This window comes from Myotis nattereri (genome assembly GCF_964212035.1).
Source record: "Myotis nattereri genome assembly, chromosome: 10".
Classification (NCBI taxonomy): Eukaryota; Metazoa; Chordata; class Mammalia; order Chiroptera; family Vespertilionidae; genus Myotis; species Myotis nattereri.
In genome coordinates, this window is record NC_138085.1 from 5,978,596 (window position 1) to 6,122,774 (window position 144,179).

Here is a 144,179-nt window from a genome sequence, read left to right on the forward strand (position 1 = left end):
TATATTATAGCCTTTCCCCTCACCTGGGGAAAGGGAAATGAGCTAGCCCCCTAAAGGGTGAAAAAAATTAGATTTTTTGATAAAACAAATCGCTGCTCTTTTCCTTCCCATAGCACAACTGTAGATATAAATGACCCTTATACTCCAATGTGGCTAAGCTACAAACAGAATACAGGTAAGTTTTTTAAAGCAGATAAAACAGATGGGTAAATCTCAATAATTGGAACAAAGCCCTATTGGGGTCTTTGAAGCAATGTGCACCCCACCCCTGAGAAGCTGTAGTAGCAGTCTCAGGGTAAGGCTATTTTTCAATTCTCTACCAAAGGTAGCAATCAACTACAAGAAACTCTAGGCAAAGCACACAGATCACTTTAATATGCAAATTGAAACCCTGAAACTCACAGCTCCTTGACCCCAGGAAATCACTGAGGGCCACCCAGATTTCCCTGGCTCTCTTATGAGACCAAATTTAACTCTTATGAGACCAACATAACTTCTAGGTTAAGAACTAAGTCAAGCTCACACATAACTAAGACTCTACCAGGACTCATGCAGTAGCAATGGTACAAGAGTCTACGTGGGGTCGGTGGGCTAGACTCAGTACCCACAAGAATGCAGTTGAAATCTAGGCTCCCTCAATAATACTTTCCTGTCTCCCTGGGATGTTCATATGCTTAATTCGAAGTTTTCATTATCTCCCTGGAAGTATTACCCCTTCCCTGAGTGTGACTTATTACACATAACCATTCCTCACCCACTTCTTCCTTGTTCCCTGAATTTTATAAAAATCATGGGGGGGGGGGGCGGAGGGGGGTTATCTTAAGAATGAAATTCAAGGGTGTGTCCTAGAATTAGCAAGTAACAAGGTAGGAGAATTCTGGACCATGTGGCTCTCCCAAACGGCACCACAGTTTGCCCCACACACCTCCGTCCGTCTACACTCTGTCTTCAGTGTACGGGTCACCATTAGTAGCTTCCAAACTAGCTTCTCATTTCTATTCATCTCTGTTCAATAAATAGAGCACGGCTTAGTTCTGGCCAAAAGAATGACAAAAATAAGAAATCATCCTTGAATCCTCTTTTCACCCCTCACACCACATCCAATCTAGCACCGACTTTTGTTGTAGAATCTTGCGGAAAATTGAGCACGACAAATAAAACCAAAACTTCCTTGGCCTGGCACCAGATTCTGATTGAAAAACATCTCCAACTAAAAAATTATTCCCCGGTGACTCTGAAGGACAGGCACACTCCTGGTGAGGTATGGAAAAGGGCATTCTGGCCAAATGCCCGGTGCGTTCACCTCCTTGGTGCTGGTTCCATCCTGTGCAGAGCCTACTGACTGCGTTGCGTTAACTGACGGTGTTGTTCTTTCATTTGTTTTAAAAGGAATACAAAAATAAAAACTAAATCCTGAAAGAATTCTTAAGGAAAGGAAAAGCTCTCCCAGTGTTCACTCAATGAGTCTAGTTCACAGGCACTTCTCTTTCTCCATCTGGTCTTGTTGCCAGAAAAGGACACAGTGATTCTAACCCTGGTAAGAGCTAAAGATACCTCCACGCAGCAGTTAATATATTCAAACTCAACCCAAGGGGCATATAAAAGTTTCCAATATCCACTCATCAAATTATATATATACCAACATAAATGTTTACAGAGTTTTTAAAATTAAATTTTCCAACATTTTTCTGAGCAATCCAACAATGAAAGCAGAAAGCCAGCCAACCTTTAAAAGTGAGTTTCAGTATTTTATTAAAATAGCATATTTAACCACTGTTAACCAATACCTTAACTTTGTCCCCCACCCTACCTCACCCCAAATACGCAGCACAACACAGTAGTGATTTCAAATATCCGACAGAAATAGTTCAAAGTCAAGTTTGCAACTCAAAGCTGGACCTTGGAAAAATTCTGAACTGAAAGAAACATAAAGCTCTGACAGAACTCTTCATCCACCAAAGCGCCAGGGTCACCCGGCAGCACCGCTCGCCCGTTCTTTGCTTTATGCATAGTTAAGTATCACGTCGCACTTTTAGGTCCCACTTTTATAAATAAAATCGGCATTTTCACCCCATTAAATGTTCCTTTTCAGCTTCACAAAGAAACCAGTAAATAAAACTGTCAACGACAGTCATGAAGTTTGCTCTCACAGCAAGATAAAAAACTTGAAAATACGCAGAGATGCTATTTTACATAAAAAGACAGATTTTAAAAAGTGCAAGGCAAAATTTGCAGGTTTTTGAGGGGAGTTTTTAGGCACATCCATTTCTTTAAAGCAAGCTTCAGAATAAAATTCCAGTTTGTTCTTCATGACACCTGTGTAAGTCTCTTTAAGAAAAAAGAAAAAGTACATCTCATCAGTGTGAAACGGGCAGTCTCGTCCCGAGAGTGAGGTGCTCAGTTATGGCGCGTCCGTCCTTTCTTTATTCTGGCGGGCTTTGGTTTGGGGATGTACTGGTTATTTGCCTGGTACTCGAGTTCTTTCCGGAAGTAGTGAATGGCTTTGTTTAAACCTTCTTCCAGTGGGACCTGTTTAAAGGGAAAGCGAGAATGAGAGACGAGGTGGGGACTGAACAAGACAGTCTCAGGCTTCACAGGAAGGAAGTGACGACTTGAGGTCACAGCACAGGTGTGGGTCACAAGAAAGACGCCATCTTCGCAAAGGGCCCTTTAGATGTCCCGGGAAGCCTGACAAATTATATACTCCAGGCTGACATAAAAAGAATGAACTCTAAACCCCCAGAGATCTGGACGACTTCTTGCGTTCGGCAGCTACTCCAGTTGGAACCAGTCACAAAGGTCGCTTTTAGAACAATGCACACACACCCCTACCGTGGAGGGAAGATGCTCTGGAAGCACCTGTATCAGATCACATACCGCATCCTCACCGACACTGACCCTCTGCACTTTCACCACCCTGACCTAAGGGGCTGACTCTGAGAGGGACCCTATAGAAAGCAATCTTAACCTGGAGCAGCCCTTCAGCAAACAGGAAATGGAAATCAAATCAGCTCCCATTAAAAGAACAAAGGAGAAGTGGAGGGAGCACTGCCCAGGGGCAGAAACTGGGGAGTAGGATATGCCTGTTAGCTTGGTGGCAATGGTTTCATTGAAGTCAAAACTTACAATCGTATAGTTTAAATATGGCAGTTTGCTGTACGCCAATCTCATCAAAGCTGTTAGAGACAGACAAATAGGGAATATTAAGTTGGATTTGACTAAAGCTTCTTTGGACAAGATCTTTCAACAATTTTCTTAGCAGTAGGTGACTTATGTTCTAAGAATGCTATAATATTACACATAACCCCAGACAAATAAAAGTGCCCCTGTGTACACACTTCACATAAGTTATGAGCCACAGTTACTATGTAGTGAATGTGCATTTGACTTTATTCAAGGCCTTTTTGCTTAAAACAGGCTCTACTTAGAAAGGGACCAACGATACATTCCTTCTGAACATGAAGGCCAGTGCTCGCTGTTCCTTGTTTCGTACAGCTGGTCCTGTTACACAGTAGACTTCGTTAAGTCTGGGCATAATCATAGTTTTATTTCATTCTGCAGATTTCTGTGCCTTCAGGTGATCACTAAGACTGTAGATCACAGGATACAATAAGGACAAGGTGGATATTCTCACACCTCTTTAAGGTTCAACATTTTGCCTTCTACTCAGAGTTCCCTAGACCGCTGAAGGGTAGCAGAACATGCCACCCCAAAACATGTCTGTAGGAGTTCAGGACATGCCCCCCCGCCGCCCTCCCCCCCCCCCCCCAGCCGCCCCGATCTGCCACTTTGGCACGCTGCTGGGTCTGAGCTGTAGGCACTTGAAAAACAGAAATGCAGGGAGATGCTTCCTCTGAGCTTCCCTTATCCATCTAAGATGAACCCTCCACAAAAGAACTCAGTTGTCAAAAATCCTTCCCAAAGAGTTTCATCAACTAGGAAGGATGGATACATTATGGGAGAGGACACTAAAGTTGTCAGCCGATAAATGTTGTCACAAACTATCAGTAATCTCCCATCTATTCTTCTAAGGGCTCACTCAACTTTCTTAGGTCATTTACTCTCTCCTAAAAGGCCTACATCCCCCTCTTCTTTCCCTATAAAGACAGTGGTTAAGCCTGAATTCTAAATCACATCTTTTGAGTTACTCATTTCATTTTCCCCTCATATCTCCTATGCATCTACGAGAGACACACGGGTCCCCACTTACCACAGGCTCCCACCCCAGCATCAGCTTCGCTTTTTTGATGTCTGGTTTTCTTTTCTGCGGGTCATCTTGGGCTTCGGAGAGAAACTGAATTTCACTTCCACTACCTGAGTTGTTTTAAAAAAGAAAAGGTAGGAGAGCATCACCAACCTCCAGGGATGTGGCGTTTCACTACACATGTCAAATGACTAGTACAGGCTGGGTGACGCGCCTCATGGAGTCCTTCAGCCGCCTATGGACTGTGCTTCTGACCCCACAAGAGCTTGGCGATGGGCAGGCTACTCTGCCGCTACAGGCCTGAGTGAAACTTGAGGGCCTGCTCCCAGGCAGACCACCCACCATCAGCTAGCATGGCAGGTGTGCCCACCAAGCACGACTCCAAAAGGCAAATGTGGTGTGTGGTCACATGCGTGTGCAGGGAACTATGACCCTGCTGCCCCCACTGAACACCGGTCATGCCCTGAACCAGGCCTTCGCCCAGAGTTAGGGGGGGGTCTTTAACTCACTTAACCGCAGAGTGCTGGGGGAATGACCCTGGGCCAGCTCCAGGCTGATGCCTAACTAAGACCTGGGCACTTATGTGCCTGCAGGAGCGAGACCTGAGCAACATGAAGATGTCCAGCAACCCCGCTGGAGAGGCCACAAGCAGGACAGAGAGCCTGGCTTGTTCAGCATCCTTGCTGGACCCAGACCCTGCTGGCCGCCGGAACAAAGCCACACCAGGGAGCCCCAGCCAGGCCTGCACAAGAAACCTGCTCGGGGGCCAGCCTCTTCGCAGAATCTTGGGCAAATGATACGGTTGCTGCTTCAGCCCATGTGGTCTGGGGTGTGTCACACAGCTGCCCACAGAAACAGGTGGTTACACTGTGGCCCACTTGGATTTTAAGTCCGCACCTCTCCAGTGTCTGAAATCAAACACCTGTCACCTGTGCAGAGGGAGCTACCATCACCAGGTCTCCCCTGGGCACTATACTTCCCGCTCACGTACACCTACAATTACAAAGGGGAACAAAACCCACCTCCTTGCCCACCCCGTGGTCTCCATCTTCCAATTTCTTAAAGAAGCAGAAGACAATTAAGTGCTCCTGATAAAGGTCTGCATTTTATCCACCTCAATTAGCTTCTGTCAAGCACACATTTCCAGACCAGGTGTCTTGACTGATAGGAAAGTGCAGGCGCTTTCACCCAGGAACGTGTGTGCCCTACTTACCCACAAGGTCCTTAATTAACTGGGCAAATTCTAGGATGGTGTGTTCTTCTGGGTTCCCCTACGGAAGAAAGGGGTCTGGTTATAAGTGTAACTGCACCGGCCGAGGCCAGCACCACCACCCACACACGTGCAGCGTCAGTGCTCCACGCAGAACTCGGGGCCGGAGGCTCCTGTCAGGGCCGGAGGCTCCTGTCAGGGCCATCAGCAGAAGCAGGACACCCTGCGTGCGGGACGGTCTACATGGGACACCTTGCATGGGAATGAGACGGAAAACCGTTTAGCAGACAGCGAATGAAGGGTCAGAGGAGCCAGCTGATAGGAATGCTGCCTGAAGAGCTGGAGAGGAGTTGGGGGTGTGACCTTGCCCTTCAACCTTAGAAGGCTACCACACCGCGAGGCAGCACGCAGAGGAGGCAGACTAGTAACTGGGCATCCAGGGAATGAGATTTTAGTCCTAAATATAAGGGAAAGCTTCCTGTCGGCCAGAACTGGCCACAGACAGAACACATTCCTTTTGAGAAGCAAGCCCACTGGCACTAAATGTGTTCAGGGCCGAGACAATGACCTTTCAACCCCCAACACGGAGGTGCTGGACTCAGGAAGTGACAAAGGAGAAGCACACAGGTGGTCTGTGCGGCTGAAACACAGGCCCCTGGAACCTTCCACCACCCCTCCACCTCTCACACCTGACCTGGTCAGGCCTCTCGGCGCCTGCATGTTAAATGCTGCGAGAGGACGCTCCAGGACATGCCGGTCTGCCAGTCCCAAAACGCTCCACCCAGTTCAGGCGCGAGCTGGCTCAGTCTCATTACACTCGCTTCCACGCCTTGCAGACGTGTACTTCTGTGTCCTCTCTTACTGTCTTACTCTGTGGGTTTTCCTCTCTAGGACCCAGCAAGCAGTGAGCACGCCTGCCCTGAGCGTCACAGCCCACCAAGCCAAGCCCGGTGCTTCTCGCGGCTCACAGAGGAGGAGCATGGCGGCTCTGAGATGGGGAGGGGGGGCCCACTCACCAGGTTGACGGGGCTGCTGACGTTGCTGTTCATGAGGACCACCAGGCCATTCACCAGGTCGCTAGGAGAGAAGGGGGGCTGCTCAGGTGCCTAGTGCTGAGCACACAGGCGCGGAGCATCAGGACCCAGCCACCTCCCGGAAGGACACCAAAACCCAATGGAAAGGTGGATGTCACACTGAAATCCTGCACGCCGGGGCGTGGAGAGCGCCAGAGGGCCTGGGTGAAACGACAGGACGCCCGGGCTGCTCTCCTGGTAGGGTGCAGACGGCTGAACAGGAGGAAGCTGAGTGATGGGGCTGAGTGCTTTACTTCTATCAATTTCTAAAACCCTTTCACAATTACGAAATAAAAATAAATAAAATAGGCACATGCCCAGAAACAACAGGGTTGATACAAGTTTCTGCTGAAAGTGCATGGGACCTGTGCACCCAGGGAGCTGGCCCATGGGAAAGTAGATGATTGAAAACAGTGAGACCCACTGGAATGAAAGCCTTCCGTGTGGAGTTCCCACCTGGCAAAGCACAGGGAAAGCAGACACCGAGCGTGGAAATAACGGAGCTGCTCCAGACTCCCTGAATGTTCAGCTCACCCCACCCCACTCCACACACCTGTGAAACAGAGGTATCTGGATATTTCAAATAACGCGTCATCCACTGGCCATGAAGGGGAAATAAGTAAGCAGATTTTCGCTTACCAAGGTTTGTTTCTTATTTTCAGAATTTTAAAGTGTGGCTCTGCTAAAAACAAAAAGTTACTTTGTAAAAATGACACCTCACTGCTCTACACCAATGTTTCTTCAACGCTACGCTTCAGACCACTGGTGGTCCATGAGGTCCGAAAGGTTGGCGACCGCTGCCTTGGACGACTCAGAAGTTCTGGTGATCCAAATGCGGTCTGTTTGAAACTTTCCCTCCTCCACCTCCTCCATCGTCACCAGAAAGGAGAGGTTACTGTGGCCAACTTCCAAAAGAAAACCTGCTTTTGCTTTCCTTTCATTGAAAACATTTTTTGGTGGGGTATTTAGTAAACAATTTTCTGGGTTTTTGTTTAAGGCAAATGGGTATTTTGTATGAAGACGCCTGAAGTCTGTTCTGTTCTCCCGGCTTCCAGCACTGATGCCAGCAACAGCTGACTTGGGAGAATCTCTCTTCTAGAAACTGACAAAAAGTCACCTCGTCACCATGGCGGTGATTAGTGCCCCACAGCACACTCTCTTGTGGCGTACATCCCACAAGTTCATAAAATGACGTTCAAGCTGCCATTCAGCAGTCCCCAACTGTTTTTAATACTGAAACTGGGGAGGGAGGACCTGATTAAGCTGGAAGATGACTGTTCTGCAATCCAGCTCACTGGGGGAGTGCAGGGCGGGTCATGCATCTTTTATGTTAATAACTGTCAATTTTTAAATTCAAAATTGCATGGATCACTCTCATTTAACCTGAAGCTCAGCTCTTTAAAAGCGTCATTTTGACAAAGCAACTCTAAAAAACTCCAGAGCAAGCCTTGGCTGTGCGGATGAAGATGTGCCCTGACCGTGCTGGCGTCAACCCCTTCTGCAGGGTGTCGGTGCCTGTGCCCGACCTCTGGACCCGGAGTGCTGTGGCCGTGACACCCGGAGACGGCTGGGTTAGTACAGTAACTGCAGACTCAGACACTGTGCACTTCTAACTGTGCAGCAAAAAGATTCTAAGTCAGAAACAGCTTTTTCAAAATCGCAGAACTCTGGTAAGTGAACTCTCTCAGCTGAGTCCTGAATAACCGAGAGTGGAAGTCAGGAAAGCCCTCTGCCGGTGTGTCAAGTCACAAGGCCTCGTCATCTCGGCCTCTACTGACACGAGATGCAGAGATGTCCAGAGGAGGGAGTGTAAGTGATGACGCAGTATTATGAAGAAAGTGCTTCGGGAAAGGGTTGTCAGTCACATTTCCAGGGAAACTTCCAAGACCCGTCCTCAGATTGTTCGCTGGTGTCTGATGACGACCGCGTGTGTGAGCCGTGCCCATCAGAGCAGGCCAGGCAGCGTATCCCAAGCTGGATCACTTGCATCACTAAATTCTTAAATCACTTCAATCCCTAGCAAGTACCTAAAGCTATTTTTAGTGATTTTGTATCTCATGCCTTGAAATAATGAGAGCAGTAAGAAGTCTGGGTTCTGAAGGACCTCCCTTTTACCCTGCATTTCTCACTAAATTCACAAGGTGCCACAGCTGGAGAAGCGTGGGGAACACTGACGAGGCGGCTTCAGGAAAGTCAGTGTAACTGGAGCCTGCTAGATCCCGCAGGAGGGTGAACATACTATTACGAAAGGATGGTACTCAGTACACAGAAGGCCAATGAACACATTGCAGACCAGTGGTTTTATTGCTGGCTTTACCCAGTGGCCAGGTAAGTTTCTACTGAACGAGTACAAAAAACGTTTTACGTAAATGTTCCAGGCACGTTTTAAAATTAAATACCCATTACATTTTGAAGTTATTTATTACATGTTCTTACAAGCTAATATCTTTTTAAAGTATGATACTTTGTAAAGCACTGTGTATTATGAAGCGAGATTCTTCTATCTGTCCGCAATGTGTTAATATGGTCATGGTACAGAAATATGACTCTACCCTGGACCCTCACATAATCAGACAAGTCTATGTGACCACGCTGGCTGAGGGCAGGGCGGGGGGCTGCCCAGACTGCACCCCTCTGCCACCTAGTCACCGCTACAGCAAACTGGGATGGCCTCAAGGCACCAGGAACCGCACTTGCTGGCTGAGAGGCATTCCAGGGTTTGCACTGGGGAGTGAAAATACCTTGAATCTTACAATTTAGGATACCACGGATTCACAGGGGATTCCCAGGAATGGCCACCCGGGAGAGGGCCTGGGTCTATGGAATTGTTCACATGGTGACTCTTCTCTTAGAACCAAAACTGCATTTTAAATCAGTCACCGACGGAACTGATCAACAAAATCCCCACACGAAGAGGACAAGGAAAATCACAGTGTGAGACTGTGGACCAACTGCTTAAATGTATTTCAGGCAACAACACGGCAGCAGCAAGACACTGCCTCACCCCTGCCTCAGTGAGGACAATCTCATCCACCCAGAATGCCATGTTTAAAGTGGGTCAGATTCTCGGGTCTGTGGGTTTGCTGGATGATCAAAGCCAAATCTTAAGTTGGCCTGAACTAAACTCAACTGCCCTCCGGTGAAGCAAGTTTACCTACAAGACGCTAGGTGGCAGCAAGGGGCTAGGACAGGAGTCCTAAGTCGGGAGCAGGCAGGCACACTTTCTGCTTCCCACGGGGTGGAAGAACTTTCATGGAGCGGAGCTGCCGCTGGAGCCGCGAGGAAGGCTACTTATAACAAACACCGCCCATCCGGCCTGCACCAGCTCCCAGCAGGCCCGGCTGTCTTACCTGACGTACTGGAAGGCCCTGGTCTGTGACCCAGATCCGTACACCTAGGAGGAAACAGACAGTCAGGCCTCGTGTGGGTGCTTCAACACTGCCCAACGGTGAGAAGGGGAGGAAATACGTATGCATGTGTGTGTTCACACGCATCAAGTTCTTCCTCAAAAGACATCCTCAGAAGGTGTCCCCTGTCATCAGGCCTGTGACGTGCCGGGGAGTATGTCAGGTTCTGGGACAGGAGCCAGCAGGCGAGGAACCTGCGTGCACACTGCACTCAGGCCTCCCACCTAGTCCTCCACCGGGCTGCCCGTCCGGAAGCTGGGCTCGGTCAGGCCAGGCCACAGAGACTCTGCCAGGACCCAGCGTAGGTGTGTTTACAACTACTTCCTAGGTCATCCCAATTGTGGCCAACGCTGAGAATCACCCAGGCGACTCTGGGTAGAGCCAGAGGAGTTGGGGGGAGGGGGTCTCACGCTCTGTTCCTGTCCACTGGATGCTGCCACATCTCTGCCCGGTACCTGCTTTGCACCTGGCACAGTGCTCCTCACATCAGGGACCAGCTCGGATGCCACTTTCTTGGGACACCGCCTCTGGCTCATTCCCAGGAGAGAAGTCCCTGCTCTGCCCTTTCTGGGACAGTCCTCCGCTCATCGATTCATACCAATTTCCCCGGCTGAGCTCCCTGGGCCAGGAATCGGGGCCAACCCACCTTTGCCCCACTACAGCCCAGCTCAGCGAAGAGCTCAGTGAACGTGGGAAAAACAACAAGGCCCGGGAACTAAGCACTGTGTGCAGGTCACAGCGGCCTGGTTGCTCAGGGGTTCCCAGACGGAGGCAGGCCGCTGCACACAGGCCAGGGGGAGCACCCGCGGGAGAGCACCGGGAGCACGGTACCCTCCCACGCCGGGCATCCAGTGCCTAAGCGCTTCTCATTTGTGCATGGACGAAGGGCCCAAGTTAGGAGTCACAGCCCATGGTATCCATACGAGGAGTAAATAAAATGCTACCTTCGGACTGGTCTTAGAAGTATGGCTTCCCCATAATTTCCTTTGGAAAAAGCAAGGGTTTTAAAATGACAGAGACCCAGGTTCAAACCCTATGTCTGCCCCACGTGGGCTGTCCTGGGAAAACCACCTCAGTGAAGCTCTCTCCTCACCTGCAACCTAAACAAACACAGCCAGGCGGCACAGCAGAATCAACCCTGCTCTGACGGCGTTTGCATGTTTCCATGTTTTAACTGAACTGCGAACTAAAGTCTCTTCAAGATAAGCTTAAAGCTCAATAAGCAGCTCCCGTGTGTGACTCACACAACTTGGCAACAAGCAGACAGGCATGCGTGTTTCACCGTGCCCCGCAGGTACTGCAGGCAGGCATGCTGTTTCACCGTGCCCCGCAGGTACTGCAGACAGGCATGCGTGTTTCACCGTGCCCCGCAGGTACTGCAGGCAGGCATGCGTGTTTCACCGTGCCCCTCAGGTACTGCAGACAGGCATGCGTGTTTCACCGTGCCCCGCAGGTACTGCAGACAGGCATGCGTGTTTCACCGTGCCCCGCAGATACTGCAGGCAGGCATGCGTGTTTCATCGTGCCCCGCAGGTACTGCAGGCAGGCATGCGTGTTTCATCGTGCCCCGCAGGTACTGCAGGCAGGCATGCGTGTTTCACCGTGCCCCGCAGGTACTGCAGACAGGCAGCGTGTTTCACTGTGCCCCGCAGGTACTGCAGGCAGGCAGCATGTTTCACCGTGCCCCGCAGGTACTGCAGGCAGGCATGCTGTTTCACCGTGCCCCGCAGGTACTGCAGGCAGGCATGCATGTTTCACCGTGCCCCGCAGGTACTGCAGACAGGCATGCGTGTTTCACCGTGCCCCGCAGGTACTGCAGACAGGCAGCATGTTTCACCGTGCCCCGCAGGTACTGCAGGCAGGCATGCGTGTTTCACCGTGCCCCGCAGGTACTGCAGGCAGGCAGCGTGTTTCACCGTGCCCCGCAGGTACTGCAGGCAGGCATGCGTGTTTCACCATGCCCCGCAGGTACTGCAGACAGGCATGCGTGTTTCACCGTGCCCCGCAGGTACTGCAGGCAGGCATGCGTGTTTCACCGTGCCCCGCAGGTACTGCAGACAGGCATGCGTGTTTCACCGTGCCCCGCAGGTACTGCAGACAGGCATGCGTGTTTCACCGTGCCCCGCAGGTACTGCAGGCAGGCATGCGTGTTTCACCGTGCCCCGCAGGTACTGCAGACAGGCATGCGTGTTTCACCGTGCCCCGCAGGTACTGCAGGCAGGCTGCCTGCTCGGATTGCGCTCCACTGCCCTGTGCCTTTACACACTGTAGGTGTGTGGCACCCTGAACATCTATCAGTTCCATTCTCAACAGCATCGGCTCACTGTGTCTGTTACAAACTTTTTCTTTATCATTATATGTTCCAGTGATCTGTAATCAGTAACCTTTTTTTTTGGTAATCTTCACCTGAGGATATGATTTTAATGATTTTTAGAGACAGAAGAAGGGAGGGAAAGAGGGAAGGAGGGAAAGAGAGAGAAATATCGACTGGCTGTCTCCCACATGTGCTCCTACCGGGGATCTAACCCACGACCCAGGTATGTGCCCTGACAGAGAATTGAACCTGCAACCCTTTGGTGCACAGGACGATGCTCCAAGCAACTGAGCCACTGGCCAGTGATCTTCGAAGTTAATATTGTGACAGGAAACAGGCACGTTCTGAAAGGCCCTGGGGACCCTGCGCCTGCCAGAGGTGTCAAGAGACCACCTGCAGTCCTGGCGGCAGCCGCGTCCAGCTCCCGGGGGCACACAGGCTAGAGCTCCCGACTTTTCACCTGAGGCTCCCTCTGGCTGCTGGGTCGAGAGTGTTTAGGGGCCACAGCCATAAAATGGGAGCAGGAGGCGGCATGGACCAGGGCAGTGGGAGAAGAGGTGAGAAGGCGCCTGGATCCACGTAGGGCAAGGCCACTAGGGTGTGCGGTGGGTCCCACGTGGTGTGAGGGAGAGAAGACTGAGTGTGCGTGACCAGTGTGCCTGTCCTCAGACACCAACGCAGGCAGAGCTGGTGTCTGAGTTCACCTCTTCCCTACAATGGGTTAAACAAAACTCACCTGGAAAAGCCACATCATTTTTTTGGTTCTAATTTGACAAAGCTTTTGGTGCTAAATTGGTGGCGGTACAGCAAACACACCTAAGAACGGTGATCAAGAGCGGAGACTCTGGGTTCAAACACAGCTGCCAACATTTGGCCACGTAGGCTTGGGCACCTTATCTAATCTCTGTGCTGCCATTTCCCCATCTGGAAACCAGGCACAGTAAGTCACCTGCACCCCAGGGATCTGTTGTGAGCACTAAATGAACTAACAGGTAAAGATCAAAGAACAGACACAGTAACTGACTCTATTAGTAGACAGCAGAGAAAGGAAGACGGACGTATGGACAGATGGATTCGTATGTCCATACAGCCATATTCCCCCAGGAACACACTTAGCTGACAAGCAAACGGCCCTGCAGAACTTTCAGAGTTCCACCAAGCACTGAGCTCTCACAGCACTTCAGAGTGAAGAGTAAAGAAATGGAGGTGGGAAGGCAGGGAGAGGACTGGGAAAGGCAGGGGGAGAGAGAAGCAGGAAGAGGAGAGAGGAGGGAACTGAGGATTTGACAAAACCGGAGGAAACCACCCGAACTTAACCAGCAAACCCCTGGCCAAGCAGGCTGAGGGGGTGTTGAGGGCACTGAGCAGCGGGGCCTCCTCCTTGCCACACATTTGGACCCCTGACCCCAACCCACCAGGTGGCCCCAGGCTCGAAGCTTCCCGGGTGGAGAGACCCTGTCAGAGAAAAGTGCCCAAACCAACCAGACAAATGTCCATTTCTCGGCCACCTGAGCGGCCCCTGAGCACAGACACAACCCTGGCTACAGCCAGTGGGACAAGCAAGCATCTGGGAAGGTCTCTGCAGGCAGGCCGGCACAGCAGACAGGCCCCGAGGCCTGGGCAGTGTGGACCACGCCCGCGGCCCATGCTCCATGTTCTCAGCAGGCTTCGAAAGCAAGGTGACCCAGGTCATCCCTCTCCCGGATCCTATGCATGCGCCTCCCCTCCCAGCCACTAGCGGTGCCGGGACATACAGAAACCCCAAGCGGCAGCGGCAGGACCCTGACCCCTGACCCAGCGCGCACTCATCACTTGAGCAGGCACCTACCGTGAGTGGCTCCCCCTGGAGCGCCTGCAGGATGAAGTTGCTGACCACCCGCCCGTCGTTCATGTGCATGCGCGGCCCAAAGGTGTTGAAGATCCTGGCCACTCGCACTTCGACGCCCTCCTGGAACAGGGAGCAGAGTGAGATGGCTTAGCTCCACGGCTGCTGGGAGGCTTTGCATGCCCAGTGCCCTGCACATAAACATGTCAGAAACGGTCTGCTTTTCACTCCACGTGAAAATGGCTGTTTTGTTTTTATCACGTGCAGTGTGCTTGAAGTACACACACCTGAAGACTACACAGTCACACTGAAGAAAGTCAGACATATCCCACATCTCACCCACGGCCGCAGTGTGAACACTCTCTTTGGGCACCTGCACCATGAAGCCTGTGTTGCCCTCAGCACAAGCCCAGTGACACTTAAGTGTTGCTATTGTCACTACTGGTTGAAATAGTTTTTTCCTTCTCTTATTTTACCACCTTACACCTGGCACAGCTGGGAGCCAAACAGACCCTTAGCTAAGGAGGCTGTGCAGCACAGAATTCCACCCCAGTAGAGTGAGCTAAAAGCAATCAGCTGCCGGGTCCCAAGGGCCCACGTCAGACCTCAAAGAGGCTGGAGCCCCCCGGCTGGCAACCTGCCCACAGCGCCTCACCTATGTCCCACCCACTGGCCACATCTGCCCACAGCGCCTCACCTATGTCCCACCCACTGGCCACCTGCCCACAGTGCCTCACCTATGCCCCACCCACTGGCCACATCTGCCCACAGCGCCTCACCTATGTCCCACCCACTGGCCACCTGCCCACAGCGCCTCACCTATGTCCCACCCATCTGCCCACAGTGCCTCACCTATGTCCCACCCAGCTGGCCACAGTGCCTCACCTATGTCCCACCCAGCTGGCCACAGTGCCTCACCTATGTCCCACCCATCTGCCCACAGTGCCTCACCTATGTCCCACCCACCTGCCCACAGCACCTCACCCAGGTCCCTGGTGTGCCGCTTCTACATGTGCTGAGACAGGACATGGTTGGAAATGATGGACCCAGCACACAGTTAACTTTTAGGAACCCAAGTTTCCTAAAAGGGTCCCAAGGGCCCACTATATTTCTGCGAACTCCTCCAGCAATACATAATAATTAAAACACTTTCACATGGCTTTTCAGATTCTTAGGGCTGAGCTGTTATATTTGGTCTAGGAATTTGAAATCAGCCCTTTTCTCTACTGAACAGAAAATATTTCAAAAAATATGGGGGAAGGGAGGAAGGAGGCAGGGACAGAGGTGTTGAACTCAACAGAAAATAACTCAGAAGAATCGACTTGTGTTTCATTGTTAAGATGAGGAAAGAATCAGAAGGGGATAAATGTGGCTTCATTCTAGGAAGAGACCAGAAAAACAGTCACATCCACATGCTTGGCAGGAGGGTCAATGGGCTTATAAGGGTTGCAGCAAATGCAACACTTCTGTCCTCGGCCTTCCTTTTCCTCAGGCACGTTCCAGAACACGGCTCCCTAAAAGCAGAGTTCTGCAGACACTACCTGGCCACCCACAAGGAAGCTGCTTGTTTTGATTTTCCCATCTGGATCATCACCTCAGGTAGCACAGGACAACGCCTGGGATAGGTGCAGCTGCAGAGATGGTCACATGATTTTTCAACAACTCTGGCTCTCAAGCCCAGTTTGCACCCAGACTGGCTCCCTATTAAGCCTCACTTTCCAAATCAAATCAGCACAAACCCAGGCTCCCCCAGTTGAGCCCTGCTCCCCGCTCGTGCATGGGCTCTTCCTATGCAGCGTCAGGACAGAGGCACCGGGTGCCACCGCGTGCAGCTCATTAGCCACCTGACACGCAGCCCCTGGGGTTCCTCCTGCGGTGCCCTGCGCAGGATGGGGAGAGTCAGCAGGCACCCACGTGCTGCTGAGGGAGGTTGTGTGGTGGCACCCATATCCTGGAGTGCCGGGAGCCGGTCCATGCTTGCTGTTTCAAGGGACCTGGCATATATGGCATACTGTTCTTAATATGTTTGCTTACCTTCTTGGCACTATGTGTTTTAACCAAGGTCTCTGAGAAAGGTTGTTTCCCCAGGTAGGGATTTTCCCCTGAAGTTAGGGAGGGAATAAAACCTCTTAACTAAGTGCCAGGCGGGTAATTAATCACTTTAACTATGAACAATCATGCTTAAGCTACATAATCTTTACTCCCTGGAATGGAGATAAGAAACGCCCTAACCTTTGTAATAGAGATTGATAGGACTGAATCAACTGGTATAAATACAGATGTAACAAGACAGCAAGAAACAGAGAAGAGAGACAGAAATTGGCACAGAACCTACACAGAACGTTCTCTAGAGACAGAAGAACTTCGCTGGAGAGAACATGGCAAAAGATCCTGGACAGAAACTGGCCTCAGAACCTAGAGACAGAACCTAGCGAGAGAACATGGCAAAAGATCCTGGACTGAACCTGACTACAGAAATTGGCAAGAGAACCTGACTAGAACCTGGTGACTGAACCTGGCTGGAGAACCTGGACCGAACCTGGCTGGAGAACCTAGCGAGGGAACATGGCTACAGAACCTGGCTGGAGAACCTGGAGAACCTGGCTGGAGAACCTAGCAAGAGACCATGGACACAGAACCTGGCTGGAGATCCTAAACAGAACTTCGCTGGAGATCCAGACCAGAACTTGGCTGGAGATCCTGGCTAGGCTGCTGATCAACTGAACACTGCCTCCGTGTCATTCCTTCTTTGCCGACTCCGTCCACACCTTTGGGGACACCTGGACCTGCTGGGGCAGGACCCCAGCACTGGAGGAAGGTATAATTACTCCCCATCTGAGGAAAGGCCAGTGACCCAAAGCCTGCCTCCCAGGGTAGAAAACCAGGCACCATGCCTCTCTTAAGGAGACCCTCCTCTGAAGGACCAGTGCACAACACAAGCTGCTGACTTGCACTCAGCACCCCACTTGCCAGGGAGTCTGCTGACCACTAAGAGGTGCATGTTTCACCCCGGTGAGGAGGAGGGCCTGTGCCACACGGCCGACAGGGGCTGGTTTCACTGTGCCGATGGTCTTGTCCCAGGTGGGGTGACTCACTCACTCACTCATGTCTCCAAGCCTCAAGAGGTTTATCAAGGGCCAGCATAACTCTGCCAGAGTGAGTCACCCGGCATAACAGCAGTGGGCCAGCATCTGAGGCACACACAGGGAGCCGCGCTGGAATGCCTGGGGGAGCCCCGAGGCCCGGGGAGGTCTTGGCCCTCACCAGCTGCACATTCCTGGGAAGGCACTTGAGATGCCCAGATTTCAGATGGTAATCTCTGGAATGGGGACAGTACTATCCATCTACTGAGTTTAAAGAAAACACACGAATCTGCTTTGAAACGGCCATCATTCCTGTCTATTTCCAAGTGACGGCTCTAAACCTGGTATCTACCCTTGAACTTTGACCTCCTTCTTTGATTACTAAATCTTGGTGCAATGGGAACCCCATGTAAAGTATCTCAGAAACATTTCCACCAGGAGCCCAGGAGCCCTTTAATGCCTGGGGGTGGGAAACAGTGGCTAGACTGGGGTACTATACAACCCCAGATGGGAAAGGGGCACCCGAATGCCTCTTTCCTGCATCTGACTCAGCCGGCGGGGTGAGGGGCTGGGGAGGCAGGTGGTGCAATGAAGGGACAGGGCTTCCCCGCCCCCCAACAACTCCAGGGACAGAGATGTTACCAGCAGGGATTCAATGGTCTCCTACAGTTCCCCTATGTGGCCATTGCTTGGCAAGCCGGCTCCGGCCCTGAACACAGTGTGGCCGTGGTCACTATCTTCACTGACGGAAGGTGCGGGTGGGATAGAGAAGCAGCGCGCAGGGAAAGTGGTGCTCACAGGAGAGGACCACCCTCCGCTGTGTGGACAGCTGTCCCGAGAGAGGCCCCCGGGCCTCTCTACCTGTGGGGACAGGACAGAGCTAATGGGAAGTACTCCCAGGGCCAGCAGGCCTACTCTCTTGACACTTTCTTAGTCTTCCTCAGGCCCCTGAGAGGGAGAGAGCCACGCAGGCCTGAGGCAGAAACACCCACATCTGATGGGCTCTGCTCCCCACCTGGGCAGGAAGAGGCTCTCACAGAATGCAGAGCTCCCTTTGCTGAGCAAGGCCCTGGGGCATGCAATTCCCACTCGGTGTCCCGGCAGAGGGAGGCCACACCTGTCAGGGACAGCAGCACTTGTCTGCCTAGCAATCTCCCCCAACAGCCCTGCTTCGCTGGGTCGTAACCACCTGGCCTGAGTGTTGCTACACAGCAGGCTAAGCTCACGTCCAGGCTAGGAGGGCACACTTCCTAGGAGGACAGCAGGCACGGAGGGCGGGTGCCCAGCCAGCAGGCAGCAGCGCTGGGCAGGTCCAGGCCACAAGGGTCTGACCCCAGGGTGTGAATGCTACCAAAAGAACCCTTGACTTTTTCCAGCTGCTTGTTGAGTGCTTTTTAAAAACTAAAATATAAGGAACATACCAACCACTACTTTTTAAGTATTTTGATGCCTGAGAGTAAAACAAAGCTATTTCCTCAGCCACGGGCTAGATGACCATCAGTGCTTGTGCCTCTGCTCTGCTGGCCTGGTGTTATGAATGGCGGCCTGTTTGCTGACCCTGCCCAGTGGGTGGGCCACACATCTGCAGCATCAGGCTCTGCAGGGCGGTGAGCTGGCCACACCCACCGGAGAAGTCCCCACATTTACAAACCCACCACACCCAGCGCACACAGAGCCACCATTTAATGCGTCTCTGACAAGTTAAAAGTATTCACAAAGGTGCTGTGCCCTTGATCTCACTTCCATCTCACCCATCCCCTGAAGGAAACCCAAGGGAGTGTCTCTCTGTGTCTCTAAGATGGACACATGCCATAGACTTTTTTTCTGGGAAATCAAATTCTATTTTGAATACATTAGCACATTCCATTAAGAGAGACTCAGAAGAGAATTATTTGGAAAAGAGAAATGATACAAAGATTATTCCTACTTGTATTTATCTTGTTTATATTCTCAATCCTTATATTGATTCAGAGAAATATATATCCACATACCATCTGGGAGAGAAAACAATGATTTATACTTAAAAGTGGATATGTCATTATGTATTTAAAAATAACTTGTTATGAAATAATTAATTAAAACATGCCAAAGACATAGAACCCCACCAGATTCATCCTTCTTTCGGGTTATTTTTTTTTACATTAGTCCACAGATAGTTCTGAACTTTCCCCTAAAAGCTGCTATCCTGGAAGGGTGCGCACGAGCTGCTGCGGCTCCCGCCACAGCCTCCCTGCCCTGCGGAGCAGTGGTGATTCGAGCAGTGTGTAGCCTGGACCGGTCCTGGGTGTCACTACCTCACTGTGCATCAAAGGAACCCGGTGCCCTTGGACTCAGCTGCATCTCCTCCCGCTGGCCCAGCTTCCTCACCCCCCCCCCCCCCCACCATGGCCCGCCAGCACGGCAGGAAAAGGGGAGGAACACACCCTGAGGGCTGCCAGGCCTGGTTGAAGCTCTGCTTATAGGCCTGGGAGCTGGAAGCAAGTTTTAGGGCCCACTCTTCCATCTGTAAAATGGGTGGCCCACATCCACCTCAAAGGGGCTGCGGGAATGAGGGGAGAATAAGCTGACTGAGCCCTGACACAGGCTGAGCCTAACAGAGACCAGCCCATTTGGCAGGCACACTGTGACCTTGGCCAGGGGTGTGTCTTTTCCGTCCATTCAGCCATCAGCTGTTAGGGCCTCTCGTGTGATGAGACATGTCACACATTCCAGAGCATCATCCTTCCTGTGAGTGCGTCCTTCACAAGGATCCCGCTGAGCAGGGGCACTCCGCCACAGACAGCTGTCCACACGGGGGCTTCCGATGGGCACATTACTTCAGTTTCCAGGGCAATGCCACCTGTGCCATTCATCTCCTGGGACCCATGTGAGCAGAAGTGTAAATGCTGATAGTCCAGAGTGATACAGGTGCTACGCTCCAGAGCTCACCAACCGATGACATGGCTGACAGTGTTAATCTGCGTGAAATGCGGGCCCTGCCAGCACTCAGAGGTGTATTCCAGTTCCTGGCATACAGTCAGTGCTCAGCAAACACTGGCTATCTCTATATATAAAAAAGCCAAGTGACCGGAGTGACGGAATGACCAGAATGACTGGTCGCTATGATGTGCACTGTGGCAGCCAACTTGCTCAATTGGGTCCCCGATTGGCCCCCCCCCCCCCCCCCGCAACTTCCTGCAGCCATCCCCCTGGCCGACCTAGCCCCTGATCGACCCCCACCACCAGGATTGGGGGCGAGGCTGGCCGGCCAACCACCCGCAGCCCCTCCCCCTGGCCAGCCCCGCCCACGATTGCCCCCCACCATGATTGGGGGTGGGGCCAGCCAGCCAACTGCCTGCAGGCCCCCACGCCCCCTGGCCAGCCCCACCCATGACTGGCCTCCCTACCTTGATTGGGGGCGGGGCTGGCTGGCCAACCTCCCGCAGCCCCTCTCCCCAGCTGGCCCAGCCCAATGGGCCCCCATCAGGGCAGGCTGGCTAGACCCCACCCATGCACGAATTTGTGCACCTGGCCTCTAGTATCATTACTAAATACTGTAATCATCATGAGTTCATTCCGTAAGGTAATATGTATACTTACAAAATTATCAACTAAGTTACACTATTAATCCTTTAATAAAAATTAAAAGTTCAATAAAATTGTCCTACTTGCCCACCAGCTGTACCTCTGTAAAAATTCACTGAGAAATACAAGACCGAAAGCAAAAGAAAACCATCCTCTTCACACTTACTGTGGATACAATGCGACTGCGAGTCCCCTGGCTTTCAGGCTTTCTGAAGTACCAGCATGCATACGGGCTGTGCTATCTGTCTGGGAGACCATCTTATATTTTGGGGCCAAGATAGCCTAGGCTCAAAAATGATGAAGGTCTGTCCTTTCTAGAACTGGTTAGTGCTTCTTTAAAATAAATGGGTCAACTGCCCGAAGGAGCTTGGAAAGCAATCAGTTCTGCTTCTGGCCGAGAAGTAGGGGAGAAAGGCCTAAATACCTCCATCAGCACAAGGCTATTTTGTGGGCTTTAATGTTGGCATTTCACTAAAAACAACAACGAAGACGCACAGGCACACCCTGGCCATCAGCACCAGGCATCCAGAGTGCCTCTCCCTCCCATGAAGCCCATGGCCTCTGAACTCCCAGCTCTCTGCAGGCAGAAGGGACCCCAGGCCCAGGGACACAGCCCACTCCACTTTAGGTCCTGAGAGCACAAGCCTGTCCAGTCCACATGTCCCTCCCTCTAATGAAGGGCACGTCCATGAGCTCAGAGCGCTGGTCCAAGCACAACAGGATGGTCACCAAGTGGATGGACTAGCCAGGTTTTGCCCGGTCCCTTGGGCCTGTCTGGAGGTTTCATTGGCTCCCACACAGCCTGAGGCAGGCAGGCCATGCACGGAGCCCATGTCAGAGCCGAGCACCGAGTGACCAAGGAGGTCAGGCCACACCTCTGAGGACGAGGCAGCAGCAGAGCCAGGCAGAACCAGATCCTCTGCCTCAGTCTGTGGGCTCTGTCCGCTCCAGCGTGTAGGGAGCAAATCTGGGACATGAAACTACCAGGGACAGCCCCCAGGGAAGCAATGAGTAACTGGGAGAGCAGGAGATACAGTAATAACAGCTCCCGAAGAGGTGCAGACGAGAGCCACCATGCACTCACTTTACACCTATAGAGAACGGAGGTGAAAAGCACAAGCCACTGATTCGGGGGCTGCAGGAAACACAGGCACTTCTGGCTGCTGGTGGGCATGGCACGTAGGCAAAAAGCAGCACGGTGTTCCGAGCCTTGCGGTCGTATTCCGAAGCGAGGAATTCACCCCCTGGAAAGCACCATTTTAAAGGAAGGAAACTGTTGCTAATACCATTAATGTAAAACAGTGGGGTCTGGGCTTCCTTCCCAGCGCCCCCTGCAGGTAATCATGGCATTTCACTCCTTCAGTGCTGCACATTCAGCGAAACGGGCGCTTCACATGTCTGTGCCCCAGCTCACAAGCTTGGCCCGATACCTGCTTCATGTAAGCGTAGCACATGGTCTCCGCAACCCGTTTGCCTTCGTCGTAGCAGGCGCGGGGGCCTATCGGGTTCACGTGGCCCCAGTATTCCTCGCTTTGAGGGTGGACTTCAGGGTCTATGAGAAGGAGAAACGAGACCGTGTTTTCATCCCTCCTTGTTTCACGTTCATACCCATGATGAACACTGACGATTTATGATACAAAAGGGAGTTGTGGGAAGACCAAAATGAACTTTACATGTGGAAAGACCCGTATCTAGAGAATTCAGTGTTCCACATTCAACTAAGTCCCAGTGGGATATGCTGTTCTTACCTCTCATGCTAAATACCGTATTTTACAGAGAAAAAATGAAAAGATCAAAGGCTCTCTATTTTAGCCTTCCCCTCTCCCATAAATTGTTCATAACTTTTAAATCATTGTCAAACTATAAATATAATCTATGTGAAGAGATACATGGTTCAATTTTATATTTATAAAATATGTGAGGAAAGCAAAGCATGTATTTATTGAAAAAAAATATAAGAGCATCTCTGCAGAAGATGACTTTCACGTGTGCCATCCCCAGCACAGACCAAAACCTCAGAGACACCAGGAGCCCTGGTCCAGGGCCGGTGGGAGGTCAATAGCAAAGGCTGCTGGTCCCTTTAGCATACGTTTTATAGTCCCCAATTCCCGTGTTTCTGGTATGTAATTCAATCACACTTTGAGATGTACCAGAGAAATGACTACTTAAGAAATCCCAGTAACAAATTCTTTAACACAAGTATACTTTTGGAATGTGAATTAATAACTAATTTGGTACACCAGGAATTTTATACAACCATGTACACCCATGGTATAAAATGTGTAAATCTTTGCCAAGAAATCTGGACAAGTCCAGGGACCTATGTTGTAAATTCACTCCTTGTGTAACTTGTAGCAGAATCTGACTTCGACGTGTGGGCACAAGGGAGGGGACGTGGCGCACACGTGCGCCTGTGGTCGCCCACTGGGAGCGGCGCCTCTTTCAGAGGGCGGCGGAGGCTCAGGGCAGGTGCACACCTTCTATCTGCTTCTGAGCTTTAAACTCCCCTGAGAAGAGGCACGCTTTACTGCATGGTGAGAGAGGTCTCAGGCAAACACTCCCGGAGAGAAGAAAACCAGATACGTCAATTCACACAGATGTGATGGATGGTCCCCATCACACCTTTCCTGGGGATTCTTCACAAGGACTGGCCAGCTAGGCTCCAAAGGAGATGATCCGAAATTTGACCAATGATGAGGAGAAGGCTGGGCATGCCCATCCACCCCTGAAATGCCCACAGTCCATGGCACAGCTTTAAAAAGGTCCCTCATGCCCTGACCAGTTTGGCTCAGTAGATGGAGCATCAGCCTGCAGACTGAAAGATCCCAGGTTCGACTCCAGTCAAGGGAATGTACCTTGGTTGCGGGCAACATCCCCAGTGGGGGGATGTGCAGGAGGCAGCTGATCGATGTTTCTCTCTCATCGATGTTTCTAACTCTCTATCCCTCTCCCTTCCTCTCTGTAAAAAAAATCAATAAAATATACTTAAAAAAAAAAAAAAAGGTCTCTCATGCAATCACTTTGAAATTACAAAAGGAAAGGGCCAGTGACATACTTCCTAACCAGGCTCCCCTGCCCGCAGTGTGCCGGCTGACAGACCAGCACGCACGCCCCAGCGCGTTTATGCGGTCATGAACCATCAGAGCAGAGCACCAGGTGGGCCCGGGAGTGCAGCCCTGACGGTATTTACGACCCTGAAGACCAGAAGCCACTGCCAATGCTCAGATAACAATGAGGTGGGAGGAGAAAGCGGTGGATGTGGAGAGCTGTCACGGGCCCTCCTGGACAGAGAACTCGAGCACCTTGGTGTCTGAGGCATTTAAAGACACAGGCCGAGGACTCTGTCAACGCCTCTCCTTATGTGACATGGGAAGCCCCTCCGCGGAGAAAGGGGACCATCCGATGCGCATGGGGAACTTGCTGATCTCTGCAGTCTTGAGATGGACAGAACAGGGAGGGAGAATTCCAGGGCCACTCACCTACCCATTGCTAAGCAACAGGGCGAACAGGGGACTGTGGGCAGTCCCGCCCTTTAACCCGGAGGACTTCAGAGAAGTGGACGGAGCTCTCCTTTTCCACAGGGATTACAAAGAACATGACTACATGTAGTGGAATTTCCGTTTCTCAGACTTTTCCATTGGTTCTCGTTAATAACAACCCGCCTCTTCCATGCTGCCCTTCCACTCCGCATTTATCTGTCCAAAACGGTACATGAGGTGGGTAAGTTCCACCACAGCCAAGCCTGGCTCCTGCTGCCACGTGAATTGAAAGTGTTCATCCACGTAAACAACCTGTCATGTCAGCCCTCACCCCACTCCCCACGGAGGGCGGTGAAGTGCTGCAGACTGGCAGGAAAGACCCTTGAATTTTCTGGTAGATTCTTCCAGAAACGGTTATGCAACAGGGAGGCACCAGCACAAGTCCCTTCATGAAGCACTCTTCAAGGCCAACCCCCAGTTCTCGGGGTCGCTCACAACGCCACTGTTTACACTGAAGAATAACGTGCACCTGCTAGACAGGCAAAGAATCCCCAATGAATCGATTTCTGGGTGCTCTCAGAACAGAATGCAAAACGACTTCTGCGGAACCGTGACCGGCAGTCCTCCTCGCCAGGGAGCCGTGATCCAGGCCGGGAGGGCGTGCTTCAGTGGGAGGGAGGCAGAGTCTGAGACTGCGATGCGGAGACAACGGCAGACACAGGAGCCTCTTGGCTGCTGTGCACTGGAGTCAAAAAGCACTGCCTCCTTAGAAATGGAATTCTGGACCCACCCTTGATTCCTTCCTCCCCTAAGACAGGATGCGAACCGCCCCAGAGAAGCCCCACCCACTTACCTCCGTACACCTCCGATGTGGAGGCCAGGAGCAGGCGAGCACCGACTCGCTTCGCCAACCCTACAGAGAGCAGGGACACAAGAGCAACCGTCACTTCAGGGAGACACGGAAGAAACACACATGCCCACTTTGGTTGCCAGTTTCAGCAATCTTTTAGTGCTAATGGCATCTGACATCCATGCATCCTCAGTCATCCACTCTTATTGCATCTACTTTGGAAAAGAAGGGGTTAAAAACCCCCCCACCACCAACAAACCAATAAAAACAGTAAGAAAAGCACAAGTGAACCCTGAGGACCCCAGCACTTAGTGAAATACTAATAAACTAAGCAGGGCCAAATGCAGGATCTGTGGGTTTGATAACGTGTGATTTGGAGTTTCACAAAGATTCCTTTGCCCCAACACTATGTTATGAGGTAGCTTCCCCCTGTTTGGCATAAGATAATGCCCTTTGCACTTTAACTTCCTTCCACTACTGCCCCCAAATGGTCCACCTGACACTTCTCCACATGCTCCTGGCACCTTCTACTGCGCTTGAACCAGCCTCCGTCTGGACACCCTCACCCCATCCTCCCACCTCCTTCCAGGTTTGGCTTAAACAGCACCATCTTCCCCAAAGGAACTCCCCACATTCCGCCCTCTGCTCTGAACTTTTCCTGCATTCGCCCTGACATGCAGAATGGACGAGAACAGCTTTATCTATGGTGGTCACGCAAGGTGCAGAGTCAGAGTCCCGATGTGCAGGAGGTACAGAGGACACCACGCCCTTCACTTAACCCAGCGCTTCCCCATGTCCTCCACCACAGAGCCCTGTGCAGACGGGCTCAGCACCAGCACCCAGCACACAGGAAGGGCTGCGAGGAGGAGCGGGAGGGGGAGCACAGAGCCTGCAGCCACTGCTGGAGAAGCCGGGCAGACAGAAGGAAGGGAAGGGCCTAGGATGAGGAGGCCAGGGGTGGGAGTGCACAGCATCTGGGGGCTATGAGGACGTGTGTGGAGAACAAGAGAACAGAGCTGCTGGAAAACAAGATTTGGAGCTAGCCTGTGCATATGCCCCCTGTGGTTGAGGAAGGAAATGGGCAGGATGTAGTGTGACATGGAATTCGTAGGCTCCCAACACCGGCCCCATCTCCTTCACTCCAGTTCACCCCACAGAGCCCGAGAGGCGGACCACACATCACGACACAGAGGCAACAGTAGTTGCTTCACAGTGAAGGATCCGAGGTCTTTTCTTTAAACTTCTAAGTTGAAAGAATACCGAGATCCCAGGTACCCCTTCCTTATCTAGTTTCCCCCAATGGTAAAAACTTGCAAAACTACAGTTCAGTATCATCACCAGGCACTGACAGGGTGCACTCGTGACGGCTGCCTCCTCCACGCTGGCCTCCTCCGCACAGGGCCTCCGGGCCTCAGGCCGCAGCCAGGGGAACAGGGCGGCGCTGCAGCCAGGCCCGGTGCCTATGCGGAGGCTGGACAGAGAGGCTGCATCAGGAAGACGCCAGGCACAGGAGCAGGGAGGCGGTGAAGCACAGAGCAGGTCTCTACCCGGAAAAGGCCGGGCGACGTTCGGGGCATCCTGTCTCAAGTGCAGAACAGCTAGCAACAGCTCCTCTCAGTTCGGAATACAAAGTCCCATTTGGGTCTCTTTCTGGCCTAGCGACTGTCCCTCTCCAGCTTCTGTCCATGTCATTCCTGAAAACCCACTGCCATTCCTTCGAGACCTCCAGGTCCAACCTCACGCAGGGTTCGGGCCCCAGCCCAAGAGTCACCTGCACGGGTGCCTCTTTTTTGAGACCTTTCCCTTCCTCCTGGGAATCACTACTGCCTGTGCCCGTACATTCTTGCCTCAGAGGCCAAGTTCCCTGGCAGAGCCAGAGCACGGTCCTTATCTGAATGCCCTCCACAATTGCCAGGACCGTGCCCTGGGCACCCTGACTGCACTGCCTACATGAGATCCTTTAAGCATCCTGTGCTCAGTGGCTTTTCCTCCGTGGTGTCTAGCCCTGGGACGAGGGAGGGGCAGCCTGTCACACACTGGATCTCTAAGCAGAAGCCGGGCACAACACAGAGGAAGACAAATGCCCTTTCACTTCCCACAGAGCTCAACTCCCGTGTCGTCCACGAGCCTTGAAACCAACCTCCAGCTGCCTCTTCAGACCCTTGTCTGAGGCTTCAGTCAAATTCAAATTGAGTGCTAGCTTCCCAAACCCATTTATAGAACCTGCTTCAGATGTCCTATAACTAAACCTGTTTTTACTTGACATTTCAAAAAGTGGTCCCTTTTTTCCAGTTTGTAACTAATCAAAACCCCTAGTGTAATGGGCATCTGTGCCCAGCTTACCCCTGCCTCCCATCTCAGGCATGGACATGTGCCCATCACTCACGTCGTGTGGAAATACACTCATGCAGCCCTTTAAGGGCTTCCTCTCATCTCACTCTCCTAAGTGAGCCCTGCAGTTCTGTCTGGAGCCAGGACTAGGTTTCCACAGCCCCGTAAGGACAGTTGTCCTCCCACGCCCTCCAGAAGCGCTCCTGAAACGTGTGTGTGTGTGTGTGTTTCCCTGTCTGTGTGGTGTGCATCCAGTGTATGTGTATCTGTGGGGGTGTATCTATGTGTGTGCTGTGTGTGTCTGTGGTGTGTGTGTGTGCTGTATGTGTCTGTGTGTGTCTATGGGGTGTGTGCTGTGTGTGTGTGTCTGTGTCATCCTCTCCAACCTAATCTTGGAGCAGAGCCACCAGTGCCCTTTCCAGCAGGGAGGCACCACACTGTGAGTCAGAGGGGACAGTGGAGGGAGGCTGGGTCCTCACCAGAAGCACAGGTGGTATTCCCAGGGGACTGAACTGGGACAACACAGACTGGTTAGTTACTACAATGACCATCTCCCCACGACCAATTCTGATGCCAAATGAAGTCTCAGTGAAATAGCCCAGGCGGCGGGTGAGAGAGGATGTCAAGAGCAGGATCACGCTCCACAGCACAAAGGCCTGCACGTGGGCTGTCTACAGTATTCCCAACAACAGCTGCAAAACAAGGAAGGGCAACTCACCCAGCATGTTTAACGTCCCGATCGTGTTGGTCTTCAGCGTCTTGATGGGGTTGTACATGTAGTTTGGAGGAGAGGCTGGAGAGGCCAGATGGTATATCTGGTCAACTGCAGGAGACAAAACGGAAGTATGTCATTTCCAAGGAGAACACTAAAAAATTATGAATGCCTGAGTAGACACTGATTAATAAAGGTGTTTGTGTAACTTTACCAAAATGTTACTTATTTTATTATTCTCCATAGAAACTAATTTGCCTTTAGGAGAACTTTAAACAAAAACTGAAAGTCTAATTATCTGGAACGAAAACATGGCTGGGCCAATGATGTGGACGTTTCTCCTCAGATCAGGGTCAATCTGAGTGCCGAGCTGGCTGTTTCCTGAGAAGACCTCCCCAGTAAAGCAGTCCAATTAGAAGACGGAGGCCCAGAATTAAGCACAAATACCTAAAGCAGCGATTCTCAAGCTTTTTTCATCCCACGGGTACACAAAAATCACTAAAATTCTGCAGCACACCAAAAAGTGTATTTTTTCTGCCAATCTGACAAAAGGAATAGGTACAATTTAGACTCATTCACATGTATTGCCTATCATTGGCTGGTTGTGTCATTTATGCGACAATCTCAGGGAAAAGAGGTCAGTGCCCCAGACTAAATGCTCAGGTATCGCACGTTCTAAAAACTGTTGCGGCACACAGTTGAAAATTGCTGACTTAAAGTAAACATTTTTAATCGGTAAAGCAAACCTGGCATAAAAGCAAAGGCTCAAACGTTTGCAAGAAAACAACCTTTCATTTTGCTCCTACGCATCCAGTACACAGGAGGAGGTTATAAAGCCACAAATGGCACAACAATTCTGACTCCACCCCACCTCCTCTCATGCATAGGCATCACTTCAACATCACCCCAAACCCTCGCTCTCCAGGGTCAGTAACTCCTGCCACACAATAGAGAGGCCCTTGGGCACAAGGTCTCCTGTGAAAGGAGAGTGAGGAACAAGCCCGTGGGAGGAAAGCCATCCCTCCAGGCAGACGGTCTGGGCCACTGTAGCTCGAGGTCGAAGAAAACAAGCACCATCATAGGAGAGCCAAGGAATGGGGGACCCGAAACCCCGCTGCACAGGAGGCCTCCCTTGCTCACAGCCTGAGCCCCAGGCAAGGGCACTGGCAGCAATTCCTCCATGACTGCCCCTCGGGACTCCCCCGACCCCTGGCCTCCCACCCTCTTCCCAAGCAGGGACCAGGGCCCTCCTTGCAGGGAACAGCACACAGGGGCTAGGGGTCAGAGATGACGGACAAACTCGAAAAACAGTCCCCATGATGAATACTGCTTTAACTTTCTCAAAAAATCCCTGCCACCCAAGAGTACCCAAGCTCCCACCCACACCCACACACCAAGCGTCCCCTGAAAATCTCTCTTGTCAGCTCCAGGAAGGTGTGGGAATCACTGCAGCACCTGGAAGGATCTGGGGCTGTTTCCTGACACGCTCCCCAAGCTCGGAGGGAGAGTCAGATGAGAATTCCTCATCCTCAGACAGGAGCAGAAGTGGCGGCTCCAGGTTGTGAGCTTGGTCCCCACTTAATTCACCCCAATTATCAGTCTTTCGAGCCTGAGAGAGAAGGTTTCTGAGACTGCGTACACAAGAGCCAACAAGTCCAGGGGAAGGGGGTGCTGGATGGTTCCAGGGACAGTATCTGTGGGAGGAAATTCCAGGCACTGCACAGGTTCCCAGAATAGCCAGTAACTTTTTTCCTCTACCAGAACTGTGTGTGGAGGGAGGCAAGAACAGCATGCAAAAGACTGTGGACCCCATCTCCTGGACACTTGTGAGGCTTCTTTGTTTGCCAAGATTATTCGGATTCACACTTCCTGATTTCAAAACATATTACAAAGCAACAGTAATCAAAATGGTGGGGCGCTCGCAAATAGACAGACATATACACCAATGGAATAAAGAGCCCCAAACAAATCTTTTTTGTATATGGTCAAATGATCCTCAACAAGGGTGCCAAGTCACTCAATGGAGAAAGGAGAAAGGGCCCTAGCGGGTTTGGCTCAGTGGATAGAGGACATTACTCATAATAAAATAAGCCAGTCACAAGAAGACAAACACCATAGGAATCCACCTATATGATGAGGTTCCTAGAGTGGACAAGTTCATAGAGTCAGAGAGCAGAATGGCGATTACCAGGGGCTAGTTTGGGGGGTGGGAGAGAGGTGTTATTGTTCAATGGGGATAGTTTCAGTTTAACAAGGTGAGAAAGTTCTGGAGATCTGTTTTACAACAATGTGAATACACTTAACACTACTGAACTGTACACTTAGAAAATGGTTAACATGGGACCCTGGCCAGGTTCCTGAGTTGGTTAGAGCATTGTTCCCACACACCAGGGCTGGGGAACCTTTTTCCTGCCAAGGGCCGTTATCGACTTAAAAATTAGCCTGCAAAAATTAAGTTTAATTAACTCACCCCTAATGCCTTAGCAGAGCCAGACCAAATAATTTCACAGATCATATAGGGATCAGACGTTCCCCACCCCTGCCATACACCAAGGGTGCAGTTTGATCTCCGCCAGGGCACATACAAGACTCAACCAATGAATGAATAAATAAGTGGAACAACAAATCAATGTTTCTCCCTCTCTCTCCCTCCCCTCTCTCAAATCAATAAAAAAAAAAGGTCAAGATGGTAAAAAACAAAGATACTTATGAATGACGAATGCAGATGAAAACAAGTGTTAGTGAAAATGGGTAAAACACTTATTAGCAAAGCTGAAGTATAAAATGAATGGTTTTAGTTTATGTATTTGTTCTCCTCCCTTTCTCAACCCTGAGAATATAAGGGGTCAAAATCAGGCTCCCGCGCCACTGCAGATTGTTTGAGATCCCCCATCAACCCCTGCTCTGTCATTACCCATGGAAGCACTGAATGCATGGGCTCCTGGCACCCTGACCTGGACGCTCCAGGTAAGAAGACTCTGGGCATTTATAATATGGATGATTAAAAACCACTGAGTTAACTTAAAAATAGAACCCCTGGTGTTGAAAGGATACTTTTTCTTCAAAAAAAACCTAAAAACACATAAACCTTTTAAAATTGTTTTCAGTCTGTCAATATATAAATGCACTGAAGGAATCTAATTCAGTATGAGGAAACTCCTATGACTGCTGTCCAACTCCCATCAGTTTTTCTGAGTTGATAAGTAGCTAAGAACAAAAAGCAAATAAGAAACCTAATTCTTTAATTTAGTTCAAAATACTTTTAAAGTTCTCTTGAGATTTCTTCTTTGACACATGTGTTATGTTGTTTAATCTCCAAATATGTTTTGGTTTTCCAACTATCTTTATTATTAATTTCTAGTTTAATTTCAGGTGAAGAATTGGTAGTTATAAAATAGTCACAGAGACATATAGCACAGCAGAGGAAATATAGTTAATAATTATGCATGGTTTCAGATGGATGTGAGATTTAGTACGATGATCACTTAGTTATGAAATGTCTAATCTCTGGGGTATATACCTGTAACTAATATGATATTGTATGTCAACTATGACTGGAAAATTAAAGATTATTTTAAAAACCCAGTATAGACAAAACAAGAATTCTGGTGTGCAAAATGCAACCAAATAGAGTGCTATTGGCAGTGGACTTGGAATCCGGAGATCTAAGTTCTAATGCCAATTCTGTACTACCTACACCTGGATATAAAACAACGAGAAAGCCCTGTCTGGCGTGGCTCAGTGGTTGGAGCATTGGCCTGGGCACTAAAGAGTCTCGGGTTCTATGCCAGTCAAGGGTATGTACCTGGGTTGCAGGTTTGACCCTCAATCTGGTGGGGGCCCATGCTAGTGGCAACTGATCAATGTGTCTCTCTCTCATCTCTCTCTCTCCCCCCCCTCTCTCTTTCCCCCTCTCCCCTCCTTTCCACTCTCTCTGAAAATCAATGGAAAACATATCCTCAGGTGAAGATGAAATAAAATGGGAAAGATGCAAGTTAGCAATGGAAATCAAATGGTTTTTAAACAAGAAGAAATTAGGATGTTTGCCAGATGTAAAACAGCATGTCTCGGGCTTTTTTCATGCATAGAATGAGATCTAACTACATTTAGGATTTTTCTTTCCCAACTTTGAATTCTGTATTCTACTTTAAGAAATTACATTAACTGTTATTTCTAAAATGAATTTTCTAACATAATTAACATGTTAGTGTATTAAATCATATTAGCAGGCAAGAAGATTTTCTGACTACTTATTGTTCCCTCCTTGAACAAACTGCACTCATTCTGGCACGTACTCATACACTCTTTCACTGACTTGTAAGAGCCTTATTACTGATCTCTCCTTTGGTTATCAAACTCTCTCCTTTTATTTCACTTTCCAAGCATGTCAGCCTCCATATTAGGCTAATATCATTAAAAATGAAGATAGTTCTTCAATATCTATTGAATAAAAGAATGAATAACTGAAAAGAACATAGGGACATTCAGCAATTATTCAATAAATACAGTGACCATGCAGAAAATATTTTTCCTCTCATTTTAAAACCACATTTTAACAACTCAAGATTGGATTATTAAAAAACGACCATATAATAAAAAATAAAATGAAAAAAAAAACACAGTATATACTATGTTCTTTGTTTTAAAAAAACATCTGACAATATGTTTTTATCGATTTTTTGAGACATAGGAAGGGAAAGAGAGAAACATCAGTGTGAGAGGGAGACATTAATTAGTTGCCTCCTATACACTACCTGACTGGGGATCGAACCCACAACCTAGATATGTGCTCTGACTGGAATCAAACCTTCAATCTTTTGTGTACAGGATGACACTCCAACAAACTGAGCCATCTAGTCAGGGCATATACTCTATTCTTATAATATAGTAAGCTTGAAAAAAGAAAATGCTATTAAGAAAATCATAAGAAAAATACATTTGCACTAATTATCAGAAATGGAAAAATATCCCGTGTTCATGGGTTGAAAGAATCAACATAGTTAAAATGGCCATATTACCCAAAGCAATGTAAGATTTAATGCAATCCCCATCAAAATCCCAATGTCATTTTTTAAAGAAATAGAACAAAAAAATCATCAGATTTGTACCACAAAAGACCCCGAATGGCCAAAGCAATACTGAGAAGAAAGAAAGAAGCTGGAGATATCACACTACCTGACTTCAAATTATTCTACAGAGCTGCAATCATCAAAACAGCATGGTATTGACAGAGAAACAGACACACAGATCAATGAGACAGAATAGAGAGCCCAGCTACAAAACCAGATGTATACGGACAGATAATTTTCTACAAAGGAGCCAGAAACACAGCACATTGGAGTAAAGATAATCTCTTCAATAAATGGTGCTGGGATAATTGGAAAGCCATATGCAAATGAATGAAACTGGATTACAGTTTGTCTCCAGTTATAAATATTAACTCAAAATGGATCAAAGACCTAAACATAAGACCCGAAAAATAGCTGCATAGAAAAAGAAAAACAAGTACCAAACTTATGGCCATGGGTCATAGAGAACATTTTATAAACCTGACCCCAAAAGCAAGTGAAGTAAAGGCAAAAAAACAAATGAATGGGACTATATCAAACTAAAAAGCTTTTGCACAGCACAATAAATGAACAACAAAACGAACAGGCAGCCAACCAATTGGGGGATGATATTTGCAAACAGTAGTTCCAACAAAGGCTTAATTTCCAAAATATACAAAGAACTCATAAAACTCACCATCAAACAAACAATCCAATCAAAAGGTGGGCAGAGGACCTGAAAACACACCTCTCCCAAGAAGACATACAAACAGCCAATAGATACATGATAAGATGTTCAACCTTATGGACAATCAGGGAAATGCAAATCAAAACTACAATGAGATACCACCTCACACCTGTTAGAGTGGCCATTATCAACAAGACAAGCAATAACAAGTGTTGGAGAGGTTGTGGGAAAAGGGAACCCTCGTTCACTGCTGGTGGGAATGTAGATGGTACAACCACTATGGAAAGCAATCTGGCGATTCCTCAAAATATTAAGAATAGAGCTACCATATGACCCAGCAATCCCACTCCTGGGTACATACCCGAAAACTGCGAAATCATGTACTTGCAAAGATATATATACATATATGTTTACTGCAACATTATTCACCGTGCCAAGACATGGGAACAAACAATATGTCCCACAGTAGAGGACTGGATAAAAAAGATGTGGTGCCTATACACAATGGAATACTCTTCAGCCATAAGAAAGGACAAAATAGTGCCATCCGCAATGTGAATGGACCTTGAGATCACTATGCTTAGACAGAAAAGCCTAAGAAATATATGATTTCACTCACATGCGGAACATAAAACTGAAATTTATGAACACAGACGGCACTGTGGTGGTTCCCAGAGCGAAGTGGGAGGGAAGATGGAGGTTCTAACATATGGTGACAGAGTTTTGACTTGGGATCGTGGGCATATGGTGAAATATACAGATCTTGTAACATATATTGTATTTTTCTAGGAATTTTTCCGTTTCATCCACACTGTCCAGCTTTCTGTGGTGTCAGTGGGTACTTTTCCACTTTCGTTTCTGATTTTATTTATTTGGGTCCTCTCTTTTTGTTTCTTGATGAGTTTGGCTAATGCCTTATCAATTTTGTTTATCCTTTCAAAGAACCAGCTCTTGGTTTCATTGATTTTTTGAATTGTTTTTTTAGTCTCTATGTCATTAACTTCTGTTCTAATCTTTATTATTTCCTTCCTTCTACTTACTCGGGGCTTTTCTTGTTGTTCTCTTTAAGTTGTAGGGTTAAGTAATTTATTATTAATTTTTCTTGTTTTTTGAGGTAGATCTACAGTGCTATGAACTTCCCTCTCAGGACTGCTTTTGCTGTGTCCCAGAGATTTGGGTTGTTGTGTGTTCATTTGCATTTGTTTCCAGAAACTTTTTTCTTTCTTTCTTGATCTCATTGGTAACCCATTCATTGTTTAATAACATGCTATTTAGCCTCCATGTATTTGAATGTTTTGGGGTGTTTTTACTATAGTTGATTTCTAATTTCATTCCACTGTGATCTAAGAAGATGCTTGACATGATTTCAATCTTCTTGAACTTGTGGAGACTTGTTTTGTATCCTAACATGAGGTCTATTTTTGCGAATGACCCATGTGCACTTAAGGGTGTATAATCTGAAGCTTTGGAGTGAAGTGTTCTATGAATGTCAATTAAATCCATCTGGTCCAGTATGTCCTTTATAGTCACTGTTTCCTTGTTAATATTTTGTTTGGAAGATCCAGTGAAGTCAGCAGGGTGTTAAAGTCTGCCGGGGTTCTTGTTCCAGCATCTAGAAGGGTTCAGCAATCTGGAGAAGGGGCTGTGTGTAACTTAATGAAGAGTCCAGAGACGAAGCATAATTTTGAAAGGCATTTGGGGGTCAGAGGAGCCTAGCTAAAGAAACTAAGATCTCCTCGTCTCAAGACCCCATTCTTTTTATTAACACAAATTGTCCTGTAGCAAGGCAGAGATAGACACTTCCAAGTGGTAGGGTTTCGTATACATAGTCCATTGTCAGATCTGAGGAAATGCCTCCAGCTGTTTAGGTATTTGGCCAGTAGGAGGCAACAACATGTAGATTAAGATGCCCTGAGCTGTCTGGAAGCAAGCAATCATTTTAATGCATCCGATTCAGGTTTGGGGAAATGCCCTTGCTACTCCAGATGATTCAGCCCTTGCTGACATACTGGAATTGGCTCCCGGCAAAAGTCCCCTACTATGATTGTATTGTTGTCAATCTCTCCCTTAAAGTTCTCTAGAAGTTTTAAAACATATTTAGGGGCTCCTATATTGGGTGCATATATGTTTACCAGCGTTATATCCTCTTGTTGGATCGATCCCTTTAGTATTATGTAGTGACCCATGCTGTCTCTTGTGATGGCCTTCATTTTGAAGTCTATTTTGTTTAATATGAGTATTGCTACTCCAGCTTTTTTCTTTTCCATTTGCATGGAAAATTTGTTTTCATTACCCTTCACTCTCATCCTGTGTGTGTCTTTTGTTCTGAGGTGGGTCTCTTGTAGACAGCATATAGTTGGGTCATGTTTTCATAACCATTCAGCTACCCTATGCCTTTTTATTGGAGCATTCAATCCATATACATTTAAGGTTATTATTGATAGGTACTTATTTATTGCCATTTTAATTTTTTATGGCTAGGTTTCTCTCTCTCCTTCTTATTACAGCAGTCTCTTCAGCATTTCTTGTAATGCTTGCTTGGCGGTGATGAACTCCCTTAGCCATTTTCTTTTTGTATGGGAAGCTCTTTATATCAATGTTTACTTTGATTGATAGCTTTGCTGGATTAGTACTTCATTCCACTCCCTTCTGGCATGTAGAATTTCTGATGACAAATCAGATGATGGATTTATGAGAGCTCCTTTGCAGGTTAACAGTTTGTTTTTCTCTTGTTGCCTTTAAGATTCTCTCTTTGTCTTTAATGTTTGGCATTTTAATTGTGATATGTCTGGGTGTGGGCCTGTCTGGGTTCTTCTTGCTTGGGACTCTCTCCATCTCCTGAACTTGTGTGACTCTTTCCTTCACCAGGTTAGGGAAGTTTTCTGCCATTATGTCTTCAAACACATTCTCTATCCCTTCTTCCCTTTCTGCCTCTTCCAGAACACCTGTTATTCGTCTATTGTTACGTTCCATGTTGTCCCACGGCTCCCTTAAGTGGTCCTCCTGTGTTTTTGTGTGGGTTTTTTTTTTTTTTTGGTTCTCTGATTTGAGTGATTTTTTTTCTACCCTGTCTTCCAATTCACTGATCCGATCCTCATCTTCTCCTAATCTGCTGTGTATTCTTTCCAATATGTTCTTTATTTGTGCTATGTCATTCTGTATTTCTGTTTTCATAGTTACTATATATTCTCTCATGCTGTTGAGCATCTTTACCATTATTATTCTGACTCTATATAATATAAATTTCTCATCTCCATCTTATTTATCCCTTCTTCAGGAGAATTCTTTTGTTCTTTCATTTTGGGTGCCTGTTTGGGTTTGTAACTATGTGTTAGGTAGATCTGCTATGCCTCTCAATCTCTAGTGCAAGACAGTGTCAAACTAAAAGCAAAATTTTTAAAAAAGGCAAAAGAGATATAGATTTCTTGTATGAATTAACATGTAAGAAAGTCTAATCTTTTTAGTAACCAAAAAAAATGTACATCAAGCCATGGATTTTTCTATCAAATTATTTTTGTTAATATTTTTTTTAAGATAATGCTATTACTAATGTATTAGTGAAATGGACATTACCAAATGACAAAGAAGACATTAGTATTCGGCACAGTTCATATATAGATTCTTTATTGAGGAAATAAAATTCAGACACATATTTATAAAACCCTGGAGAAATTAAAATAAGGATACAATTACAAATAAACCATGGTATAGCCATATAATAACACTGTTGAGCAATTAAAATGGCTCAAGATACTTTCTACCAACATGGGAAAATGCTTGGGATTTGATATGGGAAAAGCAGAAGGCTACACTATGCATGCAGGAGAAGGAGCATATCTTTACAAGCTTTGGAGTCAACCCAAGACTGGATTCTGGCTCAGTTGCTTAACAGCCCTGGAACTTCGGGCAGGCCATAGCACAACTCTTTTTCCACATTCAGGGGTGAGTAAGTATGAAAAAAAATATTATTCTTGTATTATTATTTTTTATTGTCTTATTTATTTACTATTATTAACCTACTTTCGCCAAAAAGGTATGCAGATTTGACTCCTGTCAGGGGGAGTACTGGAAGCAACCAATCGATGTTCCTTCTCATATCTATGTTTTTCTCTCTTTCACCCACCGTCCCTCCCTCCCTTCCTCTGTCTCTAAAAATCAATAAGAACATATCCTTGGGTGAGGATAAAAAAAATAAGAAATGTGAATATATCTTTTGGGGAGGTCACCATCCAACCCACTGTAGCTCCCACACCATAATTCCTAGAAGTGTTCAAATTATCAGTCAGCTTTAGACTTTTATGTGTGAAATTTCATTATGAATTCAGCATTCTAGGTCATCTACCTTCCCATAGAAAGCTAGAAGTAAGTTCTCATGGGTGGGTAGGCATCAGACCTGTTAGACAATAGGGACAGATGTGTATGACACAAGCCCCACTTCTATAGGCCATGAAGTTCAAAACCAGGGGACTATGTAAAAGTGAAGTCAGACCTGACAGACTTGCTCTGTCATAACCATTCTTTATCACAGGAACTAGACTGGTGTCTTGTGCATGGGACGACCAATCAAGCACAAAATGCAACACAAACCAGACAGGGCGGAGTCGGACAGCGCACCCACCAGGCTCTGATGACAACAGGGCACGGTGGCACTCACCTTCAATGTAGAGGGGCTCCACCACATCGTGGTTGATCAGCTCGAAGTTCTCGTGGCCGATCCAGTGCTCCACGTTTCTCTTCCTGCCAGTGAAGAAGTTGTCCACCACAGTCACTTCATGGCCGTCCATCATGAGCTTGTCGGTGAGATGGGAGCCCACAAAGCCCGCTCCTCCAGTTATCTGCAGCGTGTGGGACATCCCAGAGAAAGCACAAGAGAACGGGGACAATTAACGTCAAGAAGACGTATTTCTGGGGCAGCCACAACTGAGACGTCCTCAGGACCAGGGGAGAAAGGAGGGTGGCAAAGGCTTTACAGCAGCATCCTTACTGCTCACTCCAGGGCAAGAAGTCACACCATCAGTCAGCTCCCAAACAGTGAAAACTGCAACTACCACCCAGCAAATAAGTCAGAAAAGCAGTAATTACAAGCTTCAAAATGTCATCTTTGACAGAAAATTTTACATTCTTAAAAGGGAAGCATTATTCCAGACAGCCTAGATGTAGACCTAAGTTTCAGTGGGTGGAGGAACACACAAAGATGCCCGTGGTGTGATGTACGTGCAGTAGAATATCCAGCCCAAGGGAAGGGAACTCCTGGCCTCGTGGAGCCATGGGTGCACCTGGAGGGCGTCCTGCTGAGTGAGCCAGGCAGAGAAAGACCAACACTGCTTTCACTCTGCTTGGAACGTAAAGGTCAAAGCACAGTGGTGGCTACCAGGGAGGGGAGGACAGGAGATGTGGTTTAGTGGTTTAGGATGTAAGTTTGGACAATTACAAATTGAGGTTTTGGAACTGAGGTTTTGACCAAGATCCACGATCACGAATAATCTATAACAATAAAAGTGTAATATGCTAATTAGACCAGACAGCTAAACGACCTTCCGGACAAAGCTGCCGCAGCGGGGGCCAAGGCAGAGGTGGTTAGGGAAGATCAGGCAGGGAGGCAATTAATTAGGGGCTATCAGGCAGGCAGGCAGCGTGGTTAGAGGTTATCAGGCAGGCAGGCGAGTTTAGGGTACAAACTTGCAACTATTAGGTAAGTAAGTCCTGGGATTATAAACAAGAGAACTGTCATATAAACACTAAGCTAGCAAGAGACCATATCTTAATTTGTTCCCAACGCTAGAAGAAATGACAACTGTGTGACAAGATAGAGGTCTAAGTTAATGCTACAATGGCAGCCATAACGCAATATAAATGTGTGAAGTCAATATATTGTACGCCTTAAATTTACACAGTGTTGTATGTCAAATATATCTTGATTTAAAAAACACAAAAAAAGGTTCTTGTTTTATAATGAATGGGATGCTAACCATCACTTATGTAGTTCTAATACGACTCCTGCCAAGTTTTAGAATTACTTCTTTTTTTAAGTGATTAGCAAAATGCAGAGATCTGGGAACTAGCAAAAAAAAAAAAAATGGTATTTAAAATGGACTCAAGAACCCCATGAAAAATTAGTATCTTTCAAATGGTTCATAAGAACAAATTAACGAATAATAGATGCTGTTTGCAGACCAAAGCTCTAAACGCACAAGTTCCACTGGCCAGTACTGTCTGAGCAGGAAGGCAAACAGAGAGACGGTGTGCCTGTGAGGGCCTGTAGGGGACGGGAGAGCAGCTACAACTGTTCTAAAACTTACACCATAACAATGGAAAAGTTACATTTAAAATTTTTTTAACTAATAAAAAGACTTTATTCAAATGAAGTGGTGTAACTGAAGGGCTAGACACAGCATATTGCATTCCTGGGAGGTGGCAGTGAAAAAAATAAACTTGAAAACAGACATATGATGGGACTGTTCCCTGTCCTCCTTTCCCATTCCTCCTTCTCTCCATCAAAACTTCCATCCATCTCATGCCCTCCTTCCAAAGTGAAAAAAATTTACAGGAAGGGGAAAAAAATTATTTTTACCTAAAATAAAAAGTACAAAAAGACCTAGGTCTATAGTTTTAGAACAATTAGTTTGCCATGAAGTCCTGTTCAAATAAAATATGACACATGTCCAGGTTTATCACAGATAAAGAATTGGCTGTTCTGGGTGGAAAAGGTAGAGCAGGAGGGGTACTGCCTGCCTTAAGAAGAACCGTGTGTCAACCTCTGATTAGGTACTGACATGTGCTCTGATGGAAACACAAATATGGGTTAGAGTATGAAGGGTTGGAAAATCCTGGTACTCCAACAGCTTTCCATCAGCTATACTCATTCTTTACTGAGAGCACCATTTTCTAAGTCCCTCTGTTTAGAGGTGGATCCAGAGGAACTGAGGTTTTGACCAAGATCCACGATCACTAATAATGTCTAGTAATAAAAGTGTAATATGCTAATTAGACCAGACAGCTAAACGACCTTCCGGACAAAGCTGCTGCAGCGGGGGCCAAGGCAGAGGTGGTTAGGGAAGATCAGGCAGGGAGGCAATTAGTTAGGGGCTATCAGGCAGGCAGGCAGAGTGGTTAGAGGTTATCAGGCAGGCAGGCGAGTGGTTAGGGGTGATGAGGCAGGCAGGCAGAGTGGTTAGAGATGATCAGGCAGGCAAGCAGTTAGGAGCCAGCGGTCCCAGATTGCGAGAGGGTGCAGGCCGGGCCGAGGGACTCCCCCCCATCCCTGACCCCGCCCCCCGCCCCTGCCCCCCCGCCCCATGCACAAATTTCGTGCACCGGGCCTCCAGTGATATATAAGCCCACAGTCTTAATTCCATGTACTCCCCACTACCTGTTCATCTGTCCAGTTTGTGTTTTAGCTTTAGCACTCCTATAGTGTGCTGTATAGATTTTTACAGAGAATTTTCTGAAAAAATAACAAAACTCCAAATTGATTCACCACTAGGTGAGAATTCATTTTACTTTACCTTTATTTGATTGTATTTCTCATGTTTTCCACAGTTTTTAAATGAGAAAAATTACACCTTTTTAAAGGAAATGTAACAACTTCTACTGTAACTATATCTATGTGCAACTGTTTGTTAAATAAGATGTTCTGTGCCATGCTAACTCTACCTCAGAAATGCAGATCGTGTATTAAATTATACACGATCACTCCAACACTTCCCTAGTTTTAGGAAGAACATAAAACTGCTGGAAGCACCTTAGTGTTGCTTAAAAAGGACTTGAACTTTTTTTCTTGAACAATGCCTTTCTATCTAAAATACTAAAAGATTTATGTGACATAGGTGGATGGTTATAATGGCTTTCCTAATGAAGTTCAGCCCATTAAGCAAGCATTTAAAATAGAAACAAAGCTGGCGGAAGCATACCTCTGAGGAAGCTCGCTCAGGAAGACTGATCACCAAGCCCAGGCGTACCCCTGAATAACAAGGAGCTAATCTAATAGCCAGGAGACAGTGGGAAGAAGAGATATAGAACTCTTACACAGCTTGGCATGGCTCTGCAGTTTATGAGCTCATCTATATGTGCTTGTAGTTCTTGCTTTTTCGGGAATTAACTGGCAACTAAAGTGATCTAGTTCAAGGTCAGCATTCAAAGTCATGCTGCTTGGTAAACCAGCAAAAACTTCTCCAACAAAACCCTGTCTTTGTTCTGTGGCTTCAACAATTACTGACAAGGCTTTTAAATTTCACAACAGTATGCCAGACTCAGGCACCAAAGTGACTTGACCTATGAGGTGGCAGATGAATGAAAACACTGAATCCACTTATTGTGGTTATGCGTAGAGTGAAATAAATCCAGTAATACTCAGCATTGCCAGGCAGAGCATCCCACAGGGAAACAGTAATAATAACCTTTGAAGACTGTGCAGGATCATAAATTAGTGCAGAGCACCATACTTTCTGACCACAGTGACACAAAAAGAATAGAATTATCTTTCCTCTGCAGCTGAAGATGCTGATATAGTCCTCAATTCGAACTTAAATGCATAAACATTTTTGATGTGATGATGGGTGTATAAGTAAATAGACTTTAGATCTGCTCAGGGTGAGATTTATGTAAGCCATCTAAAGGCAAAAGACCTTCTGTAACTATTTATGTGGGGGAAACAGAATAAATATTGATTCAGGAGTGTGACTTTGGTGTTTGGGGTACAAACTCCTACAACCTAGATCAGTGATGGCGAACCTATGACACGTGTGTCAGAGGTGACATGCGAACTCATTTTTCTGGTTGATTTTTCTTTGTTAAATGGCATTTAAATATATAAAATAAATATCAAAAATATAAATATTTGTTTTACTGTGGTTGCAAATATCAAAAAATTTCTATATGTGACACAGCACCAGAGTTAAGTTAGGGTTTTTCAAAATGCTGACACGCCGAGCTCAGAAGGTTCGCCATCACTGCCCTAGATGATGGGTGGAAAAATAAGAAACCACCTTGTGTACTAACCCTTTATACTAAGGTCACAGATAAGACATTTTTCCATAATGGTAGTGTGAGGTGCTCTGTAGACCTGTTCCCCCACAAAACAACCATAACTGGTGAAAATTAATTGAAAAACGAACAACCATTAGCCCTGGTCAGGTGGCTCATTTGGTTGGAGCACTGTCCCATGCACTAAAAGGTCGTGGGTTTGAGACCCAGTCAAGGCACTTATCTAGTTTTGGGTTTATTCTCTGGTTGGGGCACATAAGAGAGGCGACCAACCAATCAATGTTTCTCTCTCACATTGATTTTTCTCTCTCTCCCCCTTCCTTTCTCTAAAAAAGTCAATAAACATATCCTCGGATAAGGATTTGAAAAAAACAACAACTATTTAAAGTCTCTAGAAATTATCACAAGCGTATACAACCAATGAAGAAACATTTATGCAAGAAAATGTATTAAAATTCAGTAAGAGTCTGACACTTAAGCCATGGCTCGCTCCCCCCTTCAACCTTCCACACTCACAGTTCACAGTGGGAGAGTGGTGGGCGTGGCCAAAAAAAAAATGGAGCTCCCAGTCAAAAGATGGAATCTCACCAGGAAGGCAGCCACCAGCACCTCTCATCTCCTCCAGCTGTGAGCAACAGAGGCTAAATTCCTGGCAAGCAAGCCAGGTGGTGAAGAGCTCCCTCCCTCCACCCACAGGGCAGCAGCTCCACCCAGGCACAGAGGCTGTCACCAATGAGACTGGTGGCCTTGTCCCTGTTTGCTCACAGGTGGAGATTCCTATGAGCAAAGAGGCGAGAAGATGGGGCCTCTGCACCTGCCCAGCTCCTGGCCCGTAAAGAGCAGTGCTATTCACTCCCAGCTCCAGAGCAGTGGCTGAGGTCTCCCCAAGGGCAGGGGCAGTCACACACACAGAGAGCTACAAAGCTGCCCCCCAAATCAACTTTACGTGAAAGAAAGTATAGGGAAGTTCAAGCATGAGGGTGCTCTCAAAACAGTGGAGATGGAGGTGGTCAGCAATACAAAGGAGGTGGTAGCTCTGTGAGGACAAGCCAAACCACAAGCCAGCAAGTTCAATAGGAAGACCCAGAGGAAGAGCCATCTAAGAGCCCTCCTGCGGTCAGAGCAAACCTCAAGCACTGGCCTCAAAATCCACCTCTGCAAAGAATTTAATGGACCAGACGAGGAACAGTTTATAACCCAAAGCATTACTGAAAGAACGGTTCACTCAACTGGCAATTACTGGGGCCTAACAATTGGTGTGACACCACACAAGGCAGACGGCTTAACAGCGACATCAGGGAACAAGATGGTCAATACTAGCAAGAGCTCTGCTAGAACCACTGTCATCCCAGGGTGAGTGTGTCCATGCCCAAGTCTGTGCTCTCCAACGGGCATCCACGGAGCCTCACAATTCAGGGGACAGAGATGTCACTAAAGCAGACCAGCCAAGTCACTAAACAAACAAAAATAAAACTAGTCTCCCGGGGAGAGGGGAACAGTATCCAGACTTGCTACAATATACTACATAAAATGTCCAATTTTATACAAAAGTTTGCGCTCTGCAAAGAAACAGGAATACGTGACCTGTACAGAAAGACACACAGCCAACAAACACTACCTGTGTTCCTCAAAACAACCATCACAAATATGCTTGAAGAGCCCTGGCTGGTGTGCTCAGTGGTCATAGCGCCAGCCCTCCCACTGAAGGGTCTCAGAGCTTGATTCTCTGTCAAGGACATGTACCTGGGTTTGGGTTCGCTCCCAGCTCCCTGGTCAGGGCACATGCAGGCGGCAACCAGTTAATGTATCTCTCTTTAATGTATCTCATCGATGTTTCTCTTTCTCTCCCCCCCACCGCCCCCCCCCCCCCGCCTCCCGGCCCCCCTTAAAATGGTCTGTGAACCAGAAAAGGTTTTAAAAACCACTACTCTGGAAAAGTTTCACATTTCCTCAAAAAGTGATACAGCCAGCAATTCCACTCATACTGAAAAGAGCTGAAAAGCTATGTCCTCACCAACACTTGTACACGTTATGTTCAAAGAAGCATTATTCAAAGTAGAAACCCCAAATGCCATCAACTGATAAACAAACAGAATGTGGCACATCCATACAGTGGAATATTGCTCAGGAATGAAGTACTGATTCATGCTACAGCATGGATGAACCCTGGAAAAATTATTCTAAGTTTAAGAAATTAGATACTAAAGACCACATATTCCATCATTTTGTTCATATGAAATGTCCAAATCAGGAAAAGCCATAAAGACAGAAAGTGATTTTAGTGGTTGCCAGGAGTTAGGGGTAGGAGTGGGGGGGTGGGAAGAAGTATGGAAAATGACTGCTAATGAGCATGAAGTAATTTCTTTTTGTTGTGATGAAAATATTCTAGAATTATAACACGGTGCTGTTTATAGCTTTGTGAGTACACTTTGTGAATGGTAAACCACTGAATTGTATATCCCATAAGGGTGAATTTTATGGTGTGTGAATTAAAACTCAATTTAGAAAACAAATTCCTTAATACTACAGATATTAATCAGATATGCTAACTTACCAAAATTCTTTTACGATCCTTTTCGGATAAAAATTTTACAGGTGGGTATTTCTGGGTGAAGCTGTATAATACAAAGAGATTAAAGAAGAAAAAGTCAGACATCTCACATGAGTATTTTCTCTGCTTATTACCAAAGCAAAGGCCAGATTTTAGAACTTACTATTTTTGTTCTTCTCTTGCTACTCCAAGTAGTGGGGCAGGAACCAAGCAATCAGTAGCTAATTTGAATTCAAGAAATAGCTAATCTGCTCCTAGTTTCGAATCAAGTTAAGAGTATGCCTTGAGATTCTACTCCTAGAAGGGAAAATTGAAGAATGTGTAGACTACCAGCAGCCAAAGCTAAACACTAAAGAAGGAAGGTGGCAGCATTGTCACCATGCTGTATCAAGGCCTGGAAGGAGGAAAGCAGCTGCATAAAGTGTAGACCCAATGCAGGAGATGAGCCTCAGGGGAGTGAAAAAAGACCGCAAAGCTGATTTTCCTGATCCGGGCAGGTTCACAATTCCAGCACCCACTTGGTGGGCAAACTACTAGGCATCAGACTTTCTGTCCCTCACAGTCTCTTTGGAACCTACTACAGAAAACTACTAGGTCTCCTCTTATCTTCCAATGCCTCGTGGCCCAGGTAATGGGGCCATGGGGCCATGGGTCCTGACCCACACTAATATTTCAGGAGCAGGTTAGCATAAATCATATATAAGATGTCAAATGAGAGTTGCTAAGTACAGATTTGAAATAACCTTTCTTTAAAAAGGCCTTTCTTTGTGTTTGCTGTGGCCTTCCACAATGTATGAGAAGCACCTGGTAATTAAACCTCATGATTGTTAGCTCCTGTTCAAACTGCAAGACAAGATAAGCTACTTTCAAGGCTACATTCTTGCATACCCTGCCCCCCACTCTTTTTACAACTCAGGAATAATTCCTACCAAGTAGTCTCTAGTTAGTAGAAAGTTCCCTTCCTCCCACCCCTTCGAACAAGCCCTATTTGAACTTCTCATAACTTTTGCTCTAAGCATGTTTTACAGGCTCAGGGGGGAGTAGGACATCTGCCTGGACTGTCTCCTGATAGACAGACAAACTCAACTTCACCCAAAATCCTCCTCCCTTCCTTGTCGCTTAGCAACAGTCAAGGATTACAAGGGGAAGCCACTCTTGTTTCTTGCCCTGTGTTGATTAGCAATACTTGGGCTTTTCCGTTTGTGGAAAGTATAATAATAAACTTCCTCTCTGCATCTCTTCTTTTAGTGTGAATTCTTTCACAGGCCTCACCACCGGCCAAACCCTAACAAATTTATTTACACAAATTCCAAGAAACAGGCTTTGTTGTTACTATCTTATTTGGAGAGTTGCTGGGCCAGGGGCACTGTCTTCATGCCCTCCACATCTCAGCAGGGATACCGAATGCATCAATCGTTGTGGAAGAGAACAGAATATGACAGGTCGTTGGAAAGAGGGCCTTGAAGCAAGTGTTCCTCACTGAAAGACCCATTAGGTTGGAGGGTGGAGCAGGCGGTCTTTCCTTTACAATCTAGACATTCTCCTGTTAGGAGCTTCCAGATTCTCAAAAGGTCAAGTCCCCCTTGCAGACTACAAAAGCAGAGGCAGGCAGGGGGAAGGTGTGAGGGAATGGTGAGAAACTCAGTCTCCCCCTGGTTAGCTCTGTGCATCTCAGCACTTCCTGCTCTGACAGGCAGGGGCCATCTTTTTCCTTTCTTAATTTATTTTTCAATTACACTGGACATACAATACTATATTACTTTCAGGTGTACAACATAGTAGTTGGACATTTATATGCCCCATGAAGTGATCACCACAATAGGGGAGCGGTTGTCTTTAGCACACCCCACCATAGTGAGTGCGCTGCTGTGTGGACCAGGGCCAGCTCCACCTGCAGCCAGAGGAATCATGCTGGGAGGCGGGGGAGCCAATAGCCGCCTTCGCTGGGAAGCGACACTTTCTGTTACTGCAAATACTTCCTCAGTCACACAAGTGTAGGACAGGAAAGTCAACCTCAGCAATGCGTGTGTGCTACCCTCACACCTGCCAACATTCCCCTTGTCTTCTCATGTCCACCACTCCAGACCCAATCCCAAATCCCACCAACAGAATGAAGTATCTATACTAATAATAGAGGAATATGCAAATTGTCCTGGATGCCATCATATAACAACCAATCAGGATGGGGGCAGAGCTGCGGCAGAGAGCTCTCAGCAGGCCAGCAGGGCAGAGCAGTTAGGCAGCTAGGGGCATCAGGCCAGGAGGGGAGAGCAGTTAGGGCCATCAAGCCGGCAGGGAAGCAGTTAGGGGCAACAGGCAGGCAGGCAGGTGAGCGGTTAGGAGCCAGTGGTTCTGGATTGCGAGAGGGATCCTGGATTGGAGAGGGTGCAGGCTGGGCTGAGGGACCCCTACCCCCCGTGCACAAATTTTGTGCACCGGGCCTCTAGTGAATTAAATAATAAACATTTTCTTACATCCCCAAATTAATTATTTAGTAATTACTTTATGCCATTCAGACTCCAACATTATTATTTAATGGGATAGCCAGTAAAGAAGTTTTTCTTAGAGTTTAAAGTATCATTATTTGCTATCTACTCAAAGAACATTTAACAATACTGAAAGAAATTTTAGAGACAAAAAGGCAGTTTTAGGGAAGGGGGAGGGGGGGTCCCTGGGAGAGGAATGCATGAGTGACGGGAAGGAGATAGCGCCAAGATGCCAGAATGCTCATCTCGCTTTTGCAGAGGATGGAGGAATGTTACAAGGGAAGCATACATTCAGAGGAGAGAGGGATGTTGCAAGATAAGGGGGAGAGGAAGGGGGGCACGCAGGGCTCTGGGCTTTGAAACTGCTACTCTGCATAAGAATGAGCCATTAAAAAGCACAAGGGCCATACACTAAGGAAGGGTCCAACGAGAAAGGGTCGTGAAGAGACAAAGAGCTGCAGCCTTTATAAACCCAGCAACAAAGAGGCTCAAAAAGGACTGATTATTTTTCCCCCATAAGAGAGAGTGAGCAGGTTTCTCCCATTTGGGGACCCCTCCCCAGGGGATCCCCTGACCACTGCCCAAGCAAAGTTTGTATATGCTTCCAATAAACGTCCACTGCGAGTTTATTCTTCAAACTTCGTAGGGCAAGAACCGACAAGGGGGAGATTCTGTGCCCCGAACCCCATGTAACAATATGAAGATGGAATTTTTAAAGTGGCATGTAGTCAAAGTAAGGAAGAGGAAAGGCCCGCATGAGCTGTGTATTCGTACTTCTGGAAAAGCACTGTGCCATTTCTTTCCCTGAAAAAAATATAATCATGACCTTCAAAAGTATTTCTTGGGGGTTACTTTACTCAAAGTGACAAGCACACTAAGACAACATTATTTCCAGATACATTCTTATCCAGCTAGTGTTGAGATGGTGGTTTGAGCATTCCTAAAACAGAGCCAGGAAAAATACAACCAGACCAAGTTCCAATGATTTCCACCACTAAGTCAGGCTCGTGCTTGACTTTATCACCAAAACATTAACTCAGGCTCATCTGTCACCTGACTTACTCACCAACCTGAAGAACAGAACCATGTATCTATAATAATAAAAGGGTAATATGCTAATTAGACCGGACATCATTCCGGATGTTTTTATGGATGAAGCTGAGCCAGAGCGAAGCCTGGGTCCCAGTGCCTACTGGAGGCCAGAGCGAAGCCCAGGTCCTGGGTGCCAGAGGGAAGCCGGTGCCGGCAGCCAGGGAAAAGAAGGCCTGCTCTTGCATGAATTTCGTGCATCGGGCCTCTAGTTTTATAATAACCAGTAAGGCAGGGCCAACAGGAAAATTCTTAACCTTTGCACCTATTTTAAAGGTAATTCTGACTGCCCAAGAAGCATAAGTTACTGGTAAATTCCTTAAGATTATACTCACACTTGTGCTTCTCCTTCCAGTTTAAAAAGCACAAAGAGTCTGCATAGGAAGATATGAACTTACCTCCTCCTCCCAGCTACACATGGAACAGGACAAACTACAGCTACATATGGAACAATTTGCTCTGAAAACTAACTGAACAGCTCCTTCAGGACAAGAATAAAATGGTAGCAGAAGCAGAATACTCGGTCTCACTAAAAAGCCCATCCAGGCATAGTGAATCATGGCCAGGAGAGAGCTCACAAATACAGAGTTTCTCCCTGATGCCCCACATCAAGCACCCCAACCCTTGGACTCTGCCTGGGAGATATGAGCCCCCAAAACATTTGGCTTTGAAACACAACAGGGTTTGTGTCCAGGAGAGCCACAGGATGTAAGTAACAGTGATTCACTCTTAAAGGGCTTGTGCGGCTCAAGTTGGTTTGGCTCAGTGGATAGAGTATCAGCCACAGACTAAAGGGTCCCGGGTTCAATTCCAGTCAAGGGCATATGGGTTGCAGGCTCGATTCCAGGCCCTGGTCGAGGCTCGTGCAGGAGACAATTAAGGCTCTCTCCTCTCCATGAAGAAAAGGCGCTGGCGAGAGGCATTTTTGCATTCTCCCTCTACCTTTATAGTGTTGGTGAGCACCATTTTTGCACTCTGCCTCTAACCTGCTAACGCCAATGGGCATGCCTGGCACCTGCACCACTCCGATAGCCCCAACAAAGTTAAGTGGCCCCAAGTAGCCCACACAAAGGAACTCCCCAGACACCTGGCTCGTGTGGCCAGGATGAATTGTGTTCCTGGGCCCCGTGGATCTGAAGCAATTAGAGACAGTTCTTGGCAAACTATGACCCCTCCACGGCCCAGCACAGCCAGCAGACTGAAATACCCAAGTCTTCCTCTGAAAAAGGCCTATTTACTGGTCCTCAGCTTCAGCCTGAGTGGCAGGCTTTCGGTGGATGACTCACCCCGGGGCTAAGGAAGGGTTCCTCACAGAACATGGGCCAAGGGAAGCCATCTTTGCGCTCTCCCCTGGACTAGCTACAGCTGCCAGGACCTGCCAAAAAAGAGCTCAAACACTTGTCTGAGCCCTGAATTTTTGCATCTATTGCCAAGGAGAAAACCCATAACTCCTGTGGGTCCGGAAGTTGGCAGGGTTTGCCACTGCCGTCCCACAGGACTGTGTATGTTTGCATACTGTAAAAGCTGCTACCTGAGGGTCTAGACCAGGGCTGGGCAAACTTTTTGACTCGAGGGCCACAATGGGTTCTTAAACTGGACCGGAGGGCCGGAACAAAAGCATGGATGGAGTGTTTGTGTGAACTAATATAAATTCAAAGTAAACATCATTACATAAAAGGGTACGGTCTTTTTTCTTTTTTTTTTTAGTTTTATTCATTTCATAGTTTGCCCACGGCTGGTCTAGACTCCAATCAGCCTGAAAGCAGGAGCTGACTGAGATCCCACTCTCTGCAACACCACAGGTCTCGGCATCCCTTCAACGAGCCCCGACCAAGAATAAACCAGAATAAACCAGAATGCTTAGACAATCACCAGGTTCAAGAGGCAACCGAGTGTCAGGGAAAGGCTAAGCAATAAGGTTCATCTCCTGCCTGTGGCCACCCTTCAGGACTGGCAGACAGACAGCTGTTTCACCTAACACACAGAAACAAACAGAGAGTTAAGCAAATGAGGAAACAAAGGAATGTGTTCCAAATAAAACACCAGGAAAGAAAACATAATAAAACAAAGGTAAATAATTTACCTGATTCGATTTTTAAGTGATGATCATAAAGATGCTAACAAAACTCAGGAGAAAAATTTATGAACACAGCACAAACATCAACAAAGAGAAAATATAAGTACCAAACAGATGTCCTAGAGCTGAAGAATAAAATACTAAACTGAAAAATACAGTAGGGGGTACAACAGCAGATTAGAAGAAGCAGGAAAAAGAGAATCAGTGATCTAGAAAGACAGAGCAGTAGACCTCATCACAAAAGAGCAGCAAAAAGAAAAAAAAATTAAAAATGGAAGATGACTTAAGGGGCCTATAAGAAAATAACAAGTGAAATAACATGCATATTATAAGGGTCCCTGTAGGAGAAAAGAGAAAGGGTCAGAAAAGTTATTTGAAGAAATAATGGCTGAAAACTTCCCCAAACTTGAGAAGCAAACACACAACCAGATCCAGAAAGTCAGGGAATTTGAAACAAAATGAACCCAAACAGACCAAAAGGACATATAAAATGTCTAGAGTTGATGACGTTAGGAAAATCTTAAAAGTGGGAAGAGAAAAAGAAATGTATTAAGTGTAAGGGAGTTCCTATAAGACTATTAGCAGATTTCTCAGCAAAAACTTTGTAGGCCAGAAGAGAATGACATGATAAATTCAAAGCACTGAGAGGAAAAATACCCTTCTAATCAAGAAAACACTACCTGGCAACGTTACCATTCAGAACCGGAGAGATAGGGTTCCAAACAAACAAAAGCTAAAGGTCATCAAAACAAACCGGTCTTACAAGAAATGCAAATTTTAAGCTGAAAAGAAAGGGCACTAATCACTAACATGAACAGAGAGTAAAAATCTCTGATAAAAGTATATTATGAAGACAGTATATTATAAAGCTAATATGAGCCGAAACCGGTTTGGCTCAGTGGATAGAGCGTCGGCCTGTGGACTGAAGGGTCCCAGGTTCGATTCCGGTCAAGGGCATGTGCCTGGGTTGCGGGCACATCCCCAGTAGGAGATGTGCAGGAGGCGGCTGATCGATGCTTCTCTCTCATCGATGTTTCTAACTCTCTATCTCTCTCCCTTCCTCTCTGTGGAAAATCAATAAAATATATTAAAAAAAATAATAAAGCTAATATGAGGTCAACTGAGAAGATTCATAAAAATATCTAGCACTGTAACCGTTAAGTAATACACAAAATAAAGATGTAAAATGTAACATCAAAAACAAAATGTGAGAGGGGTAAAAGTGTAGAGATTTAGAATGAATTCAAACTTAATTTCCTAGCCAACTTGAAAGACTGTTACGACACACACACACACACACACACACACACACACACACACTGTTATATGTAAGGCAGGCAGAGGCAGGTGGAGGTGGATCTCAGAATGCCTTACGTCTTTTGCTGACCTACTCCCAGGCCAGATGCTGATAAAAGCTAGCCTTGTTGTGAATCTAATCCTTTCCATGCACATTTAGGTTAAGCAAAGGCAGCCACAAACTAAATCGTTTGTAGCTCCAAAAACATTGTCCACAACCAGTCATAGGCAGCATCTGACATTGGCCTTCACCACAGTCCCTCCCAAGAGGCTCCAGAACCAAAACACCCAGTGGCCAGCTTCAGACATCAGCCCAGGATCCAATTATCTTCACAAGTGACACACCCAAGGGGAGATCTATGCAGATACCAGACCCTTCTAAGGTGAATTCTGCTGCATGTAACCAGTACCTGCACAGCAGGTCATACAGTGTGGTTGAGGTTGATCTTCACAGTCAGCCAGACACAGGGCTGACACCACACATGAATAAGCCAATAACAATCAAGACTCTTTTGCAACAGGAGAGCCCACATAACCCACACAAGGGACATTCCTGTAGCACTCAGATCAGGTGATCAAGGAAACTGCACCACTAGTACCACAGGACACCTACTAAGGCCACCCTCCAAAGACTAAAATATAGAAACAAATACAAAGATGCAGCCCAAATGGGGAGACAAAGAAGCATGCCACAAATGAAAGAACAGGAGAAATCCCCAGGAAAAGACTAAATGAAATTTAGGTAAGCAATTTATCAGGATAGAGTATAAAAAATGGTTATAAGGATGTTCTAGGAGCTTAGTGAGACCTTCAAGGAACTTAGTAGGAATGACAACAACATGCAAAGAGGACATAGAAACCATAAAAAAGTTCCAGTCAGAAATGAAGAATACAATATATGAAATGAAGAATACACTGGAAGGAATAAACATAAAATTGAATGAAGTGGACAAATGAATCAGTGATTTGAAAAACAAGGTAGAAAAGCTACCCAATCAGAGCAACAACAACAAAATTTTTTTAATGAAAATAGTTTAAAGAACCTTAGGGACAAAATGAAGTGTATCAACATTCACATCATGGTGGTAGAGAAAGGAGAAGAGAGAGCAAAGAATTGAGAACCTATTAGAAGAAATAATGACAAACTTCTCTAGCTTGGTGAAGGAAAAAGACACACAAGACCAGGAAGCACACACAATCCCAAACAAGATGAACCCAAGGAGGCCCACAACAAATACATCATAATTAAAATAGCAAGGTTAAAGACAAAGAAATAATCTGAAAAGTAGCAACACAATGAAAATTAGATACCTAAAAAGGAGCTCCCATAATACTTTTAGCTCATTTCTGAATAGAAACATTTCAGGCCAGAAGGGAGTGGGATGAAATATTCAGTGCTGAAAAGGAAGGACTTTCAACACAGACTACTTTACCCAATAAAACTGTAATTTAAAATTGAAGAAGACTTAAAGATCTTCCCAGACAAATGAAATCTAAATGAGTTTGTTAAGATCAACCTAGCATTATAAGAACGGTTAAAGGGCCAATAAAGACAATGAGAAAAAAGAAAAAAGCAAAAAAACAAACAAAAAAGCTAAGGAACAGAGTTAAATAAATAAAATGGCAACAAATACATACCTATTAATAATCACTTTAAATAGTGTAAATTCTTCAATCAAAAGGCATAGGATAGCTGAAAGGATAATAAAAAACCCCATACATATGCTGTCTAAAAGAGACGCACTTGAGAACGAAAGAAATGCACAGACTAAAAGCACAGGGTTGGAAAAAGATATTTCATGCCACTGCAGACACAGCTGATTCTCACAGCCACTTGGCCTGGAGGTCAAATCCCCCCTAGTATTAGCTACAACAATCAAGGCTTAACTACAAGACTGCGCACAAAGACCACTAGGGGGTGCACCAAGAAAGCATAACAAAAGGTGGAGACAAAGAAACAGGACAAAATTGTCAATGGAAGATATAGAGTTCAGAACCACACTTTTAAGGTCTCTCAAGAACTGTCTAGAAGCTGCCGATAAACTTAATGAGATCCTCGAGAAATCTAATAAGACCCTTGATGTTGTGATAAAGAACCAACTAGAAATTAAGCATACACCGACTGAAATAAAGAATACTATACAGATTCCCAACAGCAGACCAGAGGAGCGCAAGAATCAAGTCAAAGATTTGAAATGCGAAGAAGCAAAAAACACCCAACCGGAAAAGCAAAATGAAAAAAGAATCCGAAAATACGAAGATAGTGTAAGGAGCCTCTGGGACAGCTTCAAGCGTACCAACATCCAAATTATAGGGGTGCCAGAAGAGGAGAGAGAGCAAGATATTGAAAACCTATTTGAGGAAATAATGACAGAAAACTTCCCTCACCTGGTGAAAGAAATAGACTTACAGGTCCAAGAAGCGCAGAGAACCCCAAACAAAAGGAATCCAAAGAGGACCACACCAAGACACATCATAATTAAAATGCCAAGAGCAAAAGACAAAGAGAGAATCTTAAAAGCAGCAAGAGAAAGAAACTCAGTTACCTACAAGGGAGTACCCATAAGACTGTCAGCTGATTTCTCAACAGAAACTTTGCAGGCCAGAAGGGAGTGGCAAGAAATATTCAAAGTGATGAATACCAAGAACCTACAACCAAGATTACTTTATCCAGAAAAGCTATCATTCAGAATTGAAGGTCAGATAAAGAGCTTCACAGATAAGGAAAAGCTAAAGGAGTTCATCACCACCAAACCAGGATTATATGAAATGCTGAAAGGTATCCTTTAAGAAGAGGAAGAGGAAGAAAAAGGTAAAGATACAAATTATGAACAACAAATATGCATTTATCAACAAGTGAATCTAAGAATCAAGTGAATAAATAATCTGATGAACAGAATGAACTGGTGCTTATAATAGAATAAGGGATATAGAAAGGGAATGGACTGACTATTCTTGGGGGGGAAAGGGGTGTGGGAGATGCGGGAAGAGACTGGACAAAAATCGTGCACCTATGGATGAGGACAGTGGGTGGGGAGTGAGGGCGGAGGGTGGGGCGGGAACTGGGAGGAAGGGAGTTATGGGGGGGAAAAAGAGGAACAAATGTAATAATCTGAACAATAAAGATTTAACTAAGAAAAAAAAAGATATTTCATGCAAATGGAAAGGGGAAAAGTATCTGGGATAGTGATAATTATGTGATAAAATAGACTTTATTTTTTAATTATGGTTTTATTGATTTCAGAGAAATAGCAACACTAAGAAGAAAGAAAAATAAATTGGCTGCCTCCTGCATGCCCCCTACTGGTGACTGAACCTGCAATCCAGGATTGTGCCCTGACCATGAATCAAACCGGCAACCTCCAGGTACATGGGACAATGTTCAACCAACTGAGCCACACTGGCCGGGCTGACAAAATAGACTTTAAAGAAAGGCTATAGTAAGAGACAAAGGAGGACATTACATAACGATAAAAGAAGCAATCCAACAAGAGAATATAACCCATATAAACATTTATATACTCAATGTAGGAACATCGAAATATGTAAAGCCAACCATGATGGACATAAAAGAAGATATTGACAACATTACAGTTATAGTAGGGGATTTTATCACCCCCACTGACATCAATGGAGAGATCTTCCAGACAGAAAATCAACAAGGAAATGGCAGCTTTAAATGACACAACAGGTCAGATGGATTTATTGATATCTTCAGAGCATTACACCCCAAAGCAGAATAACATACATTCTTTTCTAAGAACACATGTCCTTTCTAGCAGAGACCACATGTTAGGACACAAAACAAGTATCAGTAAATTTAAGAATATTGAAATCATATCGGCCATCTTTTCTGACCACAAGAGTATGAAACTAGAAATCAATCAGAATGAAAAACTGAAAACTCACAAAGGCATGGAGGCTAACTAACATGTTACTAAACCAAGAATGGGTGAACAACGAGATAAAAAAGAAATCTAAAGATACGTTGAAACAAATGAAAATAAAAAGACAACCCAAAATCAATCGGACAACGTGAAAGCAATCCTGAGAGGGAAATTCGTAGCATTGCAGGCCTACCTCAAGAAATAAGAAAAATCTCAATCCCAAGAAACCAGAAACACCAATCAGAAAGGATATATGCACCCCTATGTTCATAGCAGCACAATTCACCATAGCTAAGATCTGGAAACAGCCTAAGTGCCCATCAGTAGATGAATGGATTAGAAAACTGTGGTACATCTACACGATGGAATACTATGCTGCTCTAAAAAGGAAGGAACTCTTACCATTTGCAACGTCATGGATGGAACTGGAGAGCATTATCCTAAGTGAAATAAGCCAGTCAATGAAGGAAAAATACCACATGATCTCACTCATTCATGGATAATAGAGACCATTATAAACTTTTGAACAATAATAGATACAGAGGCAGAGCTGCCTCAAACAGATTGTCAAACTGCAGCGGGAAGGCCGGGGAGGGTTGGGGGGCAGGAGGTAGGGGGGTAAGAGATCAACTAAAGGACTTGTATGCATGCATATAAGCATAACCAGTGGACATAAGACACTGGGGAATAGGGGAGGCTAGGGGACTGTCTAGGGCGGGGGGATAAAATGGACACATATGTAATACCCTTTGTAATACTTTAAGCAATAAATTTTAAAAAAAAAGAAAAAAGAAAGAAAGCAATCCTGAGAGGGAAATTCGTAGCATTGCAGGCCTACCTCAAGAAATAAGAAAAATCTCAAATGAACAATCTAACTTTACACTTCAAGGAACTAGGAAAACAACAAACAAAGCACAAAATGAGTATAAGAAGAAATAAAAAAGATGAGAGCAGAAATAAAAAAGAGTCTAAAATAGCAATATAAAATATCAATGAAATCAAGAGCTGCAAAAAAGGAAGAACTCTTACCCTTTAAGACAGCATGGACAGACCTGGAGATTATTATATTAAGCAAAATAAGCCAGTCAGAGAAAGACAACTACCATATGATTTCACTCATATGCGGAACCTAATGAACAAAATAAACTAACACACCAAATAGAAACAGATTCATAGAGAATAGACTGTAAGCTGTGAGACATGAGGAGGGTTGAGGAGCTAGGTGAAATATGTACAGGGATTAAGCAGGGGAAAAAACAACATAAAAACTTATAGTCCTGGCCGGAGTGGCTCAGATGGTTGAGCATCTTCCTATACACAAAAAGGTCACCAGTTAGATTCCCAGTCAGGGCACATGCCCAAGTTGCGGGTTTGTTCCCAGTCAAGTGCATATGAAAGGCAACTGATAAATGTTTCTCTCTTTCTCCCTTCTTCTACCTCTAAAAAAAATAATAATAAAATTTTTTTTTCAAAAACAAAACTCATACTCACAGACAACAGTATTGTGATTACCAGAGATAAAGGATTGCTATGGGAGGAGATAGGAGAGGGTATAGAGGAGGATAAATGGTGTTGGAAGATTTGACCTGGGCAGTGATCATATAATATACAGATAACATCCTATCTAATAATAGACAAAGATGGTAATTGACCGTACCTTCGCTACACCTCCCATTGGCTAATCAGCGCGATATGCAAATTAGCCGCTAACAAAGATGGCTAATTTGCATATTGCAGGCAGGGCGGGACAGTGCGAGCCACCATCCAGGCCCTGTGTGCAGCCCTGGGCAGCGGGGCTTAGGCGGTGCAATCACACCACCTATGCCCTACCCCCAGCCGGGACCCCGGTGTGCCACCTAAGCCCCGCCCCAGCTGGGAATCCTGTATGCTGCCTAAGCCCTGCGCTACCTAAGCTCCGCCCCCAGCCGGGACCCCTGTGTGCCACCTAAGCCTCACCGCCAGCCGGGACCCCATGGCGATCCAAGAGCAGGAAAGTGCCGCCCATAGGCAGCACCCAGCAGGGCCTGCCCTCGGGTCGCCGTGGCGATCCAGCCATCGGTTAGCAGGAAAGTGCAGCTTGCAGGCAGCACCCAGGTGGGCCTGATCCTGGGTCGTCATGGCGATCCCAGAGCAGGAAAGCACGGCCTGCAGGCAGTACCCTACCCTGGCCACAGCTCACAGGAGAGTACAATAGGCAGTGGAGGCCAGGAGCCTGAGATATCAACACAGAGGGGCACCTGCTCCAAGCCTCCACGGTGTGGCTGGAGGCAGGCCCCCAGCGGGGATACACACACACACACACACACACACACAGCGCCTGCTCTGAGCCTCCAATGTGGCTGGGAGCAGATCACCAGCGGGGAGACACACACACACACACACACACACACACACACACGGGACGCCTGCTCCGAGCCTCTGCAGCCAGACTGTGGCCGTCAGTAGGACATCCACTGAGGGCTCCTGGACTGTGAGAGGGGCAGGCTGGGCTGAGGGAACCCCACCCCCCAGTACATGAATTTCGTGCACCGGGCCTCTAGTATTATATAATTATATACTTGAAATCTATATATTTTCATTATCTAATGTTACCACAGTTAATTCCAAAATCTTTTTAATAATAATTTTTCTGACAGAACTTGGGGAAGAAACCAAGATGACGGCATAGGTAAACACCAGAGATTGCTGCCTCGCACAACCACTTCAAAAATACAACTAAAAGATGGAACAGACATCACCCAGAACCACAGGAAGGCTAGCTAAGGGGAAATTCTACAACTAGAAGGAAAGAGAAAAGCATACCGAGACTCAGAGGAGGCGCAGTGCAGAAAATACAAAGGTGCGGAGGTGCGTGTGGAGCGGGCTGGCGGCTGAGGGCGTGGTTGTCTGTTTCAATCCAGAGGGAGTCTCAGGCTCTGAGCTCCAGTTCCCAGCGAGTCCCTGGGGACCCAGACTCAAACGGGAGAAGCGGGACTGTCTGGCATCGGTCGGAACTCAAGGGCAGCTTTCTCCCTGAGGTTTGCAGAGGTTGCTGGGACTCTGAGAGGCAGAGCCTCTGGGGACGGGACTGACAGCAGCCATAACTGCTCGCTCCATCCGCCCTGTTGATCCCCTGGGACCCACCCTGCCCAAGCCTTGCACAGAGGCATTTGCGGGATAGCCTTAGGCAAAGGCTAGATTAGCACCTCCCTAGAGGACAGAAGTTCTCCCACTGAAGACACAGCTGATGCTCACAGTCAGTTGGCCTGGAGGTCAAATCCCACCCAGTGTTACCTACAACAATCAAGGCTTAACTACAAGACTGCACACAAAGACCACAAGGGGGTGCACCAAGAAAGCATAAAAAATGCGGAGAGAAAGAAACAGGACACAACTGACAGAAACAGAGGATATAGAGTTCAAAACCACACTTTTAAGGTCTTTCAAGAACTGTCTAGAAGCCGCCGATAAACTTAGTAAGGCCCTCGAAAAGACTGGTGAGACCGCCGATAAATATAGTGAGATCCTCAAGAAATCTAATGAGACCCTCGATGTTGTGATAAAGAACCAACTAGAAATTAAGCATACACCGACTGAAATAAAGAATACTATACAGATTCCCAACAGCAGACCAGAGGAGCACAAGAATCAAGTCAAAGATTTGAAATGCGAAGAAGCAAAAAACACCCAACCGGAAAAGCAAAATGAAAAAAGAATCTGAAAATACGAAGATAGTGTAAGGAGCCTCTGGGACAGCTTCAAGCGTACCAACATCCAAATTACAGGGGTGCCAGAAGAGGAGAGAGAGCAAGATATTGAAAACCTATTTGAAGAAGTAATGACAGAAAACTTCCCCCACCTGGTGAAAGAAATAGACTTACAAGTCCAGGAAGCACAGAGAATCCCAAACAAAAGGAATCCAAAGAGGACCACACCAAGACACATCATAATTAAAATGCCAAGAGCAAAAGACAAAGAGAGAATCTTAAAAGCAGCAAGAGAAAGAAACTCAGTTACCTACAAGGGAGTACCCATACGACTGTCAGCTGATTTCTCAACAGAAACTTTGCAGGCCAGAAGGGAGTGGCAAGAAATATTCAAAGTGATGAATACCAAGAACCTACAACCAAGATTACTTTATCCAGAAAAGCTATCATTCAGAATTGAAGGTCAGATAAAGAGCTTCACAGATAAGGAAAAGCTAAAGGAGTTCATCACCACCAAACCAGGATTATATGAAATGCTGAAAGGTATCCTTTAAGAAGAGGAAGAAGAAGAAAAAGGTAAAGATACAAATTATGAACAACAAATACGCATCTATCAACAAGTGAAGCTAAGAATCAAGTGAATAAATAATCTGATGAACAGAATGAACTGGTGATTATAATAGAATAAGGGATATAGAAAGGGAATGGACTGACTATTCTTGGCGGGGGGACGGGGTGTGGGAGATGTGGGAAGAGACTGGACAAAAATCGTGCACCTATGGATGAGGACAGTGGGTAGGGAGTGAGGGCGGGGGGTGGCAACTGGGAGGAGGGGAGTTATGTGGGGGGGGGGGGGGAAGAGGAACAAATGTAATAATCTGAACAATAAAGATTTAATTTTAAAAAACCCTAAAAAAAAAAAACAGAACTTGGCTGGAGAACCTGGCTATGCTGATCAACTGAAGGCTGCCTCCGTGTCCTTCCTTCTTCGCCGACTCTGTCCACACCTTTGGGAACCCCTGGACCTGCTGGGGCTGAACCCCAACATCCATTGATTTTTTCTCTTTGGTTCTTTTTGGTTATATCCCTCTACTCACCCCTTACCCCACCTCTCCTCCCCTGAGAGCTGTCAACCTGCTCTCTATGAGTCTGTTTTTATTTTGCTTGTTAGTTCATTGCATTCATTAGATTTCAAATATAAGTGAAATCATATGGTACTTGTCTTTCTCTGAATTGGCTTATTTCACTTAGCATAATGCTCTTCAGGTCCATTAAAAGGTAATTTTATTTTTTAAATATGTTTCTACTAATTTTTAGAGAGGAGGGAGATGAAGAGAGAGAAACATGAGAAATGAGCAGGTGGTTCCTGCACTCCCACTACTGGGGATCAAGCCCACAATCCAGGCCTGTGCCCTGACGGAGAATTGAATCAGTGACCTCTTGGTGCATGCATGGTATGATGCTCAACCAACAAACCACACCAGCCAGGGCTAAAAGGTAATTTTTATTATTGTTTAATATATATTTTTATTGATTTCAGAGAAGAAGGAAGTAGGAAAGAGAGATACAAACATCAATGATGAGAGAGAATCATTGATAGACTGCCTCCTGCACGCCCCATACTGGGGATCAAGCCCACAGCCTGGGTATGTGCTCTGACCGGAATCGAACCGTGACCTCCTGGTTCATAGGTCAACTCTCAACCACTGAGCCATGCTGGCCGGGCTAAAAGGTAATTTTAATTACTGTATCACACATTTGGATTTTACACGATTGGAATGGGAGGAGGGATTTTTTTGACATTCTCATACGTGGATACATAATCACATTTATTTTATTTTTTTAAAAATATATTTTGTTGATTTTTTTACAGAGAGGAAGGGAGAGGGGTGGAGAGCCGGAAACATCGATGAGAGGGAGGCATCGGTAAGCTGCCTCCTGCACATACCCTACTGGGGATGCACCCTATAACTAGCTGAAAAAGGACCATGTCAGTAATCATGGGCTCTTAACATATAGGAGAAAGGCCAAATGTTACAATGGTTTCTGCTCTTAAGATCATGGGAAGAGCCTGAGGAGGGAACATAGTGATTCACAACTATCTACAAAGGTGAAATTAGTGCTGTGATGGTCTTCATGCCACAAACATTTACTGAACAGGTACTAAGCATTGTGTCAGGTACTGAAGTTAGAACAGTGAACGGGAAAAACAGAATTGGAGCCCGGAGAAACTGGAGGTAGGGGCACAATACAACTATATTGTATAGCAGTAGAGTTAACACTTAATGAGGATTTTGAATTAGGGTAATAGCAGTAGAAATGGAAAGAGATTAATTTTGATTAAGTTACATCCTTGAGTTGTAGTTATCTAATTTGGTGAGGGGGAATAAGAACTCTTGGAAGGCCCCTTTTACAGATATTAGTGATGGTGCCATTCATAGGAAAACAGGAGTCAACAAGAAGAGGAGCTTGGTGCCCTGACCGGTTTGGTTCAGTGGATAGAGCGTCGGCCTACAGACTCAAGGGTCCCAGGTTCGATTCTGGTCAGGGGCATGTACCTTGGTTGCGGGCGCATCCCCGGTGGGGGCTGTGCAGGAGGCAGCTGATGGATGTTCTCTCTCATCAATGTTTCTGGCTCTCTATCCCTCTCCCTTCCTCTCTGTAAAAATCAATAAAATATTTTTAAAAAAAGAAGAGGAGCTTGGTACGTGGTGGAGAAGGTATTGCATTTGATCCTGATCCTATTAGATCTCAAGTATTAGTGGGCAGAGTAGGCCTAGAAATCTGAAAAGAGGCAGAGACTAGAGGGATTATGAAGGAAGGCCATTTGGAGACAGATGTGAAGTCTGTTAATGGCTAAAGTTAGAGGGAAATAGGAGAGTTAACTTTTTATTACAGAAAATTTAAAACATAAAATAGAGCAGTATTATAAATTCTTATAAACTCAACACTCCACTCTTCATCTGTATCCTCAGTAACCCCAACTCCAAATATTTTGAATCAAATCTCAGGCATTATGTCATTTCATCTGTAAATAAATATATTGGAATATCTCAAAAAATACATACACACACACACACACAACCATAATAAAGAAAGACTTAAACTTTAAAAAAGAATCCTCACCTGAGAATATGTTTAGAGAGAGGAAGGGAGGGAGATGATAGATGATGATTGATAGATAGATAGATAGATAGATAGATGATAGATACATCAATTGGCTACCTCCCGCATGCACCCCAATGAGGGACGGAACCTGCAATCTAGGTATGTGCCTTGACTGGGAATCTAATCCACAATCATTTGGTGCACGGGACAATGCTCCAACCCACTGAACCACCTGGGGAATGGCTAAACTTTTTTTTTAAAGAAAGTTTTGGTTGTGGTCTTTTTTCCTTCAAATAAAAATATCTTTATTAGTTTTTTTCCATTATAAAGAATATATGTTCATGAAATAATAAAAGAAAGTACAAGAATAAACACCTGAAATTTCACCCCCCAAAAAATAATAATAATAATTTTTCTAACAGTCCAGGAACAGACCTGGCTGTTGTTGCTAAGTGGTTAGAGTGCCGGGCCATGCACTGAAGAGTCACAGGTTCGATTCCTGGTCAAGAGCATGTAACTGGGTTGGAGGTTTGATCCCTGGCCTCAGTTGGTGCACATATGGCAGGCAACCAATCAATGTGTCTCTCTCACATTGACAATTCTCCCCCTGTACCCCCACCTTTCACTCTCTCTAAAAATCAACAGAAAAATATCCAATCTCCCTCTTGCCCTAAACAGGAGATGTCTTGTGAGGGCCCAAACAAGATGGCACTGGTCACCTCTTTGTTCTTTCTGTCTTTTCAGATGAGCTCCTCATCTACCAACAAGGTCAGCACTCCCCCAGGTTGTATACTGAGGAACTGGGATTCATTTGATCCACGAACCCTTAAGAAAAAGCTCCTGATCTTCTTTTGTACTCATCCGTGGCCTCAATATAAGCTTGCAGATGGAGAGACATGAACCCCAGAGGGAAGCATAATACATCTTGCGACTACATCTTGCCTGTAGGAGGGAAGGGAAGTGGTCTGAGGTTCCATATGTTCAGCCTTCTTTGCTTTCAGGGACAATCAGAAATTGCGGCAGCAGTACAGAATTGATCCCTCGCTTTTGGCAGCACTAATCCAAAGCGGTACCAGAGCCATCAGAACCCCCTAGGGAGAGAGCAGAGCCTAGCGCTCCATCAAGTGTATCTGAGTTATCTTGTCCTCTGTATCCGGGACCCCCGGGAGGACCAGTCCCGCCTAGACCAAATGAGACTCGGCCACCCCGACCCTGAGCTACTCTCTGCCTCCTTCAGGCGGTGGCCCAGGGAGAGCTTGGACCCACTTGGGTCCAGGTACCACTTTCCCTACAAGACTTAAGACAAAGAAAGATGGATTTGGGGAAATTTTTAGATGACCCTAACGAGTACATAGATGTTTTTTAGGCGTTAACACAAACCTTTGATTTGTCATGGAAGGACGTAATGCTTCTCCTAAGTCAGACTCTGTCAGGGTCAGAGAAACGGTCAGTCACAGAGGCAGCTCAGCAGTTTAGAGATGAATACTTAGCAAACGCTGCTGGGGCGTCCCATGATCAGACTGACCATTACCCCACTGGCCAACAGGCTGTCCCCTGGGAAGACCTAAATAGCTTGATGATGAGCTGGAAGATTGGAATAGAAAACATTTTCATGCCTGTGTGATTCAAGCGTTAAGAAGGTACCGCTCCAAACCCTTGAACTACTCTACGTTGTCAACTATAGATCAAAGGAAGGATGAGAATCCCTCGGCCTTTATGGACAGACTCAGGGAGGCACTGACCAAGTACACTTCCATGTCCCCAGACTCTTTTGAGGGCCAACTTATTTTTAAAGACAAATTTGTTGTCCACAGACATTAGCAGGAAATTACAGACACTGACAACAGGCCCTGATAATACCTTAGAGAACCTCCAAAAAATCGCCACCTCAGTCTTTTACCACTGGGACTAAGAGGAGGCCGAGGAGAGGAAGGCCAAAGGCAAAGAGAAGACTGCAGACCTGGTTGCAGCGCTCCGAGAGGCTGTCATAACTCAGGGACTCGGGGGAAGCAAGTCTCCCACAGTTACTTGCTACAACTGTGGCTAGCGAGGGCATGTCCAGAGAGACTGCCCGCAAGGAAGCAGCGAGCCATCCCCTAAGCCCTGTGCTACCTGCAAAGGGAACCACTGGAAGGTGGACTGTCCAAAGGGGCGCAGGCCACCATGGGCTGTCCGGCATCTCAGATGGTCCAGCTGCAGGACTGATGGGCCCTGGGGCCTTCCCACCTGGCTCTGACATGGACTGTCATCTCCACCCTGAAGCCCCAGGTAACCCTGACTGTTAAGGGCAAGTAAATTAGTTTCCTCCTCAACACTGGAACCACCTTCTGTGTTTTCCTCTCCAACCCTGACCTAGCTTCATCCCATGTGACTGTTAAAGGCCTGTCTGGGGAGCCAGTAACTAGGCATTTCTCTCAGCCTTTGAGCTGTAACTATGACAATTTGTTTTTCTCACATGCCTCCCTTATTTTACCAGAAATTCCGACTCCCCTATTGGGGCTAGACATCTTGGCCCGTTTTGGGACCACCATTTGCATGGCACCAAAATAAGTACTAGGTGTATGCGTTAATAATGCCAGATTTTGTAATCAAGAGAAACATCAAAAGTGCTTTATTCAAAGTAATGTCCATTGTTAGCTACACATTTCCCCATCTTTTAGGTAATTTGTGGATACCGTCTCTATAGAACTTTCCTTGTTTTGAGGCAAACCATTCAGAGACCCAATTTTCCACTTCTTCGTATGTTTTCAAGTGCTGCTCAGGAAGTGCGTGTGCCATCGATCGGAACAAGTGGTAATCTGAAGGAGCAAGGTGTGGTGAATACAGTGGGTGGGTTAATACTTTGCAGGCAAGATCTTTTAACACGTCTTTAACTGGTTTTGAAGTATGTGATGGTGCGTCATCATGAAGCAAAATTACTTTGCCATGTCTTCTGGAACATTCTGGTTATTTCACAATCAAAGCATGGTTCAAATTGATTATTTGTTGTCGGTAGCAATCAGTATTAACAGTTTCACCTGGTTTTAGAAGCTCATAATACACCACACCTTCCTGATCCCACCAAACGCAGAGCATTGTCTTCTTGCCGAAGCGATTTGAGCTTGCACTTGATGTTGATGGTTGACCTGGATCAACCCATGATTTTGTGCATTTGAGATTCTCAAAATAAATCCACTTTTCATCGCCAGTCACAATTCGATGCAAAAAAGATTTTCTTTCATGCCACTGAAGCAACATTTTACTGATGAGTTTTCGGTTTTCCATTTGTCTTCCGTTCAGTGGATGTGGCACCCATTTTCCTTCCTTTAAAATTTTTCCCATTGCTTGTAAATGATTGGAAACTGTTTGCTGAGCAATGTTTCATCTTTCTGCAAGTTGTTTTTGAGTTTGACACACATCTTCCTCCAATAATGCTTGTAATTGTTGGTCTTCAAACTTTTTCGGTTGACCTGGTTGTTCCTTGTCTTTCACATTGAAATCATCACTTTTAAAGCGTTTAAACCAGTGTTCACAAGTATCTTGAGATGGAACATGTTCACCATACGCTTCCCGAAGCATTCAGCAGCACCTTTCTTCAAAATAAAGTAATGAATAATAACTTCCCGCAAATGCTCTTTTTTGGGCATGAAATTCGACATTTTTAAGTGTAAAAATATCTATGATGTTAACACCTTCAGCAAATTTGACATAGGAAGTTTTGAAGCTTGTTGTCAATACAACAAAATAGCATACATATCAAATCACATATATATCACCAATTGTGTAACTCCATCTATTGAAAAAAAACCCGCACAATTAACCAGTACACCTAGTACTCTGCCTATCATTAGTAGAGACTGAAATTGACCCCAAAGTGTGGGCAACACCAGGGAAAGTTGACAGAATGGTTAGGGCAAACCAGCTCAGAGCACCTTAGGGATTCGGCTTCTTTCCACATCAGAAACAATATCCTCTCAAGCCAGAGGCAAGGAAGGGATTACAAACTGTAATGGACAATTTTAAGGCCCAAGGCCTGGTAAGACCTTGTAACAGCCCGTGCAACCCTCCTATTCTGGGCGTCCAAAAGCCCAATGGAGAATGGAGGCTTGTCCAAGACCTCCGACTCATTAATGCAGCGGTCATCCCTAGACATCCTGTGGCCCCAATTCCAGAGGATACTGAATGGTTCCAGTCCTACACTGAAGGATGCCTTCTTTTGTATACCTTTGCATCCTGACGCCCAGTTTCTTTTTGCATTTGAAGATCCCTCAAGCCAGTCTACCCAATTAACTTGGACTGTTTTGACCCAAGGTTTACAGTTCGTCCCCTTGTTTGGTCAGGCCTTAGCTCAGGATTTATGCCAATCTGAGCATCCACAGACTAAAGTTATACAGTATGTCAGTGGCATTCTGTTATGTGGCCCCTCAGAGATCTCTCAAGAAGGTACAAGAGTTTTGCTAAACTTCCTGGCAGAAAGAGCATATAAAGTCTCAAAGTCCAAGGCACACCTTTGCCAGACATCCGTAACATATCTGGGCTTGATTTTAACAAAGAGAAGAAGGGCTCTGGGGGAAGGTAGGGCCAAGCCTATTTCTTCCTTTCTTCTGCCTCAAGTCTTAAAACAACTCAGAGGCTTGGGGACATTACTGGATTTTGTAGATTATGGATCCCAGATATGCGGGGCCTGCCTGTCCTCTAAATGAGATGATCAAAGAAGCACAGAAAGAGAATTTAATCTTCTGGAGTGGGAGCTAGCAGCTGAATTGGCTTTTAAACTCAAGCAGGCCCTCCTTCAGACTCCAGCCCTGAGCCTTCCCACCGGCCAGGATTTCAATCTAGACCAGGGGTGGGCAAACTTTTTGACTCGAGGGCCACAATGGGTTCTTAAACTGGACCGGAGGGCCGGAACAAAAGCATGGATGGAGTGTTTGTGTGAACTAATATAAATTCAAAGTAAACATCATTACATAGAAGGGTATGATCTTTTTTTTTCAATAGTTTTATTCATTTCAAAGGGGCCGAATGTGGCCGTAGTTTGCCCACGGCTGATCTATACGTAACTGAGAGAGAGGCATGGCCCTAGGGGTCTTGTCTCAGCTCTGAGACCCTGTACAGCAACCAGTGGGATACCTGAGTAAGGAATTAGACATCAAAGCAAAGGGCTGTCCAGCTTGTCTCCGAATAGTAGCAGTGGTAGCCCTGCTACTACCAGAAGCTACCAAATTAACACTGGAGGAGACTTAACTGTCTTCACCCCCATGTGTCTAACCTCTTAACCTCTAAGGGAGGACTTTGACTCTCAGATACCAGGCACTTTTATTAGAGGGGCTGGCTGTCCAATTAAAAATGCCCCACACTGAATCCAGCCACCTTCCTTCCCGAGGATGGTGAAGACATAGGCATGACTGTGAGCAGATTATACTTTAGACTCATGCAGCAAGGGAGGACCTAAGAGAAACCCCCTTAGAGAACCAGAGTTAATATTCTTTAGGGTCGGGAAAGCAGGCTAAGTGGTTGTAACCTTTGACATCACTATTGAAAGTCCACCCCTCTCTCCTGGGACTGGTGTCCCGTTGGCAGAGCTGACTGCCCTCACAAGAGCCTGAGGTAAGCCAAGACCAGAGAGCCAACACTGACACAGACTCAAGTATGCAGATTTGGTTCTCATGCCCAGGGGGCTATTTGGGAGGAAAGACACTTCTTAACGGTCAAGGTCAAGGATCTCCCACTAAATACCATAAGGAGATCAACAGGCTGCGATCAGCAGTCTCCCTTCTCCTAGAAAGGGCAGTCATACACTGCCCAGGACATCAGAAGGGCATGGACGAGGTTTCAGAAGGAAGCAGGAAGCTGACCTAGCTGCCAAGGTACTACCAGGGACCAGAAACTGAGAACATGGGCAACCTTTAATCTGGGAGGACTCTCTTAAAGAATTAAAGCCCAATACACCCCAGCTGGAAAGGATGGGCCTTGCTCGCGGACACTCTCTGCATACCCCGGAATGGATACAAACTGAGGAAGGTAAACTACTCCTCCCCGAGGCAGTAGATGGAAAGTTATTCGAACCCTACACCAGGCCTTCCACCTGAGTAGTGATGAGACCCATCTCATAGGCAGGACTTTCTGGAGAACTACCCAGTAGGTCATTAGGGCCTGTGAGATACACCAAAAGAATAATCCTCACAATAAAAAGCTTGCCCTTCCAGGAACTCAAAGGACAAGAAAATACCCTGGGCAAGACTGGCAGATTGATGTGACCCATATGCCTAAGTCAAAAGGGGATCAGTAACTCCTCGTGTAGGCAGACACTCGCTGATTGGGTGGAAGCATTCCCTTGCCGGACTGAGAAGGCACAAGAAGTAGTTAAAGCCCTTGTCTGGGTAATGGTTCCTTGATTTGGGTTGCCTAGGACCCTCCAAAGTGACAATGGCCCATCATTTAAAGCAAGTGCCACCCAGGGGGTTTCAAAGGCTTTGGGTAGTCAATAGCATTTACATTGTGCTTGGAGACCACAGTCCTCAGGGAAGGTGGAGAAAGCTAATGATCTTAAAGAGACATCGCAGAAAACTCACCCAGGAGACTCACCTTCTCTGGCCCACAGTGCTCCCCATACATAGCATTACTCAGAATTAGAAACACTCCTCAAAACCTAGGCCTTAGTCCAGAGGTCCTCAAACATTTTAAACAGGGGTCAGTTCACTGTCCCTCAGACATTCCACACATGTGCACTGCGGGCCCAGGATGAGTCCGCTGCTAAGCAGGACAGGCAGCGGCGGCAAAAACACCCGGCGGGCCGGATAAATGTTTTCGGCGGGCCGCATGTGGCCCGCGGGCCGTAGTTTGAGGACCCCTGCCTTAGACCTTATGACAGCGGTTCTCAACCTGTGAGTCGCGACCCCTTTGGCGGTTGAACGGCCCTTTCACAGGGGTCGCCTAAGACCATCCTGCATATCAGATATTTACATTATGATTCAATACAGTAGCAACATTACAGTTATGAAGTAGCTATGAAAATGATTTTATGGTTGGGTCACAACATGAGGAATTGTATTTAAAGGGCCAGAAGGTTGAGAACCACTGCCTTATGAGATGCTTTATGGCCGTCCATTTCTCACCAATGATCAGTTATTGGACTAGGAAACAGCTGCACAGGTACAGGTATTACTGCCCTGGCCAGCAGAAACTGGCATTTCCCGCTTCTCCCCTGGAGACTCAGTATTGGTGAAGTCTCTCCCTTCTCTCTCATCTACCCTCAGTCCTCTTTGGGAAGGGCCATATACACTGATGCTGTCTACACCCCAGCATTCAAGGTCAACAGAATTGACTCCTGGATTCACCACTCGAGAGTGAAAGTGTAGGCACTGGGTGAGACTGAGGAGAGGAAGGACCAGGAGGAAAATAGCAACACAGGATCAGGGTGACCAGTACTCCTGTGAGCCCCTGGAGGATTGAAACTTCTCTTCCGGAAGACCCCTGAAGAATCCACAGATGCCAGATAAGTAAAATGTTCTGGTATCTCTGGTTAGTCATTCTCTTCATCTCCTTAATAGTTCTTATCTTTCTTTTTTGAGGGTCGCCAAAACCCTAGAATAATTCCTGGGGGACCCATTTTCTGCCCCTGCTGGGACCCTGAATATCTTAACTAATCTCTTGAAGCCTTGTGGAAACCAGGGCAGGAGAGCATATTCCAAACTGAGCGTCAGGGTCCTGATTACCTAGTCCTTACTAATAATACCACCCTCACCCCCTCCGCCCAAGCCGTCGCTGCCGGCTCCTCCTTCTCCTCCTCCTCCTCCTCTTACTGTGCACGTAGGTCTACCCCATACCTCCTGGATATCTCCTAAGTCCTCACTATCTTTCTCAAACCCTCAACCTAGCACATCACCTCCTCAACACCACCAACCCATCTCTCTCAAGAGAGACTATTGGCTCTGTCTTCCCCTCTCATCAACTAGCGGGCTGTTGTGGGTGGGCGGGGCCTCCCTCTGGGTCCCGGGTGCCTGTGGGAAGGAAGCCAGCGCTGGCAGCAGGGGAAGGAAGGCCTACTCTTGCACGAATTTCATGCATCAAACCTCTAGTCTCTAATAAGGAATTAAATCCAAAGTATAGAAAGAATTCACACAACTCAATAACAAAAAACTGATTTAAAAGTGTGCAAAGGATATGAATAGACATTTTTTGAAAGAAGACATACAGATGGCCAGCAGGTACATAAAACGATGCTCAACATCATTAGTCATGAGAGAAATTTAAATCAAAACCACAAAGAGGTATCACCTCACACCTGTCAGAATGGCTATGTCAAAAAGACAAGAAATAAGTATTGGGGAGGATGTAGAGGATTGCTGTGCACTGTTGGTGGAAAAGTAAATTGGAGTGGTACTGTGGAAAACACTATGGAAGTTCCTCCAAAAATTAAAAGTACAACCACCATGTGATTTAGCAATTTGTCTTCTGGGTATTTATCCTATAAAGATGAAAAACACTAATTGGAAAAGATATATGCACCCCTATGTTCACTACAGCATTATTTACAATAACCAAGATATGGAAAAAGTGGATGAATATAAAAAGCAGTTGTGGTACATATATGCAATGTAATACTACTCAGCCATAGAACAAAGAAATCTTGCCATTTGTGGCAACATGAATGGATCTTGAGGCTATTATGCCAAGTGAGATAAGTCAGACAAAGAAAGGTAAATACTGTGTGATTTCACGTCTATTTGGAATGTAAAAAACAAAACAAATGAATAAGCAATACAAAACAGAAATCATACACACAGAGAACAGGCTGGTGTTTGTCAGATGGGAAGGGGATAGGGTGATGGGTGTAATGGGTGCAGGGAGTCAATTGTATATGGTAATGGATGTTAACTAAACTCACTGTGGCAATCACTTTGAAGTGTACATAAGTATTGAATTATTAAGTTGTATATGCGAAGTTTAACTCAATTTTTTTAAAGTACAAAGAACATCAGGAAAATATCAAAGGAAATTCTATAATTCTCATATTTAAGAATATCTTGTGTGTAAGCCTTGTCATATTGGTAAGTTATTGATTCACTTTTCACAGATAAATATTATTATTCTCTAAAGAAAATTATTGCTGATGGACAGACTTTTTTTTGTGACAAACATAAAACCTGTAGTGGGTTATTTCTATTTTTTTAAGCTTCATTAAAATCTCAAATTATGCTAGTCATATCGAATTCTAGCTCTCATCCATTGGAATTTTACAAGCCGTATAATTTCAACACTGAATCATGGCAAGAAGGATTTTAAACACAAATAACCTTTTATTACTATCTGAATCTGTTTAAAATACTAACAACTTTTACTCTAGTACGAGTTGAAATTAATAAATTTCCTGATTATATATAAACTACCAATTAAAGAAATGAAGAAAATGAATAAACACATTTTGATTGATGAATTTTATCCATCCTTATTCCTCTTTAATCATATAATGAAAACACTTAAATCAAAGACAAAAAATTGCTCTCCAATTCTTTCCTCTTATCCTGGACTTGATAAAAGGCTTATACAATGCTGACGCACATCATCTGAACTCATCACAAGAAAAGAAAAAAAGAGTATATAAACTTAATGAATGTTATTATTTTTCTTTTGTAAGCATCTAAGACCCAACTGTTACTCCAGAAATATAAAGTTTTCCTAATACAATAGAGGAAAATGTCCTAGTGTCTGAAGCTCAACTGTTTAAGAGAAAAAACTGCACAGAATCACCCTCAAAGGGTGAAGAAAAAGTTTCTTTGCAATCTGATTTAAATAAAGTTTCCACCATATTACACAATTCTTCACTGCCAGCCACATAACCTGGACTCAATTCTGAAAACTTCCTGATATATTTTGGTGAAAAAAGCAATTAAATGGCTCAACATGACAGATTACAAACCATAATTTCTTATAGCACTTACATATGATACTAGGTTTTATACCCTCTGAAGTCTTTTCTTGGTTTGCAAATAATTCTCTGAGACTAATCAATATAGGCTAGAAACCATCTGACCAACTTGTATGGAATTAAATTTCAGAAATTTAGTTAGAAATGCACAAGATTTAGAAAAAGAAGATCCTCTCTTCTCCCAATGTTCTGACTACCTGGGTATTACACTCAAATGCAGAAAAACAAAAACATTTATGTAGACATTTATTTAGATCATCATAGTTTCTAAAAATCAAACTCATAGCCCAGCCAATGTGGCTCAGTGGTTGAGCATCGACCTATGAACCAGGAGGTCACAGTTTGATTCCTGGTCAGGGCACATGCCAAGGTTGCAGACTCAATCCCCAGTGTGGGGCATGCAGGAGGCAGCCAATCAATGATTCCCTCTCATCAATGATGTGTGTGTATGTATATATATATGTGTATTTGTGTGTGTATGTATGTATGTATATGTGTGTGTGTATGTGTGTATATGCATCTGTGTGCATGTGTGTGTGTGTGTATCTCCCTCTCCCTTCCTCTCTGAAGTCAATAAAAATACATAAAAATTAAAAAATAAAATCAAACTCACAGAGGATATTAGAAGAACTTTTAACACAGGATCATTGGTTGGGCTCAGGAAGACCTCTGAAAAAGTAAATTTAAATAAATATATACATACATCCACACACAAATAATTTCCCGCCCTGGAGAAAAATACATAGCTTTCATCAGAAATAGTTCTTGACAGCCCTGCCATGTGGCTTAGTTGGTTGGAGAATCATCCCAGTGCACCAGGGTTGCAGGTTATATCCCCGATAAGGGGAATCAACCACCGAATGTATACATAAGTGGAACAAATCAATGTCTCTCTCACCTTCTCTTCCTTCTCTCTCTCTAAAGTAATAAAAAATATTTTTTTAAAGAAATAATTCTTGACAACTAAACTATAGAAAAATGATCATTCACTACTGCCTGAAATTTGGCTGAATAGAAGTCTTACAATTACGGATTTAAAGCAGCAGCCACATGAGACTGGTAGGAAGGGCAAAGATGTGGAACAGACTGGTCCCACACCCACATGTGGTGATTAAAATTTGGGAGGAATATCTCATTTCCAAAGGTTGCCTCCTGAATTGCAAGGGGTCCCAGCCCCACACCAGGCCCCCAGCTCAGGGTTCCAATGCCAGGAAAAGAAGTCCCCATATCTTCTGGCTATGAAAACCTGCATGGACTACAACTGAGGGAGACAGAGGTTACTGGAGTCCCAGGAAGTTCCTCTTAAAGGACCTGTGCACAGACTTACTAGGACTCCCTCCTTCTGAGTTTTAGTACTGGGGCAGCAGCTTGAAAGGCACCAGAGACACGCAGGGAGGAACTGAACTGTCCGGCATCAGAGCAAGAGCTGGAGAGGCAGCTTTCTCCTAGACGGAAGTGCAAACGGGGGCCATTGTTCCTTTTTGAGAACCCCCCAAAGATCTGGCAGGCTGGTTCCATATTACAGCCTGTTATCAACCTGGCTCACACTACTCACTCCATCCAGGTAAGTCCCTGAGACCCTGCCCCACCCAATTTGTGGGTCCACCCAAGTTGTTTCCAGTGGCTTTTCCATATGAATGGCCTGTCTTGGCTCATCCTTCAGACTTTCCTAAAATCTCTCAAACAAGCAGCATCTGGCCTTAGTGTGCATCTCTTGCTAAGATACACCAGACCCAGCAGTAGCAGCAGCCAGTCTTGGCTTACAACCTGGACTCAGCCAGGCACCTCCAAATCCAGAGCAAGTAGCAGCCATTTACAGATTGCTTTATAGCTCATGCCAGCTGGCCCTGGGCAGAACACAGGTACTGGCTGACCTTGGCCTGCACCTCCTGGGAGGCCGCAGAGCCAGTGCATCCAGTGGACAACTTCATACCACAATGAAGCATCACCCAATCCCAAACACCTCCACAAACACTCTCAAGTGGTAGACTCAGTGGGCACCAAAGCCACTACAGTAAGTCCTATTCTATGGGGTGGGCTGATTCTCCACAGTGATCCTCCACTGTGGTCCAACATAGGAGGTCGGTGGATGCAGCCAATCCTTGCAGCTGATCAGCTCAGGGGTAAATGCCTCTCACTGACATGCCAACAGCAATCTAGGCCCACACAAGGAACACACCTTGAGAGCCCAGGGTGGGGTGGGGGGAGGGAAGGGGGCTAGCCTGTGTCACTGGGCCGTACAGAATATCGATATTAAGCCACTCTACCAAGTCCAGGAGATATTACAGCTCTACCTAATACATAGAAACAAACACAGGGAGGCTTCCAAAGAGAAGAAACAAAAAACATGTCCCAATGGAAGAACAGAACACAACTCCAGAAAAAAAAAACAACACTAAAAAAAAACAGAGACAAGCAATTTACTACATGCAGAGTTCAAAACACTGTTTATAAGTATGTTCAATGAACTTAGTGAAAACTTCAACAGCACAAAAAGAGCGAGACAAAAATGAAACATATACTAACTAAAATGAAGAACAATTTACAGGGAATCAACAGGACAATAAATGAAGCCATGAATCAAATCAGTGATTTGGAATATAAGAAAGCAAAAAACACCCAATCAGAACAGTAAAAGGAAGAAAAGAACAAACAAAAATGAAGGTATTTTAAGAGCTTCGGAGACAACTTCAAGTATATCAACACTTACATCATGGTGTGCCAGAAGGAGAAGAGAGCAAGACATTCAAAACCTATCTGTAAAAATACTGAAAGAAAACTTCCCTAACTTGGTGAAAGAAACAGGCATACAAGACCAGGAAGCACAGAGAGTCACAAACAAGATGAACCCAAAGAAGCCCACACTAAGACACATCATAATGAATCTGCCAAAGAATAAAGACAAAGAATCTTAAGAGCAGGAAAGAAAAGAAGTTAGTTACCTATAGGGAGTTCCCATAAGACTGTCAGCTGATTTCAACAGAAACCTTGCAGGCCAGAAGGGAGTGGCTAGAAATACTCCAAGTGATGAAAAACAAGATCCTAAAACCAAGATCACTCTAGCCTACAAAACTATCATTTAGAATCTATGGACATATAAAGAGCTTCCTGGACAAGAAAAAGGTAAAAGAGTTCATCACCACACAACCAGATTATATGAAATCTAGGAAAGAAGGAAGGAAGAAAGGAAGGAAGGGAAGGAGGGAGGGAGGAAGGAGGGAGGGAGGGAGGGAGAGAGGAAGGGAGGAAGGGAGGAAGTGAGGAAGGGAGGAAGGGAGGAAGGAAGGAAGGAAGGAAGGAAGGAAGGAAGGAAAGAGGGAGTGGAGGAAGGAAAGGAGGAAGAGAGAAAGGGATGAAGGAAGAAGAAGAAATTAAGATAAAAAATGTGAACAATAAAATGGCAATAAATACATATCTATCAACAATTGAATCTAAAGTAAGCAAATAGAATGGGAACAGATTCATTGATACAGAGAATATATACTAGAGGCCCGGTGCACAAAATTCGTGCACAGATAGGGTCCCTAGGCCTGGCCTGCGATCGGGGCTGATCTGTGGGGCAACCGGTGGGGAGATAGGGGGTGCCCACTGACACCGCCTTGGTTGGCCTGGTGCCACCCACTTGCTGGTCCCATCCCCCAGCACTGCCGGTCGCCTCCCTCTGCGGGGTAACCAGCAGGTTGATCAGGGCCCCCCCACCCCCCGCTGGCTCCCGCCTTGGCTAGCCTGGGGCCTGCAAGCTGGAGAAAGCTCCTACATTGAGTGTCTGCTCCCTGGTGGTCATTGCGCATCATAGCGACCAGTCATTCTGCCGGTCCTTCAGCCATTCGGTCGATTTGCATATTAGGCTTTTATTATATAGGATTAGGGGCCCGGTGCACGAAGATTTGTGTACAGGGGAGAGGGGTGGAGGGGTCCCTCAGCCCGACCTGCACCCTCTACAATCTGGGAGCCCTCAGGGGAGCCCTCTCCAATCCGGGAGTTTCTGTCGGTCTTTGCAATCATATGAGCGAATTGTCTGAGACCCCCAACCAAGTTTGGTTTGTTGCTCACAGAATAATAGAGGCATGTTTTTTTCCTTTGCTTCATTGGTGGAGATTTCCTGGAAGTTTTAGGATATCTTCCCTTGAATTTTTCCTAGACACTCTGATTTTACTTGTCTCTCTCCTTTGCTTTCCCTCCATCCCCCACCGCAACAGTAACTTGCTCCAGGCTCACTTTGCTCTAGTGTCTAAGAGATCCGTTTGCCACCAGAACTACGATTCCCAGCATTCCTGGTGCTCCCCACGCTCTGAGCTTCTGCTTCTGGTCCTGGGGCTGCCATCAGAACTACTATCCCCAGAATTCCTGGTGCTCCCCGTGCTGGGAGCAACCGAGAGAGCCACGGCCCCCCAAGCTGCCGGCTCTCCCACTTCTCTCCACCCAGCGCCATGTATGCAAATTAACCCACCATCTTTGTTGGATTAATTTGCATATTCACTGACTGGCTGGTGAGCATAGCAAAGGGACAGTCAATTTACATGTTTCTCTTTTATTATATAGGATATATATATATCTCCTCACCCAAGGATATTTTTTCCACCGATTTCCAGAGAGAGTGGGAGGGAAGAGAGGAGGGGGAGAGAGAGAAAGAGAAACACTGATGTGAGAGAGATACATCAATTGCTTGCCTACCGCACACACCCCTACAGGGGCTGGGGAACCTACAACCGAATTACGTATCCTTGACCTGGAATCAAACCCATGATGCTACTATCTGCAGGTTGACACTCTAACCACTGAGTAAAACCAGCCAGTGCTACAGAGAATACTTTGATGGTTGCTAGATGAGAGGGAAGTTAGGGGGACTGGGTGAAAAAGGTGAAGAGATTAAGAAGTACAAATTGGTTGTTACAGACTAGCCATGGGAATGTAAAGTATAGCATAAGGAATATAGTCAATAATATTCTAATAACTTTGTATTATCTATTGGGATGTAACATTTATTAGGATGATCACTTAGTAAATTATATAATGCCTAATTACTAGGATGTAAATATGAAACATATAATAATGTACATGTAATTGAAACATTAAAATTTATTTAAAATAAAATAAAAGCAGTTCTTAAGTCTACCAGACCTGAGGCCCTGAACCTTTGCTTTCCTGTTGAAGTGCTTGGTTCATCAGCCGCTCGTTTAATTGTGAATTTTCAGAATTTTTTCACGTCAAATCACACAAAGTCAATTCAAACACATGGGGGCAGACATTTGCAATGGCTAAGCATGAGGTTTGAGGATGACTGGTTGGTTATTTTTAGTTTGTGACGCATTTTTTTCACGTACTAGGCAAAGTACTGAAAATTAGGTACAGCGGTAGATTCAGAAATTACCGAAAAATCGGTACAGTAGTCTTGTAGGGTTAATGACAAAAGAAAAAAAAGTTTAGAAAACACTGCATCCAAATTTTAGAGTAAAAATTTACCATGTTGTATAAAGGCTCTTGTCTTGACGGTGCCTTACATTTTTTCATACTACAGAATTAATTACTCGGTTGAGATAAATCCTATATAATAAAAGCCTAGGTGGCGCTGTGCGACATCATCACAAGATGGCCACCCCCACATCGTCACAAGATGGTCACCAAAAGATGGCCGGCGGGGGAGGGCAGTTGTGGGCAATCAGGCCAGCAGGGAGGGCAGTTGAGTGTGACAAGACCAGCAGGGGAGGGCAGTCAGGGGCGACTAGGCCAGCAGGGGAGGGCAGTTGGGTCGACCAGGCCTGCAGGGGAGGGCAGTTAGGGATAACCAGGCCAGCAGGGGAGGGCAGTTGGGGGCGACCGGGCCTGCAGGGGAGAGCAGTTGGGGGCGATCGGGCTGGCAGGAGAGCAGTTAGGCATCAATCAGTCCTGCAGGGGAACGGTTAGGGGGCGATCAGGTAGGCAGGCAGGCGAGCAGTTAGGAGCCAGCAGTCCCGGGTTGTGAGAGGGATGTCTGACTGGGATCGGGCCTAATCTGGCAGTCAGACATAACCCAAAGGGTCCCAGATTGGAGAGGGTGCAGGCCGGGATGAGGGACATACTCCCGCCCCACGCACAAATTTCGTGTACCGGGACTCTAGTGTATGTGTGTATGTATGTGTGTGTGTGTTTGTGTGTGTGTGTATTATACTGACCTTCTAAAATCAATCGTAAAGATATAAGCATTTTCCTAAATGCAAAACAAAAAGCATACATACCTTTTTTCCAAATCTCTTATTTTCTCTCTAAGTGGTTCAACAATCTAAAATAAAAATAACCAGTATCAGCAAAAACAGGGCTTTACCACTTTCACCTTGCTCTGATGTTCCAGATAGGTATGACATAATGCAAAACAGATTTTAAATTCCTCCTACAATGCACTTCCAGTTTGAAATTAAGCTATACCACTTCAATCACAATTCCAGAATCAAGATAATAAATTGCACACTGGAACCCTTACTCCACAGATGCGTAAGTCTCTGAGGAAATTAACCTTTTTACTTTCCTACCTTACTATGAACAATATTAAAGGTGGTTCAGGCTCATAAAAATAGGCAGCTCAATACTACTGGGTTTTTTTTCAGGAACTAAAAATCCCCTAGTTGCTGCCCACAAAAGCGTATCATCTTGCTTCTGCATGCTATCTCTAGGGAACCAGCTCTAACACAGAAATCACAGGCCATAAGTCAATCCCTATCTGTGTTAACACCTTGAGCATGAACAGAACAACAAGGCAACCCAAGGGCTTCCCCAGGAATTCAGCATCTGGCTTCAAATGAAAACGAGGAACTCCTCATCCCTTCCCAGGCCCATGTTACAATAGTATATTCATATCTACATTTATTTGACTAAAACATAAGCAATTACTTAAAAATATAAGGTATATTACCAACTAAAGGAACTAGCTTTCAGTGAGGGAGGTCTGTGATTTCTCTGTCTGCACCTACGGACACTCTTTATGTTCCCAGAGTCCTAGCATCTCAGGCAGACCTTCTTCCTTTCAGCATCTGCTCAGGTAGAGTGGATGCTGGCACTGGCCTCCATCCCTCACCCAGGTAATCACTTCCTTTTCTCTAAGAATTTCTGGAAAGGCGCACCAAAAAGTCACATAAAAGTTTAAACTCATTTTGCCTTTAAGATAGAATGTGTTTTAATAGAGCATGCCTTTATAAAATGGACAAAAACTGACACAAAGATATATCTTCAGCATAACAATATTAAGTCTCCTATTAAATAAGGGATTTTTTTTTTTTTTTTAAATCCTCATTCAAGGACATGCTTAGAAAGGGTGGGGGGCAGCGGGGAGAGAGAAACAGCCATCTGAGAGAGAAACTTTCAGTTGGTTTCTGTACGTGCCCCAACTGGGGATCGAACCCACAACCCAGGTATGTACCTTGAGACTAGAAATCGAACCAGCAACCTTTCAGTGCACAGATGACACTCAACCAACTGAGCCACTCTAGCTGGGCAGGGATCATTTTTTGATAAATGGTCTCAAAATCATAGATCAGCATCAAGTTGTGACAATAAAGATACCAGCACAAGCAAAAGAACTGAAGTAGATAAATATATAGAAAAAAACAGAAGCAAAATATGGAAGAGGCTACTAACCTCTTCAATCTTCCGTTCAAGTTTCATTTCACCATTTTCCTGGATAGACCTGTTGAGTAGAAAGCTACAAAACTGAGATCAATTGAAAGGCTTTATGACTTCAAGAGTTATTTCTGAACAAATGTCCACAAAACAAACCAAAGTCTGAGACCACCTCTCTCTCCTTTCCAAACATCAGTCATACTAGAGGCCTGGTGCATGAATTCATGCACGGGTGGGGTCCCTCGGGCAGGCCAGGGGGAGGGGCAACGGGAGGTTGGCTGGCCAGGGGGAGGGGCCCTGGGAGGTTTGCCAGCTGGCCGGGGGAAGGGACTGTGGGAGGTTGGCTGGCTGGGAGGAGGGACCGCGGGAGGTTGGCTGGCCGTGGGAGATTGACTGTGGTAGCACACTGACCACCAGGGGACATCTCCAGCGTTGAGCGTCTGCCCCCTGGTGATCAGTGCATGTCATAGCAACCAGTCAACCGGTTGTTTGGTCACTTAGGCTTTTATATATATAGAAAATGAGCCAATTCCCTCCTGAGTAGAGAAAAATAAGTCAACCAGGGAGAGGAAATCTAAATCCATCTCACACATTCACTACTGCCTTAGCATTATTTCTATGAAATAAAATAATCTCACTTTCACATTATACCCAACAAGGGATTTTAAAGCAGGAGGTGTGTACCTACAGGAGTACAAGCCTGACTGTTGGGCTTCCTGGGGATTTAACCAAATGGAGTTTTTCCAAGGAAATAAACAGAACTCCTTTAAATGGGGGCAGAACACCCCACCTAGCCACACACAGAAGCCTTTGTCAGGAAACACACAAGCCCTGGTGGCAGGAATTAGCTCAACAAGGCCCCTCCTTGAAAACCAACCCAATATGAAAAGCCTGGTGGGGGCATAGCAGTATTAAACTTCCAGATCCAGTTCAATCACTACATCATGATTGCTTTCTTAATTTAGTTCTACTACCAAGAAAAACAACGTGGAGTAATTTTTTTTCCTAATAAAACTATACTAACTGCACCAAATTTGTTTTTACAATGAACACTTATTACATTTTGATGACTTTTTAAAATTGACACAAGGATTTCACTTTTATAAGTGTCCTTCCTGCCCTAGTTAGCAACACAAATAATGCACAGTGAGGCCAGAAGATTCCTCGGGAAGGACAGGTGGTCTCAGCATCCACGTGGCCTGATCCTTAGAGCCAGGGACCAGCAGCATTCCTTGAGAAGATCCACAGAAGACAAGATACAGCCCAGATGTGTGAATAGAAAAATACTTGGCTTTATTTTTAAAATTAAATCCAATTAAGCCATGATAATAATGGTATATATGTAACAACTGAAATGTGTCTACAAAACCCAAATTATTAAAATCAATTACCTCATATTAACGTAGTTGCCCCAAACAGCTGTAAGAGAAAGAAGAAAAAGATAATAATCAAGTTCATGACATTCATGGATATCAATAAATACAATTTTAATTTTTAACCAATGTTTTAAAGTTCACTAAGTAAACCAAATTATAGATCATGATGACATTATAATGCACACTTTTAAAATATTAAGTCCAACTAAAAAGTAAGTGAAGCCCTAACTGGTTTGGCTCAATGGATAGAGCATCGGCCTGTGGACTGAAGGGTCCCCGGTTTGATTCCGGTCAAGGGCACAATGCCTGGGTTGTGGGCTCGATCCCCAGTGGGGGACGAACAGAAGGCAGCCAATCAATGATTCTCTCTCATCATTGATGTTTCTATCTCTCTCCCTCTCCCTTCCTCTCTGAAATCAATAAAAATATATATTTTTTAAAAAGTAAGTGAAAACATGATCAAATATATCCCTCTAATTTTGGAATATCTCATTTGGAGTTAAGCATTCAATAGCGCCGAGCCAGTCACAAGGATCAAGGACCACATGCCTGAAAAACACAGAGGGTTCAGCCCAAACACTTCCTTTAAGTGTTGATGAGAACAAAATCCAGAGAAGTTAAGTAATGGCCTGATGTTGTGCCTTAATTTCAACTAGAGCAGCAGTTCTCAACCTGTGGGTCGCGACCCCTTTGGAGGTCAAACGACCCTTTCACAGGGGTCGCCTAAGACCATCGGAAAACACATATATAATTACATATTGTTTTTGTGATTAATCACTATGCTTTAATTATGTTCAATTTGTAGCAATGAAATTGGGGGTCACCACAACATGAGGAACTGTAATAAAGGGTCGCAGCATTAGGGAGGTTGAGAACCACTGAACTAGAGTCATCCATCCTTTCTCAGCACCTATCCCATCTCACTTAGACTACAGTGTCTGGGCTACTGGGCTGCCTCCTTGATTCAAGACACCTGTAGAGAAGGTTACCATGTCTACAGCTGGTGGTCAGCAAATGTGCATAAATCAGTGGGGTACAATAGCAAAATTTCACCATGGATAACTTTGAGAAATAATACTAGACCATGAGCAAGCACTTCAAGTTAGTGAACAGAGGGTTACATCATACAGAAACCTTCACCACGAATGAGTGGTCCTAAGTTATTATACACACTCAGCCCTTATTTGGTCACGCCCTAAATGCTGAACAACTCCCAAGGACCAAGTGCTTGAGAAAAAAGGAGAGCAAATAACAAACATCCTCCCCATTCCACCTTCCCCAACTTGAGAAAGCCTTGAGGTTAGAGCTAATCCTAGGCATCTTCTGATTGCTACTCTCTGGTACCTAGTAGGGTCTTAATTCATGTTTATTGAATAGAACTGTGTCCAAAAATCATGCCCCTATTAAGAAACACACATTGTTAACACATTGTGGACCAGTAGTTTTATTGCTAGCTTTACCCAGTGGCCAGATAAGTTTCTATTGAACGAGTACAAAAAACGTTTTACATAAATGTTACAAGCACGCTTTAAATTTAAATACCCATTGCATTTTGAAATTACTTATTACATATTCTTACAAGCTAATATCTTTTTAAAGTATGATACTTTGCAAAACACTGTGTAACACGAAGTGAGAATTCTCTTTGCAATGAGTTAAGAAGGGACAAGTTGATCCCATCAAATCATATACTTCTTCAGGTAGAGGAGGAAACTATGACAGAAAAGATATTAATAAACTAACTAAATAAAAAGTGGCAAGTGAGCAAGAAATAGGAGAAATTAAAATGAATCAGTACAATATTCACTATTCCTCAAAAAAGCAGAGACTATTTGTACTGTTTATATCTTTGGACCATGTGATTTTCTTTTGAGTATTATCCTCAAGCCATGAGTATACATATAGGAAAGCTCCCTTCACAAATCATGTCCTTATTTATAATTTATAAAAAAAAAAAAAAAAAGACAGAGGGATAAACCAAAATATCTGACAATTGGGAAGCTGCTATCTAAATTATACCACCATCCAATGAAAACAGAAAGCCATTAAATAGGACCAGAAAACTATATTGTAACATGAGAATACAGTTATGATAGTGTCAGAGGGAAAAAACATATGAAGTATGACTTCTGCTATTAAAAAACACATGGAAAAAGAAGTGTGAAAGTGCCAAAACACTTGAGTTTAAATAGTGAGGTGAAGAGAGACCTCCTGCGCCATGCCTCCCCACCCGGGCTCCAGGATCCAGTGCTTGAGGACCTAGTGCTGTGAGTGCAAGCCAGAGGGACCCCACACTCCTTCCTGCCCAGGTGCCAGAGCTGTACTAAAATTGCGAGCCAGAGGCTCCTAGGGCACAACCCTGCCTCAGGCGCCACAGCCCATGCATGCCAGAGAGCTCTGGAACCTCACAGGAAGTTACATACCAGAAGAACTGTGCACACATTACTGCCGACCAAGTATCTGCAGCAGACAACACACAATTTGAACAGCAATTGGGGAAAAAAATTTAAAAAGCAGGAGGAGAGTTTAAGGAAGCTTTGGAACAACATGAAACAAAGCAATATCCACATAATAGGGGTGCCAGAAGGAGTAGAAGCTGAGCAAGGAATAGAAACCCTGCTTGAAGAAATAATGACACAAAACTTCCCTGACTTGTGGAACAAAAAAGTCATACAAGCACAGAGAGTCCCAAATAAGAGGAACCCAAAAAGACCCACACCAAGACACTTGGTAATTACAATGGAAAACATTAACAACAAAGAATCTCAAGGGCGGCAAGAGAGACAGAAAGGTACTTACAAGGGCTCTGTCATTAGACTATAGGCTGATTTTTCAACAGACACACATCAGGCCAGAAGGGAATGGAATGAAGTATACAAAGTAATTAAAAGCAAGGGAACTATTATCCCCTTAGACAAAAAAAGTCTAAGGAAGTTTATTACCACCAAACCAGCAATGCCAGAAATTCTCAAGGGATTGGTGTAAGAAAAAGGAATAGAAAGATAAAGAGAAATACAGACATAAAGAATAAAAATGGCAACAAACAAGTACCTACCCATAATAACCTTAAATGTAAATGGATTAAATGTTCCAATCAAAAGGCATAGGATGGCTGAATAGATAAGAAAACATGACCCATTTCTACGCTGTCTGAAAGAGACCCACCTCAGAACAAAGGACTCACACAGACTGAAAGTGAAGGGATGGAAAACTTTTTTCAAGTAAATGGAAATGAAAAAAAAAAGGAAAAGCTAGGGCAGCAATACTTATATCTGACAAAATAGACCTCAAAGTGAAGGCCATAACAAGAGATAATGACACAAAACTTCTAGGTTGTGCCCTAGGAGCCTCTGGCTCGCAATTTTAGTACAGCTCTGGCACCTGGGCAGGAAGGAGTGTGGGGTACCTCTGGATTGCACTCACAGCACTAGGTCCTTTTGTTCCACAAGTCAGGGAAGTTTTGTGTCATTATTTCTTCAAGCGGGGTTTCTATTCCTTGCTCAGCTTCTACTCCTTCTGGCACCCCTATTATGTGGATATTGCTTTGTTTCATGTTGTTCCAATCCCACTAAATACTAAAGGGATTGATACAACAAGAGGATATAACTCTGGTAAACATATATGCACCCAAAACAGGAGCACCCAAATATATAAAAAAAACTTCTGGAAGATTATCAAAGGAGAGATGGACAGCAATACAATCATAATAGGGGACTTTAATACCCCAGTGACACAACTTGGTAAATCTTTTAGACAAAAACTCAACAAAGAAACAGCAATCCTAAATGACTCACTTGATCAGCTGGAACTAATTGACATCTTCGGAACATTTCACCCCAAAGGCACGGAATATATATTCTTCTCACATGCACATGGGACATTTTCAAAGACAGGCCACATATAAGGACACAGGCTAAGTCTCTACCAATTCAAGAAGAATGAAATTATGTCAAGCATCTTCTCAGATCACAATGGCATAAAATTAGAAATCAACTACAATAAAAACGCTCAAAAACAATCAAACACATGGAGGCTAAACAGCATGCTATCAAACAATGAATGGGTTACCAAAGAGACCAAAGAAGAAATAAAAACATACTGGAAACAAATGACAATGAAAACACAACAATCCAACATCTATGGGACACAGTGAAAGCAGTCCTGAGAAGGAAGTTCATAGCACTACATGCCTACCTTAAAAAAAAAACCCACACACAAACACAAGAAAACCTGGTAATAAATTATCTAAACCTACAGCATAAAGAGTTAAAAAGAGAGCAACAAGAAAAGCCCAGAGTAAGTAGGAGGAAATACCAGAGCAGAAATAAACGGCACAGAGACCAAAAAACAAACAAACAAAAACAAAAGATCAACAGAACCAGAGATGGTTCATTAAAAGGATAAACAAGATTGATGAACCTCTAACCAGGCTCACCAAGAAACAAAGAGAGAGGACCCAAATAAACAAAATCAGAAATGAAAGAGGTGAAGTTAACAACCAACCCCACAGAAATACAAAGGATTATTTAAAAAAAAAAAAGAAAAATACTATGAACATCTATATTCCAACAAACTGGAGAACCTAGATGAAATAGACATAGTTCTAGAAAAATACAACCTTCCAAAACTCAAACAGGAATAATAAAAAAAAACTAGAACAGGCCAATAACTACTGATGAAAATGAAGCAGTAATCAAAAAAACTTCCAGCAAACTAAACCCTGGTCCAGACAGCTTCACAGGGGAATTTACCAAATATTCAAAAAAGAACTGACATCGACGCACCTCAGACTATTACAAAAAGTTCAAGAGGAATGAACCCTTCCAAGATCTTTCTATGAAGCCAGCATTACCCTAATCTCAAAACCATATAAGGACCCTACAAAGAAAGAATTATAGACCAGTATCCCTGATGAACATAGATGCTAAAATCCTTAACAAAATATTAGGAAATTGAATACAGCAATATATTAAAAAGATTATACACCATTACCAAATGGGATTTAATCTGGGGATGCAAAGCTGGTACAATACACACAAATCAATAAACGTGATATAGCACATAAACAAACTGAAAGACAAAAATCACATGATCATATCAATAGATGCAGAAAAGGATTTGCCAAAATCCAAAACCCTTTTTTGGTAAAAACTCTCAGCAAAGTAGGAATAGAGGGATCATACTTCAACATAATAAAAGCCTTATGTGACAAACCACAACCAACATCATACTCAATGAGCAAAAACTAAAACCAATTTCCCTAAGAACAGGAAAAAAAAAACAGGGATGCCCACTTTCATCACTCCTGTTCGACACAGTACTGGAAGTCCTAGCCATATCAATTGGACAAGAAATAAAGGGCATCCAAATTGAAAAAGAAGAAGTAAAACTGTCATTATTCATAGATGGTATGATATTATACAGTATAGAGAGAACTTCTACGTTTTGGGTTCAGAATTTGACAGAGGCATTCTGCTCTGAACCCGTGCGCAATAAAGATAACTCCTAACTAATTGGCTCATGAAGGCATCTTGTTTAGCTCGCTGATTTATGATATAACATTTGGAGGCCCCAGCGAGATGAGACAGGTGCCTACCGGCACCTCGTCTGGGTCGCCTGGGACGGACAGCCTCCCCTGCCTGGCTGCCAGGCCCTAAGGATCTCTATGGGATGTACCACCTGATGAAGTTCCAGGGCCCCAGGGACTCTTTTCTGTGGTCGTGACAGCCAGACAAGGGACACCTGACATGCCCCTGCATTCTTTTGGAGTCATCGGAAAAAGCCTCCGGCGATGAGCAAATTCAAATTCAATTAAGAAATTTTGAGTTCACTTTTCTGTGTTTGACTAGTCATCTTGCTACTGAGATGAGGACTGGACGCAGTCTTAACTTCTCCGGTAGGTTCTCACCGAGACGTTAGTTGAGAACTCTGTCCTGGGGCATGGGTTCGGGGAGTGGGGGGCCACATCTGTTTCTGTTAGGCCCCCACGACTGTTTCTATCAGGGGAGTTGAGCAGTGTTCCAGTTATCTGCTCAGCTCCCAAGAGTACCTGTCCTGGGGGTGTGAGTGCCAAGGGTACCCCCACATCCATCAGGGGAGTTGGACAGTGTTCCGGTTATCTGCTCAGCTCCCAAGAGTGCTTGTCTACTGAAAGAGTGCGAGTACGGATGTTTGTCTGTCTGTCTCAGCATAATGATCTGTTCATTAACTGGTTTATAAATAGAAGTGTGAGAGCCTGCGTAAAAGCGAAAGCTACTTTGATTTATTCTGTACTTCTGTTGACTCGTCTGCCTAAAATGTTTTATTTATTTAAGGCTGAACTCCATGACAAACTGCAAAACTCCTAAGCAGTGCTGGTGAGATTTATTTTTCTCAGGGAGGTCTGCTCTCTGTCAAGGAGGGAATCAGCCCGCTAATAAAATTTCTGCTAATAAAATTTCTGTCTATTTTCATAGTAGGGGCTTTGGTTTGCTCTTCACTGATTTGTGATTTGGCTGTATTAGGTTAAAAATTTTGGAATTCTGGGGTCAATTTAAAGGTATAAAATTGTAAAGGGTGTAGCCCAGAGAAGGTTAAAACAAAGGCCGGCTAGGTTCCAAGACTGCTTGTAAGAAAAAGCAAGAGAAAAGACTTCCAAGTTAACTATTTGCAACAAAGTTGTAAAATGCTATAAAACTGTTTTCTTATCTCCTCTGGTGGACAGAGGTTCCCAAGGACAGAAAGAGAGGTAGGACTTGCTAAACTGGGCAGGGCGGAGATACTTACAGGGCCCCACCCCTGCCTGTGACATCATAGTCCTACACAGGCCAGCCGAGGCGGAACTAAGACTTGTTGGATTAAGATTAATACATTTTCTCATGGCTTGTGTAAGGCGAGAGAGAAAGATTGCCAGATTTTTGATAATTAACTGCTTTGTGGGCTGCCTTTTTCAGCCCTTCTAGCAAGCAGAGGATCATGTAGTCCCAAGACCTGTGACCTCCCTGCCCTTCCTGATAGATTTACAGTGGGTCTCTATTAGGGACAGCATCCGCTCTGACTTGGGGAGGAAGAGAGCAGAAAACTGCTCTGGAGCAGGTGTGAGATAGGATAGCAGGCTCTCAGCCTGTTGAGATAGAGAAGCCCTAGGCTAGGGGACTGGGGGATAGTCGGAGAGATGAAAAGTAGTGAGGAGGATTTGAGATCCTCTGGGGGCTTAGAATAAAGAAGGGAAAATCTGTAAGGGAAAGCAACTGTTACAGAGAGAAGAATGTGTCCTTAAACGCAAAAAGTCTAAATATACAGGATCTCAGACCTTGTTTGCCTGCTAAGGACAGAGTAAATGGTTAATGCAGAAAGGGGGGAGCGTTGGCGGGGAGAGCAGAGAGAGATAAGTTTTTGTAGATTTTTACTGGCTGGTTTCTTCAAGTCCACAAATTGTCTGCAAAGCACAATAAATCTTCCTCTGCCCCATTTTATTCTCTTTAACCCTCCAATACACATAGAGAAAATCTCATTGTCAAGCCAGATTTAAAAAAGTTTGCCTCCAAGCATGGCAGGATGGGGCTACTGGGTACTTCTTGGGCAGCGCTGGAATGTTTAAACAGAGAAAACTTTGGGATATAGTATTTTATTGGCCAGATTAAAAAGGGTTATTTCTATGGTCAGAAAAAAAAGGCCAGTACAGGTTACTGAAGATATACCAGGAAAAAAAAGAATGTTAGAAAGACTAAGGCATATTTATGCATTTTTGAAGGACAAAGAAAGAAGGTTTAAAGGCTAATTTAAAAGTATGAAATTTATAAAGGTTACGTATGTAATAAAAATGGACAGAGTAAGGTTTCAGTAACAGGCAGAAAAGAACAGGACAGGAGCAGACGTATCTCGGGAAAAACTGAACTCACAGGAGCCAGGTAATGGAGAGGTAGAGCTGAAGCCCACAGCCACCCTGGTGATTTAGAGCTGGTTGCTAGATAGATTAAAGACTCAGCCCCTGAGAGCAAGGTGAAAGGAGGAGGTGGGGGAGGGGGGCAGATGCCCTGTTCTTACTCATAGAGAAGCCTGTGGGAAAGGTCAAGGTCTCTGCCAGGAAAGAGGACAGGTGGGAAGGCAAGGGCCTGATACCCAAGCCGCCACCAGAGCTCTTTGCTATGTGCAAACTTGTCTCTCCCTGCAGCCCCAGCTGTATTTGGCTCGCCACTAGCAACCAAGCAGTGCTGAGAGACAGGGATGGCAAGGCCCTATAACTGGTAAAAAGGGTTAACAGGAGAGGGGAAAGGGAAGGAACTCTCTGTGGACCAGAGAGCCTTCAAGACTTCCAGACTCTCCAAGAGAGGAGGAGTCTGACTAAGGGACTGGCCGAAACCCTGTTGGGCTGGGAGGACGACCTGAGGCCACATGTTGAACTTGTAAACTACAGTTTGCTGGGCAGATGTCCAAGCCCAGTTGTGTAAAGGTTAGCTCCCTGTGTTCAGCAAACAACTTTCTCCCATGCCAGAATACATTTTAGGGAAATTAGACAGACCGTATTTGTGGCTAGAAGGAAAACTGGCCACCGTGCACAGCTCTGACAGTGGCCTGCAGAAAACTGTATAATGGACTTAGATAAAGCCTGTATCTTCATGGACATGACTCCAGAGAGACAGTGACAGTTTTGCTTTGTGTGGGAAGGTCAAAAATGAACTTGAGTCACCTCCATGAGCTGTTTGTATAGCCCTACCATGTGTCATGTTTAGTAGAAGATTTGGCTGCCTGAAGTGGCCACAGTGCCAATACTGTACTGTATCCTATATAATAAAAGGGTAATATGCAAATTGAGCCTAACGGTGGATTGACCTGTTGCTGTGACGCACACTGACCACCAGGGGGCAGACGCTCAACTCAGGAGCTGCCCCCTGGTGGTCAGTGTGCTCCCACAGGGGGAGCTCTGCTTAGCCACAAGCCGGGCTGACAGCTGCAAGTGGGCCTAAGCTGCAGTTGGACATCCCCCGAGGGCTCCCAGAGGGATGTCTAACTGCCAGCTTAGGCCCATTCCCCCAGGGAGCGGGCCTAAGCCAACAGGTGGACATCCCCCAAAGGGTCCCAGACTGTGAGAGGGCTCAGGCTGGGCTGAGGGACCCTCCCCGCACCCCAAGTGCACAAATTTCTGTGCACTGGGCCTCTAGTTGTATTAATAATATTGTATTAACCTTTAATTCTCTTGCAGATTTAAATGCAGCTGCCACCAATTACTATAGACCTATGTAGGTCTACAGGCTTTAGTAGTCTTTGGGAGTAACTGGCAAATGTCCAGTATCCCACACTAAGCGTCATTTTCATGGCCATATATTAGCTATCCTGGAAGGGGGTTACATATTTTAAATTTCTTCTTGTCATTTAAAGGCACTTACTGTTTTTGTTGTAATACATTAAAAAAATAATAATATATTACTCTGAAAAGTCCATACAAAGGACTGGCAAGGAAAATCAGAAAATCTTAAAGCAGGTCAGTATATTTTTCTCCTTATATAATTCCTCCGAAATCTGGCAATACATTTCTTTGCATGAATTCAGTAAGACCAGTTTCCAATAGTGGTTTTATTAACCGGAAACTTTGACTGGAGTATCATGTTTTAAAGAGCCCTGTCTAAACTCTGAAGACCTGAAGCCAATAAAAGTGCCACAGAGAAAGCCTGGTATCCTGCTTAGTAGCCCTGAAAATAGCTGGCGCTGGAGCCTCAGGCCCATGCCCTACCATCACTGGCAGCTGGTCAAAGTAGAAGGGGAGCAACAAGGGCGCCTCTGCATCCCTACAGAACCCCCACGCACCCTAGGCCGCAACAAGTAGGAGGGCTGCTGAGATGGGCCTTAAAGCCTAGGGCACGGGCACGGGGAAAGTCGCTACAGGTAAGGAATTCACCTAACTCACTGGATACTGGCAGGCCTGATGAACAGCTAGATGGCTTGGCTTCCCGGCTCTTCGGGGCACATTAAGATTCAATCATGGCATTCCGGCAAAAGTGGTCAGTTACCATTCTTATTATGTTTATGCAAACAATCAGGCCAAATTAAATACAATAGATAAATTAGTCTTGATTTGGCTCATTTAATAAACAGAAGAATAATTTTAAGGAGAAAAATCATATTTCAATAGAAATTATTAGAACTGAAATGTTTTCTTTCCCTTCCACCAGACTATTTGTTGTAACTCTTGCTATTCTAATTGCTCAATAATACTAATTTTTATAATACAGTTTGTCTCGGCCAGGTCACAAGCCCACCTTCTTCTATGCCCTGGCCTCGTTGTCCCTCTAATAGACAGCAAGGCTCTCTTGGCTCTGAAAAGAAAACTCCATCCCTCTTCAGCATGGAAGTAGCCAAAGAAGCCCCACCGACATTGATTTTCCCTAAAAAAATTCAGAGCCAGGATCCTTGAAGTAATATATTAGGCAGTAAGACAGACATAAGCAGAGCAAGGACGATGGGCCAACTGGCACTACCAGATGTAACTAAGTTTTTCCACCTCTACATATATAAGATAAGGGGCTAAGACCGAACCATCTGGTCTCAGACGCTCACCCGCGGGACGTCAGCATAGAAGGCCAAATTAATTACCTTTATTCAGGCTCTCCGGTGGACAAAAAACAAATCAGTAACAATTTACACTGATAACAGGTACGCGTTTGCAACGGCTCACATACACAGTGCTATTTACAAGGAACAGGGACTTTTTAACTTCAGCCAGGAAGGACATCAAAAATAAGGAAGAAATTCTGGCACTACTAGAAGCCATCTAGCTACCCAAGGTAATAGCATTAGTCCACTGTAAGAGACACCAGAAAGGGGACTCCCCAGAAGCAAGAGGGAACTAGGCTGCAGATGAAGCAGCCCAGGAGGCTGCCCTAAAACAAGTGGGGCCTCTACAGAGTCTAGTGAGTCTTCCAGACCCTGACCTACCCACCTCACAAGCTTACAGGGAACCACACTAAGCTTACAAAGCTTCTCCCAATCTAAGAAAGCTAAAATCCATAACCAATCTTTACTCAAGTTCTTACAGGCTTTACAGTCTACCCAGAAAGCAATCCAGAAACACGTCCAAGATGCTCTGCCTGTACCAACTTCTGATCCAGTCCATCCCTTCCAACCTGATGACTCTGTTTGGGTAAAGAAATTTACCACCCAAGGACTGACTCTTACCTGGAGGGGACCACACACCATCATCCTGATCACTCCCACGGCACTAGGTCAACGGAATCCCAACGTGGCTTCATCACACCCGGCTTAAGGCAGCCCAGACAGAATAAAGAATCCAAGGTCTTCATCAGATCCACTAAAGCTGAGACTCTCATGTATACTCCTGGCGCTCATTCTGGGCCCCTGTCTTATAAACTGGTTTATTAACTTTATTCAACCGAGAATTAATTCTATCAAGCTTATAGTCCTCAGGAGCTGGTATGACCTCCTGCCCAACAGTGACGCACGAAAGTCAATGATTTGACTCATTTACATAAAACCAGTGGGGAATGAAGCATAGTAATCCCTCCTTTGGAAAACTGCTGTGTGAAACTGCTGTTTTAAACTACTCTGTTATTCTTAGACAGTCCCTAGTTCTATAGCTCAACTCTGTTATTTTTAGATAGTCCCTTATTCTGTAAAATAACTGTTTTAGTTTGAATAATAGAAAAAGATAAAAACTTAACTATCTGACCTTGCAAGCTAGCCATCTAACGTACTAGGCAAACACTGATAGTAATTCCTATATTCTCATGCCAAGTGTTTGTTCATTATGTATCCAAAGTTACAAAACTGTCTGCAAAATAACTCACACAAAGCTCTTTGTAAATTCTGCAGACAAAGAGATCAAAAGGTATAAATAGAGAGAACTTCCTCTATGCTTTGGGTTCAGAATTTGACAGAGGTATTCTGCTCTGAACCCGCGTGCAATAAAGATGACTCCTAACTAACTGGCTCATTAAGGCGTCTTGTCTAGCTCGCTGATTTACATACAATATAACACTGGAAGCCGCATGCAATGGACTGATGAACTGCAGGTGGGAACCCAAACTAAGCTAGTCTAATGCTGGACTGGACTGTGTAAACATGGAAAGGAAACTCTGGGCAACGAACCTGGCCAGTGTGGCTCAGTTGGTTGGGCGTCATACCATGCACATGCCCAGCGTTGCAGGCCCGTCCCTTGTGGGGAGCATGCAAGAAGCAGCCAATTGACGCTTCACTCTCACATCAATGTTTCTCTCTCTCACCCTCTCAATTCCTCTCTTTCTCAAAAATAAGGAAGAGAGGAGGAGGGGAGGGGAGAGGAGGAGGGGAGGGGAGGGGAGGGGAGGGGAGGGGAGGGGAGGGGAGGGGAGGGGAGGGGAGGGGAGGGGAGGGGAGGGGAGGAATGAAATGAAACTCTGACAACAGCTTTAACCCTAGCTCTGCTGAAAGCAAAATAGGATGGAGGGAAATGGGACCTTGGAAACTCAGGTGTTTGATTCCACAGAAATAAAGCTTTCTCCAATAACTCATTCTCCCATGGGAGTCTCAGAAAATTCCTTTTCTTGTGACATCACAAGAAGTCCACTTCCCCTGGCAACAGGTGGGGACAAGGAGAGCTCGTTACCTATAAAATCACCACCAAAACAGAGTCCCAAAGGTCAGTGACCAGCCAGGAGCTGACCAAACCCCAGGGTATTTTCAAAAAACGGTCTCATTTTGGCTTGTCAACATGCACTAGGAGCCTGGCCAGGCGGCTCGGTTGCTTGGAGCATCGTCCTACACACCAAAGGGCAGAAACACAAGTGATCTGCCACCATGACGGAGCCTCGACCCGTGTTTTGTGTAAACCAGCCTAGAATGTTGCAGGTCAAACATTACCTAAAATTAATGTTGCTTTTAAAATTCTGCCACCTGCTTACATTAATGTGCGCCTCCCTACACTTACAGTGTCTCAAAGGAATTACTAACAGATGTGCTCAGTAAATACTGGAACTAAACTGAACTCAATGAAATCTATTATGTATAACACAAGGACTCAATATTTTTAAAAGTATAAAAGAAAAAGGATAGTCACTCACTGTTATTAACAAAGCGTGAAAGCAAATTCCCTTATACAGCTTTCAAGATATTTTAAATTATTTTAATTTTATTATAAACTTTAAAAATACTTGTGTGCAAACTGAGGCATACTAGTTCTCCAATTCGCATGTCTGTATCTAGACTCCATGCTATGCTGGAAAGTCTAGATCATCAAAATCTATTATATAGAAATTTTCACATACAGCAAAAAATGGATTTATTTTAAGGTATGATTAAAAATGAGTGTCTTGCCATGGCCAGTGTGGCTCAGTGATAGAGAATCAGCCTGAGCACAGAAGGGTGGGTGTGATCCTGGTCAAGGGCATATACCTGGGTTACAGGTTCATTCCCAGGCCCAGGAGCACATGCGGGAGGCAACCAATCAATGTCTCTCTCTCATATTGATATTTCTTTCTCTCTCCCTCCCTTCCTCCCTTCCACTTTCCCTGAAAGAAAAAAAAATTTAAATGAGTGTCCTTTTCCAACGAAGAAAAAATTAAAATGCTATCCCAACACTTTTGTCTGCAATAGTCTAATTTAGCTTCTTAAATACAGTCAGCTTCTCCTTGAAATAATTCTCATGAGAACACAATTCCTGTCAGTCTAACACCTGAGTGCGCCATGGATTCAGGGATGAGCCCCGGGAAGTGGGGGTGAGGAGGATGATCCTTGAGAGTCTATGCAAAGCCCTGATCCACAGCTTTCAACAATCCAGAGTTCCAAGCCCCCAAACAAATGAAGACCCATCAATTCAGTCCATAAAGCTTGGACTTGAAAGCCAGGCAACAGATAGAGTGCCGATTCTTCCTCATGACTCCTACCAGCCTATCTTAAGCACTGTTATCACACTGGATCAGATCAACCGCCATTTCCATCTCCCACCTGTACAGCTGGCACAGCCACAATATGCGTTAGCATGTTTTTATTGGGCGTTCTCATCACCAGTCACCTGGAAAGCACGTGCACTTTTACCCTAAATCACAGGAAGAAGTGGGAATTAAGAAAACCTTTCTCTTACCACACATGGGCACACACCTACATAACACGGTATGTAAGGCATGCCCGCAGGCAAGTGTGCCGGGCTCACCAACTTGGCATAGTGATGTTAGTGTTGACCGCATGGGGAACCCATGGAGAACTCACCTTGTTTTTTCGATGTTTCCTAAAATCCTTCCTCACTCATCTACCTGCTGGCCATCCAATAAAGTTGGTGCCTACAGATGCGTGGAGGGGTAAGACCTTGCGCACAAAACTTCATGCATCTGGTAAGCAACATGCGTGAGGTACAGTAAGGACCCCAAGAGCAGCTGCCAGAGAAGAGTGGTCCCAATGGAGAGGAGGCTCCGGTGACAAGAAACAGTATGGGTCCACCTGGGACTACAGGGAGGAAACAGCTTGACCCCACTAGTGCAAGAAAGGTGGGACACTGGCCACCAGAGACACTGGGGAGCTTAGCCAGATCACAGCCACGCAGTCCTTCAGCACCGGCACAAGAGAAACGGCACGTTCCGAAGTAGTAGCAGGGCAGCCACCGCATAAACACAGTTCTCTTTTTAAAAGTGAAAACATTTATTTTTGAGCCACTGCTAGGAGCCAAGCAACCTGTGGTGTCTTACAGCAAAGGCTGCTAACCACAGTGCCCTTTAGCTTGAAAAGGCTCAGGACCTAACAGTGACAAGAATGGGGTGGGTGGAACAGTGGCGTCTGCCTTCTCCAGTGTTGATGATGGAATCCAGGCCTCCCACAGCCTACGAGACACCATGTGGTCTTCAGACCTCCTCATTCAGAATCCCAGGACAGGGGCCAAGGCATGGGGAAGGTGGAGAACCTCCACCCCGAGGGAGCGGGTGACCAGCCAGTCACAGCCATACCTCTATGTTCTTACAGTCCAGGCTCAAGCCACTCTGGTCCAAATAATTTCTCCAATTTGCCACACCTATTCCTGTCCTCAGGGCCATTACACTTCTCCCAAACGCCTCTTCACTCACACCCCTCTCGGTTCATTCAGAGCTCAGCTCAAAAGTTACCTACCAAAGAGATCTTCTGACCAACCCACCTGTAATAAACCCCAACCATCACCATGCACTCTTTCCTCCCTACCCACACTTAGCCTGCTTTCTTTTTCTTCATAGCACTTATCACCAGCTAATATAGCTATGTATCAATTTATCTATGAATCTATGTTTCTGGTCTGATCCCCTCCAATAACATGTAGGCTCAGGTGGCAGAGATGTTACGTGCTGCTCACTATAGTTTTCTGTGGCACTGATACACATGCATGATAGGTGCTCATTAAATATCAGCTAAAAGGAATGAATGAAAAGCTCTCCCAAATGACAGGCATATCGCTGCTCTAAGGCAGGAGTCAGCCAACTTTTTCTATAAAGGAATAGATCATAACTATGTTAGGCTTTGCAGGCCTGTCTGAAGCAACTGCTCGACCTCATCGCTGCGGGCAGACCTAGCTAATTCGAAGTCACCTAGCTGTGCTCCCACACGGTATTCAAGGACACTGACATTTGAGCTTCGTGTTATAAAACAGCATCTGCCTTAGCTGGTGTGGCTCCATAGTTGGAGCGTCGTCCCATACACCAAAAGGTCAGAGGTTAGATTCCCAGTCAGGGCACACAGGGCACATACCCAGGTTGCAGATTCGATCCCCAGAGGCAATCGATAAGTGTTTCTTTCTCTCTCTCTTTAAAAAAAAAAAGAAAAATCAATGAATATGCCCTGGGGTGTGTTAGGTCTGATCAGATAATTGAATGGATACCCCCACCCCTGGGAACTGATCTTTAGGCCACTTCACAATGGACATTCCCTCTTGCTTAGACCACATTCCACTTGCAAAGACCATTATCCTCCCCTCAGGACCTGCCAGAGAATTCTCCGTCCAGAAAAAGCCCACCTAGAGTCCTTTAAAATCTCTGACTCCCGGTCCCTGGGGGCTGGCGCCATTTTGGGGCTCAGTCCATCTGGTATCCAGATGACCTAATAAATTCATAATCCCTTACCACTTGGGCCTCGTGCGTTCCTCCTTCGGCGACCCTAACAGGGTGAGGATTTAAAAAAAAGCATTTTTTTCTTCAACTATTCAAAAATTGTCACAGCCTTCTCAGCTCAGGGGTGGGCTGGACTTGGCCATGGGTCGGCTTGCCAACCCTGCTTTAAGAGATACCTAAAGAATGACGAGGTGCAATGCCCTTGTCCTTGAGGGGAAAGTAGTCACCAGCCACCTGTACACAGTAACATCAGAGGAGTAAAGGCTGCAGTCAACCAGTTCTGGGAGCAGAGGAGGCAGGTTACTGAGCCGTGAAGATGGGACATCTACTGGGCTCTGAAGGAAATGCACTTGGACAGAGGTGTGGGGAGGACGAGGCTGAAGGAACAGAGGGGATGAGGAGTCTGCAGGATCACGTTGGGCCAAGAAGGTTTTCCTAATAAGCACCTGGGGGACTCTATTAATGAATCCAATATGATCATCACTGTCTTACCTTTTGTAGCGTTCTAAGACATCAGTTACTGGGCACTAGCAAGCATCCGAGTGTAATAACTGGCAGTCTGGGTTTTGGCACAACAGGAAGAAGGGCAGAAGGGCAAGGCAGAAGGTGGGCTAAAGTGAAGAAGGCAGAGGACAGAGCTAGCTGGTCTTGGGGATGGGTGGTGTATCAGGTGGGGGAGAGGTCAGGGTGGGGTAGTGACATGGATGTCAGGAGATCAGAATGCTGGAGACGGCCCTGGCCAGGAGCTCAGTTGGTTGAAGTGTTGTCCATAAACCAAAAGGTTGTGGGTTCAATCCCTGGTCGCATACAGGAGGCAACTAATTGATGTTTCTCTCTCACATCAATGTGTTTTTTTTTTCTCTTTCTCTCTCTACTGCCCACCCCCCTCCCTACACATCAATAAAAACATATCCTTGGGTGATGATTTTTAAAAAAACAAAACAAAAACACACAACATCAGAGGGGGAGGATGGCGGGGGGAGAAATAATGGACTGAGAGGAGTACATGCTGGGTTCGAGGCACCCATAGTGATGCAGGCCAACGATGCCTAAAGGGCTAGTAGAAACAGGCCTGGGAAACCAGCACTAGTCAGAGGTGCAGACAGGGGCCCCTGAGGCTGAAATGGGAAGGTTCATTGAAACGTGGCGCTGACTGCTGCATCCAGCTGGGCAGAGGCCACAGCCCTGGTGAATCTCATGACACGGCCAGGCATACGTCTGGGAAGTGTAGCAATGCCAGTCTCACCACGTGAGCCTGCCACACTCAGTTTCTAATCACAAGGTCATGTCATTACCTTCACAGCCAGGACCGGAGCCAAGAGGAATAGCATGACTTGCTCAGGATCACACGAGTGGCCACCCATGCCCATGCCAACACTTCAAATGTGAGGCTTCATTCCATGGCCGATGTGACCTGCCCAGGATTCCAACGTCAAAGAAAAAAAGGCATCTTGGTTTTTCCAAGCCTGTCCTCTAAACTAGACTCAAAGTGAGTAACATTAACCTCATGAAATCCCTGGGGGGAGGGGGGGAAGGGGCACAAAGTTTATTTGAATGCTGAAGAGGTGCCCCATTTCAGGAGCAGGAGCATGAATAGCAATCCCAACCTTCTACTTGCTTCAGCTTTCATTTAGAAAGTCTTCAAAACAGAAACCCTGACAAACACGGCACCGGATGGCTCCAGCAGCGCTCCGTGGCCTGCACTCCTGCTGTGGCTGTGGCTGCTCCTCCAGACTCTCCGAGCCCTCAGGGAACAGAAGGCCTCCCCCCAGCTGTGCCTAGCTGTCTGCCAAGTGCTCACTGCACCCTGTGCAGTCACCATGCTCTTACACAAAGGCGGACCCTCCGTGGTGGCACTTTTCAAACCCATCCAAACAGTGGCACATCCACCTGGTTTGCTGGAACACTGGCTCTCAGAACCCCGAGCTACTGTGCAAGTCTGACCGCCTTGAGGCTGGACAGGTCGCCAGCAGGCACTCTGGCAGCCAGTCCTAGCCAAGCCCGCCCTCAGGGGCCACACTTCCCATGAAGAAGCCACCAGGAGAGGATCCCCCAGGCCCACCTGTTTTGAGACTTACCAACCAAAGTCCCAGACATCACAAAACAGAGCAGTCCTCCCCATTTCTGCTTCCTACCCAGAGATCCATGAGCTTATAAAATGCCTGCTGGTGTACACTACCGTTTTGAAGTAGTTAGTTAAGCAGCAAGACTTAACCAAAATCTAAACACAGGTATGCCCTCACCTTTAATCTACTGATGTTCAGATGTTCCCGTGGCAGCCCTCAAATCAGCCCAGGACATGGGGCTCCAGTCCTCCCACCTGCTGCACTCACTGCCAACGGCACATGCACCCTCCTCCACAAAGGCACGGCTGTGCAGACTCCCTGCCTGGCTAAAAGCGGGGTCAAGGTCCTGGTTTGGAAATCCTACGTCCTCACCAACCAGGCTGCCTGCCTTCCCCCTTGCACATGACATTCAAGATGCACCCCTGCTCACCTCTGATGAACACTGCCAACTCTATTATCCTAACAGAGCAAATATTTGAGCCACCTGGATAAACCTCTAGGTAGTACAACTGAAATGTTTTTCAAAGCAGATAATATGCATTATTCTTGTAATAAGAAAAGCATTATAAGTTGTTTAAATGGATCTGAAAGGTCAAATTATAAGATATTATTCTGTATTTAATTATTTTCTTTTGAAAATATGTTTTTATTGATTTGAGAGAGTGAGAGAGGGGAGAGGGTGAGGGGAGAAAAACATCAGTGAGAGATCAATCAGCTGTCTCCTGCATGCCCCATAATGGAGATCAAGCCTGCAACCCAGGCATGTGCCCTGGTCAGGAATTGAACTGGCCACCTCTTGGTGCAAGGGATGATGCTCAACCAACTGGACCACACTGGCCATGGCTCTGCTGATTTGTTTTGTTTTTACTTTTATCAGGGGAGAGCGCAAACGCAGAGCCCCACTACCACAAATTACACAGTCACGTTTCCCACATTTGGGGAATTCGCAGGGGTCAGCACATCTGGAGTGCAAAGGACAAGCCTCACCCTGGGAAAACTACCTTCTGATCATGGTATCTCCCCTGCCAGGTAAGTATGCTTTGTTTTGAAAGTAATTTTTTTTTTCCAGAAAGGAAGGGAGAGGGAGAGAGGGATAGAAGGATCAATGATGAGAAACACTGATCAGCTGCCCTGCACATTCCCTACTGGGAATCCAGCCTGGGGGCATGTGCCCTGACTGGGAATCTAACCAGTGACCTCCTGGTTCATGGATCAACACTCAACCACTGAACCACACCAGCAGGCAGGGACCCTGTTTTTAATTCTTCAAATAAGAAAGGGAGAAGTGCAGGAGGAGGGACCTCTCTGTCTCCAGTTCCCACTACAAGAATGAGGTGCTAGAAGGGCAGGCAGCATGATCCACCAGAGGAGCTGTCACTCAAGGGGATCCTGGCCCACTCCCCAGCCCGAAGGAGCCCAGCCAAAGCCCTGAGCTCCCCAACCAACCAAACCTGTGTTTGTCCTAAGTGGTGACACAGGATGAAAAGTGTCCCAGACACAAAGGCAATTTGGGGTAGCCGAGCAGCCTCCAGTAACAAGGACCTACCTAATACAATCACACCAACATTCCCACGGGAAAAATGCCTGCCCCAAGATGTTCCTAGTTCTACAAAGTGGTTAAAAATGCAAGGAGCTGTGGACTTTGTAGGTGACACCTGATCCTTTTTATAAGTCTTTACACATAAAAAAGTCAACATTGAGTGACAAGGGAAACTTAAAAGAATACACATAGTATAATCAATTTTTTGCTTTTTAAAACTACTAGTATGTACGTGCTTAAAATTTAAAACCACATGCACATGTACTTATTCACAGAATGTCTGGGAGACGTGAGACATATACTTTCCATACTTTTGTATTACTAGTACTTTCATGTTTGCAAATCGCAGGAAGAAAGTTTGAAGTACAGTTTTAAGGTCTGTAAGGGCGTGGATTTGGCTGTCCAGCCAGGGAGGTCAGTACCATGGCTTGCAAAGTATATGGGACCTATTAAAATCCCTCAAACCAGTAGTTAGCAAAGCTTGAGGAATCCTAAACTGTTTACTCAACTACCATCTCAAGAAAACCCAGCACCCTGTTTAAAAAACCCGAGAAGAGAAACTCCCTTCCTCAGGGGCCCTGCAGGAGGGCAGGAAAGATGGCTGTTCCAACCAGAGCCACAGAGGATGTCCTTGCAGCAGTGGCAGCAGCAGCAGCTGGGAACTTGTTGGAGATGCAGGTTCTCAGGTCCTGCCAGGGCTCCTGAACCAAACTCAGGGTGAGGCCCAGCCATTTGGGTTTCCACAAGCGCTCCAGGATTCACCTATCACCTGAGACCCTCTGCATACACAGCCCACCTTTGTTCTTCTCCCGTGCTCCAATCCTAAGACACACCATGTTTTGTTAAAACAACAGTTAAAACAATGTCAGAATAAGCTCCCTCCAGACACTCTAGTTACACACTTCTAGATGCCCCCTTCCCTGGGCACTGCCCTCCCCCTCCTGCCCAGGCAGCTGGCAGTCTGTTATGCTTCTTCCTTCTACTGTCCCTTCAGCTCCTGTCCTCCCACCCCTGGGCCAGCCCCTCGTCCAGGCTCTGGCCACTGCAGGGCCCAACCACCTCTACCACTGCCCTCCCATTCCTGCCCATCTCCATGTGGGCAGTTCTCTCTCTCACACACCAGACGATGTGCCCTGAAAGCTGCTGTCCTTGTCGTTTTCTTGATCAAGATTTCCAAGTTATCCAAAGTATTTTGACTCCTTACTCCAATTATCAAAAAATCTTGCACATGCACCCCGCATATATATGTACTAGAGGCCCAGTGCACAAAAATTTGTGCACTCGGGGGGAGGGGGGGTCCCTCAGCCCGGCCTGTGCCCTCTCGCAGTCTGGGACCCCTCGGGAGATAACGCCCTGCTGGCTTAGGCCTGCTCCTGGGTGGCAGAGGGCAGGCCCAATCCCTAGGTGCAGCCCCTGGTCGGGCTCAGAGCAGGGCCGATTGGGGAGTTGGGGTGCCGCCCCCTGTCATGCACAGAGCAGGGCGGATAGGGAGGTTGTGATTCCACCCTCAGTCACGCTCAGGGTAGGGCCGATTGGGGGGTTGGGGCAACGCCCCCTGTCACACTCAGGGCAGGGTCGATGGGGAGGTTGCGGCGCCACCCCCTGTCACGCACAGAGCAGGGCCAATCCGGGGGTTGGGGCGCTGCCCCCTGTCACGCACAGAGCAGGGCCCATCAGGGGGGTTGGGGCTCCTTACCCTGTCACGCACAGAGAAGGGTCAATCAGGGGGTTGGGGAGCTCCCCCCTGTCATGCACAGAGCAGGGTCGATCAGGGGGTTGGGGAGCTCCCCCCGTATCAGGCACAGAGCAGAGCTGATCAGGAGGTTGGGGAGCCTTCCTCTGTCACGAACAGAGCAGAGCGGATAGGGAGGTTGCGGCCCCGCCCCCTGTCACACACAGAGCTGTAGGGCGATCAGGGGGTTTGGGCGCTGCCCCCTGTCACGCTGATCCCAGTGCCAGGAGGCGTCGCGGCTCCGCTGATCCCGGTGCTGGGAGGCATATTACCCTTTTACTATATAGGATAGAGGCCTGGTGCACTGGTGGGGGCCGGCTGGTTTGCCCTGAAGGGTGTCCTGGATCAGGGTGGGGGTCACCACTGGGGTGCCTGGCCAGCCTGGGTGAGGGGATGATGGCTCTTTGCAGCTGGTCACACACCCTTCAGGGTGGGGGTCCCCACTGATGTGCCTGGCCAGTCTGGGTGAGGGGCTGAGGGCTGTTTTCAGGCTGGTGGGTGACTGAAGCTCCCAACCACTCCTTTTTTTCTTTTTTTTTTATTCTGGGCCAGCTTTAGCTTTGAGGCTTGGCTCCAGTTCTTAGGCCTCCACTGCTGAAAGCAGGTTTCTGGCCTTTGTTTACCTTCTGTATTTGAAACAATGTTGCGATCCTGCTGGCTGAAGCCCGGTGACTAAAGCAGGTTTCTGGGGTTTTGTTTAGCTTCTATATTTGTAACATAGTTGCTTGGAGTTGCAGCTCAGAGGCCTGCAGCGGCAAGCGGGGAACGTTGGAGTCCTCCATCACTGAAGCAAGCAAGCCTCATGTTTGCTTTAAGCTGCCTGGCTGCCGGCCGCCATCTTGGCTGGCAGTTAATTTGCATATTGCCCTGATTAGCCAATGGGAAGGGTAGCGGTCGTACGCTAATTACCATGTTTCTCTTTTATTAGTAGGATGTACCACTGTATTATGTTCATTATAAAACAAAGGTAGAAAATTTAAAAGGATGAGGTTAAAAAGTTTGTGTGTGTGTGTGTGTGTGTGTGTACACACATGGAAGTTCTGGAATATATATGGGGGTCCCATGGAGCACACTCTCCTCACCCCAACCCCCCTCACCTGTTTCCACGCCTCCATCACCTGCAGTAAGCGGACACCACAGCTCTGAGCACCCATCCCCACCCAGCCTTCTCAACCCACTGAATGCCGTGGGGCTTCTTCTATCCTATTTGTGCTTCCTGATTATGAGATCACCAGCAACTGACCACTGACGGTCCATCTCTAATGGGAAGCATGGCGGTGCTGATATAAAGTCTGCTCAGGCTGATGCCTGGGAGATGGGTTGGGCATGCTTAGGAGCTGGGACTGTGTTCCAAAGCCTGGCATCTCCACGGTATCCGACTTTCTCTCCTCAACACCCCCAGGTGCTTCCTGCTGCCCCTTGAGCCTCATCTCCCTGACTCACTGCCCCCCATAGTCTTCCCAGCACTAAACCCCACCTGATGTCTGAGTGTACCTCCCATGCTCCAAATTCAAACCCTGCTCCTGCTCCTCCCCTTTCCATATAGGCCCTTCCCCCACCTCTCCCAGTTGGGTGGCTCAGTTCTATTGCCCGCCAACGTGGGCCTTGCCCCCCCTCAGGTGCCCTCTCTGGCCCTTCCTCAGTACCACCGCAAAGCCTCCACCTGCTTGTCTCTGCCTCCACACCAAGGTCAGGGTCCCAGTCCCTTCACCGGTACATACTCTGCAAGATGACAAACACGGCCAAAGGATGAAAATCACAACAAAACGCCCACAGAGCCGACCCGGGAACCCAAGACTGCCTTTAAGATAAAGCTTTAAAATTCTAAATATTGAGCTATATCCTTAAGGAGTTTCACTCTTATTCAAGAAAGCTGTAAAAACAACAGTTTGAGGAAAAGAACTCTCCCACTGGGAGCCCTCTCCTAGGCAGAGCCTGCCTCTCAACTGGACATGAAGTGATACCATCTACCACTGAGTTCCATGCAACCAGTTAGGTGAATGAGGTAGATCTCTGCATTCAAAGACTATCTCCACATGCGAAGTGAAAAAGCAAATCACAGAACAATCAAAGATATAAAACCATTTACCTTTTTAAAGAACCTAAATATACTTTATAAACACCTAATGCAAAGGAAACTATCTAGTGGTTCATACATACAGACTAGTGTCCACCAGAGACCAACGGGAAGAGAACGGGGTTAGCTGGAAGGGGGAAGAGGAGAGAGAGGGATCTTCCAAATGTTTCCATATTGTTTGGATGTTGAAATTATGAATTATAATTAAGCCCCCAGAAGACATAAAATATCAACACCCGTGGTACCTTATTATCCAAACTGTAAACTACCCTTAACCACCAAATATCTTGGTTTCCATGTTCTTCAACTCCACTCAGTACTCAGAGGCAGTTATGGTGCAGAAGAAAGCTACCTATGTGATCTACCTTATGCACATGACAATTATGAGACGGCCTCTTACAGCCAGAATGAAGATACCTCTGTCCTCACACCTTCACTGGAGAAAATCACGCTGCCTCCTCCCAGCAGGACACCAGTGAATTTGTAAACAGGTTCCACTCAAAGATAGTCTCAAGATTCTACTGCACAGCATTACAATTTAAGTAAACATTCCAAAGGCTCTTAACCTGAAATACTGAACACCATCAAATTTGGAGACATGAGTCAAAAGAGATAGAAAGAAAAATGCCAGCCCTAGCCGGTTTGGCTTGGTGGATAAAGCGTCAGCCTGCAGAATGAAGGGTCCCAGGTTCGATTCTGGTCAAGGGCACATACCCAGGTTGTGGGGGCATGGAGAAGGCAGCCGATCGATGATTCTCTCTCATCATTGATGTTTCTATCTCTCTCTCCCTCTCTCTTTCCCTCTGAAATCAATTCAATAAAAATGTATTTTAAAAAAATGCCAGAGACCTCTTGAGATACAGAACGTAAAATGCACTTTGAGTCTTCAGATTACTAGAGACAAATACAAATGACAAGAGGAAGACTCTCCCTTCTCCTTTCCCCTCCTCCCCATGCAATTTCACAAATAGCAACAGATGCCTGGCCTGATACAGCAGAAAGAGTTGCTACATTATTAATTAGTTCTTTTGCATTTTTCCACTTCAACATGTAAAGACTTAACATAAGGAAATGTGGCAATATTTTCTGTCATAGAAATGAATGCATCTCCTAGTTTTCTGATGAAAAGAACAGATTCGTGAAAGAAAAAGAGCAACCAGAGAGGAAACCCGTTCTCAGACTTTCCAGCATCAAGGGGGGCTGCTGCCCAGAGTGATGGAAGCGGGGGCTTTCCTACCTCATCTCAGACCTCTGTGCAGACGCAGGGACACTGCCACCCTGGGGCGAGCAGAGGCCGGAGGCAGTGTGCTGCCTGCCCCCAGCACGGAGCAGGCCCCTCAGCACACATCTGCTCTGCCCAGTCCATGAATCTGCTGGAAGCCACTGACAGCAACAGCTTCGCTGCAAACACTTCCTTTACAGCTACTTCCATGAACCCCGTCAACTCAGTTTGATACTGGTGGGTGAGTCTATCTTTGAATGCCTAAGGCAAAACAAGTCAGGAGGAAAGTAGAAAAAAAAACAACCACGCTAGCTAAGAAGAAAAAGTAAATCCAGGCTCCTCACCACAGCTTCTAAGCACAGGGAGAAGCTACCACGTAGCCAAACCCAGAATGTGAAGCTAGGACATAACATGCAAAGTTATATTAACTTTTTTGGGGAAAGTAGGACATTATGATTAAAAACAATATGGGAAAAAATATGTACATATAAGAATTCGTGCAAAAGGCAAAGGAAAATCTTTTTAAAAAGGAATACAACTTTGGGGTTAATTTTGCAGTTTGCAGTTGAAAAGTTTTGTTCATAATATATGCTATTAGATCTTTATTTAGAATGCTAAAAAGAAACTTGATAGAAATGAACTTCACAGCCCTAGCTGGTTTGGCTCAGTGGACAGAACGTTGGCCTGTGGACCAAATGGTCCCGAGTTCGATTCTGATCAAGGGCATGTATCTTGGTTGCAGGCTCCTCCCCAGCCTGGGTGCAGGAGGCAACCAATCGATGTGTTTCTCTCACATAGATATTTCTCTCTGTCTTTTCCTCTCTTTTCTACTTTCCCTAAAAATCAATGGAAAAATATCCTCAGGTGAGGATTAACAACAACAAAAGAAACAGAAATAAACTTCACAACACATGTACCAAACCAATGTGAAAGAAATTATAAAAACACTAGAGGCCGGGTACACGGGTGGGGTTCAGCCAGCCCGCCCCAATTGGGGCCAATCAGGCTGGGCCAGCCCTGCCCCGGATGGGCGGGACGATCAGGGACAGGGCTGGCCAGGGGGAGGGGCCGCAGGTGGTTGGCTGGCCGGCCCCGCCCCCTGGTCGAACCCCCAGTCGAGGGGACAATTTACATATTAGCCTTTTATTATATAGGATTATTAGATAGGATGACTAAGGGCCAAAAAGAAAGATCTCACTAAATTAGGAGACAGCGCTATTTCCGTAGGGGAAGGAATTGTAATGTGCTAAAATTATGAGGATTGTGATTTTACTGGTATCTTCTCTACACTTTACTATCTAGTTTTTTCATATCGGGAACATTATTCTCCTATTTCCAATTATTTCATACTTTTTAAATGGGAGCTTTTAAACAATGTTTTAAGTCTGCCTTTTCATTTCCTATTTAAAGGGAGAGGGGAGGTGGTGTGGGAGGGATCTAGGAAAGCCATCACCGAACCAGAGTCCCCACCTAGACCGAGGGACCCATCCACAGCATACCACACGAGTGACCAGGGCACTGAGCACTCTGGGCCGGTGCCCCACCTCTGGCCTGGCCATCCACAGAGACAGAATTACGTGCAATGGCTGACTGTACATCAGGCCTGGAAAATGCCAGCCTTCTGTCCACAGCTATTACCAGAAATGGCAGAGTCCAAGAGAGTGCAAGGACAGGGGGACGAGAATGAGGGGGCAAGTGCAGAGGGGGTGCGTGCAAGAGAGGAAAGTCGAAGGAGCAGGTGAGGAGGATGGGTGGAGTGTGTGTGCATGGGGAGGGAGTGAAAGAGAAGGAGCGGGAAATGGGAGGAGATGGAAGGGGAAGGTATCAGAGCAGGTAAAGGTTGAGGTGCTCCTGCAAGAAAGGTGTGAGAGCAAAAGGAGAAGGTGGAGGAGGGGAAGTGAGTGGAAAGTACGGAAAGTGAGGGCCTGGGTTACAGGTGAGGTGGGGTATGAGAAAGAACAGGTGGGAGTGTGAGGAGGGGAAAGGTGACTGTAAGTGGGCAGGTGCAAGGGGGTTGGAAATGAGGGGGACAGGTGCTTTGGGAGGCCTCTGGGGGAGGTAGTCAGCTGTGCAGGCATGGTGGAGGGAGATAGCAAGATGGGAACAGGCCTGTGAGCCAGGTGGGTACACAGGTACTTGTGACAGGTACCGGTGCTATAGCAGGTGGAGGGACAAAGCACTCCCACTTGGAAAGACAGGGCCCTGCAGACTCAGCACCCTGGACTAGACAGGGTGCTACCGCTGGGCCTGAGGCATGAGCCTTCCAACCATCCAAGCTGGGGTACTGGGCCTGTGGGGTCTTCAAGACAGACAACTGATCGGGGCCCACCGGGCTATCTCCCCATTAGCCACACCAGTCGTCCAATATTATGTCCACTGAATGCCAACCTAGGACCAGCATGTTCTGTTTTCAGTTTCTGAAAGTACTGTACATATGTTCAAAGATACTAAGAATAAAATCCCCCAATCCCACCACACAAAAATATGGTTTTCATTTTCTGGGAAATTCGGACTCATTCTGAAAAAGACTACTATAACGGCGCTCGAGCGTTTTCTCTTGTTTTAGTTCACTTCTTTAGAGCAATAGAAAAGCTGAACCAAGAAGTCAAACTGATGGAGTGACTACCTTGAAATTCCGTTCTTGCCCTTCCAAATGAAGGGGGATAAGGAAAACCTCGGCCCATCCTCTGAGAAGCTCCCACTCCTGCACCCTCCCTGCCTGAGAACAGGCTACTTTATGACACCCACACCTGGAATCGCCTTTCTTCCCAGGTGGCTCATCAACTGAAGCTATCACCTATTAAAAGAAATTCCTTTAATTTGTGATAATATTTTTTTTATATATATTTTTATTGATTTTTTACAGAGAGGAAGGGAGAGAGATAGAGAGTTAGAAACATCGATGAGAGAGAAACATCGATCAGCTGCCTCCTGCACATCTCCTACTGGGGATGTGCCCGCAACCCAGGTACATGCCCTTGACCGGAATCGAACCTGGGACCTTTCAGTCCGCAGGCCGACGCTCTATCCACCGAGCCAAACCGGTTTCGGCTGTGATAGTATCTTTTTAAGTATTACTACCTACCAGGTATGAGAACATAGGATTTTCATTTTATAAGCAAAAACATGAAACAGCAAAGTTAGGCGACTTACCCAAAGTCGTTCTCATCAAAGGTTTATTACCCTTCTTGAATAAAGTTTATGTCAGGTCACTCTTCAAGTTCTACCTTTAAGGACCCAAACGATCATGCTCCTTACACCCTGTCACCTCTGTGCCTATGGTCATGCTAACATCCTTGCCTTCACCTTCACTGTCCAAACCCTATCCATGCCCTGAATACCAACTCCCAGATCTGAGGGCCTCCCCATTCCTTCACAGTCTCTGGTCTCATTTCTCTCACTGAATGAATACCTTGATCAGTTTCTTAAAAACTACATGGGAATAGTAAAGCTGTTGAAAATAAAAATTTCCCGATCCTAAAATATGTTTCTATTCTCCCAATACTTCTGACACCAAATATGTGAGCTTTTTCACACCAACAACCACTTTCCCAACTTTCTAGACACCAACTGGGTGTCCAATAATTCAATCCAGTTATGACACCTACAGCCTGGAGTTAGCATCACACCCCACAGGTTAAGGGCCCAGCCCTACAAGACTGCCACACTTCAGACTCCAATCACAAGTCCCAGGGGCTACCTACACTTCTGACAAATCAGCTATCCACCAGGGGTTTCCAGACTCCCTCCTTGGATTCCATAACTTGCCAGAACAGCTCACATAACTCAGGAAACGTTTATTAAGACATTGGCATATTGTAAAGGATACAAGTCAGGAATAGAAGGGACTAGGGCTTCCATGCCCTTAAGACAGCATAGGAACCTGGGCCCAGAAATGGAAAATACCAGGTGGCCAGGAAGCCAAGTTAAAACCAGGTGGTCAAAAGGAACTTGGGAGAAGCTGACAGCAAAAATGTCACCACTCCTCCAATCCCCGCTCAAAAACACAGAGGTGGCTGATGTTATCTCCTTCTAACTGCTTACCCACTGACCCACATGCAGTTTATCAAGGTCTGACCACTATTCCACCTTTCTAGGGTACAGTAAGGAGCAGTGGGTCATCTTGGCCCAACAGAACAGATTTGAAGGTAGTTACCAGGCAGCTGGAAAAGAAAGTCACCAAGCCTGAGATGGAAAATTCCACAAGCCTGCCTTTTCCAAAAAGCCTGCCTTTTTGTGCAAGCCCAGTTTGTCCCCAGCTTGTAAAAGCAGCCAAGCAGAGCCAGCCCCCAAGCCAGTCCAGAGGACCTTTCCTCTGTGCTGCCTCCGAGTTCATGCACAAGCCTAATAAAACTGCCAGGATTTCTCTGGGGTTTCCTCTTCATTTCTACTTGGGGAACCCAAGAACCCTAACACCAGTAACACCCTCTCCAGGTGCACCGTCTCACAGCCCCATGCATGTTCACCAACTGGGAAGCCCAACAAATCTCTCTGTTGGTGCGTTTTTCACGCGCTGTCTCCACCCAATCCTCTCCCAGGAGGCCCATGGGTGGGGCCGAGAGTGCCCACTGTCTCAAGCACAGGTTGGGCTTTCTTGTGACCAGCCCCATCCTGGGGCTGTCCAGGCCCCACCTTAAGTCATTTCATTGGCAAAAACTCACGTAGGACTGACAGGGGTTCATATGAGTAACAAAGCCACTCCTATCAGGTTTTAAAAACGCTGGCCAGGCCCTAACCGTTTGGCTCAGTGGATAGAGTGTCGGCCTGGGGACTGAAGGGTCCCAGGTTGGATTCCAGTCAAGGGCATGTACCTTGGTTGCAGGCATATCCCCAGTAGGGGGTGTGCAGGAGGCAGCTGATCGATGTTTCTAACTCTCTATCCCTCTCCCTTCCTCTCTGTAAAAAATCAATAAAATATATTTTTTTAAAAAATGGGAACAGAGTGGAGAAACTAGAGATTGCAGCAAGAGGCGTCTGACTGGAACTTTGATATAGTCTGACTTTTCAATCATGTACTGGCATAACTCAGAGGTACTGTGGATTTGGTTCCAGACCACCACATAAAGTAATTACCACAATTAAGCAGGTCATAATCTTTTTCCTGTGGCAGGTCTTGCCTTCAGTTTTTAAAAAACACAACATATGTGAAGCACAATAAAGCGAAAAATGAGGTATGCCTATAAATGGATGACACACTGTTAACAATCAGAAAGAAAAAAGCAAATCTTGAAATTGAACACAATCAGAAAAAATGAACCTCGCCCTAACCCGTTTGGCTCAGTGGATAGAGTGTCGGCCTGCGGACTGAAGGGTCCCAGGTTCGATTCCGGTCAAGGGCATGTACCTTGGTTGTGGGCACATACCCTGTAGGGGCTGTGCAGGAGGCAGCTGATCGATGTTTCTCTCTCATCGATGTTTCTAACTCTCTATCCCTCTCCCTTCCTCTCTGTAAAAAATCAATAAAATATATTTTTTAAAATGAACCTAACTTGTTTAAGGCATAAAAAAAATATTTCAGGTAGCTTTGGAACACAATACTTTAAACCGCACATCCTTAGTGGGATACATTCTAAGGACAAAAAGAAATCCTGAGTTTTCTGAAGTTTGCTGTTGGTAGTGGTACTGAGGTAGTAACTGAACTGGTTTTGGCGGCATGGTAGTGCAGAGCAAATGAGGATGAATTTTTATTGCTGCCAGAAGATTTTCATTGTGGGGGAGAGGAAATAGCAATACAGAATGAGGGAAGGGAACAGAAAAACTTGTGTTAGGACTTAAATCGGGGGTATCAGCATAAGCTCATGATTGGAAAAATATTTTCATTTCTTGGCTCTGTCCTCTGAAGAGCTGGAAGCCATGATCCCTCAGTAGCAAAAGACACACTAGTACTCAGACCCTGATTTTTAAACACGTTCTGCACTGAAAATCAGGGCTGCTCGGACAAACGGTGGATTCCAGGTTTGGGGCATGGAAAGAACAAGATGAGCCTGAAGCATCTGAAGATACTAGTAAGTGCTCAAAGACTAAAAGTCCCAAGTGATTTAAATAAAAGAGTGGGGGTGGGGGTGGGGGAGCGGGCGGGCATGTCGTGGGTTCAATTCCGGTCAAGGGCACATACCTGGTGTCTCTCTCACATCACTGTTTCTGTCTCTCTCCTCTCCCCTCTCCCCTCCACTCTCTCTGAAAATCAATGGAAATATCCTTGGGTGAGGATTTTATTCTTTTAATTTTTTAAAGGTGTGTGTGTAGGGGGGCAAGGGGGGGACGGGTCCTAGCTGGTTTGGCTCAGTGAAGAGAGCAACAGCCCATGGAATGAAGGGTCCCGGCTTCGACTCCAGTCAAGGGCACATATCTCAGTTGCAGGCTCGAACTGGCGCATGTGCAGGAGGCAACCAACCCATGTGTCCCTCTCACATTGATGTTTCTCTGTGTGTCTCTCCCCATCCCTTCCACTCTCTCTAAAAAAAAATCATGGAAAAATATCCTCAGGTGAGGATTAACAACAAAAAAAGGCGGGGTGTAATTGATCAGTGTCCCCACACACACCCAGTTCTAATTCCTAAACCTGGAACTATGACCTTACCAAAAACATGACCCCAGATCAGCGATTTTCAACCTTCTTCATCTCACGGAGCACATAAGCTAATTACCGAAATTTCGCAGCACACCAAAAAATGTATTTTTTGCAGACCTGACCAAAAAATAGGTATAATTTTGATTCCTTCACACCAGACGGCTACTGTTGTGTTGCCTGTTGTCATTTTTTTAATTTGACAATCTAAGGAAAAGAGATCAGTGTCCCTAACTAAATAGTCAGGTACTGCATGTTTTAAAGGCACACTGGTTGAAAATCACTCTCCTCGATTACCCACTCAGGAGGCCCCAAATCCAGTGACAGGTGTCCTTACAAGGGATGAAGGAGAGATGTGACAGTCAGAAAAGCAGGGGGCACTGTGACCCAGAGGATGCACACACAGCTAAACAGCAGGAGCCTGGAAGGGGCCTGAGGAGGAGATGGTCCTATGGACACCTCAATCAGACCGTGGCCTCCAGAACTAGGAGATAATTTCTCGTTTTAACACCACCTTGTCTGTGGCAACTTGTTACAGCAGTCGCAGGAAACTAATAGAGTCAGGGAAGAGGAAGCACAAGTTATTCTTTTCTTTTCAGAAGAACACCAGTCTACAAACAGAAGGATTCAGAAAATGAGAAAATCAGCAATATGTAATCCCCAGTATGAAAACCAGTGCAGGCAAAGGCTGTCAATGGGCACTGAACACACTGGCTGGAGGACCAGAGAAGTTTCTGATGTGCCCACGACCACCCTGACTGTGTACTGGGGAAACATCCCTTTAAAATGAAGGGATGCAGTGGCCCTTCCAAGCACCCAACAGGACAACTCTGCTGTAACGCAAATCAGCAAGCATCATTATAAAGAAAGCTTCAGGAAAGCCGGGGCCCGTGTGGCTCAGCTAAACAGCAAGAGGTCACAGGTGTAATTCCCAGTCAGAGCTCATACCCAGGTTATGGGTCCGATTCCCGGTCAGGGTGCCTGCGGGAGGCAACTGGTCGATGTTTTTCTCTCACCTCAATGTTTCTCTCCCGTCTCTCTCTCCCCCCTTCCTCTCTCTCTGAAATCAACTAAAAACAAACAAACGCTTTTTTAAAAGTTTAACTGAATTTAATCATAAGAAATAAATAAACCCAAAATGCGGGACTTGTTTTAAAAGGTAAATGGCATGAAAAACAAGGGGAAGTTAAAGACATAACAGCCAAATGTAATGTGGAAACTTTAACTGGATTCTAGATTTAGAAACAAACAAAAACAGAAAAGGCTATAAAAGACATTTACGTACAATTGGGGAAAATTCAAATGTAGACTGTATATTAGATATTTATGTTAATTTTTAGAGACCGGTAAAGGCAATGAGATTATATAGAAAATGCTTTTGGCCTTGGGAGATTACATTAAAGTATGTAAAGGTGAAGTGTCATTATGTCTGCAAACATTTCAACGAAAAAAGTATAAAAACAGAGAAGAACCAATGTGGAAAAAAGATACAACTGGTAAAGCTAGGCAGAAGATTCCTTGGGTGTTTGCTGAATTACTCTGTCAGTAGAAAATACATATGGAAATTCTTAAAGTAAAATGTGGAGGGCTCAAAACAATTTCCAGGTTGGCCCTCCCAGATCCCAAGGAGGGCTGGGAAGGCCAGGCTCCGAGCCTGCAGGCTGGCTGAGTCTGGAGACACCAGTTACACTAAGTCTGCTTGCTCTCCCCTCGTTCTCCCTGGAGTCTGCTGGCATCAGGTGTCTAACGCGCTGTGCACCGCCCCCCTGGCAGCGAGCCAGGACATGTTTGCTGAGTGAATTTAGGAGACTGATTAGATGGCAAAACTACTCCAATAAAAGTCCCAACTCAGAGAAGTTCGCATTATCATAAATGCAAAGCTATCACACATAAATCATGCTTTTACATGGTTTACAGGGCTTAATTTTGTACCTTTTCTGAAAATTTCAGTGGAATAACAGTGACATGTGTAGAATAATAGAAAGGTACCATAAATACAATGTCATTACAACCAAATCCATGATACACTATAAATTAGATGAATATTACTAGATACCACAACTCCAGTTTCCAAGATGTAAAGATGAAAAAAAAAAAAAGATAATGACTCCTAAACTCTATTAAAATGTCAGAAAATAAACTTAGCTTAAGGTATAAATCTATGTGGCCAGGAAGAGGGGAATAAACTGTTGCTGGGAGATGAAAGAGGATCGCTGAAGGCAGAGGAATTAAGAGAATGAGAGACCAGTAGTGGGAAAGGCCCAGTTATACCTTAGAACAGCGATTTTCAGCCCGTGTGCCACAGACTTTTCAAATCATGCAATATCTGACTATTTAGTCAGAGAGTACTGACCTCTTTTCCCTTAAAATGTCAAATAAAAAAATGACAAAAGCCAATACAACAACAGCTGTCCAGTGCGAATGAATCAAAATTATACTTTTTCCCCCATCAGATCTGCAACAAATGTTATTTTTTGGTGTGCCACAGAATTTTAGTAATTCGTTGACATGTGCCATGAGAGGGAAAAGGTTGAAAATCGCTGCTTTGACAGAGTTGAGAATGATTATGCCTGGTGCACTTGGACATGGGGTGACAATGCAGCTAAGACAGAAAATTTAACTTTCAAATCTGTCTAAACTGCAACATGGCTGCTTCGGCAGAAGATAGGCATTTCCATCTCAGGAAAGGGCAGACTAGGAGGTCTCAGACTGGGGAGCCCACGTCCAACTGGAGAGGGCTCCCACACGGCAGGCAGCCAGGCCTCCCTGTTCTGCAGGGCCTGGGGGAGCCTCGTCACCACAGCTCAGAGGACCGTCCCATGGCTCGCAGGCTGGGAGGCTCTGCCAGTTCTAGTGACACAGCTTACAGTCCAGGGGCAGCTCAGGGCTCCCCATCCAACCGAGTCCTCGGCTCAAACACTAGCAGACACCTCGGGAAACCAGAAAGCTGAGGAAAGCCTGGAACAAGAAAGGGAGAAGCGACCTGGGAGAAAGAAAGAAACTTCAGTGAGAAGAAAACTGAACAAACAAAACCATCACAAAGAGAATACAACCACAAAGACATTTAGTTTTTTTAAAAAACTAAGAGAAAACAAAGACATTCAGTTTTTTAAAAAATTCAGAAAACATAAAAGAACTCTAAGTGAAAGATGATAGCAAAAATTTTCAATCACTAGAAGAGTTAGAGTACAAAGATAAGGACGTTTCTTAAAAACGGAGCAAAACTTTTCTTAAAAGGAAAAAAATTGGAAATTAAAGGACTAGACCAGGCAAATCTGCATCAGCACAATAACATCCCAGAAAGATAAAATGGAGGGAAGGAAATAACCAGAGTAATTCAAGAAAACTTCCAGGACTGAAGAACCGAGTTTCTAGACTGCTCCAAGTACCCAGCGCCCTGTGTGCGAGGCACCCAGGAGGCCACGGCGGGGCTGTCAGGCAGGCTCTGCCTAGCTGCTGCGACAACCAGCCCAGGACCCGCAGAGGCTCAGAACAAGAGAGGGATTCTTTGGGTGGATTGCACACTAGGGAGTGGGGCGAGGGGCTCCGCACACTGAGCACTGTCACCTGGAACGCTGGAGAAACTAGCCTTCCCAGCTGCTGGGCCCACAAGTGAAGTGGGCACGGCACCACCCAGCCCTGGCACGGTGATTCCAAGAGGCCACCAAACTCCAGGAGTGAGGAAAGGCCAGGGGTCGGAGATCTGGAAATACGTGGTGATGGAGAAAAAGATCCTGCAGTCCTCCAAAAAACATGCAAATCCCAGAAAGGGACTGGCCTGACACTCCTCCTCAACACGAGAAGCCGGGAAAGGAATGGAAAATGCCTGTAAAATCCTGAAGGAACCCTTTTCTAGAATTATGTCTCCAAAAGCTCATCCTGAGCATATCTGTGCAGTGTGACATACGGAAAAGGAAGTCAGGAGACAGGAAATGTGCGATGGGCAGAGCGCGTCTGAAGGCTGGGGCCCTTCTGTAGGAAGAGGCCCTGCTGCTTCTGCGCATCCTGCAGGAAGACACAGCAACCAACAGAGCGTTTGGAGGTGAAGCAGCAGTAGCACCTCAAATGCAAAGTAATTTAAAAAAACACCAAAAACCATTGGCTCCAAGGAAAGCAAAAAGTAATGTTCAGCATGACTCACTCTGAATGGCTTTCAGTCACACACACGAATATTAAATGTAGATCTCCCCAAAATCCCACCACACCTACATGGGGAAGGGGGGGAGGGGGCAATGAGCATGGGGGCACAGAAAAAGAGAGTAAACAATCACCTTTCAAAAAAGAAAGTCACTACGTAATAAATATTTACAAATGAAAACTCAAGAGGCAAAGCATTCCATGGCACAAAGAGAAATACCAAAATAATCGGCTAGAAGCCAACGCTTGCCTCTGCGGAGGGGAAAGTAGTGGCAGGGAACTCTGTTTTGCCTAACGCCTGTAGAGGCTATTATAGACTTTTTAAACTATGTGCATGTTTAAAAAAAGGAAAAGAAAAAGGTGACTGGAGCTGAGTCTCTGTCAAGAGAGCTATCTAGTACGTGGACCAGGTTTTTCAAACAGTCACACCTCAGCGCTCTTCCAGTGACCTACAGCACTGATCTAAATGCCACAAGGGCTGAAACCTGTAAGACACAATCCCTGTCCTCAAGGGCTGGTAAGTTATTAATAAACATGAGCATGGAAAAGAGCGCAAGTGCAATCAAGTGGGCATATGCTCACCACCCTCAGCATGGCAGAGAGTTATGTGGTAGCAAGAAGGGAGCCTGGGCCCCCGGAGGCACAAAAGACTGAGGGAAGGGGAGGAAAAGCCAGAGGAGGTGGAGAGAGAGACGAGTAGACCTGAGAGAGGAACAGGGAGAGCATCTCTAGAAGGGAGCTGGCTTACAGGGACAACAATGTGTGTAATTTGGGAGTATGGACAGTTTTGTCACCACAGGTGAGGTTTTACTCATAATGGGCTGGCAAAATTACTAATAAGGAAAAGCAGACCCTTAGGATCACAGAAGTCACTGTTAAGACCTTTTCAGCGTCCTTCACACTATCAGGAGCCCTGAGATGCTTTTCCTGCAGTGTCTCAGCTACACCATCCCGGCTCTTCAGTACCACTGCCTCTGCCCTCGTCCTAAACCCCTCACAGCTAAATTCGACCACTTCTTAAGCTGGCACAGGCCTCTCCCAGGCTTGCCCGCTCAGGCCCCCGTCTGGTGGGTCAGCCTCATCGCTACACTTCATTTTCACACGCCAAAGCCACTACCCTGTTTTACATTCCCAGAACACTCCCTGCTCTTGGCTGCCACAGGACCTCTGCACATGCTGTTTCTTCTGGAACACATTCCCTTCTTCACCTCCCTATTCATTCCTACATATCCTTCAGCTCAAGCCTCAATTCCTCAGTGAAACAAACACCCCCTTGGTTGCTCTGACTCAAAAGTCTCTATCATAAACTCCTACGCATTCCTTTCCTTCTACCAGTTTATATCTAATTTATGGCCATCTCACCTTCTAGGCCAGTAGTTCTCAGTGGGTCCCCAAACCACAGCCAGGGCTTCCCAGAGAAGCTATTAGAAATGCAAATTTTCGCCCTAACCGGTTTGGCTCAGTGGACAGTGTGGGCCTGCGGACTGAACGGTCCCAGGTTCGATTCAGGTCAAGGACATGTTCCTTGGCTGTGGGCACATCCCCAGTGGGGGGTCTGCAGGAGGCAGCTGATCAATGTTTCTCTCTCTCTCATAGATATTTCTAACTCTCTATCCCTCTCCTTTCTTCTCTGTAAAAAAATCCATAAAATATATTTAAAAAAAAAAAAGAAATGCAAATTTTCAGGCCACACCCCAGACCTATAGAATCAGGAACTTGAGGAAGGAGGCAGCAACTCGTGTTTTGCAAACCTTCCCGACTACTCAGATGCACACTGGAGTCTGAGGCCCACTGCCCTGGACTCCATGACTGCAAAGCCTAGGTGTCCTGCCCTCCTCCGTGTCCCTTGGTGCCAAGCACAGTAAGGAGTTGGTAGGATTTCCTGGTTGAATGATGGTGCCTCTCCTGGATCCCCTTCCCTATTAAATTCTAAAACCCTGCTGTGTAACATTGGAAACCCCCATAATGAACAGGAGCCTGTCTGTCAGGCTCTAGGCCCCAGCTCCTGGGCCTTTCCAGGTTCAAAACTTGGCTCTCCATAGCTTATCATCTGTGTGACCATCCACAAATTTTCCTAATTGATCTTGGCCTTAATTTCCTCACTTCTAAAATGGGAATAATTATGTACCTACTTCCCAATATAATTAAGTGAGACAAAGAAAGAGACTCATGCCTGCACATACACCGTAAGCCCTAAGCAAATGTTGGTATTATTATTATTGTTGTCAAAACAATAATTATGCAACTTTAAGTGGTCTTTCCCTTGGGTCCTAGCTTTCTTAAAATTGTCCACACGCTTCCTCCCTGGCGAACTACCACATCTAACACCCTCCTTGCCTAGCAACCAGAAGCCCTTGCGGGAGCGTCCTGAGCTCCACCTCCCGCACAGCTGGGCTCCACTAGACAGGCTGGGTCTTCCCAGAGCTCACCCTAGGTCACTTTCTGGAGTCCCCTCTCACCTCCAGAACCAGAGCTGGGAAACTCGCTGGTTAGCAGGTGGTTCATTTCAGTGTGTCTGGTGGCCAGGAGTCAAACGGAACTCACACTGGGAGGCATTTCTGGCCCACTTTTGGTACTTGATAAAGTACTAAGAGCAACAATTAAAATATGCTCCCACCGAACTGATCTTAAATTAAAAAACAAAACCGAAAAACGGTTTCAGCCTCTAGGAAGACACAGGGATCAACACCTGCCCTGTCTCGGGTGCGACCCTGAGTGATGACAGCGACAAGAACCGCACACAAGGAAGCGCCTGCCGGCTGGGCCAGGGCGGCCAGGAGAGCCCAGCGCCGCGCCCCGGAACCGCGCGCCCGCACACCGGGGAGCTGCCGCCGGCCGCCGGCGGGGCCCGCACACTTGGCTCCCCGACAGCTAAATGCGGAGTAACTTTCCTGTGGAGCAAACAGTCGCAACGCGTCCGTGCCAACAGCAACAGTGTTTGTATCCCACTGAACCGGCACGGCACGGCGGCGCGCGAACCCGGGCGTCCCGGCGCGGCACGCTCCGGTCTCGCCGGCGGCCCCTGGGGCGACGTGGCCAGCAGTCCCGCGCGTCGGGGAGCGGGAATCCGGGGCAATGGGCTGGGGCCGGGGTGCGCGGGGCTGGCCCAGGAATGCGGCCGCGCGGGGCCCCGGTCACTGCGCTCCGGGGCAAGGGCCTCTCCGCCGGGCCGCCCGGTCTCCGCGCCGGGCCTAACCGGTCGAGGGTCTTCGCCCAAGTTGGCCGGCAGCGTTGCCGCAAAAATGTCAAGAGCGAGAGTCCGAAGCCCCCGGAAAAGGGTGGGAGCAGGAAGGCAGGCCCCCCAGGGAGGGAGACCGGGCTGCAGGGCCACCCCCGGGGCTGCACACAGCCCGCCGACCCTCGCCCGCCGCCAGGCGCCCAGGAATGAATGAGGCTTCCCCGCCGGCCGCCGGCGCTCACTCACAGGCGACGTAGGCGAGCAGCGCGATGCCCAGCAGCAGCTTCATCCTCCTGCGGTTGACGGCAGACACGAGGCGCACGAGCGTCTTGCTCACCATCCCCGGGAACCCGCCGGTCCAGGGCCCTGCCGCGGGGGCGCCTGCTGCACAATGCGCGGCGGCAACAGCGGCCCACAGAGCCCCGCCCCGGCCGCCCGCGAGGCCCCGCCTCCGCGCGCCGGGTTTCCTCCTGGAAGAACCACTGCGCACGCGCGACCCCGCCCCCGTCCCGCCCTCCAAACTCCCTCCCCGCCGCCTCCTCGCCCCGCAGGCGCACTGCGGCAGCGGCGCCTCGGTTTTCGAAGAATGTAGCTGGGAGGGGCGGGCGCGCGCATGCGCCTGCGGGCGTGTTTTCCCGGAGTGGCTGCTGGCGCCGGGACGCGAGAGGTGAGTCTCCAGGCTGAGGGCGGCACCGCGGTCACTAGGTTTCCGAACCCAACCCACCTGGTGGCACGTGGTGGGCAGTCAAAAGTTGCGATGAAAAGAAATATTTGTGCTAAATTTGGCCGTGTCTTTTTGAAGTTCTTTGAAGGCTTTCCCTAAGAAAGTTGACCAGTTCTCTGGGCTGTTTTGTTGGCTTTTTTAGTTACAGTAGCAGCAGAGAAAATTATGAATCTCTAAAACATTGCTGAAGTCAAAACCCCGTGCATTTTTCTATGCTATGATCAACTGGATGTCCTTTTAAAAATAAAGGGTTTATTATTATTAAAAAAAGTAATGCTAGCCCTAGCTGGTTTGGCTCAGTGGATAGTGTCAGCCTGCAGACTGAAGGGTCCTAGGTTCCATTCCCGTCAAGGGCACAATCCCCAGTAGGGGGCGTTCAGGAGGCAGTCCATCAATTATTCTCTCTCATCATTGATGTTTCCATCTCTCCCTCACCCTTCCTCTCTGAAATCAATAAAAATCTATTTTAAAAAAAGTAATGTTAGGGGTGCAATTAGGACAAACCAGGGAAAGACAGGATGAAATCACGCTGAATCTGCATAAAGAAAAACGCTGGCATGTCATGTGTGTTTCATCCCAATTTGTTGCATGTGAATATTTTATCATAGTAAGGGGGTGCTTTATGGTGGTGGAGTAATTGCATATGTGGGACCTGAATTTATTTCTTTGATAAGCACTTATTGAATTCCCACTTCAAGCACCGAGGTGTGTCAAGGGATACAGATACCATTATCAGAACCACAGAAACACTGGGTCCCATAAGAGAGAAAAGATGGTACCCACAGATCTTTGTTGTCAGGAGAAACCCCCAAGAAAATATTGGGGAGCTGCTGAATAGATGTGCTGATCTTCAGCCACAGGGAAAAACCAAAGCCAGCAATGTCACTGACCTCTGAGCACCAGGCCCCTTTACTAAATGTAACAACCTAATGCCCTTTAACTTTATTAAAAATGTCAGATTGAAGCTGTAAGCAGATTCCAAGCATATTAGGCATCTATTAATTCAAGAAGGCCAGAAATTGTGAAACACATGCTATTTCTGTACAAAGCTCCTTTAAACCCAGCATTCCTAGTTGAGTGCTTTTCCTGCCACCACACACTGTTGCCAACTTCTCCTGCCCCACTGGATCAAGTCTATGGAAATACCATCAGCAGCTGCAGTTAGAAATGTTGCTGCTGTCATTATTACCACCTAGAAAATTGTCGGTGGCCCAAGACCCTGATTTTCAGTTCAACTAAAGCCAGAATTATGGAGTTGGCAATAGTAAGTGTGCGCCTGTGGCTGTGAAAATGCAGGAGGAAAAGTCTGTGCCAACGAGGCCCTCCAGGCTCATCAGGGAAACCGTGGGCTAAGGCAAGTCCACACTTAGAGCGCCTCTCTTTTCTCTTCTTTCAACCAGCCTACCCCTCCTCATCAGGTTCTGGACTCTCATCCACCCCATCCTGACCTTGCTGTCTACTTTATTCTCTCCAATATTTCCCTCAATTTCTAGTCACAAGGCACTGTTCTTGATAGTTGAGGTCATTAAAAAATGAATCATAACATGACACCTCGTCTATATTGTAAAAAGTGTAAGAAGAGTAAAAAATGAGCATTTATTAGATTTCTACCGTGTGCCAGGACCTGTTATGTGGGATGCTTTCACATGGATCTTATTTAATTCTGAAACAGCTGTGGGGCCATGTCTAGAGTACACCCGATGCTCAAAGCCAATTAGAGTGTGAAGGCCCTATTCAGAGTACACCAGATGTTCAAGGCCACTTTGAGCATGCATGCTCATGGGACTTCCTCTACTTTCTCCTACACAGATACTGACAATCCCATCTATGTTTTCTGGCTATTGATGGCTTATCCCTATTCATTTGTATTTTGAAGTTCATAAGGATACGTTGTTCCCTAGTTTTGTTGTAAATGTTTTCTAGGAATTTCTCATTTAGATATATTAGATGTTTTGATTTTATGAGGAGATTTGGAAAGATCTCAAAACTGTACTGCTATGGTGCTAACATTCCATGTGTGTGTGTGCATGCGCGCGTGTCGCACGAGCATGTGCATGTGCTCCAATTGTTTTTAAAAACAAATTTACTGATATATAATTCACATACTATAAAATTTACCTATTTGAAATGTGTAATTTAGTTGTGTTTAGCATATTCACAGACATTGCAATCATAACAACAGTCAATTTTTAAAAACATTTCCCTTTTTTTGTTTCTTTCTTGTTCAGTTGTATCTTTCTAGGAATTCATCCATTTCTTCTAGGTTGTCCAATTTGTTGGCATATAATTGATCATAGTATTCCTAATATCTTTTATATTACTGTAATTTTGGTGATAACTTCTCTTTCATTTCTAATTTTATTTATTTGGGATCTATTTTTTTTTTTTGATGAGTCTGGCTAAAGGATTGTGAATTTTCTTTATCCTTTATTGAAGCAGTTCTAAGTTTTATTGATTTTCTTATTTGTTTTTTTACGTATCTATTGTTCATTTTCACTCTGATCTATATTATTTCCTGCCTCCTACTTACTTTGAGTTTTGTTTGCTCTTCTCTTTCTAGTTTCTTCATGCAGAAAGTTTTGTTGTTTATTTGTGATTCTTTTTTTTTCTTGAGGTAGACTTGTATAGCTATGAACTACAATATTAGAACTGATTTTGCTACATCTATGGGCTTTGGAAATTGTGTTTTCATTTAAATTGGTTCAAGGTATTTTTTTATTTCCTCTTTGATTCATTGGTTGTTTAGTAGCATGTTATTTAGTTTCCATGTGTTTGTTTTTGCCAGTTTTCTTCTTGTGATTGATTTCTTGTTTTATACAGTTGTGATTGGAAAAGATGCTTGATAAGATTTCAGTCTTCTTGAATTTATTGAGACTTGTTTTGTGGATAATGTGTGATAAGTCTGGAAGAGTGTTTTATATGCACTTGAAAATAATGTGTATTCTGAAGTTTTTAAATGTAATGTTCTACATCTATTAAGTTGATCTGATATAATGTGATGTTTAAAACCATTTTTTAATTGATTCTGTTTAGATGACCTATCCATTGATATAACTGGTGTATTAAAGTCCCCTCTTATTATTGTAAAACTGTCCATTTCTTCCTTTCTGTTTATTAATACTTGCTTTATATAGTTAGGTGCTCCCATATTGGGCACATAGATATTTAAAATTGTATTTTCATCTTGGATTGATCCCTTTATTATTATGTGACTAGAGGCCCAGTGCATGAAATTCATGCATGAGGGGCGGATCCCTCAGCCTGGCCTGTGTCCTCTTGCAATCCAGTACCCTTTAGGGGATGTCAGGCCTAAACCAGCAGTCGGACATCCCTCTCGCAGTCCTGGACACTGCATGCACCAGTGACCTTACTTTTCATACAGGTGAAAGGCATCTTGCTGTTGTATGGGCAGATATGTTTTTTTGCCCTGATTATACAAAGTAGTACATAGCATGATCCTTCTGAGGTAATAGTACTATTTTCCCCACCTTATGGGTGGAAAAACTGAAGCAAAGAGAAGTTAAGTAATTGGCTTTGTCACACAGTTACAAAATGTGCAAGCCAGAGTCCATGCATCATCACTGCATCATCCTGTTTTTTCAGTGTTAGAGTAGCCTTGCCAGGTTTTAATTTTTAAATCTAAGAGACTGTTCCCAATATATAGGGTAGGGTCCCTAGTCCTGGCTGGTGATCAGGGCCATCTGTGGGGCAACCAGTGGGTGAGTCAATCGAGAGGTCCCCGCTGGCACCCGCCTTGGTTGGCAGCCTCGTGCTGCCCGCCGACCAGCCCGGTCCCCATCACCGCCAGTCGCCTCCCTATTGGGGGCAGATGCTCCTGCATTGAGCGTCTTCCCCCTCGTGGTCAGTGCTTGTCATGGTGACCAGTCGTTCCACAGGTCGTTTCGCTGTTAGGTCGATTTGCATATTAGGGTTTTATTATATAGAACAGTGAATTTCATGCACGGGGGGCGGGGGGGGTGTCCCTCAGCCCAGACTGCACCTTCTCCAATCTGGGACCCCCTGGGGGATGTCCCACAGGGATCGGGCCTAAATCGGCAGTCGGACATCCCTCTCACAATTCGGGACTGCTGGCTCCCAACTGTTCACCTGCCTGATTGCCCCTAACTGCTTCTGCCTGCCAGCCTGATCAGCCCCTAACCACTCCCCTGCCAGCCTGATCGATGCCTAACTACTCCCCTACTGGCCTGATCGCCCCCAACTGCCCTCCCCTGCTGGCCCGGTTGCCCCTAACTGCCCTCCCCTGCAGGCCTGGTCCCCCCCAACTGCCCTCCCCTGCCAGCCTGATTGCCCCCAACTGTCCTCCCCTGCAGGCCACCTTGTGGCGGCCATCTTTAACCGCATGGGGGTGGCCATCTTGTGCAAGGGTGTGATGGTTAATTTGCATATTATCTCTTTATTATATAGGATGCTTTTCTTTGTTTCTTTTTCCAGACTTTGTTTCAAAATCTTTAATTTTACTTTTTAATCCCCACCTGAGGATATTTTTACATTGATTTTTAGAGAGAATGGACGAGAGAGAGAAAAAGAGAAAGACGGCGTGAGAGAAACACATCAATTGGTTGCTTCCAGCACATGCCCTCCCAGGGCCCAGGCTGGGGAGAAGCCTGCAACTGAGGTACGTGCCCTTGATGGGACTCGAACCTGGGACCCTTCAGTCCACAGGCCAATACTCTATCCACTGAGCCAAACCAGCGAGGGCCAAAATCTATTTTCTTTGACATGGGTGTTGCTCGCCCAGCTATCTTTTTGTTTCTATTTGCATGGAATACCTTTTACTTAATCCCTTCACTTTCAATTTGTGCATGTGTTTTGATCTGAAATGAGTCTGTTGTAGGCAGCATTTAGATGGGTCTTGTTCTTTATTTTTATCCATTCAGCCATGCTATGTCTTTTGATTGGAGCACTTAGTCCATTTACATGTAAAGTAATTATGGATAGGTGTGTACTTACTGACATTTTGTTAATTGAGTTTTTCTTGTTTTTATAGTTCTTCCCTGCTCCTTTCTTCTTCGCTTAATCTCTTTCCTAGTTTTCTTTGGTGTTATGTTTGGGGGTTTTCTCTTTATTTTTTTTTTGTAGATATTTGGTTTGTGATTACCATGAGGTTCATACATGTCCATCTATATCTGTAGCAGTCTTTTTTAAGCTAATAGATGTTTACGTTCAAACACATTACATTTTTACTGCAGAATTTGTTTTTGATGTCGTATTTTAGATCTTTTGGTTTGTGCATCCTCTATTTATTACAGTTATAGTTAATTTTACTAATTTTTTCTTTTAACCTTAATAGTAGCTTTTTAAGTGGATGATTTTCTGTGTTTGTTACATATGTGCCTTTACCTATGATAATATTTTTCTTTTATGTACTTTCTTATTTCTGGTTATGGCCTTTTCTTTTCTGCTGAAAGAAAACCCTTTGATGTTTTTTGTAAAGCCAGTTTAGTGGTGCTGAACTTCTTTAGTTTATCTGGGAAACTCTTTATCTCTCCTTCAATTCTGAATGGTAATCTTTCTGGGTAGATTATTTCTTTCTTTTATGTCTTGTTGGCTTCTTTAGATTTATCTTATTTGGAACTCCTGTGCGTCCTAGACCTGGATGTCTGTTTTCTTCCCCAGATTAGGTAAGTGTTCAGCCACAGTTCCTCAAATAAAGTCTTTGTTCTTGTTTCGCTTTCTTTTCTTTTGGAGATCCTTCTGATGTTGATGTTAGTGCAATTGTTGTTGTCCCAATGGTCCTTAAACTATTCTTCGTTTATTTATTGCTATTCTAATTGGATGATTTCTACTATCTGATCTTTCAAGTCACTAATCCATTCTTCTGTATTAGCTAATTGCTGTTGATTCCTTCTAATGTATTTTTCACTTCAATTATTGTATTCATCATCTCTAATTGGTTCCTTTCTCTCAGTAATTCAAAAGATTGGGGGTATAAATATTGGAGATTTAAATTTTTTAAGATTTGAATTTATTGGGATGACATTGGCTAATAAGATTATATAGGTTTTAGGTGTACAATTCTATAGTACATCAATTGTATATTGTATTGTTTGTTTACCACCCCAAGTCAAGTTCTCCTTCCATCACCACTTATCCCCCACACCATCTCCTACCTCTTTCTCTAATTGGTTCTTTACTATATTTTTCTCTTTGCTGAAATTATCTCTGAGTTCCTCTATTCTGCTCTTAACTTTGTTGAGCATACTTGTGACAACTTCTTTGTAGTCTTTACCAGGCAAATTACTTATCTCCATTTCATTAGGGTTTTTCTCTGGTTTTTCTTGTTCCTTCATTTGTAATGTATTCCTCTGTCTTATCATTTTGCTTGACTTTCTATGTTTGTTCCTAACAATTAGATAAGATAGCTATCTCTCCTGATCTTGAAGAAGTGGCCTTGTGTAGAAGTGACCTCTACATAGACTGTGTGCTGGGTGGTTTTGACTGGCTGTTTGGAGTTGGGGTGGGTGCATACAAATCCTGGGGTGCTAACAGGAGGAGTGGGCTCAGGTGGTATATAGCCTAGTTTCTGCACACTGCTATGCCCTGTGGTCCTGCCAAAGCAAGCTACAGAGGGTGCAGCCATTTGTGCATATGTGCTTGGCTGTGCTCTGTTGACTCATTTGTCTGGTTGGAGTGTTGACAGGGCAGCACACCACAGTGCCTGTTCAGTCCCACTAGTGTGAGCTCTGGGGTGGGGTTGCCAGGAATGCACTGTAGTGGCCTTGCAGATTGGCCACAGCACGTGGGTAAAGCTCTTGCCCGTGGTATTAGGTGGAGAGGGAACATAAACAATGGTGCTCACCAGCACCGCCAATCCTGGAGAGTACCCTCAGATCCTGGAGAGCTCTTGAAGTTCCCCACCTTCTCTATGCAGTCTCTCTCTCATTTGTTGTGCAGAAGCTGTTCAATTGGCCTTCAGTTGTCTCTCAGGAGGATTGCTCTAAATGTAGGGAATATTCAGTGTGTTTGTGGAAGGGGGTGAGTTCAGCATCCCCCTATGCTGTCGCTTTGGATCCACCTCTAGAACATTTTTATTACTCCAAAAAGAAATCTCCTGTTCTCTACCTACCATCTCCCTAGACAACCACTAATCTACTTTCTGTTTCTGTAGATTTCCTTGTTATGGATATTTCATGTGAATGAAGTAATGTAATATGTGGTCTGCTCTGACTAGCTTTTTTTATTTAGCAAAATGTTCTCCAGGTTCATCCATATTGTAGCATGGGTCAATACTTTTTTTTTATGGTAGAATGATATTTTATTATATGGCTATATTACATTTTGTTTATCCATTCATTAGTTGATAGATAATTGGGTGGTTTCTAGCTTTTTACTATTATGAAAAATAGAGCTATAAACATTTGTGTACAAGTTTTTCATTTCTCTTCATTATAGTCCTAGTTCTATATACAGAGGAGTGGAGTTGCTGGGTCAAATGGTAACTTTATATTTAATCCTTTGAGGAGCTACTAAGCTTTTCCAAAATGACCATACCATTTTATATCCACCAACACTCTATGAGGAATCCAATTTCTCCACATTTTTGTTAACACTTATTAGCTAACTTTTTTATTCTAGCCATTCTAGTGGGTGTGAAGTGATAGCTCGTTGTTTTGATTTACATCTGATGGTAAGCATGTTTTCATATTCTCATTGGCCATTTCTATATTTTTTTGATAAATTTCTATTCAGACCCTTTGTCCATTTATTAATTGAGTTATTTGCTTTTTATTATTGAGTTGTAAATATTTTTAATATCTTCTGGGTAAAAAATTCTTTCTTTTTTAATGTGTTTTTATTGATTTTAGAGTAAAAGGAAGGGAGAGGGAGAGAAAGAGAGAAACATCAATAGACTGTCTCTTCCACACTTTGCCTACTGGGGATCAGGCCCAGAATTGGGGCATGTGTTCTGACCAGAAATAAAACTGGTGACCTCTCAGTATATGGAATGACACTCAACCAACTGAGCCACACAGGCCAGGGAAGGATACAGATTTCTTATTCAATGTATGATTTGTAAATATTTCCTCCCATTCAGGGAGTTGTCTTTTCACTTGTTTGATGTATCCTTTGAAGCACAAAAGTTTTAAATTTTGAAAAAATGTAATTTATCTTCTTTATCTTGTTCTTATGCTTTTGTGTCATATTTAAGAATTCTTTGCTAAATCCAAGTTAATGAATGTTTACCTAGGTTGTTTTCTTCTAAGAGTTTTATTTGTCCTTACATTTAGGTCTTTATCCATTTTGAGTTACTTTTGGTATGTAGTGTTAGGTAAGAGTCTAATATCATTCTCTTCAAGAGTAATCACCAACATCATTCTTATATGTATGTTTTTTCTGCTTCTTACACAATTAACTTCTTAAGAAAATTTATTGCATTATATTTATCTCTGTGAATAAATGCCTGTTGAAAGAATTCATGATGCTTCACCTAGTTTTTTTTTTAAATATATTTTTATTGATTTCAGCAAGGGAGAGGGAGAGAGATGGAAACATTAATGATGAGAGAGAATCATTGATTGGCTGCCTCCTGCAAGCCCACATTGAAGATCGAGCCCGAAATATGGGCATGTGCCCTGACCAGGAATCAAACCGTCACCTCCTGGTTCATAGGTTGACCTACAATCACTGAGCCACACTTGTCAGGCATGCTTCACTGAGTTGTTTTTTTTAAAATATATTTTATTGATTTTTTACAGAGAGGAAGGGAGAGGGATAGAGAATTCGAAACATCGATCAGCGGCCTCTTGCACACCTCCTACTGGGGATGTGCCCGCAACCAAGGTACATGCCCTTGACAGGAATCGAACCTGGGACCTTTCAGTCGGCAGGCCAACGCTCTATCCACTGAGCCAAACTGGTTAGGGCAACTTCATTGAGTTTTTATTCACTTCTGAAGATTTACTTAGAATTAACCAAGCAACCACTCTTAATACAGAGTAAAAGAATACAATTACCTGAGGCAACATCTGTTTGAATTAGAAACACTTTGTGTTAGAAATTCCATCAGATTAACTGCCCAAAATATATAGGAAAGGCATCAGACTATTTAAGGAGGGGTGCTGATCTATGTAATTTTGAATTAAATAAATATACATATATTTAAAATAGTCCTATATGACGATTTAGCTCAGCAGAAAATATAGTTATATCTCAGTACAGTTTCTATAGATTTATTTGGGTCAGGTTCTTATTAGTCCAAGACTTGCATTAGTGACTTGTCTTTGTTTTGACAATAAATGAGAATCAGACGTTAAAAGCTTGTTTGTAAGTTTCCATTTCCTCCACTTTGCTCCTGTTCTACATTAAACACAATCAAATTATGTCTAGACAGAATATTAGCATTTATTTTGGCTTCATTTGACCCTTGTTTTGTCTAAGGTATGTGCGCATTGTCATGACGATTATTTAGAAAATTACATCAACTCTCTACTTAGATGTATGGAGCCCCCTTCCTCTGGGCTTTTGCCACTGGAGATGGAAATGGTAACAGGGCTTGGCTTGCAGTCTGAGGACCATGCTAATGAAGCTGCTGGTAAGATGGTAACAAATCTTGCAAATCTCCCATTTTAACTATGGATTTTACACTGTAAGCATTTCTTGGACATAAAAGATACCTCTTTTGAGCATGAGAAAATAAATTTATCTCAGCATTCCTATTGCTAGTCAAAATTTGGGGTGCTCTTGTCTTTCTCTTGCAGAGAAAAATAAAAAAGACAATTTTAATCTGAGGTAAAGGGGGTTATAGCTAACAGTAGGAAAACATGATTCTATGCCTTCCTCAGGGACAGATGCACATTATTCACACGTTTCCTACTCTGAACCACCTCGGACTTGCAGAATACAGAGTAAGACAAAATTTAACAATTCTGTGCTCCCTTCTCCCCTCTAATTGTTTTTATTTGTTTGTTCATGTGTTTATTGCCTTTCCCCAACTTACTGATACTGCCCTAACTTGTGATGGCCTAATATTGTATTATTTGTGAAAGTATATTGTAACAAAATCCCACATCACCCCTAAACCATGAACAGTTAGTTTCTAAGAGAGAAATCTCTAGTTGACAGCCCTCAGATCTTTTTTATTTTTCAGCTTTAATGTGGTAAAATTGAGATCACATTTGTGTTTATTAATCAAATGGAGGGAAGTGAAATCAGTGCAGACTCCTAACCAGTCCCTCCTGTAGTCTATCTACCCAGGTCAAGCTGCCAAGGACCAGGAAGGACAGTGGATAAGCCACTCTGCCCTGCCCCCACCCCAGTGAGATCCAAGGGAGCCAGGGCACCACCCCCACCGCCACCACCAGGTAAGAAGAGGAAGTCAGCAAAGGACAGAGGCCCAACAAGGATGAAGGAAACAGAGCTGCTGGGCAAACGGCCTGACCTGTGGCGAGATCCCTTGGCTTTGTACTCAGTGGGGAGGGCTAAGTGCCCCAGATGCAAACCCATGAGCGGAACCAAGCAGGGGTGCATCTGGTTCTTCCTGTCCCTGGGAGTCCCTCTCTCTGATAATCCAGGCTCCAAAGAGGAATGTACTAGACTCTGACACAGAAGACCTAGGGTCTGGACTTAGGGATTAAATGCACGTTCAGTGTCCAGCTCTGCAAAGGACAATTGAGGAGTTTAAGGGGCACCTGTATCTGGAAGTGCCTAGTGCCCTGTTGCTGCACCCAGGAGGTGCTCAGCACAGGGAGAAGCAGCAGATGATCTTTGCACCATGTCTTGACCCCCTTGGTTCCAGTGGAGCGGACACACATAAGCCATTACTGAAACCCTCCGACTGCCGAGCACAGTGCCTGGCTCACACAACCGCTTCCCAAGAAATCATTGTTGAAGGGACACAGCTGTAAAACCAGCTGCTGGATGCAAAATGGCCACCTAGCAGTGCTACTGAGAGGAGTTAGAAGCAGCATTAGGCAGACAGGGTGAGGGAAGAAGGAGGACAGTTGGAGCTGAACCCACAAAATGTTTTGTAGAAAAACAGAATGTCAGAAAAACAGGATGTTTTGAGACAAGGATGTTTTTCCCGGCAAGTGCAAAATAAAATATTTGCCAAAAGGCCAGGACCAATCAGAGAGTGACACAGATAGACAAAGAGCAGGCCTTTAGCAGATAGAAGGGAAACGAGCAGAATGCTTCAGTGGCAACCCATTTGGGTCCTCTCTCTGAGCAGGGAGCCTGTGTTTGCTTGCAATGAACTCCTGCCTTGCTTTAACTCCTCTGGTCCATGGTGTCATTCTTCAATTCCATGAGACATGACACCTGGAAGAATTCCTGCTCACCGGCTACAGTATCATCTTTAGGGGCTCCTCTGGGATCCCACCTCTTCACATCGTACATCGATGGGTGAGCAGGGCGGACCCTGTCGCTTCTCTGTCTTCCTCTTATAATACTGAGAGTGTCCTCAGACACCTGTCAGCCATGTAATTCTGGCTGCTGTTCTGAAGCGGGAATTCCCTTTCTTTCACTTTCTACTGCTTTGTTTCTGAGCTATGTCAAACTACGGGCCATGGGATAAAGATCTGGGTCAGCCACTTAAAAGCCACTAGGCCGGCTTCCTATTGAAGACTCCCATGTGAGGATAAACTGGTAGTTGGACTGGGTTTGAAGGCAATAGGCCCCTGCAAGTAGTAAGACAAAGTCCAACCAACAACTAACTGCATGAGTGCTTGGGCTCTGGCCAAGCTCGGAAGATCAACGAGGCACAATTCCTTCCTCTGATTTGAGGCTCTCAAATGTCCTTAGGTATGTAAGGTTCTCACAAAGGTGTCTGGGTTTGAACCCTAAGACATGTAGGGGTCTCATAGAGAATGCAACTGTAATTAAACTTTGACCCATCCAGGGAGTGCCCGTAAGGGCTGGTCACCCAGTGCTCTGGATCCTCATGGCTGTTTAAGACAGCTGGGGAGAGAAACTGAGGCATGTAAGGGGGGAGATGACCAGAGGTGTCACTTCCTCTGGGAGCTCCCTCCATAACCAGCACACTTTGACCCACAACATTTGACCCCTCCTGGCCTCTGCCTCCAGTAGGTTATTTGGTTAGACTTGCTCACTGTACTTGCTACCTCCTTTGCCCCCCCTTGAGTGGGTGCTCCAGTGGCTTCAAATGGGAACCCCCTTTTATTGAGCCAACCTTCCCAAACGAGGACCACCATCTCCTTGGGCTAGACCCCACTAAATTAATCTTCATGGTCTCCATTTGTCAGCCCCTCTTTACACCATTGGGGACTGAGCTCCTCAGATGGCTCTTAGGGCTGCCCCCCTTCCCGGCCCCCACTGTGTCCCTGGTGCCTGTGGAGCATGGTCCATGGCTCTCTAGGGCGATGGGGACCTAGTTCTTCCCTCCCACTCCTCACACCTGGAATGTGACTTCAGCTACCCCAAGACCTAGCAAGCTAATCAAGCAGTGATGGCAGCCCTCTGCCATTTCTCCACCTGCCAGGGATGGTTAACTCTGTGGCCTCAATGAGGGGATATTTCCATGCTATCTTATTCACTACAGTGCTAGAGATCTTTACCTTACACAGGGGACATAATCTTTTTTTTTTTATGCTTGCTGTTTTATTTTTATATTATTTTTCTTTATTTTTAAATATATTTTTATTGATTTCAGATAGGAAGGGAGAGAGAGAGATAGAAACATCAATGATGAGAGAGAATCATTAATTGGCTGCCTCCTGCATGCTCCCTACTGGGGATCGAGACCGCAACCAGGCATGTGCTGTTGACAAGAATCAAACCTGGGACCCTTCAGTCCATAAGCCTGCGCTCTATCTATCCACTGATGGCTCACCCACCAGCTAGGGCAAGGGGACATAATCTTAAAGTGAGGGCCAGTCTCCATCCAGTGGTCCTGATTGAGCCCCACTTTTCTGGAAGGCCACTGTTTGTGGCCTCCTTTGGTGGTGGTGGTGACGGGGAGGGGGGGGAGCTCAGTGGATACAAGTCTAAGGTCCAAAGGGTTATTCAGATCCCCTAGGGGGGCAAGACATGGAATTCCGCCCCTACAGACCATATGCTTGCAGACCATCTTAATTCTCATTCTACAGAAAGGGATGTGGGCCCTACAAAAATATGCACAACATTGGGGGAATTGTAGGGAACAAACACGGGTTAAATCAAATAGAACCATGCTGGTAAGTGAGCACAGTCCAGTAGGTCAGTTCTGTTAGTGGGCACACACTAACAGGTTTGAGTAAACAGGGGTATACATGGCTTCCCAAAAGAGAGGAGGAAGGACCTCTGGCTCCTGGCCCAGGGTCCTAAGGTCTCGTCAGTAAACATGACTAGTCCAACAGCCCCTCTTTTGTGGCCGTGTGCAAAGAGGCATGCAACTGCTCCCAGACTCTAGGGAAGGGAAGTGGTCACTCCACACTCTTTGACTAGACGGGGGATGCCCTAATGACAAAGGGAAAGGTCAGAGAGGGTGATGGACATCTTTAGGTATGTTTTTCTTATAGATGGGAAGTGCATCTTCCATGCCCCATGCAGATAGCCCTTTGGGCTGCATCTTAAGGCATTGGGATTCCTTTTTCTCTAAAGAAGAAATACCTGATTTTCTTCTGCACCCAGGCATGGCCCCAGTATAAATTGGCAGATGGGGAAAGTTGGCCCACAGAAGGGATCCTTAATTATAATGCCACTAGTGGCCCGGTGCAGGGAGGGGGGGCAGGGAGGGGTTTGTCCCTCAGCCCAGCCTGCACCCTCTCCAATCTGGGACCCCTTGGGGGATGTCCAACTGCCAGTTTAGGCCAGAACCCTGTGGCAGTCAGACATCCCTCTCGCAATCCAGGACCACTGGCTCCTAACCGCTCACCTGCCTGCCTGCCCCTAACCACTCTGCCTGCCGGCCTGCTTGCCCCTAACTGCTCCCCGCACCAGCCTTCTCACCCCCAACTGCCCCCCCTTGCCAGCTTGCTTGCCCCCAACTGCCCCCCCCCCCTTGCTGGCCTGCTGGCCTTCAACAGCTCCCTCTGCTGACCTGATCGCCCCCCAACTGCCCCCACTGCTGGCCTGATCACCCTCAACTGCTCTCCCTTCCTGGCCTGATCACCCCTAACCGCCTCTGCCTCAGCCCTGCCACCATGGCTTTGTCTGGAAGGACGTCCAGAAGGTCTCCTGGAAGGTCTCCCAGTCTAATTAGCATATTACCTTTTTATTAGTATAGATTGGAAGTGGTCAGAAGCTCCTTATGTCCAGACCTTCTTCACCCTCAGAGATAAACCAGATTTGTGCAGAGACTATAAAATAGACCCTTCACTCCTTGCCAGGGTCACCCAGGGACTGCAGGGAAATGGGGAGGAGCAGAAGAGGCCCCTGGCTTCTCTTTGTGAGCCCTCATGCCCTCCTTAACCTGGGCCTCCTGGTGAGACACCCCCCCCCCCCCCAACAGGAGGCCTTTCAGAAAATGAGGCCTCCCCAAAGGTTTGGCCCAGATCCAACCCGGCCATGGGGCATCTACCCCCTAGTGGAACAGGCAGGCGGGGAATTTGGTGTCTCCATGGTACAGGTCCCCTTCTCTTTGCAAGATCTAAGGGAGATCAAGAGATACCTGGGAAAATTTTAAGATGATCCCAATAAGTGCATAGAAGTCTTCCAGAGTCTTCCCTGAATGTTTGAATTGTCTTATAGGGATCTCATGGTACTCTTGGGACTCTTGGGACAGACTCTGTATCCCTCTGAAAAGCAAAATATAATGCCTTTTAGGGGGTGACTACTGTTAATAATACTATATTTTATACTTGAAAGTTGCTAAGAGAATAGATCTTAAACTATTCAAGAAAGGTAATTATGCGCGGTGATGGAGATGTTAACTAACCCTCTTGTGGGGATGATTGCGTAATACATGTAGGAGGAAATCATCAGATTGTGCACCTTACACTTACACAATAGTATATATCATCATATCTCAATAAATCAGGGGGAGGGAAGACAGGGGGAATAAGGCCTTTAAGGTGGGCACCTAATTCCATCTGACTGGTGTCCTTATAAGAAGAAGAAGTTTTTGTTGTTGTTCTCACCTGAGTATATTTTTTCATTGATCTTTTTAGAGAGCGTGGAAAGACAGAGAAACATCGATGTGAGAGAAGCACATCGATTGATTGCCTCCTGCATGTGCCCCGACCAGGGCCCAGGCCGGGGTGGAGCCTGCAACCAAGGTACGTGCCCTTGACGGGAATCAAACTTGGGACCCTTCGGTCCAGAGGCCGATGCTCTATCTACTGAGCCAAACCGGCGAGGGCAAGAAAGAGGAGATTTTGGCACGTAAAGCCAGCAGGAAAGAGCCTGAGCAGGGGAAAGTTCATGTGATGACACAGCAAGAAGGGAGCCTCAGAAGAAAGCAAACCTGCCAGCGTGTCTCTCTCACAGGCTGCAGACTGTGAGAAAACAGGTGCTGTTGTTCAAGCCCCCAGGCTGTGGTGCTTTGCTATGGATCCTGAGCTGACTAGTACGGATGTTACTTTGCTCAATCCTTACAACAGTCCTCTGAGGCAAGCACTGTGATCCTGGGCTTATGAGGAGAGAGGTGTAAGGAGGTGTAAGGAGGTTGCTTGACCAGCTGAAGATCACACAGCTGACTAGAACTTGGACCTTTGGCTCCAGATCCAGTGCTCTTCCTTTGGGCCCAGAGCTGTCTCCATCAGGTACTTGCTCCTCCCCTGCTCCCCTGGTACAGCTCCTTATGGGGAATATCTGGGCCCATCAGAAGAGGCAGAATCTACCTGAGTCACATTTGATTTTTACCCTCATGAAGGCAATGCTGTCACTATAGCAGATAGATCTCTAATTTTTGCTGCCATTTTTCTTTGCTATAAAATAAAATAAAATAAAATAAAATAAAATAAATAAAATAAAATAAAATAAAATAAAATAAAAAAGACTTTAAAGTTAAATTGTCAGGAAGTTGGCAAATGCTCTGTTCCCTAGGATACTAACAGAAATAGGCAAAATGAGACCCCGAGCCCCAGACCACTAGACACCTCTGACTCTCACTTTGAGTGAAACTTTTTTAATAGACTCAGACTGTAGCGCTGGGAACTTCAAGATTATCTGTACAAAGAAGAAACTGGGGCTGAGGGAGATGAGAAGCATTGCTCAATGACAATGACAGGGCACAGTCCTAAGATTTGAAGGGCTCTATGTCCCAGCTCACAGTGAAAGGACATTTTTTTAAAAAGAAGTTCAATTTTTTTAAAAAAAATGCTTTTAGAAAGGGAAGAAGATGGGGGTGGGAGAGGGAGAGACTAATGTGAGAGAGAAACATTGATCAGTTGCCTCTGTAGGTACTATGACTAAGGATTTATTTAACCTACAATCTGGGTCTGTGCCCTGACCAGGAATTGAACCTGCAACCTTCCAGTGTAAGAGATGATACTCCAATAAACTGAGCCACCCAACCAGGGCTAGTGGTAGGAGATTAAAGAGAGGGATGGGGATGGTCAGAGGAGGGACACTGACACCATGAGAGTGACAGCTTGACAGCAGAGGAGGGAACAGCCAGGCTGACACGAGGTCCAGCATTAGCCACGCCTCATAACCTGAGGCGGTTTTATGCAGGACAAGCAGCCCATGGGCCCTAGTAACTCTCACGGCATTCCAATACTCACAACTCAATTACATAATTAATGTTTGTGAAGACCCTTGGCCATCAAGAAAGTTTAATTATCCTCTATTTAGTCTGGTTCCTAAGTCAGTGCCTTGCATAATATATTTTATAAACAACAACAATAATAATTAACATTTATGAGTGCTCTGTGCCAGGGTCTGTGCTAAATGCTTTATAGGGATTATCTCATTTGAGAAATATTGCCATCCAAAATGGTCTTAATTAAAAATGTTTTGGTACTTGAAGCTGCAATTGGCTGAAAAGTTCACTTAGATGGAAAAACCCATTTGCTAAGGAGGATTCCATTAAAAGATAGCATCCATCTCTCTCTCTCTCTCTCTCTCTCTCTCTCTCTCTCTCTATATATATATATATATATATATATATATATTCACATCTGAAATGCTCTTTTTACATGTTTACATATCTGTTTACAAAAACATTCGAAAACACCAAGTAGACACCTGAGCCTAATTTTGCTTCATGCAGTTCCTAATCCCACACTCTCCCATATTCGGTTTGTCTGTCTCATGTATCCTTCAGGAGCCACTGGAGTGTGGCCTTGGGGGAAGCCTTCTTCAACTGCCTCAGCCACAGTCCTTCGCCTTCTCTGAGCTCCTATAGCTGTCCCTTCCCATCTTGTGCATTCAGTGCATACATGTGTGCGATCTGATGTGGGTCTTCACCTTTTCATGTGGATGGTGACAGTCCCTGATGTCAGTGCCCATGTCCTTCTTGAACAATCAGCACTTGGTGTTCTGAATACCCTCCCGGCTTCTTTGATGCTTGCTACTACTGATGCATGTAATTACTCATGTCACAATGATGCCCTTGTAATTGAGCCAGTTATTGATTAACTAGAGGCCCGGTGCACAAAAATTTGTGCACTGGTGGGTGAGGGGGGTGGGGGGTGTCCCTCAGCCCCACTTGTGCCCTCTCACAGTCTGGGACCCCTTGGGAGATAGCCACCTGCTGGCTTAGGCCCACTCCCCAGGTGGCAGATGGCAGGCCTGATCCCTCGGTGCCTGCCCTGCCTCCCCGGTTTGCGTACACGGCAGGGCCGATCCGGGGGTTGGGGCGCCACCCTGGTTTGGGTCGCACACAGGACGCCTGGGCACCCGGCTGATCACTGCTGCACCGCCCGGCCGCCCCGGGTCAGGTCGCACATGGACGCCCGCCACCCTGGGTCACAGATAGCAGGCCCGGATGGCGGCAGGGCAGGCGGGATGGCACTGTCCCGCCCTGCCTGCAGTATGCAAATTAGCCACCATGTTTGTTGGTGGTTAATTTGCATATCGTTCTGATTAGCCAATGGAAGGCATAGTGAAGGTACGGTCAATTACCATGTTTGTCTATTATTAGATAGGATGGGAAAGGAGCAAAGGGAAGGCCATATATTATAGTCATTTGTGGAGCTTTGCCAGGAAACTGCAGTTTAACACTCCCTAGGAGGCCACCAGTCTGTTCCCTGAAGAGTGGGGGGGGGGGGGCGAGGGGGGCAGGGTGCAGAGGAAGGGACTGTACAGGTAAAGAACATACGCATGCCCAGTAAAGTCTGGGTGGAGTAGGGAAGGTACTTTCCTGTCAGTCACACCTGGGAACAGGTTATTGCTCAGAGTGGGCATGGCCACTGCCAGCTCAGGAAGATTTGAGATATTTAATCTCCTAAACAAAGGAGTTCACTCTCTTGGTTTTCACTCTTATGCTTTCAGGACTCTTGGGCCTCCTGTCCAGGGGGCATTCACCATACCATGAGCCATGTGGGTCCCACACAATGGACTGATGGACTGCAACGAGCCTCCCACTGCACTGGACCCAGCTCCACCAGGAACAGAAACTTTGGATGCTGGCTTTGCTTCTAGCTCTACTGACTCCCCAGCTGCACATGTGCTAGGATTGGATGAAGATAAATGGGACTTTGGAAATGCAGAGATGTAACTGCATGCACATGAAAATCACTCATCCTCCCGTGAGTCTCAGAAAATTCTTTTTCCCGAGATATCATAAGGACCCCACCCCAAGCACTCCACTTTAACTGACAACAACAGTATGTCTTTCATTCATCCATCTTCAGTTTCTCATCTGCACAGCAGAGATTAAACCACCTGCCTCACAGAGTGTTTGTGGGCACTAACTGGAATAACATGTCAAAACCGCTTTTTAACTCCAGCATTGCCATATAAATGTGAGTTGTTTCTAGTGTATTTTAAATAGGAGTCCAACTACTGAAGTGGGGTAGGCACACAGCTTCTCAGTACACATGCCTGTTGTGAATGATTTTGGAAGGAATGTGCCCAGCCCAGGCCTCGAGAAGGGTCCCACTTGCTGCCGCTGGATTTGAAAAATAACCCCTGGGCCAGCTCTTTCTGGACACCATTCCTGGACATCCTGACTCAAGCTGGGATACTGAAGTGCTCACTATTCTTATTAGGTCTTGAAATAGAAACGAGTGGAGTGTCACCACAGTCATCTTTAGATGTCATTAGACAAGAGACAGCAGCTTTGCGAGGGTGAGAATGAAGTGAACAGCAGGCGAAGACCCCACATGACCCTGCAGGGATGGAGAGGACGCTCTCGGCCTGACTTGCCTTCCTGGTTCTGCCTGCAGGAGGCCCAGCCCTCTCTGCTGCTACTGGATTGCAGCAAGTGCTACTCTTCTGTATGTTACCTATATTTTGCCTAAGCTACTTTGGGTGACTTTCTTTCTTATTTAATCAAAGAGCCTCAATTATTAAGGCAATCCTCTATTTTCTAAGCAAGCCTGAGATTCTGAACTTTAAAAGAATAATACATTTTAGAAGAGTAGTATGGACTATTTTATGAGACAAATGCCTTTTTTTTATTACAAAGGTGCCCTAGCCTGGCGGGTGTGGCTCAGTGTGTTTGAGTGTTGTCCCAAGCACCCAGAGTTTGATTCCCAGTCAGAACACATCCCAGGTTTCGGGCTCGATCTCCAGGAGCCAATCAGTGTTTTTCTCTCACCAATGTTTCTGTCCCTTCCTCTCTCTCTAAAATCAACACACACACACACATTTTAAACCCCCACAAAAACACGAAGGTGCCATAAAGGACGAAAAGGAATGTGGCAATATGTTTTCCCAGGAGTTTATTTCCTGAGTTTGAAATGTCAAGGGAATGTATTTTGTTTTTCAAAAAGTACTTCTGTAGCCGTAACCGGTTTGGCTCAGTGGATACAGCGTCGGCCTGCGGACTGAAGGGTCCCAGGTTTGATTCCAGTCAAGGGCACATGCCTTGGTTGTTGGCACATCCCCAGTAGGGGGTGTGCAGGAGGCAGCTGATTGATGTTACTCTCTCATCGATGTTTCCAACTCTCCATCCCTCTCCCTCTCTGTAAAAACAATCAATAAAAAATATGTTTTAAAAAGTACTCCTGTATTTCATAAGCACCAGTAATTATGCAGTGCTTATCACATGCTGCAGTGCAAGCCTGCTCCACAGCCGTTTCCACCTCTAAAACCAAATCCTCGTTTAGTCTCCGTGATCTTGAGTTTTCTGACTTGACACCGTCATCTGATTGTTTTCATTCATTCATATGGGTTACCCTCACTTAAAAGTCTACTTTTCATTCAAATAAATTAAAGAAATCTAAGTGGCTTTTAATGTGCTGACTCCTTAAATATAGGTTTCCTTAAGCTTTATTTTTTCTGTTCTCTCTTCCAGTCCTTTCTCTTTTGTTTGGTTTTGTTTCGTTTCGTTTTGTTTTGTTTTGTTCCTTTCCTCTTCCGGGTCTTCTCCTGGGCAAATCATGTTGCTCCCATGAGCAAGAATTTTCCCATGACTTGCTGTGTCCTACAAGTAGAAATACAAACCATTTGCCATGGGACTCAAGGTTCTTTCAGCCTTCAGGATGGGATTTCCCTACTTTCCAGCTACATTTTCTACTCTGCACGTCCTTTGCCCCCTCCATGCTGGGGTTCACACCCTGTCTGGAGCCTGCCATCTATCGTCATATCAGCTTTCACTCATCCTCCCTCTCTTCTTGCATTGACTTTCTCCTTGTCCTTGCCTATTGAAATATTCCCAGAAGTGTCTCCTACCCCCTCAATTGAATTTAACTGCCCCCTCCAGCCTCTACAATACTGTGCTTGTGCTACTAACATAGCATTTATGTGCGTCTAACTCATACCAGGACTGCCCCTCTGGCTGTCTTCCTCACTAGGTTCTTCGCTCTTTCTTTGGGAGGACAGTACTGCTTTTTTGTTTTTATCCCCTGCTTGCTGTGTGTTGCTCCGTAAGTAATAATAAATGTTCAATGCATATTTGCTGAACCTGGGAGGCTGAACCTGTAATGCTTAAGAGAATGGAGCCCTAACATCCGGTGGCAGACGATTGGACCCAGTTCTGTTCTGTACTTAGTGTGTACAGATCTGCCTTGGGCCACTCCTCCCACCCCTCTCCAGTTTTAAGATGATCTAGATTTGTGCAGTGAGAGTAACAATAGTACTGATGTCATAGGTTGTTGCAAGGAGTAAGTGAGACAATAGAGGCATTAGTGTAGAACCCAGTACATAAGTAATACTCTATGTTAGCTCTTATTATGAATTAACCTAAATGCTTGGGGTATCTTTGAAAACCAAGTCCTAAAGAATTTGTCCCCAGGGAGTTTATACAGAGAGAAAGGGCATTTTAATCCCTTTACCTCAATGAGAATGTGGGTGCTTACAGATTGATTTTTAAGCTGTCATACTTAGGATTTTCCATTTTCAGAATGCAAGTCAGCTGTTTCTTGTCCTGCTGATTTCTGCCTATTCACCAGCACAGAGGTTCTTAAACGTGAGTGAGCATGAGGATATCCTGGAGGGCTTGTTAAACACAGACGGCTGGGACTCACCCCAGAGTTTCCGATTCGGATTCCATAGGTCTGGGTGGGGAACGGGAATATGCATATTTAACAGGTTCCCAGGTGATGCTTGAGAACCACTGCAGCCGGACTGCTTGCCTACCTACGGGAGTCATTATTAGTGTCCGGGTCTCCAGAAAGCATGGTCTGTAATTTCCTTTGGGAAGATTAGCAGAGAGTAGATGACCCTCTGATCCCCAGGCTCGACTGAATAATTGCATTAATAATTTGTAGGTTATTACCTTGCCAGTCTCTAAAACCTTTAAATTATTCAGGTCAGCATCTCAGGTGGAAATATTTCAATGTCACATTAGACAGTGCTGATGTGAGAATGCTCGGGTTACAGGTTCCCACATCTCATTAGCTTGATGCTGTGACATTGTTCTCCTTGGCCAGGAGAGCGTAACCAAAGTGTACACGTTCCTGGTGTAGATGTCGGTAGCCCTCCTGGACTGTGGCCTTGACTTGGTCACTGACATTGGCCCTCTACCAGGGAGTAACTGCCTGTCTTGTTTGCGATAGAGGCAGGTTGGGAGGGGAGATGGCACATGAGCCAGAGGCATTAGGAAGAACCTCCTTGCAGTCTATACAGACCTGTTCTCCTGGCTGTGTTCTGCCTGGGACAGGCAGAACATCTCGAACCTGAGATTATGATATTATTTCTCATGTGTTTTTGTGTGTGTATTCAGGGGCAGGGAGCATATATTAGCTTGTTGAGTAATCGCAACAATCTTCTGTGAGAGTATTTGCTATTATCCTTATTATATAGATGAGGAAATCCAAGCTTGCTGAAGAAGTTCAGTAGCATTCTCAAATCTCACAGTTGAGTGTCATAACCAGGTTACAAGCCCAGATTAAACCTCCAACTAATAGGCGATGGAGCTAGAGAAGTAATACCCTTATATCTTACAGCTAAGGCTTTATATGATCAAATAGCTAGTCACTTCATTCATTCATTCAGCACATACTATATGCAACTCACCATGCAATGTATTCTGAGGGATAAGATGCTACCTAAATAAATTAGTTGTGCTTTTTTTCTAAACAAAAGGTCTCACATATTTATTACTGAAGCAACCTATTAATGCAATAGTAAATTAAAAGTAAAGGAAAAGTCAATAAAAAAAAACAACAGTAAAAACCAACACAACGTGTTCAACTGATTAAATAGGAGTTACTTTCTCAGCTGGCTATGGTAAGAGCCTAGTGACCTTAAGGCAGCATGAATTCGTGTTCCATCCCAGATGCAATGTCTTATGACCCAACTTGGTTCTTCTCCAATATCTCCTCTTGGAGTTGAATCTGCTTTAGTTATGAGTTTTCATTCAGATCCATCGAGAGTGGACTGAAGGTGGTAACTAATAATAACATGACAAAGTGAAAATACAGGCTATCTCTATTATCTAACTGAGGAGCAAAGGATGGGATGCAGAAGTGACACGGCTGAGTGATGGTGAAGCCAAGTTAATCTGAGCTAATGCTCCCACCATCACATTTTATTACAAAATGGGTCATAATTAAGGAATTATAACAAGAGTGGTTGTCATCCCAACTCAACTGGCTTAAAGCAAAGGTATTGAGTGTCAGAAGTTCCTGGAT

General features: G+C 45.7%; 1 protein-coding gene across 3 annotated transcripts; it reads right to left on the minus strand.

The window, feature by feature from the left end:
* Positions 1 to 1,723: 1,723 nt before the first annotated feature.
* Positions 1,724 to 120,810, minus strand: UXS1 (UDP-glucuronate decarboxylase 1). 3 transcript variants are annotated; one of them, XM_081100718.1, is made up of 16 exons: positions 120,621 to 120,810; positions 81,839 to 81,866; positions 80,466 to 80,514; positions 79,073 to 79,116; positions 73,471 to 73,526; positions 45,325 to 45,385; positions 38,443 to 38,623; positions 28,059 to 28,163; positions 25,013 to 25,072; positions 22,111 to 22,232; positions 14,037 to 14,156; positions 9,838 to 9,881; positions 6,431 to 6,491; positions 5,418 to 5,475; positions 4,211 to 4,314; positions 1,724 to 2,529 (listed from the first exon to the last, which is right to left on the minus strand). In XM_081100718.1, exons 7-16 carry the CDS (start codon positions 38,573 to 38,575, stop codon positions 2,398 to 2,400), a joined length of 939 nt encoding a protein of 312 aa, XP_080956844.1. In that variant the 5' UTR covers positions 38,576 to 38,623; positions 45,325 to 45,385; positions 73,471 to 73,526; positions 79,073 to 79,116; positions 80,466 to 80,514; positions 81,839 to 81,866; positions 120,621 to 120,810; the 3' UTR covers positions 1,724 to 2,397. The 3 variants fall into 3 exon arrangements, with proteins under 3 accessions (XP_080956844.1, XP_080956842.1, XP_080956843.1); XM_081100716.1 differs by lacking the exon at positions 73,471 to 73,526 and having other exon boundaries at positions 80,466 to 80,529; positions 120,621 to 120,805; XM_081100717.1 differs by lacking the exon at positions 73,471 to 73,526 and having other exon boundaries at positions 120,621 to 120,801.
* Between the last annotated feature and the right edge of the window lie 23,369 nt (positions 120,811 to 144,179).

Excerpts from the sequence above, each read along its gene's own strand:
- UXS1 (XM_081100716.1), bottom strand. The coding sequence starts at position 120,714 with ATGGTGAGCAAGACGCTCGTGCGCCTCGTGTCTGCCGTCAACCGCAGG. Across the intron at positions 80,530-81,838 it reads GGCAACTACGTTAATATGAG|CTTTCTACTCAACAGGTCTA; the intron begins GTAATTGATTTT and ends TCAGTTTTGTAG. Across the intron at positions 4,315-5,417 it reads GTTAATTAAGGACCTTGTGG|GTAGTGGAAGTGAAATTCAG; the intron begins GTAAGTAGGGCA and ends AAAACAACTCAG.